This window comes from Mobula hypostoma, chromosome 3, assembly GCF_963921235.1.
Source record: "Mobula hypostoma chromosome 3, sMobHyp1.1, whole genome shotgun sequence".
In the NCBI taxonomy this organism is placed as follows: Eukaryota; Metazoa; Chordata; class Chondrichthyes; order Myliobatiformes; family Myliobatidae; genus Mobula; species Mobula hypostoma.
In genome coordinates, this window is record NC_086099.1 from 122,522,745 (window position 1) to 122,666,513 (window position 143,769).

General features: G+C 47.6%; 1 protein-coding gene and 1 pseudogene across 4 annotated transcripts; one reads left to right on the plus strand and one right to left on the minus strand.

Annotated features, from left to right (window-relative positions):
* Positions 1-57,183: 57,183 nt before the first annotated feature.
* Positions 57,184-107,051, plus strand: LOC134344234 (leukocyte surface antigen CD53-like). 4 transcript variants are annotated; one of them, XM_063043690.1, is made up of 8 exons: positions 57,184-57,302; positions 77,901-77,979; positions 88,650-88,838; positions 95,607-95,681; positions 96,296-96,388; positions 103,278-103,379; positions 104,885-104,968; positions 106,339-107,051. In XM_063043690.1, the coding sequence occupies exons 2-8, from the start codon at positions 77,917-77,919 to the stop codon at positions 106,408-106,410; spliced, it is 678 nt and encodes a 225-aa protein (XP_062899760.1). In that variant the 5' UTR covers positions 57,184-57,302; positions 77,901-77,916; the 3' UTR covers positions 106,411-107,051. The 4 variants fall into 4 exon arrangements, with proteins under 4 accessions (XP_062899760.1, XP_062899763.1, XP_062899762.1 ...); XM_063043692.1 differs by lacking the exon at positions 57,184-57,302 and adding an exon at positions 57,312-57,427; XM_063043691.1 differs by lacking the exon at positions 57,184-57,302 and adding an exon at positions 57,411-57,455.
* A 6,267-nt stretch (positions 107,052-113,318) lies between these two features.
* Positions 113,319-118,726, minus strand: LOC134343733 (uncharacterized protein K02A2.6-like; annotated as a pseudogene).
* Between the last annotated feature and the right edge of the window lie 25,043 nt (positions 118,727-143,769).

A 143,769-nucleotide genomic window follows, 5' to 3' on the forward strand; every position in this document is an offset into this window, starting at 1 on the left:
GTGTATAAAGTGGGTGATCTGTGAGGTCGGTGTGTTGGGAGTGTGGGGGATCTGTGAGGTGGGTGTGTCGGGAGTGTGTCAGATCTGTGAGGTGGGTTTGTCACTGTGGGTCATCTGTCAGGTGCGTGTGTCGGGAGTGTGGTTGATCTGTGACATTGGTGTGTCAGTGTGGGTGATCTGTGAGGTGGCTGTGTCAGTGTGGGTGATCTGTGAGGTGGGAGTGTCGGGAGTGTGGGTGATCTGTGAGGTGGGTGTGTCGGGAGTGTGGGTGATCTGTGAAGTGGGTTTGTCAATCTGAGTGATCTGTGAGGTGGGTGTATTGGGAGTGTGGGTGATCTGTGAGTTGGGTGTGTAGGGAGTGTGGGTGATCTGTGAGGTGGGTGAGTCTGTGTGTTTGATCTGTGACATGGGTGTGTCAGTGTGGGTGATCTGTGAGCTGGGTGTGTCAGTGTGGGTGATCTGTGAGCTGGGTGTGTGAGTGTGGGTGATCTGTGAGGTGTGCGTCTCGGAACTGTTGATGATCTGGGAGGTGGGTGTGTCGAGAATGTGTGTGATCTGTGAGGTGGGTGTGTCAGTGTGGGTGATCTGTGAGTTTGGAGTGTCGGGAGTATGGGTGATCTGTGAGGTGGGTGTGTCGGGATTGTGAGTGATCTGTGAGGTGGGTGTGTGGGGAGTGTGGGTGATCTGTGAGGTGGGTGTGTCAGTGTGGGTGATCTTTGAGGTGGGTATGTCGGGAGTGTGGGTGATCTGTGAGGTGGGTGTGTCGGGACTGTGGGTGATCTGGGAGGTGGTTGTGTCGAGAATGTGGGTATTCTGTGAGGTGGGTGTGTCAGTGTGAGTGATCAGTCAGGTGGGTGTGTCAGTGTGGGTGATCTGTGTGGTGGGAGTGTCCGGAGTGTGGGTGATCTGTGAGGAGGGTATGTCAGTGTGCGTGATCTGTGAGGTGGGTGTGTCAGTGTGCGTGATCTGTAAGATGGGTGTGTCAGTGTGGGTGATCTATAATTTGGGTGTGTGGGGAGCGTGGGTGATCTGTGAGGTGGGTGTGTCAGCATGGGTGATCTGTGAGGTGGGTGTGTCGGGACAGTGTGTGATCTGAGAGGTGGGTGTGTCTGGACAGTGGGTGATCTGAGAGGTGGGTTTGTCAGTGTGGGTGATCTTTGAGGTGGGTGTGTCAGTGTGCGTGATCTGTGAGGTGGGTGTGTCAGTGTGGGTGATCTGTGAGGTGGGGGCGTCGGGAGTGTACGTGATCTGTGAGGTGGTTGTTTCAGTGTGGGTGATCTGTGAGGTGGGTGTGTCAGTGTGGGTGATCTGTCAGGTGCGTGTGTCGGGAGTGTTAGTGATCTGTGAGGTAGGTGTATCAGGAGTGTGGGTGATCTGTGAGGTGGGGGTGTCAGTGTGGGTGATCTGTGACGTGGGTGTATCGGGTGTGTGGGTGATCTTTGAGTTGGGTGTGTAGGGAGTGTGGGTGATCTGTGAGGTGGGTGAGTCTGTGTGGTTGATCTGTGACATGGGTATGTCAGAGTGGGTGATCTGTGAGCTAGGTGTGTCAGTGTGGGAGATCTGTGAGGTGTGTGTCTCGGGACTGTGGATGATCTGGGAGGTGGGTGTGTCGAGATTGTGTGTGATCTGTGAGGTGGGTGTGTCAGTGTGGGTGATCTGTGAGGTGTGTGTCTCGGGACTGTTGATGATCTGGGTGGTGGGTGTGTCAGTGTGGGTGATCTGTGAGTTGGGAGTGTCGGGAGTGTGGGTGATCTGTGAGGTGGGTGTGTTGGGAGTGTGAGTGATCTGTGAGGTGGGTGTGTGGGGAGTGTGGGTGATCTGTGAGGTGGGTGTGTCAGCGTGGGTGATCTGTGAGGTGGGTGTGTCGGGACAGTGTGTGATCTGAGAGTTGGGTGTGTCTGGACAGTGGGTGATCTGAGAGGTGGGTTTGTCAGTGTGGGTGATCTTTGAGGTGGGTGTGTCAGTGTGCGTGATCTGTGAGGTGGGTGTGTCAGTGTGGGTGATCTGTGAGGTGGGGGCGTCGGGAGTGTAGGTGATCTGTGAGGTGGTTGTTTCAGTGTGGGTGATCTGTGAGGTGGGAGAGTCAGTGTGGGTGATCTGTCAGGTGCGTGTGTCGGGAGTGATAGTGATCTGTGAGGTGGGTGTGTCAGGAGTGTGGGTGATCTGTGAAGTGGGTTTGTCAGTGTGGGTGATCTGTGACGTGGGTGTATCGGGTGTGTGGGTGATCTTTGAGTTGGGTGTGTAGGGAGTGTGGGTGATCTGTGAGGTGGGTGAGTCTGTGTGGTTGATCTGTGACATGGGTGTGTCAGAGTGGGTGATCTGTGAGCTGGGTGTGTCAGTGTGGGTGATCTGTGAGGTGTGTGTCTCGGGACTGTGGATGATCTGGGAGGTGGGTGTGTCGAGATTGTGTGTGATCTGTGAGGTGGGTGTGTCAGTGTGGGTGATCTGTGAGGTGTGTGTCTCGGGACTGTTGATGATCTGGGTGGTGGGTGTGTCAGTGTGGGTGATCTGTGAGTTGGGAGTGTCGGGAGTGTGGGTGATCTGTGAGGTGCGTGTGTTGGGAGTGTGTGTGATCTGTGAGGTGGGTGTGTGGGGAGTGTGGGTGATCTGTGAGGTGGGTGTGTCAGCGTGGGTGATCTGTGACGTGGGTGTGTCGGGACAGTGTGTGATCTGAGAGGTGCGTGTGTCTGGACAGTGGGTGATCTGAGAGGTGGGTTTGTCAGTGTGGGTGATCTGTGAGGTGGGTGTGTCAGTGTGGGTGATCTGTGAGGTGGGGGCGTCGGGAGTGTAGGTGATCTGTGAGGTGGTTGTTTCAGTGTGGGTGATCTGTGAGGTGGGAGAGTCAGTGTGGGTGATCTGTCAGGTGCGTGTGTCGGGAGTGATAGTGATCTGTGAGGTGGGTGTGTCAGGAGTGTGGGTGATCTGTGAAGTGGGTTTGTCAGTGTGGGTGATCTGTGACGTGGGTGTATCGGGTGTGTGGGTGATCTTTGAGTTGGGTGTGTAGGGAGTGTGGGTGATCTGTGAGGTGGGTGAGTCTGTGTGGTTGATCTGTGACATGGGTGTGTCAGAGTGGGTGATCTGTGAGCTGGGTGTGTCAGTGTGGGTGATCTGTGAGGTGTGTGTCTCGGGACTGTTGATGATCTGGGTGGTGGGTGTGTCAGTGTGGGTGATCTGTGAGTTGGGAGTGTCGGGGTGTGGGTGATCTGTGAGGTGGGTGTGTTGGGAGTGTGAGTGATCTGTGAGGTGGGTGTGTGGGGAGTGTGGGTGATCTGTGAGGTGGGGGTGTCAGTGTTGGTGATCTGTGAGGTGGGAGTGTCAGTGTGGGTGATCTGTGAGATGGGTGTGTTAGTGTGGGTGATCTATGATTTGGGTGTGTCGGGAGTGTGGGTGATCTGTGAGGTGGGTGTGTCGGGAGTGTGGATGATCTGTGAGGTGGGTGTGTCAGTGTGGGTGATCTGTCAGATCCGTGTGTCGGGAGTGTTAGTGATCTGTGAGGTAGGTGTGTCGGGAGTGTGGGTGATCTGTGAAGTGGGTTTGTCAGTGTGGGTGATCTGTGAGCTGGGTGTATCGGGAGTGTGGGTGATCTGTGAGTTGGGTGTGTAGGGAGTGTGGGTGATCTGTGAGGTGGGTGCGTTGGGAGTGTGGGAGATCTGTGAGGTGGGTGTGTCGGGAGTGTGGTTGATCTGTGACATTGGTGTGTCAGTGTGGGTGATCTGTGAGGTGGGTGTGTCAGTGTGGGTGATCTGTGAGGTGGGAGTGTCGGGAGTGTGGGTGATCTGTGAGGTGGGTGTGTCGGGAGTGTGAGTGATCTGTGAGGTGGGTGTGTGGGGAGTGTGGGTGATCTGTGAGGTGGGTGTGTCAGTGTGGGTGATCTGTGAGGTGGGTATGTCGGGAGTGTGGGTGATCTGTTAGTTGGGTGTGTCGGGAGTGTGGGTGATCTGTGAGGTGGGTTTGTCAGTGTGGGTGATCTGTGAGATGGGTGTGTCGTGAGTGTGGGTGATCTGTGAGATGGGTGTGTCAGTGTGGGCGATCTGTGAGATGGGTCTGTCAGTGTGTGTGTTCTGTGAGGTGCGTGTGTCGAGATTGTGGGTCATCTGTGAGGTAGGTATGTCAGTGTGGGTGATCTGTGAAGTGGGTGTGTTACGAGTGTGAGTGATCTGTGAGGTGGGTGAGTCAGTGTGGGTGATTTGTGAGCTGGGTGTGTCGGGACTGTGGGTGACCTGTGAGGTGGGTGTGTCAGTGTGGGTGATCTGTGAGGTGGGTGTGTCGGGAGTGTGAGTGATCTGTGAGGTGGGTGTGTGGGGAGTGTGGGTGATCTGTGAGGTGGGTGTGTCAGTGTGGGTGATCTGTGAGGTGGGTATGTCGGGAGTGTGGGTGATCTGTTAGTTGGGTGTGTCGGCAGTGTGGGTGATCTGTGAGGTGGGTTTGTCAGTGTGGGTGATCTGTGAGATGGGTGTGTCGTGAGTGTGGGTGATCTGTGAGATGGGTGTGTCAGTGTGGGCGATCTGTGAGATGGGTCTGTCAGTGTGTGTGTTCTGTGAGGTGCGTGTGTCGAGATTGTGGGTCATCTGTGAGGTGGGTATGTCAGTGTGGGTGATCTGTGAAGTGGGTGTGTTACGACTGTGAGTGATCTGTGAGGTGGGTGAGTCACTGTGGGTGATTTGTGAGCTGGGTGTGTCGGGACTGTGGGTGACCTGTGAGGTGGGTGTGTCAGTGTGGGTGATCTGTGAGATGGGTGTGTCGGGAGTGTGGGTGATCTGTGAGGTGGGTGTGTCAGTGAGTGTGATCTGTGAGGTGGGTGTGTCAGTGTGGGTGATCTGTGAGGTGGGTGTTCGGGAGTGTGGGTGCTCTGTGACGTGGGTGTGTCAGTAGTGTGGGTGATCTGTGAGGTGGGTGTGTCAGGATTGTGGGTGATCTGCGAGTTGGGTGTGTCGGGAGTGTGGGAAATGTCTGAGATGAGTGAAACAGTGTGAGTGATCTGTGAGGTGGGTGTGTCAGTGTGGGTGATCTGTGAGGTGGCTGTGTCGCGAGTGTGAGTGATCTGTGAGGTGGGTGTGTCCGTGTGGGTGATCTGTGAGGTGGGTGTGTCAGGAGTGTGGGTGACCTGTGAGGTGGGTGTGTCAGTGTGGGTGAACTGTGAGGTGGGTGTGTCAGTGTGGGTGATCTGTGAGTTGTGTGTATCGGGAGTGTGAGTGATCTGTGAGGTGTGTGTGTCAGCGTGAGTGATCTGTGAGGTGGCTGTGTCAGTGTGTGTGATCTGTGAGGTGGGTGTGACAGTATACGTGATCTGTGAACTGTGTGTGTCAGGAGTGTGAGTGATCTGTGAGGTGGGTGTGTCAGTGTGGGTGATCTGTGAGGTGGGTATGTCGGGAGTGTGGGTGATCTGTGAGGTGGGTGTGTCGGGACTGTGGGTGATCTGGGAGGTGGTTGTGTCGAGAATGTGGGTATTCTGTGAGGTGGGTGTGTCAGTGTGAGTGATCAGTCAGGTGGGTGTGTCAGAGTGGGTGAGGCTGAGTGGTGGGAGTGTCCGGAGTGTGGGTGATCTGTGAGGAGGGTATGTCAGTGTGAGTGATCTGTGAGGTGGGTGTGTCAGTGTGCGTGATCTGTAAGATGGGTGTGTCAGTGTGGGTGATCTATGATTTGGGTGTGTGGGGAGTGTGGGTGATCTGTGAGGTGGGTGTGTCAGCGTGGGTGATCTGTGAGGTGGGTGTGTCGGGACAGTGTGTGATCTGAGAGGTGGGTGTGTCTGGACAGTGGGTGATCTGAGAGGTGGGTTTGTCAGTGTGGGTGATCTTTGAGGTGGGTGTGTCAGTGTGCGTGATCTGTGAGGTGGGTGTGTCAGTGTGGGTGATCTGTGAGGTGTGTGTCTCGGGACTGTTGATGATCTGGATGGTGGGTGTGTCAGTGTGGGTGATCTGTGAGTTGGGAGTGTCGGGAGTGTGGGTGATCTGTGAGGTAGGTGTGTTGGGAGTGTGAGTGATCTGTGAGGTGGGTGTGTGGGGAGTGTGGGTGATCTGTGAGGTGGGGGTGTCAGTGTGGGTGATCAGTGAGGTGGGAGTGTCAGTGTGGGTGATCTGTGAGATGGGTGTGTTAGTGTGGGTGATCTATGATTTGGGTGTGTCGGGAGTGTGGCTGATCTGTGAGGTGGGTGTGTCAGTGTGGGTGATCTGTCAGATGCGTGTGTCGGGAGTGTTAGTGATCTGTGAGGTAGGTGTGTCGGGAGTGTGGGTGATCTGTGAAGTGGGTTTGTCAGTGTGGGTGATCTGTGAGGTGGGTGTGTCAGTGTGGGTGATCTGTGAGGTGGGAGTGTCGGGAGTGTGGGTGATCTGTGAGGTGGGTGTGTCGGGAGTGTGAGTGATCTGTGAGGTGGGTGTGTGGGGAGTGTGGGTGATCTGTGAGCTGGGTGTGTCAGTGTGGGTGATCTGTGAGGTGGGTATGTCGGGAGTGTGGGTGATCTGTTAGTTGGGTGTTTCGGGAGTGTGGGTGATCTGTGAGGTGGGTTTGTCAGTGTGGGTGATCTGTGAGATGGGTGTGTCGTGAGTGTGGGTGATCTGTGAGATGGGTGTGTCAGTGTGGGCGATCTGTGAGATGGGTCTGTCAGTGTGTGTGTTCTGTGAGGTGCGTGTGTCGAGATTCTGGGTCATCTGTGAGGTGGGTATGTCAGTGTGGGTGATCTGTGAAGTGGGTGCGTTATGAGTGTGAGTGATCTGTGAGGTGGGTGAGTCAGTGTGGGTGATTTGTGAGCTGGGTGTGTCGGGAGTGTGAGTGATCTGTGAGGTGGGTGTGTGGGGAGTGTGGGTGATCTGTGAGGTGGGTGTGTCAGTGTGGGTGATCTGTGAGGTGGGTGTGTCGGGAGTGTGGGAAATGTCTGAGATGAGTGAAACAGTGTGAGTGATCTGTGAGGTGGGTGTGTCAGTGTGGGTGATCTGTGAGGTGGCTGTGTCGCGAGTGTGAGTGATCTGTGAGGTGGGTGTGTCCGTGTGGGTGATCTGTGAGGTGGGTGTGTCAGGAGTGTGGGTGATCTGTGAGGTGGGTGTGTCAGTGTGGGTGAACTGTGAGGTGGGTGTGTCAGCGTGGGTGATCTGTGAGTAGTGTGTATCGGGAGTGTGAGTGATCTGTGAGGTGTGTGTGTCAGCGTGAGTGATCTGTGAGGTGGCTGTGTCAGTGTGGGTGATCTGTGAGGTGGGTGTGACAGTATACGTGATCTGTGAACTGAGTGTGTCAGGAGTGTGGGTGATCTGTGAGGTGGGTGTGTCAGTGTGGGTGATCTGTGAGGTGGAAGTGTCGGGAGTGTGGGTGATCTGTGAGGTGGGTGTGTCAAGAGTGTGAGTGATCTGTGAGGTGGGTGTGTCAGTATGGGTGATCTGCAAGGTGGGTGTGTGGGGAGGGTGGGTGATCTGTGAGGCGGGTGTGTCAGTGTGGGTGATCTGTGAGATGGGTGTGTCGGGAGTGTGGGTGATCTGTGATGTGGGTGTGTCAGTGTGTGATCTGTGAGGTGGGTGTGTCAGTGTGGGTGATTTGTGAGGCGGGTGTGTTGGGAGTGTGGCTGATCTGTTATGTGAGCGTGTCGGGAGTGTGAGTGATCTGTGAGGTGGGTATGTCGGGAGAGGTGCTGATCTGTGATGTGGGTGTGTCAGTGTGCGTGATCTGTGAGGTGGGTGTGTCAGTGTGGGTGATCTGTGAAGTGGGTGTGTGAGTGTGGGTGATCTGTGAGGTGGGTGTGTCGGGAGTGTGGGTGATCTGTGAGGTGGGTGTATCAAGTGTGTGATCTGTGGGGTGGGTGTGTTGGGAGTGTGGCTGATCTGTGAGGTGGGTGTGTCAGTGTGGGTTATCTGTCAGGTGCGTGTGTCGGGAGTGTTAGTGATCTGTGAGGTGGGTGTGTCGGGAGTGTGGGTGATCTGTGAGATGGGTGTGTCAGTGTGAGTGATCTGTGAGATGGGTGTGTCAGTGTGGGTGAACTATGATTTGGGTGTGTCGGGAGTGTGGTTGATCTGTGAGGTCGGTGTATCAAGTGGGAGATCTGTGAGGTCGGTGTGTTGGGAGTGTGGGGGATCTGTGAGGTGGGTGTGTCGGGAGTGTGTCAGATCTGTGAGGTGGGTTTGTCACTGTGGGTCATCTGTCAGGTGCGTGTGTCGGGAGTGTTAGTGATCTGTGAGGTGGGTGTGTCGGGAGTGTGGGTGATCTGTGAAGTCGGTTTGTCAGTCTGAGTGATCTGTGAGGTGGGTGTATTGGGAGTGTGGGTGATCTGTGAGTTGGGTGTGTAGGGAGTGTGGGTGATCTGTGAGGTGGGTGTGTCAGCGTGGGTGATCTGTGAGGTGGGTGTGTCGGGACAGTGTGTGATCTGAGAGGTGGGTGTGTCTGGAGAGTGGGTGATCTGAGAGGTGGGTTTGTCAGTGTGGGTGATCTTTGAGGTTGGTGTGTCAGTGTGCGTGATCTGTGAGGTGGGTGTGTCAGTGTGGGTGATCTGTGAGGTGGGGGCGTCGGGAGTGTGAGTGATCTGTGAGGTGGGTGTGTGGGGAGTGTGGGTGATCTGTGAGGTGGGTGTGTCAGTGTGGGTGATCTGTGAGTTGGGTTGTCGGGAGTGTGGGTGATCTGTTAGTTGGGTGTGTCGGGAGTGTGGGTGATCTGTGAGGTGGGTTTGTCAGTGTGGGTGATCTGTGAGATGGGTGTGTCGTGAGTGTGGGTGATCTGTGAGATGGGTGTGTCAGTGTGGGCGATCTGTGAGATGGGTCTGTCAGTGTGTGTGTTCTGTAAGGTGTGTGTGTCGAGATTGTGGGTCATCTGTGAGGTGGGTATGTCAGTGTGGGTGATCTGTGAAGTGGGTGTGTTACGAGTGTGAGTGATCTGTGAGGTGGGTGAGTCAGTGTGGGTGATTTGTGAGCTGGGTGTGTCGGGACTGTGGGTGACCTGTGAGGTGGGTGTGTCAGTGTGGGTGATCTGTGAGATGGGTGTGTCGGGAGTGTGGGTGATCTGTGAGGTGGGTGTGTCAGTGTGTGTGATCTGTGAGGTGGGTGTGTCAGTGTGGGTGATCTGTGAAGTGGGTGTTCGGGAGTGTGGGTGATCTGTGAGGTGGGTGTGTCAGTGTGTGTGCTCTGTGACGTGGGTGTGTCAGTAGTGTGGGTGATCTGTGAGGGGGGTGTGTCAGGATTGTGGGTGATCTGCGAGTTGGGTGTGTCGGGAGTGTGGGAAATGTCTGAGATGAGTGAAACAGTGTGAGTGATCTGTGAGGTGGGTGTGTCAGTGTGGGTGATCTGTGAGGTGGCTGTGTCGCGAGTGTGACTGATCTGTGAGGTGGGTGTGTCCGTGTGGGTGATCTGTGAGTAGTGTGTATAGGGAGTGTGAGTGATCTGTGAGGTGTGTGTGTCAGCGTGAGTGATCTGTGAGGTGGCTGTGTCAGTGTGGGTGATCTGTGAGGTGGGTGTGACAGTATACGTGATTTGTGAACTGAGTGTGTCAGGAGTGTGGGTGATCTGTGAGGTGGGTGTGTCAGTGTGGGTGATCTGTGAGGTGGAAGTGTCGGGAGTGTGGGTGATCTGTGAGGTGGGTGTGTCGGGAGTGTGAGTGATCTGTGAGGTGGGTGTGTCAGTATGGGTGATCTGCAAGGTGGGTGTGTGGGGAGGGTGGGTGATCTGTGAGGCGGGTGTGTCAGTGTGGGTGATCTGTGAGATGGGTGTGTCGGGAGTGTGGGTGATCTGTGATGTGGGTGTGTCAGTGTGTGTGATCTGTGAGGTGGGTGTGTCAGTGTGGGTGATTTGTGAGGCGGGTGTGTTGGGAGTGTGGCTGATCTGTTATGTGAGCGTGTCAGGAGTGTGAGTGATCTGTGAGGTGGGTATGTCGGGAGAGGTGCTGATCTGTGATGTGGGTGTGTCAGTGTGCGTGATCTGTGAGGTGGGTGTGTCAGTGTGGGTGATCTGTGAAGTGGGTGTGTGAGTGTGGGTGATCTGTGAGGTGGGTGTGTCGGGAGTGTGGGTGATCTGTGAGGTGGGTGTATCAAGTGTGTGATCTGTGGGGTGGGTGTGTTGGGAGTGTGGCTGATCTGTGAGGTGGGTGTGTCAGTGTGGGTAATCTGTCAGGTGCGTGTGTCGGGAGTGTTAGTGATCTGTGAGGTGGGTGTGTCGGGAGTGTGGGTGATGAGTGTTCTGTGAGATGGGTGTGTCAGTGTGGGTGAACTATGATTTGGGTGTGTCGGGAGTGTGGGTGATCTGTGAGGTCGGTGTATCAAGTGGGAGATCTGTGAGGTCGGTGTGTTGGGAGTGTGGGGGATCTGTGAGGTGGGTGTGTCGGGAGTGTGTCAGATCTGTGAGGTGGGTTTGTCACTGTGGGTCATCTGTCAGGTGCGTGTGTCGGGAGTGTTAGTGATCTGTGAGGTGGGTGTGTCGGGAGTGTGGGTGATCTGTGAAGTCGGTTTGTCAGTCTGAGTGATCTGTGAGGTGGGTGTATTGGGAGTGTGGGTGATCTGTGAGTTGGGTGTGTAGGGAGTGTGGGTGATCTGTGAGGTGGGTGTGTCAGCGTGGGTAATCTATGAGGTGGGTGTGTCGGGACAGTGTGTGATCTGAGAGGTGGGTGTGTCTGGACAGTGGGTGATCTGAGAGGTGGGTTTGTCAGTGTGGGTGATCTTTGAGGTGGATGTGTCAGTGTGCGTGATCTGTGAGGTGGGTGTGTCAGTGTGGGTGATCTGTGAGGTGGGGGCGTCGGGAGTGTAGGTGATCTGTGAGGTGGTTGTTTCAGTGTGGGTGATCTGTGAGGTGGGTGTGTCAGTGTGGGTGATCTGTGAGGTGGGTATGTCGGGAGTGTGGGTGATCTGTTAGTTGGGTGTGTCGGGAGTGTGGGTGATCTGTGAGGTGGGTTTGTCAGTGTGGGTGATCTGTGAGATGGGTGTGTCGTGAGTGTGGGTGATCTGTGAGATGGGTGTGTCAGTGTGGGCGATCTGTGAGATGGGTCTGTCAGTGTGTGTGTTCTGTGAGGTGCGTGTGTCGAGATTGTGGGTCATCTGTGAGGTGGGTATGTCAGTGTGGGTGATCTGTGAAGAGGGTGTGTTACGAGTGTGAGTGATCTGTGAGGTGGGTGAGTCAGTGTGGGTGATTTGTGAGCTGGGTGTGTCGGGACTGTGGGTGACCTGTGAGGTGGGTGTGTCAGTGTGGGTGATCTGTGAGGTGGGTGTGTCGGGAGTGTGAGTGATCTGTGAGGTGGGTGTGTGGGGAGTGTGGGTGATCTGTGAGGTGGGTGTGTCAGTGTGTGTGATCTGTGAGGTGGGTATGTTGGGAGTGTGGGTGATCTGTTAGTTGGGTGTGTCGGGAGTGTGGGTGATCTGTGAGGTGGGTTTGTCAGTGTGGGTGATCTGTGAGATGGGTGTGTCGTGAGTGTGGGTGATCTGTGAGATGGGTGTGTCAGTGTGGGCGATCTGTGAGATGGGTCTGTCAGTGTGTGTGTTCTGTGAGGTGCGTGGGTCGAGATTGTGGGTCATCTGTGAGGTGGGTATGTCAGTGTGGGTGATCTGTGAAGTGGGTGTGTTACGAGTGTGAATGATCTGTGAGGTGGGTGAGTCAGTGTGGGTGATTTGTGAGCTGGGTGTGTCGGGACTGTGGGTGACCTGTGAGGTGGGTGTGTCAGTGTGGGTGATCTGTGAGATGGGTGTGTCGGGAGTGTGGGTGATCTGTGAGGTGGGTGTGTCAGTGTGTGTGATCTGTGAGGTGGGTGTGTCAGTGTGGGTGATCTGTGAGGTGGGTGTTCGGGAGTGTGGGTGATCTGTGAGGTGGGTGTGTCAGTGTGGGTGCTCTGTGACGTGGGTGTGTCAGTAGTGTGGGTGATCTGTGAGGTGGGTGGGTCAGGATTGTGGGTGATCTGCGAGTTGGGTGTGTCGGGAGTGTGGGAAATGTCTGAGATGAGTGAAACAGTGTGAGTGATCTGTGAGGTGGGTGTGTCAGTGTGGGTGATCTGTGAGGTGGCTGTGTCGCGAGTGTGAGTGATCTGTGAGGTGGGTGTGTCCGTGTGGGTGATCTGTGAGGTGGGTGTGTCAGGAGTGTGGGTGATCTGTGAGGTGGGTGTGTCAGTGTGGGTGAACTGTGAGGTGGGTGTGTCAGCGTGGGTGATCTGTGAGTAGTGTGTATCGGGAGTGTGAGTGATCTGTGAGGTGTGTGTGTCAGCGTGAGTGATCTGTGAGGTGGCTGTGTCAGTGTGGGTGATCTGTGAGGTGGGTGTGACAGTATACGTGATCTGTGAACTGAGTGTGTCAGGGTGTGTCAGTGTGGGTGATCTGTGAGGTGGAAGTGTCGGGAGTGTGGGTGATCTGTGAGGTGGGTGTGTCGGGAGTGTGAGTGATCTGTGAGGTGGGTGTGTCAGTATGGGTGATCTGCAAGGTGGGTGTGTGGGGAGGGTGGGTGATCTGTGAGGCGGGTGTGTCAGTGTGGGTGATCTGTGAGATGGGTGTGTCGGGAGTGTGGGTGATCTGTGATGTGGGTGTGTCAGTGTGAGTGATCTGTGAGGTGTGTGTTTCAGTGTGGGTGATCTGTGAGTTCGGTGTGTCAGTGTGGGTGATCTGTGCGGTGGGTGTGTCAGGAGTGTGGGTGATCTGTGAGGTGGGTGTGTCAGCGTGGGTGATCTGTGAGGTGGGTGTGTCGGGACTGTGGGTGATCTGTGAGGTGGGTGTGTCGGGAGTGTGAGTGATCTGTGAGGTGGGTGTGTCAGTATGGGTGATCTGCGAGGTGGGTGTGTGGGGAGTGTGGGTGATCTGTGAGGTGGGTGTGTCAGTGTGGGTGATCTGTGAGGTGGTTGGTCGGGAGTGTGGGTGATCTGTGAGGTGGGTGTGTCAGTGTGAGTGATCTGTGAGGTGGGTGTTTCAGTGTGGGTGATCTGTGAGGTCGGTGTGTCAGTGTGGGTGATCTGTGTGGTGGGTGTGTCGGGAGTGTGGGTAATTTGTGAGTTGGGTGTGTCAGCGTGGGTGATCTGTGAGGTGGGTGTGTCGGGAGTCTGGGTGATCTGTGAGGTGGGTGAGTCAGTGTGGGTTATCTGTGAGGTGGGTGTTTCGGGAGTATGGGTGATCTGTGAGGTGGGTGTGTCAGTGTGGGTGATCTGTGAGGTTGGTGTGTTGGGAGTGTTTGTGATCTGTGAGGTGGGTGAGTCAGTGTGGGTGATCTATGATGTGGGTGTGTCTGGAGTGTGGCTGATCTGTGAGGTGGGTGTGTCAGTGAGGGTGATCTGTGGGCTGGGTGACTCAGTGTGGTTGATCTGTGAGGTGGGTGTGTCGGGGGTGTGGGTGATCTGTGAGGTGGGTGTATTGGGAGTGTGGGTGATCTGTGAGTTGGGTGTGTAGGGAGTGTGGGTGATCTGTGAGGTGGATGTGTCAGCGTGGGTGATCTGTGAGGTGGGTGTGTCGGGACAGTGTGTGATCTGAGAGGTGGGTGTGTCTGGACAGTGGGTGATCTGAGAGGTGGGTTTGTCAGTGTGGGTGATCTTTGAGGTGGGTGTGTCAGTGTGCGTGATCTGTGAGGTGGGTGTGTCAGTGTGGGTGATCTGTGAGGTGGGGGCGTCGGGAGTGTAGGTGATCTGTGAGGTGGTTGTTTCAGTGTGGGTGATCTGTGAGGTGGGTGTGTCAGTGTGGGTGATCTGTGAGGTGGGTATGTCGGGAGTGTGGGTGATCTGTTAGTTGGGTGTGTCGGGAGTGTGGGTGATCTGTGAGGTGGGTTTGTCAGTGTGGGTGATCTGTGAGATGGGTGTGTCGTGAGTGTGGGTGATCTGTGAGATGGGTGTGTCAGTGTGGGCGATCTGTGAGATGGGTCTGTCAGTGTGTGTGTTCTGTGAGGTGCGTGTGTCGAGATTGTGGGTCATCTGTGAGGTGGGTATGTCAGTGTGGGTGATCTGTGAAGAGGGTGTGTTACGAGTGTGAGTGATCTGTGAGGTGGGTGAGTCAGTGTGGGTGATTTGTGAGCTGGGTGTGTCGGGACTGTGGGTGACCTGTGAGGTGGGTGTGTCAGTGTGGGTGATCTGTGAGGTGGGTGTGTCGGGAGTGTGAGTGATCTGTGAGGTGGGTGTGTGGGGAGTGTGGGTGATCTGTGAGGTGGGTGTGTCAGTGTGGGTGATCTGTGAGGTGGGTATGTTGGGAGTGTGGGTGATCTGTTAGTTGGGTGTGTCGGGAGTGTGGGTGATCTGTGAGGTGGGTTTGTCAGTGTGGGTGATCTGTGAGATGGGTGTGTCGTGAGTGTGGGTGATCTGTGAGATGGGTGTGTCAGTGTGGGCGATCTGTGAGATGGGTCTGTCAGTGTGTGTGTTCTGTGAGGTGCGTGGGTCGAGATTGTGGGTCATCTGTGAGGTGGGTATGTCAGTGTGGGTGATCTGTGAAGTGGGTGTGTTACGAGTGTGAGTGATCTGTGAGGTGGGTGAGTCAGTGTGGGTGATTTGTGAGCTGGGTGTGTCGGGACTGTGGGTGACCTGTGAGGTGGGTGTGTCAGTGTGGGTGATCTGTGAGATGGGTGTGTCGGGAGTGTGGGTGATCTGTGAGGTGGGTGTGTCAGTGTGTGTGATCTGTGAGGTGGGTGTGTCAGTGTGGGTGATCTGTGAGGTGGGTGTTCGGGAGTGTGGGTGATCTGTGAGGTGGGTGTGTCAGTGTGGGTGCTCTGTGACGTGGGTGTGTCAGTAGTGTGGGTGATCTGTGAGGTGGGTGGGTCAGGATTGTGGGTGATCTGCGAGTTGGGTGTGTCGGGAGTGTGGGAAATGTCTGAGATGAGTGAAACAGTGTGAGTGATCTGTGAGGTGGGTGTGTCAGTGTGGGTGATCTGTGAGGTGGCTGTGTCGCGAGTGTGAGTGATCTGTGAGGTGGGTGTGTCCGTGTGGGTGATCTGTGAGGTGGGTGTGTCAGGAGTGTGGGTGATCTGTGAGGTGGGTGTGTCAGTGTGGGTGAACTGTGAGGTGGGTGTGTCAGCGTGGGTGATCTGTGAGTAGTGTGTATCGGGAGTGTGAGTGATCTGTGAGGTGTGTGTGTCAGCGTGAGTGATCTGTGAGGTGGCTGTGTCAGTGTGGGTGATCTGTGAGGTGGGTGTGACAGTATACGTGATCTGTGAACTGAGTGTGTCAGGGTGTGTCAGTGTGGGTGATCTGTGAGGTGGAAGTGTCGGGAGTGTGGGTGATCTGTGAGGTGGGTGTGTCGGGAGTGTGAGTGATCTGTGAGGTGGGTGTGTCAGTATGGGTGATCTGCAAGGTGGGTGTGTGGGGAGGGTGGGTGATCTGTGAGGCGGGTGTGTCAGTGTGGGTGATCTGTGAGATGGGTGTGTCGGGAGTGTGGGTGATCTGTGATGTGGGTGTGTCAGTGTGGGTGATCTGTGAGTTCGGTGTGTCAGTGTGGGTGATCTGTGCGGTGGGTGTGTCAGGAGTGTGGGTGATCTGTGAGGTGGGTGTGTCAGCGTGGGTGATCTGTGAGGTGGGTGTGTCAGGACTGTGGGTGATCTGTGAGGTGGGTGTGTCGGGAGTGTGAGTGATCTGTGAGGTGGGTGTGTCAGTATGGGTGATCTGCGAGGTGGGTGTGTGGGGAGTGTGGGTGATCTGTGAGGTGGGTGTGTCAGTGTGGGTGATCTGTGAGGTGGTTGGTCGGGAGTGTGGGTGATCTGTGAGGTGGGTGTGTCAGTGTGAGTGATCTGTGAGGTGGGTGTTTCAGTGTGGGTGATCTGTGAGGTCGGTGTGTCAGTGTGGGTGATCTGTGTGGTGGGTGTGTCGGGAGTGTGGGTAATTTGTGAGTTGGGTGTGTCAGCGTGGGTGATCTGTGAGGTGGGTGTGTCGGGAGTCTGGGTGATCTGTGAGGTGGGTGAGTCAGTGTGGGTTATCTGTGAGGTGGGTGTTTCGGGAGTATGGGTGATCTGTGAGGTGGGTGTGTCAGTGTGGGTGATCTGTGAGGTTGGTGTGTTGGGAGTGTTTGTGATCTGTGAGGTGGGTGAGTCAGTGTGGGTGATCTATGATGTGGGTGTGTCTGGAGTGTGGCTGATCTGTGAGGTGGGTGTGTCAGTGAGGGTGATCTGTGGGCTGGGTGACTCAGTGTGGTTGATCTGTGAGGTGGGTGTGTCGGGGGTGTGGGTGATCTGTGAGGTGGTGTGTGTTGGAAGAGTTGTTGATCTGTGAGATGGGTGTGTCAATGTGGGTGATCTGTGAGGTTGGTGTGTCGGGAGTGTGGGTGATCTGTGAGGTGGGTGTGTCAATGTGGGTGATCTGTGAGGTTGGTGTGTCGGGAGTGTGGGTGATCTGTGAGGTGGTGTGTGTTGGAAGTGTGGTTGATCTGTGAGGTGGGTGTGTCTGGAAAGTGGATGATCAGTGAGGTGGTTGTGTCTGGAGTATGTGTCGGGTTATGTGGAGTGTGTGGATGTATGTGGGGGTTTGTGTGGGGTTGTGTTGATTGTGGTGTTGTGTTTGGGCTTTGTGGTGTGTGTGTGTGTGTTGTCTGGGGGTTTGGTTGTGCTGGGATGTGTGTGATGTCTGTGTAGGGTGTGGGTGTGGGTATGTTTTTGTGGGGGTGTTGTTTGTTGGCATGTCTGTGTGTGTGTGTGTGTGTATGCATCTGTGTGTGTGTTCGTGTGTGTTGTGGTTTGAGTTTGCGATGTGTGTGTGTGTGTGTGTGTGTGTGTGTGTGTGTGTGTGTGTGTGTTTGTGTGCGTGTGGTCATGGTTTTTATATGTATTTGTATGTGTCTTGGGCATCTCTGTGTATGTGGGGTGTGTAGTGTGTCTTGTGTCGTCTGTCCAGTAGGCGTGAAGTGATGGGAGGGTTGGTGTCGGGTATCAGGTATCGAGTTGTTTCAAGTGATGACAGGTGATGCCGTGTATCCTCCAGTCCGGCAGGGGGCGAGATGGTGGAGGTGTGGGGATGTTTGGAGGTTTCTGTGCTGTGTGCTCTGTGATGCCGTGTTTACTCCAGACCAGCAGGGGGCAACAAGTGGGGCTGATGGTTCAGGTTTGCATTGGATCAGGTGTCGGGGGTCGAGGGCTAGTATCAAGCAGACGCTGGCTGCCGGGGTGAGTCTTTCTGGGTGGGACGGAAGAGGCGGGCAGGCGTGCATTTATGGGAAGGAGGAGGGTGTCAGGTCAGTCCAGGCCATGTGCCCAGTCATTGCACAGTGAATGCAGAGGCTATTCTGCCCATTGTCCCTACTAGCTCCAGGCTACTCCCCCTGCTCCAGTCCAGCATCCTTGGGAGCCCTCCTAGGACCTGGGAAGCTGTAAACTATGTATATGCTGCCTGTGTTGTATAAGGCACAGTTTTCTGTATCTATATGTATTTTTATTAGTGTGTTCTTGCTGATTATTGGATACCAGGGGACAAAGGTTTAAGGTGTCTGAAGGAAAGTATAGAGGGAAAGTCAGAAGTAGGTTTATTTTACACTGAGTGGGGGGTGAGTGGAACACAGATCGATTTGGGACATTTAAGAAACACTTAGATAGACATATGGATGATAGAAAAATGGAGGTTGTGTAGGAGGGAAGGGTTAGATTAATCTTCGAGTTGGTTAGGTTCAAGTTTATTGTCATTCAAATGTTCACATGTATACAGCTAAACGAAACAATCAAGGTACAGAAGTATCACATGCAGCACACGAATTAATAACATAATATTAACAGATAAAAGTATTCCGGTGATGTACACGTTGACATAAAGTGCATATACGACAACAGTTAAATTCACAACAGTATTATTGTTACTGGTGCTGTCATAAACATTGTCTACAGGATGGTATTAAAGGTGTTCAGAGGTCTCAGGGGGAAGAAGCTGTTACCCAGCCTGACAATCCTTGTTCTTGTGCTGTGGTACCTTCTGCTCGATAGTAGGAGGTCAAAGTGATTTTGGGACGGATAGGAAAGAGGCTGCAGAAGGACTTTGACAGATTAGGAGAATAGGAGAAGAAATGGCAGATGGAATACAGTGTCGGGAAGTGCTTGGCCGTGCGCTTTGGTGGAAGAAATAAAAAGGTGGACTATTTTCTAAATGCAGAAAAAAATTTTGAAAACCTGAAGTGCAAAAGGACTTGGGAGTCCTTGTGCAGGGTTCCTTGAGGTTAATTTGCAGGTTGATTCAGTGGTGAGGAAGGCAAATGCAATGTTAGCATTCATTTCACGAGAAGTAGATTAAAAAGCAAGGCTGTAATGTTGAGTCTTTATAAAGCACTGGTGAGGCCTCACTTGGAGTATTGTGAGCAGTTTTGGTCCCCTTATCTTAGAAAGAATGTGCTGACATTGGAGAGAGTTTAAAGGAGTTCACAAAAATGATTCCAGAGGCTTGTTGTATGAGGAGCATTGGATGGCTCTGGGGCTCCACTCAGAAGAATGAAAGAATGAGAGGTGAAACCTATCAAATGGTGAAAGGCCTCAACAGAGTGGATGTAGACAGGGTGTTTCCTGTGCTGGGGAGTCTAAGACCTGAGAACACAGCTTCAGAATAGAGGGGCATCCTTTTAGAACGGAGATGAGGAGGCAGCTCTTCAGCTAAAAAGTGCTGAATCTGTCGGGTTCGTTGCCACAAGCTGCTGTGGAGACCAAGTCATTAGGTATATTTAAGGCAGAGGTCAATAGATTCTTGTTTAAGGTTATAGGTCGAAGGCGGGAGACTGGAACTGAGAGGGAAATGGATCAGCCATGATGAAATGGTAGAGCAGACTCGATGGGCCAAATGGCCTAATTCTGTGCATATACCTTATGGTATTACAGGTCTTTGATGATGCTGAGGGCTCGGCGAGCGCAGCACTTCTGCCCTGTCAAGGACGGTGCTAGAGGCCGATGTATCAAGGGCACATAGAAACTCTTAGATAGGCACATGGATGATAGGAGCGAAGGGTTGGATTGATCTTAGAGTAGGTAAGAGGCTAGCACAACTTCATGGGCTGAAGAGCCTGCACTGTTCTGTAGTGTTCTTGAAGACAGGCGATACCTAATAGAGTGGGCAATGAGTCCATGTTCTATGTTGCGGGCCCGAGTATCTGATGGGTATTTCTTCTCGTCTGCATCTGCTGCACAGATAGGTTACGGCTGGCGTGAGCTCGTGCAGGATGGCGTCCTGGATGCTGCTGTTGCTGCTGACCGCTGGGCACCTTGGAGCAAGCCAGGTGGTGACGTACACCTACACCGGGGGTGTCTGCACCTCCCGCTGCACCAAACAGGGGCAGCAGTTCTACTGGTGCTACAAGCTAGGAGGGGACCTGTCGCGCTGGGACTACTGCTCACCCATCTCGCGGGTGGACTACACCGGCAGCTACTGCTCCCATGACTGCGTCGAGGGCCTGCTCTACGGCCACTGGTGCAGCCTGGAGAAGGGTGGGTGGTCCCTCTGCAGCCTCGTCATCGGGTGCTGAGGAGTGTGGAACCCGACCCGCGCCGGCCCAGCCAGCCTTGAGGCGCCGTTTCAAGCAGACGGGCTTTTGTCTTGTTAAAGTCACAGAGCACTCCAGCACAGAAAAAGCCCCTTCAGTGTGTCTTCACTGTGCCAAATTGTTTTTCTGCCTATTCCCATTGACCGGCATCCAGACCACACCCCTCCATATCCCTCCCATCCATGTACCTATCCAAATCTCTCTTAACCCGCATCCACCACTTCCACTGGCAGCTCGTTCCACACTCTCACCACCCTCTGAGTGAAGAAGTTCCCCCTCATATTCAACCTTAAGCATTTCACCTTTCACCCTTAACCCATGACCTTTAGTTGTAGTCTCACCCAGCCTCGGTGGAAAAAGCCTGCTTGCATTTACCCTGTCCATACCCCTTGTGGTTTTGTATGCCTCTGTCAGATCTTCCCTTAATGTTCTACACTCCAGGCAATAGAGTCCTAACCTTTTCAACCTCTCCCTGTGTCTCCGGTCCTCAAGTCCCGGCAACATCCTCATAAATCTTCTCTGAACCCTTTCAACCTTATTGACATAGTTTCTGTAGGCCGTTGTTGTCGATGATGCTGGTACAAGTCACAGAAGGAGAAGCTGAGCCTTCAGCCTGCAAACTAGCCTGGAGTTTTTCACCACGACCTCTCCTCCTGTGCATCGCCGTGGTCTTCGCTGAACCTCTGAGCTGGCTGTGACGGTCCGACAGCAACCAGGGACGAGTCAGCTGCCTTCCCAACACTCTACGGTGGTCCAGAGACATCATTCCCCCAAGGTGGCGGGGTGGGGGAGAGGCTTGCTCCACTTCCGCAGGCTGACCTACACCATCAGACAGAGCCTAACTCATTGTGCTTGAGGGCAACTTTGAGTAAACTGGCTCCTGTACTTCTCTCCAGATAAAAATGACCACACTTCAAACTATTTTCTTGTCTTAAAGTTGTTTAGAAAATTCTGACACTGAGAAAAGTGCTATATAAACATAGATGTTGCATTATACTTTCTGTGGCATTTCTGGAAAGGTGTGTTGAATAAACTGCTCTGTAGTTCGAATGTGATATTCAGTGTGCTCGTTTTAAAAGGGGAGATATCAGAGTGATAAGCCACAGATGTGATTACACAGATGACAATTCTCTCTGCTGCTCACTACATATCAACTGGGACTCCCTTACTGGATGGGAAAGAGTTTGTCAAGTGTGTTCAGGGAAATTTCCTTAATCAGTGCATAGGAGTCCCAACTGGAAGGTGTGCGAGACGAGATCTGCTATTAGGGAATGAGACAAGGCAAGTGACTGAACTTAGTGTATGAAAACACTTTGCATGTAGTGATCATAAAGCCAGTAGTTTCAAGGTAATTGGGGGAAAAGGATATGGCTGGTTCTTGGGCTGAGATTCTAAATTGGAGAGAGGCCAATTTTAATGCTATCACAAAGGATCAGGCAAGTGCAGGTTGGGTCAGGTTATTTTCTGGCAAAAGTGTACTTGGTAAATGGGAGGCCTTCAAAAGTGAAATTTTGAGAGTACAGAGTTTGTATGTTTCTGTCAGAACAAAAAAGAGGATAACAGGTTGAGGGAACCTTGATTTTCGAGAGATATTGAGGCCCTGGTTAAGAAAAAGAAGGAAATTCGTAGCAGGTGTGTGCAGGCAGGAACAAATGAGGTGCTTGAGGAGAATAAGAAATGTCAGAGAACACAAGGAAATCAGGAGGGCTAAAAGAAGTTGAGGTTGCTCTAGCAGGCAAGGTGAAGCTGAATCTTGAGATTATCTACAGATATATTAAAAGGATAACAGGGGACAAAATCAGTCTTCTGGAAGATCAGAATGGTAATCTTTACGTGGATCTAAGAAAGATGGAGGAAATCTTCGATAGATTTATTGCATCTGTATCTACATGGACTGTTTAGGGATAGTCAGCGTGGCTTTGAGCGTGGTAGGTTGTGTCTATCTCAATTTATAGAGTTTTTCCAGGAAATTACCAGGGAAGTTGATGAAGGCAAGGCAGTGGATGTTGTCTACGTGGACTTTAGCAAGACCTTTGACAAGATTCTGCATGGAAGTGTAGTCAAGAAGGTTCAGTTGCTCGGCATTCATGATGAGGTAGTAAATTGGATTAGACATTGGCGTTACGGGAGAAGCTAGAGAGTGGTAGTAGATGATTGTCTCTCTGACTGGAGACCTGTGACTAGTGGAGGGCCACAAGGATCAGTGCTGGGTCTGTTGTTGTTTGCCATCTATATCAATGATCTGGGTGATAATGTGGTAAACTGGATTAGCAAATTTGCAGATGACACGAGGATTAGAGTTATAGTGGACAGCGAGGAGGACTATCAAAGTTCAAAGTAAATTTATTATCAAAGTACATATATGTCACCGTGTATAACCCTGAGGTTCATTTTCTTGTGGGCATACTCAATAAATGTATAGATTGATAACTATAACAGAATCAATGAAAAACCACAACCACTTGAGCATTCAAGCAGGGTGTAGAAGACAACAAACTATGCAAATACAAAAAGACAAAATAATAATAATAATAAATAAATAAGTAATAAATATGGAGACCATGAGATGAAGAGTCCTCAAAAGTGAGCCCATAGGTTGTAGGAACATTTCAGCGATGGGGTGCGAGAAGCTGAATGAAGTTATCCCCTTTGGTTCGGGAGCCTGATGGTTGAGGGGTGACAACTGTTCCTGAACATGATGGTGAGAGTCTTGAAGCTCTGGTACCCCAATCCTGATGGCAGCAGTGAGAAGAGAGCATGGCCCGGGTGGAGAGAGTTCCACGAGATGGATGCTGCTCTTTTGCGACAGTGTTTCATGACTATGTACTCAATGGTGGGAGGGCTTTACCTGTGATGTACTGGGCCATATCCACTGCATTTTGTAGGATTTTCTGTTCAAGGCCATTGGTGTTTCCATACCAGGCTGTGATGCAACCAGTCAATATACTCTCCACCACACGTCTATTGAAGTTGCTCAAAGTTTTAGATGTCATGCCAAATCTCCACAATCTCCTAAGGAAGTAAAGGCGCCACCGGGCTTTTTCTGTAATTACACTCATGTGCTGAGACCACTGGGAAAATGGGCTGAAAAATGACAGATGGAATTTAATGCAGACAAGTGAGAAGTATTACACCTCGGTAGGACCAACCAGGCTAGGTGTAACACAGTCAGTGGTAGGGAATTGAGGAGCGCTGTAGAACAAAGGGATCTGGGAACACAGGTCCTTTATTCTTTGAAAGTTCATCACAAGTAGATAGGGTCATAATGAAAGCTTTGGCACATTAGCTTTGGTAAATCATTGTATTGAGTACAGAAGACGGGCGGGGTGAGAAGTTGAAATTGTGTAAGATGTTGGGACCTAATTTGAAGTATCGTGTGCAGTTTTAGCCACCTACCTACAGGAAAGATAAGAACAGTGCAGAGAAAATTTACAAGGATGTTGCTGGGACTTGAGGACCAGAGTTATAGGAAAAATTGAGTAGGTTAGGACTTTACTCCCTCAAACGTAGAAGATTAAGAGGAGATTTGATAGAGATTTACAAAATGCTGAATGGTATGGATAGGGTAAATGCAAACAGGCTTTTTCCATTGAGCTTGGATGGGACTACAACCAGAAGTCATGGGTTAAAGGCGAAAGTGGAAATATTTAAGGAGAACACGAGGGAGAACATCTTCACTCAGAGGGTGGTGAGAGTGTGGAGTGAGTTGCCAGCACAAGTGGTGGATGTGAGATTGATTTCAACATTTAAGAGGAATTTGGATAGGTACATGGATGGGAGGGGTATGGAGGGGTATGGGGGGCTACGGTCCGGGTGTGGGTCAATCGGACTAGGCAGATTAATGATCAGCACAGACTAGATGGGCTGAAGGGCCTGTTTCTGTGCTGTAGTGCTCTGTGACTCTATGACCATTATCAGTGAAAACTACACACAAGAAGTGACAAACAATTAACGTGCAAAAGACAAAAAAGCACATAATAAATATATATGAGAATAATACATATAATAGTACAACAGAATAATGATATAATATTAAAGTAATATAAATAATAATTACATCACAGAATGATACAGGTTATCATGAGGTTTACCAGGATGCTGCCTGGATTAGAGAGCATGTCTTATAAGGATTGGTTGAGTGAGCGAGGGCTCTTTCTCTTTGGAGTGAAGGAGGATGAGAGGCGATATGATAGACGTGTACAGGATGATAAGAGGCATTGATAGAGTGGACATCCGGAGACTTTTTCCCAGGGCAGAAATGGCTAACACAAGAAGGCATCATTTTAAAGGTGTTTGGAGGAAAGTATAGGAGGATGTCAGAGGTAAGTTTTTTTTTACAGAGAGTTGTGGGTGTGTGGAATACCTGGCCAGGGGTGATAGTAGAGACAGATACATTAGGGACATTTAAGAGACTTAAATAGGCACATGGGTGGTAGAGAAATAGAGGGTTATGTAGGAGGGAAGGGTTAGATTGATCTTAGAGTAGGTTAAAATGTCAGCACAACAAATGTGGGGCAAAGGGCCTGTTCTGTACTGTACTGCGGTGTTCTGTGGTTTACATTCTAGTGCAGGCAAGTGTGACAGGCATAGACAGGCATGGCCAAAGTCCACTGTAGCAGCCTGTTACCATCTGTATCTTTCTGTGATTCAATCATTGTATTAATATGCCCACAGCAGACTAACCAATGTTTGATAAAGTTGGTCCATAACATAGAAACATAGAAACATAGAAAATAGGTGCAGGAGTAGGCCATTCGGCCCTTCGAGCCTGCACCGCCATTTATTATGATCATGGCTGATCATCCAACTCAGAACCCAGCCTTCCCTCCATACCCCCTGACCCCTGTAGCCACAAGGGCCATATCTAACTTCCTTTTAAACATAGCTAATGAACTGGCCTCAACAGTTTGCTGTGGCAGAGAATTCCACAGATTCACCACTCTCTGTGTGAAGAAGTTTTTCCTAACCTCGGTCCTAAAAGGCTTCCCCTCTATCCTCAAACTGTGACCCCTCGTTCTAGACCTCCCCAACATCGGGAACAATCTTCCCGCATCTAGCCTGTCCAATCCCTTTAGGATCTTATACGTTTCAATCAGATCCCCCCTCAATCTTCTAAATTCCAACGAGTACAAGCCCAGTTCATCCAGTCTTTCTTCATATGAAAGACCTGCCATCCCAGGAATCAATCTGGTGAACCTTCTTTGTACTCCCTCTATGGCAAAGATGTCTTTCCTCAGATTAGGGGACCAACTGCACACAATACTCCAGGTGTGGTCTCACCAAGGCCTTGTACAACTGCAGTAGTACCTCCCTGCTTTTGTATTCTGTTCCCCAATGACTGCTATACGCCTTCAAGGGCATCATCAGGGACCTCCACCATCCAGACCATGCTCTCCTCTCACTGCTGCCATCAAGAAGGAGGTACAGGAGCCTCCGGACTCACACCACCAGGTTCTGGAACAGTTATTACCCCTCAGCCATCAGGCTCTTGAACCAGAGGGGTTAACGTCATTCAGCTCTTGATATTTATTACTTATTTATTTATCATGTTTTTTGCACATTAGTTGTTTGTCCGCCTTTGTTCTGTTTGGTCTGTCATTGATTTTATTGTTTCTTTGAATCCCCAGAAGATTCATACTATGAATCCCCAGAAGAAAATGAATCTCAGGGTTGTACATATTGATTAAGAGTGGTGTGCCTGGTAGCCTTTTCGGTCTTGTTCTGCTGTTGGTGAGCTGGACACTCGAAGACCTGTGCAGGGGATTGGAGTGAACACAGCAGAAATGTGTGCGATATTGGTGAAAGTGATGGTGAAGTGATTCTAGACACCCAGTTCTGGGAGACGCAGTGCCAGGAGTCCCAGCTCCAGGAGTTCCAGGTCCAAGAGTTCCAGGTCCGGGAGTCCCAGTCCCATGATCCCTAACTCCAGGATCCCCAGCTCCAGGGTCCCAGGTCCAGGAGGTGAGTTCCAGCTCTATAATATCTAACTCCAGGTTTATCCAGCTTCAGGTATTCCAGTTCTAAGAGATCCAGCTCTGGGTTTTCCAGCTCCAGGAGATTGAGTTCCAGCTCTAAGATATCCATCTCTGGGAGATCCAGCTCCAGGTAATCCAGCGCTACTTGATCCAGCTCCAGGTTTTCCAGCTCTAGTTGATCCAGCTCCAGGTTTTCCAGCTCTAGGAGATCCAACTCCAGATAATCCAGCTCTAGGAGTTCCAGCTCTAGTTGATCCAGCTCCAGGTTTTCCATCTCTAGGAGTTCCAGGTTAGTTGATCCAGCTGTAGGATTGCCAGCTCCAGGCAGTAGTGGGAATGAAATACTGACCAGTGATGACTGGAGCTGTAAATCGATTGTGCTGCCGTGCCACTGTAAGGTGAAAAAAGCACACTTGTTCAGCAAGTCATAGCCACCTACTTTGTACTGAATGCATGGTGAGCCAAGATTACGTACACAGAGGGATGGGTGCGAATAGCTTCACAAAACAGACAGACTGTGCACAGAAAGATCCCATAGACGATATTTTATGAGCCTGCTTAAAAAAAAACAGATAGAGCCTCATCTAAGCAAACGCTTTCCTCCTTGTGGTGGTGGGGGATTTATAAGCAGCGCAACTTCTCCTTTCCACTTCTGATGGTATCAGAAATCGGTTGAGCCTGACTTCTGTGATAGTTAGTCCAATTCCCGACATTCTTCCACTTCATAGAGTTACAGACAGAAACAGGCCCTACAGCCCAACTAGTTTATGCCGAGCTATAATTCTGCCTAGTGTCATCAATCGGCACCCGGACCATACCCCACCCACCCATGTACATACTCAAATTTCTCCTAATTGTTGAAATTCACCTCTTCCACACTCCCAACACCCTCTGAATGAATCAGAATCAGGTTTAATATCATCAGCATATGTCGTGAAATTTGTTTCCCCTCATATTTTCCTAAACGTTCACCCTTGACCCATGACCTCTGGTTGTAGTCCCACCCAAGCTCAGTGGGGAAAGCCTGTTTGCATTTACCCAATCTCTCCCTCTCATAATTTTGTAAATCTCTATCAAATCTCCCCTCATTCTCCCGCACTCTAGGGAATAAAATCCTAACCTATTCAACCTTTCCCTGTAAGTCAATTCCCAGCAAGATCCTTGTAAATTTTCTCTGTACTCTTTCAATCTTATTTACATCTTTCCAACAGGTAGGTGACTGAATTAGGCCTCACCAACATAAAATCCCAGTGCCTCTCCATGCAGAAGGAGGGAATGTTTCCAGGGGTCGGTTTTGTCATAATGTGGTCCAAAAATGGATTAGGAGCTTGGAGAAGAACGGCCATTCTCACTTTCATCCTGTTTGCCAATGCGTGGAAGAAGAATGACGATGGAGTAGTACGACTAAACAGTTTTACTGAGTCACATTTGTAACGGTACACATTGGCCAATGTTCAGAGGGGGAGCCATGAACCGGGCCCACCGTAACAATAACGTGTGCACTCAAAAAGCTTGCACAAGGAAAGAAAGGAGCCCTCTACGTGTAAGAGACCCGGCTGATTCACCATGCGATCAACCAGCCGCATGCTCACTCGAAAAGCCCGTGCAAAAAGAAGAGAAGGAGCCTTCTGCGGGCAAAAGACCCAATCGATTCACCACACGATCAATCAGTCGCATCCTCAGCACATTCTCCAATTCAATCGGATATGGGTCATTATAGACCTGGAGTTTACAACCCTAACTGTGCCCAATTATAAATAGATATAACACTATAAGATATAGGAGCAGAATTAGACCATTTGGCCCACCGAGCCTGCTCCTATATCTCCTATAACCTCTGCCTTAAATATACATAAAGACTTGGCCTCCACAGCTGCCTGAGGCAAAGAATTCCACAGATTCACTACTCTCTGGCTAAAGAAATTCCTCCTCACCTCCATTCTAAAAGGACGCCCCTCTATTCTGAGGCTGTGTGTTAGACTCTCCCACTAAAGGAAACATCCTCTCCACATCCACTCTATCAAGGTCTTTCACCATTCAGTAGGTTTCAATGAGGTCACCCCTCATTCTTCTGAATTCCAGTGAATACAGGCCCAGAGCCATCAAATGCTCTTCATCTGACAAGCTGTTTAATCCTGGAATCATTTTCGTGAACCTTCTTTAAACCCTCTCCAGTTTTAGCACATCCTTTCTAAGGTAAGGGGCCCAAAACTGCTCACAGTACTCCAAGTGAGGCCTCACCAGGGGTTTATAAAGACTCAACATTACAACATTGCTTTTATATTCAATATTTTATATTTTATATTCTCTTGAAATTAATGCAAATATTGCATTTGCCTTCCTCACCACAGACTCAACCAGCAAATTAACCTTGAGGCAATCCTGCACAAGGACTCCCAAGTCCCTTTGTGCCTCAATTTTTTGTGTTTTCTCTCCATTTAGAAAATAGTCAGCCCTTTCATTTCCTCTACCAAAAACATCAGAAAATAAGAACCATAAAGCATACTGCACACCCCATGTCCACAGTCTTCCTGTTATAAACTTGAAATATTCAGGGAATTTACTTAAGTGTACAATCCCAATGGTCACTGCACAGAAGGAATTCCTGAACCCATTGTACCAAATCATCATTGTATGTCCGTGGGAATTGAGAACTGCAGAGGATGCTTCATCCCAGTAGGGATTAAACACCCCTCAACTACCATAACAAAGGGTGACTGCAGGTCTACAAAGCCCAGACACACACGGGGACACACGCACACAAGCAAGCACACACACATGCAGACATAGACACACATGATCACACAGGCACACAGACAGGGCAGAAATGGTTAATACCAGGGGACATAATTTCAAGGTGATTGGAGGGAAGTATAGTGGGGGGGGTGTCAGGGGTAATTTTTTTCACAGAGGTAGGAGGGTGCTTGAACCTTGCTTCCAGGGACGGTGTTAGATACATTAAGGACATTTTAAAAAAACTTTGAGCATTGCCCAATCGGAGAGATCAGAAGCCTGAGAAGACACGGAAAAGGCAGTGACTCTCAGCTATTTGGAGCTTTGAGCAGTGGCCAATCAGAGTTTGGGATTGATCGGCAAGAACAAATTAAAGTAAGGCAGGGGCAAGCAGAGGAGCCATTGACGGAGCAGCCATCACTGGAGTGGTCAGAGTTAGAGTGGGGATTTGGAGGCTTTAGGTCTTCGAGGCTTCAGCAAGGAGTGGTTTGAGTGAGAGAAGGCAAAAAAAAAATCTGGAGGTAGAGTTTTGTCTCTCCCCAGCCTCCACAGTTTATTGTTCTTCCTTCTTTATAGTTACTCAGTGAGGACAGTAGAGATGCAGGCAGGATAATTAAATGCTCCTTTTGCAGGTTGTGGGAAGATAGGGAGACCTCCAGTGTCCCTGATGACTACAACTATGAGAAGTGCATCCAGCTGCAGCTTCTAACACTCTGCATTGAGGAGTTGGAGCTGGAACTGGATGAACTCTGGATCATTCAGGAGGCTGAGGGGGTGATAGGTAGGACATACAGAGAGGGAGTCACACCCAAGGTGCAGGACACAGGAAACTGGCTGACAGTCAGGAAGGGGAAAGGGTTTAAGGAGCCAGTACAGAGTACCCCTGTGGCCAACCCCTCAACAACAGGTATACCACTTTGGATACTGTTGGGAAGGATGACCTAGCAGAGAAAAGTCACAGTGGTCAGGTCTCTGGCACTGAGTCTGTCTCTGTGACTCAGAAGGGAAGGGGTGAGAAGAAGCAAACTGTGATGATAGGGGTTTTGTTAGTTAGCACAACAGAAACGAAATTCCCAGATGGTATATTACCTCCCGGGTGTTGGTAAGACCTCAGACAACATTAGGAATCAAAAGGTTGGGCATGGTGTGACTGGTGTCCTGAGCTGTGTATATTTCAGTGCAAGAAGTATTGTAGAAAAGGCAGGTAAGCTCAGGGCATGGATTAAAACCTGGAATTATGATATTGTAGCCATTAGTCAGATGGTTGCAGGAGAGGCAGGACTGGCAGCTCAGGATTCCGGGCTCCCGTTGTTTTGGACGTGACAGAGTGGGAGGGATTAAAGGAGGAATGATGGTGTGACTAGTCAGGGAAAATGTCACAGCAGTTCTCCTTCAGAACAGACTAGAGAACTCGTCTGGTGAGGTATTATCAGTGGAACTGAGTAATAAGAAAGGTAGGACCACATTAATGGGGTTAAATTACAGACCACCCAACAGTCTGAGGGATTTAGAGGAACAAATTTGCAGAGAAATCGTAGACTGCTGCATGAAACATAAAGTTGTTATAGTAGGTGAATTTTACTATCCACATATTGACTGGGACTCCCATACTGTAAATGGACTAGGTGGGATAGAGTTTGTCAAATGTGTTCAGGAAAATTACCTTAATCAGTACGTGGAAGTCTGAATGAGACTTGATCTGCTATTAGGGAATGAGAAAGCACAGGTGATAGAAATTTGTCTAGGGGAACATAGGGGAACACTTTGTATCTAGTGATCACAATGCCATTCCTTTCAAAGTAAATATGCAAAAGGATAGGTCTGGTCTGCAGGTTGAGATCCTAAATTGAAGAAAGGCCAATTTTGATGGTATCAGAAAGGATCTGGCAAGTGTGGACTGGGAAAGGCAGTTTTCTGGCAAAAATGTCCTTGATAACTGAGAGCCCTTCAGAAGGTAAAAATAACAGATGTGGGGCATTTTGGTTTTCAAGAGAGATCGAGGCCCTGGTTAGGGGACAATGGGGGTGCACAGCAGATTGGAACAAATGAAATGTTTATAAAGTATAAGAAATGCAAGAGAATACTTAAGAAAGAAATCAGGAGGACTAAAAGAAGCCATGAGGTTACCTGTAGGAGATTCTACAGATAGGTTAAGAGCAAAAGGATTGTAAGGGACAAGATTGGTCCTCTGGAATATCAGAATGGTAATCCATCTGATGGGGGAATATCGTAAATTTTTTTTGCATCTGTATTTACTTAGGAGATGGACACAGGGTCTATAGAAATGAGGCAAAGTGGCATCAACTTCATAGACCCTATCCAGATTACAAAGGGGGTGGTGTTTGCTATCTTGAGGCAAATCAGGTGGATAAATCCCCAGGACCTGACACGGTGTTGCCTTCGACCCTCCAGGAGGCAAGTGCAGAAATTGTCGGGACCTAGCAGAGATATTTAAATCATCCTTAGTGACAGAAGAGGTACTGGAGGATTGGAGGAGAGCTAATGTTGTTCTGTTGTTTAAAAATACTCTAAAAATAAACCAGGAAAATATAGGCCGGTGAGCCTGACATCAGTTGTGAGAAAGTTATTGGAAGATATTCTAAGGGACCAGATATATAAGTATTTGGATAGACATGGACTGATTAGGGATAGTCATCTTGGCTTTGTGTGTGGTAGGTCGTGTCTAACGAAACTTATAGAATTTTTCTAGGAAAGTTGAGGAAGGCAAAGCAGTCAGTGTTGTCTACATGGACTTTAGTAAGTTCCTGCTTGGAAGGTTGGTCAAGAATGTTCAGTTGTTCGGCATTCAAGATGAGGTTGTTAATTGAATTAGACATTGGCTTTGTGGGAGAAGCCAGAGAGCAGTTGTAGATGGTTACCTCTCTGACTAGTGGAGTGTCACAGGGATTGGTGCTGGGTGTGTTGTTGTTTGTCATCTATATCAATGATCTGGATGATAATGCGGTTAACTGGATCATCAGATTTGCAGATGACTCCAAGATAAGGGGTGTAGTGGACAGTGAGGAAGACTGTCATGGCTTGCAGTGGTTTCTGGACCAGCTGGAAAAATTGACAGATGGAACTTAATGCAGACAAGTGCAAGGAAGGATCAACCAGGGTAGGTCTTACACAGTGAACGGTAGGGCACTGAGGAGTGCGGTAGATCAAAGGGATCTGGGAGCACAGGTTCATAATTCATTGAAAGAGACGTCACATCTAGATAGGGTCATAAAGCGTTTGGAACATTGGCCTTCATAAATCAAAGTATAGAGTGCAGGAGATGGGATGTTATGTTGAAGTTGTATAAGACTTTACTGAGACCTGATTTGGAATATTGTATGCAATTCTGGTCACCTACCTACAGGAAAGATGTAAATAAGGTTGAAAGAATATAGAGAAAAGTTACAGGGATGTTGCCGGGACTGGATGCCCTGAGTTCAGACTGGAGGAATGATTGAACAGGTTAAGACTGTATCCCACGGAACAAAAAAATTGAGAGGAGATTTGATAGAGGTATTTAAAAATATGAGGGGTTTAGATGGGGCAAATGCAAGCAGGCTTTTTCCACTAAGGTTGGATGGGACTATAACCAGAGATCATTTGTTAAGGGTGAAAGGTAAAATGTTTAAGGGGAACATGAGGGGAAACTTCTTCACTCAGAGGGTCATAAGAGTGTGGAATGAGCTGCCAGCACAAGTGGTGGATGAAGCTCGATCTCAATGTTTAAGAGAAGTTTGGATAGGTACATGGATGGTCAAGGTATGGAGGGCTATGGTCCTGGAGCAGGTGAATCGGAGTGGGCAGTTTAAATAGTTCAACGTGGACTAGATGGACCAAAGGGCCTGTTTTATGACTGTTCAAGAGGCACATGGATGATTGAAAATGGAAGGCCTTGTGGGAGGGAAAGTTAGATTAATTTTAGAGTAGGTTAAAAGGTCAGCACAACATTATGGGCCGAAGGACCTGTACTGTGCTGTAATGTTCAACATGTCCACTGTCCATTTCCCTCCACAGATACTGCCCGACCCACTTACTCTCTCCAGTAGATTGTTTGTTGGCTCCAGATTGCGGCATCTGCAGGCTGTCTTCTATCTCCTCTAATCTCTGAGCCACTCTTGATCGGGATCAGAATCAGATTTGTTATCACATCAAATTTGATGGCAGAGGGGAAGAATCTGCCCCTAAAACATTGAGTGTGTGTCTTCAGGCTCCTGTACCTCCTCCCTGATGGTAGCAATGAGAAGAGGGCATGTCCTGGGTGATGGAGGTCCTTAATGATGGATGCTGCCTTCTTGAGGCATCACTAACACAGAGTAGAATACATAGCTCCCCACACTTACATGCAGGGAAGTGCAGGCAAGTTTTACCTACAGTAACAGATTGCAAAAACAAAATTCATACAACGTACATGTTCAGATACATGTATATTCACCCACCACACACTTTCACACAGGTACAATCGAAATTATACATAAATAATGGGGCATGTACAGATGTAAACAGCACAGACTAACACAGCGATCGAGTCTACAGTACACAGCAGTAGTTGAAGTTCCTGTTTGAAGCATTACCCTTCAGTCAGACAATCTGCCTGTTGAGGGGAAATGAGAAGACTTCAGGGAACATGACACTTCATTTTAAGCTTTGGGAAAGCACAGAATTCTTTTTCGGGACTTGCTGAGATTACAAAGTTTTTAAAAAATTCTGCTAATGCTTCAGAGCAGTAAATGCTAGAATTCAACACCACAAAGTAAATTTATTATCAAAGTACATATATCTCACCCTGAGATTCAGTTTCTGTTGGGCGTTTACAGTAAATACAAAGAAACACAATAGAATCAATTAAAGACCAGACAAACAATGTGCAAAATTAGACTTGCTTGAAGAAATCCCTGTCCAATTACCATCAGCATATAAGCTGCAGCTTCTGGGCTCCCAACACAGTCAACCACACTATACTACCATTAGGAATGCCTACCATTCCGTGCCCAGACCGCACTTCCATAAATCGGATCACTTGGCTGTCCTTCTCCAATCTGCTTTCAGGCAGAGGCTAAAGGGAAAAGCTCCAGAAAACAGCACAACAAAAAGGTGGCCGTAGGCAGCAGAACAGCAGCCATGGGATTGCTTCGTGTCAGTGAACTTAACCGTGTTCAAGGACTCATCAGAGGATCTGAATGAGTCCATCACGCTTGTCACAGACATTATAAAAATGAGTGGACGAGTGTGTCCCCACAAAATCATTCAGACGCTTACCCAACCAGAAGCCCTGAATGAACCATGAGATCTGTAATCTGCTGAGATACAGGAGGTCCAGGTATGAACTCTGAAAGGCCATCTCACGTGCAAAGTGGCAATTCCAGACCAAACTTGAATCATTGACAGACTCAACAGTTGCGGCCAGGCTGATTTCTGTCACCACTTACAAAGTGAAAACAAGCCACAAAGGTAACAAAAAGGTTTCACTCCCAGATGAGCTCAACGCCTTTTACATCCACTTCAACCATCAAAACATGGAGGAACCTTCAGAAACTCTCACAGCCCCTGGAGGCCTGGTGGCCCTGCGGCTGACGTGAAATCATATTTCAGAAGGGTGAGCCCACAGTGAGCATCTGACCCGGACAGGGTGCCTGGCCGAGTACTAAAGACCTGTGCTGATCAGCTGGCAGGAGTAGTCACCAATATCTTTAGCCTCTCACTTCACCAGTTCAAGGTACCCGCCTTCAATTACACTAGTGCCTAAGAAGAACATGGCAACCTGCCCCAATGCCTGTTGTCCAGTAGCACCTACATCCCCTGAAGTGAAGTGTTTTGAGAGGTTGGTGATGAAACACGTCAAATCTTGCCTGAGAAGTGACTTGGATTTGTTCCAGTTTGTGAACCAGAACAAAAGATCCGCAGCAGCTGCCATTTCATTGGCTCTTCTCTCAGTTCTGGAACATCTAGACAGCAAAGATACATTCAATACCATCATCCCCTCAAAACTAATCAATAAGCATGAAGACTTTGACCTCTACCTCCTTTGCAATTGAAACCTCGATTTCCTCTCTTGCAGACCTCAGTCAGTTTGGATTGGCAACAACATCTCCACAATCTCCATCAGCACAGGTGCACCAGAAGGCCCCTGCTCTTCTCACTATACACTTAAGGCTGTGCAGTTAAGCACAGCTCCAAAGCCATTCTCAAGTTTGCTGATGACGTCACTGTCAATGGCCAAATCAGCATATTGGAGATTGGAGGGAGAATGAAAATCTGGCTGAGTGGTGTCACAACAACAACCTCTGTCAGTAAGAATGAGGAGCTGATTATTGACTTCAGGAGGAGGAAACCAGAGGTCCATGAGCCTGTCCTCATGGGGGGTGGGGAGGGAATGGAGTCAGAGGTGGAGAGGGGGAGAGGGTTAGCAACTTTAAATTCCCTGGTGGTATCATTTCTGAGGATTCGTACTGGGGCCAGCACGCAGCACCTCTTTTTTAGATATTTGCCAACATTCGGCATGCATCTAAAACTTCGAAAAACTTCTATAAATGCGCGGTGTTGAGGCATCACTGCTGGTTTGGAAAAGCAAATGCCCTTTAACGAAAATCTTACAAAAGTAGTGGTTACAGCCCAGTCCATCACAGGTAAAGCCTCCTCCGCCATTGAGCACGTTTGCATGGAGCACTGTCACAGGAAACCAGCATCCATCATCAAGGACCCCACCACACAGGTCATGCTCTCTTTTCACTACTGCCATCATGTAAAGGGTACAGGGGCCCCAGGACTCTCACCACCAGGTTCAGCAACAGTTATCACCCCTCAACCATCAGGCATTCGAACCAGTGGGGATAACTTCACTCACCCCATCAATGAACTGTTCCCACAGCCTATGAACTCACTTTCAACAACTCTTCATCTCATCTTCTCAATGTTTATTGCTTACTTATTTATTACTTTTTTTGTATTTGCACAGTTTGATGTCTTTTGCACACTGGTTGTTTGTCCATCCTGTTGCGTGTGGTATTTCACTGACTCTATTGTGTTTCTTGTATTTACTGTGAATGCCCACAAGCAAATGAACGTCAGTGTTGTGTATGGTGACAGATGTGCTTTGTTAGTAAATTTACTTTGAGCTTTGATCTTTGAAAGACAATAAACTGTGCATATAGAAGTAAAAAGAAAAAATATAATAATAATGATAATAAATAAGCAATAAGTATGGGGAACATGAGATGAAGAGTTCTTGAAAGTGAAACTATAAGTTGTGGGAACAGTTCAGTGATGGGGCAAGTGAACCTGAGTGAAGTGTCGTTCAGCAGATACAGCGTGGTTGTAAGGAAACAAAATGGGCCAAGGTGAAACAGGAGCCAGTGAGGTGGTTAAAATAGAAAGGAGAAGTTCAGTACAGTCCCCACCACGTACAACTTTCACACATCTCCAGCAGGTGTCTATATTGGGCCAAAGCAGTAACTGTTTCCATTAGGTTTGGTATCATTTGCAGAGGAGTTATTAAGACTTCTGTAAACACACAAACTATTTTGGGCATATGGGAAGCTGGTTTTCTTACTTACAAAATAGAAACTTACTCCTTCATAGAAACGCCCAGCACAGAACGATTCTAAACTTTTATGCTTGTACAAGTAGATATGTAGCTGGTCTCAAGTGTCTCTCTGGCCTTTTACCACTTCTTCTCATCTGCCCATCACCTCCCTCTGAATTCTTCCTTTTCTCCCATGGTCCACTCTCCTCTTCTATCAGATTCCTTCCTCTCCAGCCCTTTCCATTTCCCACCCACCTGGATTCACCTATCACCTTCTGGCTGTCCTCCTTCCACTCCCTCATCTTTTATTCTGGTGTCTTCCACTTTCCTTCTCAGTCCTGATGAAGGGTCTTGCCCCAAAATGTTCATTAACTTCCATACATGCTGCCTGACTTGTTGAGTTCATCCAGCATTTTGTGTGTGTTGCTCTCAAATGTCTGTTCTTTCCCCATGTTCTGGCCAAATATATCTTTTCCAGTTATCAGTTTTGAGATGTCATAATGGTTTAGGATTATAGTAACTGTCTGTGTGTAAAGAGGTCTCCTTATCTCTGCTTCTCTGTTTCTGTCATACGAAACGGCCTGGAATAGAAACACTAATGCCCAGAAAGAGAAACTCCTACATAAAATCCATCACAGTAAAGTCTTCCCCACCACAGAGCACATCTACATGGAGCTCTGTCGCAGGAAAGCAGCATCCTTCATCAAGGTCCCCCACCATTCAGGTCACGCTCTCTTCTTGCCGTTGCCATCTTGAAGAAGGTAGAGCAGCCTCGGGTCTCACACCATCAGGTTCAGATACAATTATCACCCCTCAACCATCAGGCTTTTGAACCAGTGGGGATAACTTCACTCACTCCAACACTGAACTGTTCCCACAGCCCATGGACACACTTTGAACGACTCTTCATCTCATGTTCTCAATACTTATTGCTTACTTATTTATTACTTTTTTTGTATTTGCACAGTTTGATGTCTTTTGCACACTAGTTGTTTGTCCGTCCTGTTGCGTGTGGGTATTTCATTGACTCAATTGTGTTTCTTGTATTTACTGTGAATGCCCACAAGCAAATGAACATCAGTGTTGTGTATGGTGACAGATGTACTTTGTTAATAAATTTACTTTGAACTTAGATCTTTGAAAGACAATGAACCGTTCAAATACAAAAACAGAAAATAAATAAATATATATATATAAATAAACAAACAAACAAGTAAATAAATATCGAGAACATGAGATGAAGAGTCCTTGAAAGTGAAACTATAAGTTGTGGGAACAGTTCAGTGATGGGGCAAGTGAACCTGAGTGAAGTGTCGTTCAGCAGATACAGCGTGGTTGTAAGGAAACAAAATGGGCCGAGGTGAAACCGGAGCCAGTGAGGTGGTTAAAATGGAAAGGAGAAGTTCAGTACAGTCCCCACCACGTACAACTTTCACACATCTCCAGCAGGTGTCTATACTGGGCTAAAGCAGTAACTGTTTCCATTAGGTTTGGTATCATTTGCAGAAGAGTTATTAAGAGTTCTGCAAATACACAAACTATTTTGGGCCTATAGGAAGCTGGTTTTCTTACTTACAAAATATTACCAGAAATGTACTCCTTTATAGAAACACCCTGCACAGAATGATTCTCAACTTCTACGCTTGTACAAATAGATATGTACTGTAGCTAGTCTAAGTGTCTCTTTGATCTCTTACCTCTTCTCCTCACCTGCCCATCAGCTCCCTCTGGTTCCCTTCCTCCTTCCTTTTCTCATAACATAAGAACATAAGAAATAGGAGCAGGAGTAGGCCATCTGGACCATCGTGCCTGCCCCGCCATTCAATAAGATCATGGCTGATCTGCCTTTTCCCCATATCCCTGAATTCAACTACCATGTAACAATCTATCCAGCCTTGTCTTAAATATATTTACTGAGGTAGCCTCCACTGCTTCATTCGGCAGAGAATTCCACAGATTCACCACTCTCTGGGAAAAGTAGTTCCTCCTCATTTCCTTCCTTAGTCTATTCCCCTGAATCTTGAGGCTATGTCCCCTAGTCCTAGTTTCATCTACCAGTGGAAACAACTTTCCTGCCTCTATCTTATCTATCCCTTTCATAATTGTATATGTTTCTATAAGATCTCCTCTCATTCTTCTGAATTCCAGTGAGTACAGTCCCGGCAACTCAATCTCTCCTCATGATCTAATCCCCTCCTCCCTGGAATCAACCTGGTGAACCTCCTCTGTGCCACCTCCAAAGCCAGTATATCCTTCCTCAAGTAAGGAGACCAGAACTACACACACTACTCCAGGTGCTGCCTCGCCAGTACCCTGTACAGTTGCAGCATAACCTCCCTGCTCTTAAATTCAATCCCTCTAGCAATGAAAGCCAACTAATGAAGGCAATTGCAATACTGCAATTTTTTACCATTTAAATAATAATCTACTCTTCCATTTTCCTTCCAAAGTGGATGACCTCACATTTACCAACATTGTACTCCATCTATCAGACCCCTTGCCCACTCATTTAACCTATCTATATCTCTCTGCAAGCTCTCTGTATCTTCTGCACGATTTGCTTTTGCACTTAATTTTGTAATATCAACAAACTTCGATACACTATACTTGGTCCCCTCTGGTCCCCTCTTAATGTATGTCATGAACAGTTGCAGGCCCAGCACCGACCCCTATGGCACACCACTCACCACTGATTGCCAACCAGAGTAACACCCATGTATGCTAGCTCTCTGCTTTCTATTAGTTAACCAATCCTCTATGCATGCTAATATATCACCCCCAACTCTAGACGTCCTTATTTTATGGATAAGCCTTTTATGTGGCACTTTATTGAATACCTTCTGGAAATACATGTAAATAATATTCCCCTCTATCTGCTGTGCTCATTATATCCTCAAAGAATTCCAGTAAGTTTGTCAAACAGGACGTGCCTTTGCTGAATCCATGTTGCGTCTGCCAGATGACTTACTATTTCTTCTTTAATGATAGCTTCAAGCATTTTCCTAACTACAGATGTTAAACTAACTGGCCTAAAGTTACTTGCCTTTTGCCTACATCCTTTTCTGAACAGTGGCAATACATTTGCCGTCTTCCAATCTGCCGGGACCTGCCCAGAGTCCAGAGAATTTTGGTAAATCATTACTAAAGTCTCTACTATGACTTCTTCCACTTCTTTCAGTACCCTGGGATGCATTCCATCAGGACCAGAGGACATATTTATCTTCAGGCCCACAAGTTTGCTCAGCACTACCTCTTTAGTGATAGCTATTTTATTGAGGTCCTCACCTCCTATCGCATCCAGAACCTCTCTCTTTGGTATGTTAGATGCGTCCTCCGCCATGAAGACCGACACAAAATAGTCATTCAAAGCCTCTGCCATTTCCTCACTACCCAATATCAATTCCCCTTTCTCGTCTTCCAAGGGACCTACATTCACTTTAACCACCCTTTTCCACTTTATATAATTATAAAAACTTTTACTATGCGTTTTTTTAAATTTTGTGCTAGTTTATTTTCATAATCTACCTTCCCTTTATTGCTTGCTTAGTGGTGCCTTGTTGCTTTTGAAAATTTTCCCAATCTTCCGGTTTCCCACTACTCTCGGCGACTTTGTATGCACAAGCTTTTAGTATGATGCCTTCTTTCAATTCCTTAGTTATCCCAGGCTGGCTCTCCCCACTCTTCCTGTCCTTGCTTTTAACTGAAATATACGTTTGTTGAGCACCGTGAAAAATCTCTGTGAAAGTCTTCCACTGCTCCTCAACCGCCCCACCATATAACCTATCTTCCCAGTCTACACTAGCCAAATCCTCCCTCGTCCTATTGTAGTCTTCATTGTTTGGGCTTAGAACAGTGGTGTTAGATTGAACTATTGCACCCTCCATTCGTATTCTCCCATGGTCCACTCTCCTCTCCTATCAGATTCCTTCCTCTCCAGCCCTTTACCTTTCCCACCCACCTGAATTCACCAAACACCTTCTAGCTGTCCTCCTTCCCCTCCCCCAACCCCCACTTTTTTATTCTGGTGTCTTCCCCTTTCCTTTTCAGTCCTGATGAAGGGTCTCGGCCCAAGCTGTTTATTAATTTTCACAGGTACTGCCTGACCTGCTCAGTTCCTCCAGCATTTTGTGTGTGTTGCTCTCAAATGTCTGTTCTTGCCAAATATATTTTTTCTAGTTATCAACTTTGAGATGTCATTATGGTTTAGGATTATAGTAACTGACCGTGTGTAAAGAAGTCTCCTTATCTCTGCTTCTCAGTTTCTGTCACAGCCTGGTATTGAAACACCAATGCCCAGAAAGAGAATCTCCTACATAAGCCCAGTCCATCACAGTAAGGCCTTCCCCACCACAGTGCATGTCTACATGGAGCACTGCCTCAGGAAAACAGCATCATCATCAAGGACCTCACTATCCAGGCCATGCTCTTCTCTTGTTGGTGACAACAGGAAGAAGGTACAGGAGCTTCAGGACTCACACCACCAGGTTCGGGAACAGTTGTTACCCCTCAACCATCAGGCTCTTGAACTAGAGGGGATAACGTCACTCACTTCAACTCTGAACTGATTCTGTAACCCACAGACCCACTTTCAAGGACTCTACAACTAATATATTCTCAGTATTTGTTGGTTTATTGATGTATTTATCCATGTATCTCTGTCACGGTGAGTGCTGGCAATGACTGACCCATGTGTGGAAAATGGCAGACTCCCATGTAGAGACAGAACAAGGTTATACATCGGAATTCCACACAGAACATTGATGGCACGACCGAGCGACTCTGCGAGACAAATCATTCTCAACACTAGGACCCTGCAAGGAGTGCTAATTCGGAGTCCACTTTAAATAATCACAGAATGCGGAAAACCCATGCCAGCCAGCCACAATTAACTTGACCAGATTAAGCAGAAAACACAGGGTTTAACAACTCTAATTAAGACAACAATTGGTAAATAAGGGTGCTCAGGAAACTTCGAAGCCCAGTACTCTACAGAGGCTCGGAGGGCTCGTGACAATCTATTTATTTATTTATTCATTATTATTTATGTTTATTTGTGTGGGCACGTGGCCAAATGGTTAAGGCGTTTGATTAACGATCTGAAGGTCATGAGTTCGAGCCCCAGCCCAGGGAACGTGTTGTGTCCTTGAGCAAGGCACTTAACCACACATTGCTCTGCGACGACACTGGTGCCAAGCTGTATGGGTCCTAGTGCCCTTCCCTTGGAAAACATTGGTGTCGTGGAGAGGGGAGATTTGCAGCATGGGCAACTGCTGGAGACTTTCCAGGTGCAGATCCATGGTCTCGCAAGACTAACGGATGCCTTAAACTATGTTTATTTGCACAATCTCCTTTGTACTTTGAACAAATATCATAAATCTGTGTCTACATACCCTGTCGCTGAGTGAACACATATTTGCTTTATTTACCAAAACCTTTCAAAAAGTTTATGCTTTTTCATTGGAAACTTCTGGTGGACTTCCCTGTTGTTACAATATACCACAGTTTCCTCAACCTCTGCACAGTGGTGTGCCTCGCAGAGCGTTGGGTCACGGTGCCAGAGACCTGGGTTCTATCCTGACCTTGGGTACTGCTGGTGTGGAGTTTGCACATTCTCCCCGAAATTACGTGAGCTTCCCCTGACATCCTATAGAGCTGGGAGGGTGGGGGTGTAACTGTATAGGGAGGATTCCGACAATCAGAATCAGCTTTATTATCACTAAAATATGTCGTGAAATTTGTTCTTTTGTGGTGTATTACTATGCAAGGCATAATTATCCTATAAATTATAATAAGAACTATATTAAAAATAAATTAAATAAGTAGTGCAGAAAAGAGCAATAAAAAGTTTAAAAGTAATGAGATAATATACATGGGTTCAAGCCGAGGTTCAAGTTAATTGTCATTCACCGTACACATGTATACTACCAAATGAGACCACATTCCGCTGGAGCAAGGTGCACAACACAGTATATATAACTGACACATATCACACATACAGTGACATTACCACAAATACATTAATAAATAATAAGCTGCATAGACAGCATAAGTTGAAAAGTAAACAGTATAACGCTACTGGTGCTTCATACGTGATGAGACCTCAGTCGTCTTACAGGCTGGGGAAGAAGCTGTCCATGTCCTAATGCTATGGAACCTCCTGCCTGATGATATGGGGCCAAAGAGGTTGTTGGACAGATGGGAGGGATGACTGACAATGCTAAGGGCGCTGCATACAATAAGTATCTCTGATGGGTGTAAGAGAGACCCCAGTGATCCTCTCAGCAGTCTGTTGCAGGTCCTTGTGGCCAGATGCCTTGCAATTCCCGTACCAGATAGCGATGCAGCTGGTCGAGATGGTAATCTATTCAGAAATCTGAGGGCGGAGGGGAAAACTCTGTTCCTAAGACATTGAGTGTGGGTCTTCAGGCACCTGTACCTCCTCCCTGATGGTAGCAGTGAGAAGAGGGCACGTCCTGGGTGACGGGGGCCCTGAATGATGGACGCTGCCTTTTCAACGCATCAACTATTGAAGGTGCTGATGATGGAGCGGACTGAGTTTACAACTTTCTGCAGCATTTCCCGATCCTGTGCAGTGGACCCTGCATACCAGACAGTGATGCAATCAGTTAGAATGCTTTCCATGATACATCAGTGAAAATTTGTGAGTGTCTTTGGTGACATACCTATTCTTTTCAAACTCCTAATGGAATATACAGTGCCTTTAAAAAGTATTCACACTCCCTTGGAAGTTTTCATGTTTTATTGTTTTACATTGAATCACAATGTAGATTTAATTTGGCTTTTTTGACACTGATCAATAGAAAAAGACTCTTTTGTGTCAAAGTGAAAACAGATCTCTACAAAGTGATTTAAATTAATTACAATTATAAAACATAAAATAATTGATTTCACAAGTATTTACCTACTTTAATGTGATATATCACATCATCACTGGTGCAGCCAATTGGTTTTCGAAGTCACATGATTAGTTGACTGGAGATCACCCGTGTGCAGTCAGGGTGCTTCAATTGATTGTAGTAAAAATACACCTGTGTCTGGAAGGTCTGACTGCTGGTGAGTCAGTATCCTGGCAAAAACTACACCACAAAGACAAAAGAACATGTCAAGCAATTCTGTGAAAAGGTTATTGAAAAGCCTAAGTCAGGAGATGGATATGTTTTGTTTTCTTTTAGTGTAGGGGTAAAAACTTTTTTTGAATCTTCTTCATGTTCAGTTATAAAGAGACTGAGAGGTTTAAATTAAATATGTTACTTGGAGGCTGTGTCTGTATACGTTAACTATTATTAATGTAATCCCGATCTCTTTGTTTTCTAACAAGAAAATGACCTGAAGCATAAATCTGAAGCCACACAGAATTGGCTTAAAAACAATAAAGTTAATGCTTTGGAGAGGCTAAATCAGAGTCCAGACCTCAATCCAATTGAGAATTTGTGGCTGGACTTGAAAAGGGCTGTTCACTCATGATCCCCATGCAATCTGACAGAGCTTGAGCAGTTTTGTAAAGAAGAATGGGGAAATATTACAGTGTTCTGATGTGCAAAGCTGATAGAGACCTATCTACACAGACTCAAGGCTGTAATTGCTGCCAAAGGTGCATCTACTAAATAGTGGCTTGAAGAGGGTGAGTAATTATGCAATCAATTATTTTGTGTTTAGTAAATGTAGACCAATGTGTAGGAATGTGTTCATTTTGACACGAAAGAGTCCTTTTCTGTTGATCAGTGTCAAAAGAGTCACATTAAATCCACTGTGATTCAATGCTGTAAAACAATAAAACATGAAAGCTTCTGGGGGGGGGTGGAGGTGTTTACAGGCACTGTAGCTGCTATTATACCTCCTTTGTGCTTGCATCAACATGCTAGGCCTTGGATAGGGAGCATTAATCTTGGGAAATAATGTCATATATACCAGGGGTCCCCAACCTTTTCTGCACCGCGGACCGGTTTAATATTGACAATATTCTTGCGGACCGGCCGACCGGGGGGGGGGGGTGTTCAATAGACAATAGACAATAGGTGCAGAAGTAGACCATTCGGCCCTTCGAGCCTGCACCGCAGTAGGGTTAAACTCACTTCAACATGTCTTTTACAGTTAGGGTTGCCAACTTTCTCACTCCCAAATAAGGAACAAAAGTAGCAGTCAAATACAGGACACTTGTATTTACCCCGAGGAAGACCACCATGAATATGAAGCCTTGTGCGGGCACCTGTGTGCGCTACGTGTCAGTTTTTTTTCTACAAATCGGTTTTGGTTTAATCTTCCCGATTCTGTTCAGTGAAACTACACTATATATACATTATTTTCACTTTATATAGGCTGTGTATTTATCATATCATTCCTGCTTTTACTATATGTTAGTGTTATTTTAGGTTTTCTGTGTTATTGGTATGATTTGGTAGGTTATTTTTTGGGTCTGGGAACGCTCAAAATTTTTCCCATATAAATTAATGGTAATTGTTTCTTCGCTTTACACCATTTCGGCACAAAAGGTTTCATAGGAACGCTGTACCTTAGAGGGGGAAATATGGGACAAACCAATTTAGCCCAATATATGGGATGTCCCAGCAAATACGGGACAGTTGGCAACCCTCTGTTCAAGTTCAACAGTGCGCGACAGGGAATGAGGAAAGGTGCAGCTGACTCATATCGTTTCCTCACGGCCCGGTAGCACATGCTTTGTGGCCCGGTGGTTGGGGACCACTGGTATATACTGTATCTGCAAGCGTGCACTTGATGGGCCATAAGTCCTGCTTCCTTGATATGTCTTTCAATGGCTGAAAGATCATCTCTGGCATTGCAGGTGATCCTCTAAGAGTGAACTAGACACATTATCCCACCAGGATTTAAAGACAAAGCTTGAAGGGGTCATAAGTAAATAGCTTTTTTTTTGAAACGTTGGTATTAATTCATCAAAGTATTGAGTCCAGGAGTTGGGATGTTATGTTAAGGTTGTATAAGATATTGGTAAGGCCTAATTTGGAATATTGTGTGTAGTTCTGGTCACCTACCCACAAAAATGATATTAATAAGATTGAAAGAGTACGGAAAATAATTTACAAGGATGTTGCCGGGACTAGAGGACCTGAGTTATAGGGAAAGATTGAATAGGTTAAGACATTATCCCCTGGAGCATAGGAGAATAAGGTGAGATTTGATAGAGGTATTCAAAATTGAGGGGTTTAGATCAAATATTCAAAGGTTCAGTTTATCGTGCACATAGAATACAACTCTGATATTCGTCTTCTCCAGATAGCCATGGAATATAGAAAGACCATGGGAATCGATGAACGAAAAGACCTTAACTCCCCCTAACCCTGGCACGAGAAAAAGAAACAAAATTCACTGACCCCAAAAACAAACACTAACCTCCTCCCAGCAGAAAAAAGCAACAATAGCATTAAATCCCCACCCCTCCCTGTAGAAGAAAGCAGCAACAATAACAATCCCCGACTGGAAGAAACCAGCAACAATGACAACAGGGTAAACGTAAGCAGGCTTTTGCCGCTGAGGTTAAGAAGGTCTGGAACTTGAGGTCATGGTTTAAATGTGAAAGGTGAAATGTTTAAGGGGAACCTGAGAGAGAACTTCTTCACTCAGATGACGGTGAGAGTGTGGATAGATGTTGTAGTGTTCTATGATTCTATCTCTTGAACAGCCCCCGTGTATCGTAGGCCAACTAGTCCACATGGACACGTAGACTGGGAGGATACAACTGGGCAGTCTGTGATATTGGGCAGAGATTGGATGTGTTATTTGAACGAGGTGACAATGTGAGGTTTGTACGGGTAAAGCGAACGAGATGATAAACTGTTGAGGTTTCAGACTGGGACCCTTCACCAGAACTGTCCAAAAGTATCTCAGGCAGGTAAGGAGGCTTGACATGACAGAAATGTACTGTTTGTGGAAGTATCCTGACTGGTTGCATCAAGGTCTCAGCCTGAAACATAACTGCTTATTCCCCACCATATTTGCTGCCTGGCCTGCCGAGTTCCTCCAGCATTTTGTGTCTGTTGCTGTGGATTTCCAACATTTTGTGTCTGTTGCTCCGTAGAATCTCCAATGTCCAGGATAAATCAGTGTGTTCGATCAGGACTCCAGCCACCATGGTTAATTTCAATATCTCCGCACTGGCACTCATTGGCTGTCATGAGTACAGTACCACCTATTCGTGTACTGCAGTTACAGCCCAGTCAGACTCCCAACCCTGCAACATCTGGGACTCAGCCGGCGTCACCACAGGCTCAACCCTCCCCACCATCGAGGACCTCTCCAGGAGCCGGTGCCTCAAGCAGGCAGCATCCAGCAAGGATCAAGGATCAACTTGCATGCATTAAGAAATTCCTGCAAAGTGTTGGTCAGGATGCAAGATGAAACAAAAAAACAAATTTATTCTAAGAATGTTTGTACGTTTTTTCTGTGTGCATGTGGGTTTTCTCCGAGTGCTTCAGGTTCCTCTCATGATCCAAAAGACATTAAGGTTGGTAGGTTAATTGGTCATTGTAAATTGTCCTGTGATTAGGCTGGAGTTGTAAAGATGGGTTGTTGGGCCAGATGGGACTGTTCTGTGCTGTATCTCAAAATAAAGAGATCATAAAGAATCAAGAATTGTATACAAACTACAATCAGAGGTTAAAGTACAGATATGGAATAAAATGTGTGAAACACATAAACACCAGCATGTATTTACAATGTAAAAGCTTTATAAATGTGGTTTAAAAGTACTTACAGTGCAGTGACCACGATAATGGATAGAGAGGGTGGAGCTGCTAACTAGGAAGAAACTTTTAAGATGGCGTGAACTTTTTGGTTTAATAGCCCTGTAGCACTTTCCAGAGGGAGCTTTTGGAAAAAGCAGTTTGCCAGGTGGATAGAGTCCGGAACGACCTTCCTGGCCTATTCTTTGTCCTGGAATGATGGTAGACCACAATGACCTCCCAAAAACCCTTGCCATATGGGATATGCCCTCTTCTCATCCCCAAATAGGGGCGGAGGGATATGCACCTGAAGACTCAACATTTTAGGAATGACTTCTTCCAGATTTCTGAATCGTCCATGAACCCATGGACACCACCTCATTATTCCTTTCTTTTGAACTATTTATTGATTTGCATAGTTTTACAGTGTTGCACAGTACTGCTGTTGCAAAACAACAAATTTCACATCATCTAAGTCAGAGATAAGAAAACTGATTTACAGGAAGATGCTATTTCTTGTTTGGCAAGACTGCCTGCCACACCCCCTCCAGTCAGCTACAGAGTCATCAGCCTGGGACGATCGTTCATTGACGTTTCGCTACCTTAGCCCTGGCCCGTTCCTCATGGAACTGCCGTTTCATGGAGTGACCTTGTCATCGATGTGCCAAAGCCCCGGCACCCTACCCCTGCAGGGTAGATAATGCTCCTCCAGCCAGTTTGCTTACACTCGGCTGCCGGGTCTCAGTACTTTGGCCTCTCCTGCTTGTGGGCAGCCTCCACTCCTTCCTCCCCAAGACCTCCGGAGGACTGTCTTTGCAGCCATGTCTAGGTGGTGATTTCCGTGGGGAACTCCAGCTGTCCTGCTGAGATCTGCCTCGTGCTCCACTCCTTGCCTGTGAAGATGAGTGCTGAAGCAGCTCTCGGGCGGGTTCTTACTAGCCTTAACAAACGGGATGACGTGTCGTCCCACTGCCCAAAAGCTTCTTCCCGCGCCCCGCCTGCAGGTCTCTGGGATCTCCACTAGCTTATTTACAACCTGGTCGTGCCGCCAGCTGTGGTGCCCTTGGGACTGAACAGAACTGAATCCTGCCAGGATGTGTTGAAGGTTGGCATTGGTGGTATCACATAGGGGGCAGCTATCGTGGTGAAGATTTCAGGGGCAGGGCAAGGGTGTCATAGGTTGTCCTGATGAGGAAACTGACTCTGGCTTGAGGGAGTTTCCACAGGTCAGACCAGCTGAATGACCTGTCGATGATGCCCTCCCATGTTGCCCAGCCTCCCTGATGGCCCATTGCCACTGCCTTCACCCTGCAGCTCTCCTGCCTTGTCTTTGTCACCTCCTCCACTACCGTGACTTCGAGGCCTTGGACCAGAAGCATGTTGCCCTCCCCCAGCCAAGTCCTGCATGTCCAGCCTGGACTCTCCCTACTGCAGCCTGCTGATGGCCTGCTCTACTTCAGCGTGACCTCTCCATTTATGGCCGGTATGGATTGGGGCATTTTTATTGCAGTTATGTCGTAAATAACACTATTCTTTGTGTTTCTGGTCAGATACTAACTGCATTTCACTGGCTTTGTATCTGTACTGGCAAATGACAGTAAAGTTGAATCTAATCTAATCTAATCTATACTTTTCTGGTAGTTGGCTCTGGTCGATTCTGGCCGGGCCCTCTGCATGCTGTTTCCGTGCTACTCTTCCCACTGGCCTGTCAGAAACCTCTGCTGTGTTCTGCCTCCCAAGGCTTTGGATGGGCTGCCAGGCCAACAATGGGATTTCCTCTCCCCCGACAACAAAGGAGATGTTGTCGCAGAATCAGAATTGGGCTTACCATCACCGGCATTTGTAGGAAATGTGTTGATTCGTGGCAGTAGTACACAGCAATATATAATTGAAAGCTATAAATTGCAGTAAGAAATATATGTAAAATGTTAAATTAAATAAGTCATGTAAAAAGAGAGCACAAAAAGGAAAAAATACTGAGGTGGTGTTCACGGGTTCATTGTCCATTGAGAAATCTGCTAGAGGAGGGGACGGAACTGTTCCTGAAACATTGAGTGTGTGTCTTCAGGCTCCTGTACCTCCTCCCTGATGGTAACCATGAGAAGAGGGCACATCGTGGCTGATGGGGGTCCTTAACAACGGATGCCACCGTTTCGAAGATGTCCTTGATGCTGGGGAGGCTAGTGCCCTTGAAGGAGCTGGCTGAGTTTACAACTTTCTGCTTGATTCTGACCTGTGTCTCACGTGACATCAGACAGCGGTATCTGCAGCGTGGTATCTGGAGTGTCACAGCACTCTGTGGCGTTTCCCTGAACAACAGGTGGCACGGTTGCATGACAGTCAGCAGAACTCTACTACATCACCAGCGAGCCAGAGAGTGGTGGTGCGTGGAACTGGTAGACGCAGATACATTAGGGACATTTAAGAGACTCTGAGATAGGTACACAGATGATAGATAAATGGAAGGCTCTGTGTAAGGGATGGGTTAGATTGATCTTAGAGTAGCTTGCAAGGTCGGCACAAGATTGTGGGCTGAAGAGTCTGTACTGTGCTGTTATGTTTTATGCTCTATGTTCTAACCCGAATGCACTTTGCAACTGGAGTTTAGATCTCATTCCTGTGATTATTTATATATTTTATTTATCGATCGATACACTGTGGAGCAAGCTCTTCCCGCCCTTCGAGCTGTGCCTTTCAGCAACCTTCAGCTCGTCACGGGACAATTGACAGTGACCAATTAACCACGCCTTTGGACTGTGGGAGTTAACTGGAGATCCCGGAGGAAGCCTGCGCATCCCATGTACAGAGACTCCTTGGGGAATGGCCCCGGAATTGAACTCTGGCCTCTGGAGTGCCCCGAACTGTGACGGTGCCGGTCGCGGTGCTGACCATCACAGAAGTAACCGGGCTGCAAGAATGGATGTGGAGAGTGCACAAAACAGAGTGATGTGCTGGTGTCCCTGAATCATACAACAAGGGTACCAGGCCACTCGGCCCATCGTACCACTACCAATCAACGTGTCACCATCTGTACTGGTCCCATCTTCTATATCTGGTCAGCTCAGGAGTGGTCAAGACCAATGCCATCAGTAATTCTGCTGCTCCCACTCTCTCCAGTAGTGGATACTTGCCACTCCCTAAGAGAAAACATCCCTCTAAATCTCTTGCCATTTCCTCTACTTTTATCAACCTTGGATAATGGAAATGGTTTCTGGAGTCTACATTATCCGTACCTTCCCTTTCATTTCCCTGGAGGTGGCCTGGTTAGCGTAACGCTATTACAGTACCAACTACTCTGGTTCAACTCCTGTCACAATGTGTAACAAGACTGCACTTTCTCCCTGTGTCTGTGTGGGTTTCCTCCGGGTGCTCCAGTTTCCTCCCACACTCCAAACACGTACCAGTTAGTAGGGTAATTGGTCACAGGGGTGTAATTGGGCAGCGGAGGCTCGTTGTACCGGAAGAGCCTGTTACTGTGCGTTATCTCTAAGTAAAATGACGAGCCATGATTACTCAGCCTTCACTACCCCTCTCAGCTGGTAACACCGGTATTACTCCAACCTTACCCCAGCAAGTTCGGCTTTTATTTCAGATTTCCAGCCTTCAAGTGGGGGATCAATTCCTGGTGCTGTCGGTTATGCTCTCCCCATGGCTGCATGGATCTCCTCTAGGTGTTCCAGTTCCTTCACTCAGTGTGTGGATTGGTCACGGGTAGGAACAAATGAGGTGCTTATGTGGAGTATAAGGAACGCAAGAGAACACTTGAGAAAGAAATCAGGACGGCTAAAAGAAGGCACGAGGTTGCTCTAGCAGACAAGGTGAAGGAGAATCCTAGGGGATTCCACAGATGGGTTAAGAGCAAATGGATAGCAAGGGACAGAATTGGTCCTCGGGAAGATCGGAACGGTATTCCATCTGTGGAACCAAAACAGATGGAGGAGATCTTAGATATATATTTTTTTCATATGTAGTTAGACCATAACCCAGAAGCAGAACTAGGCCATTCAGCTGTTCCACCACTTCATGTCTGATCCCAGAACCCACTCAACCCCATACACCTGCCTTCTCACCATAACCTTTGATGCCCTGACTGATCAATTTTTGCTTTAAATATACCCATGGACTTGGCCCCCACAGCTACCTGTGGCAGAGCATTCCACAGATTCACTTCCTTAACTCTGTTCTTAAAGGGTCGACCCTCAATTTTGAGGCTGTGCCCACTAGTTCTAGACACCCCCACCGCAGGAAACATCCTCTCCATATCCACCTTTTCCAGTCCTTTCAACAATTTGTAGGTTTTAACATTCGGTAGGTTTCTGTGTGTATTTACTCAGGAGACGGACGCAGGGTCTATAGAAGTGAGGCAAAGCAGCATCAACTTCGGGGACCCTGTACAGATTACAGAGGAGGTGGTGTTTGCTGTTTTGTGGAAAATTAGTATGGATAAATCCCCAGGGCCTGACGGAGTTTTCCCTCAGACCCTGCGGGAGGCAAGTGCAGAAATTGCAGAACCATAGCAGAGATATTTAAATCATCCTTTGCGACAGGTGAGGGGCTGGAGGATTGGAGGACAGCTAAATTCTGCTGTTTAAGAAAGGCTCTAAAAATAAACCATGAAATGATAGGCTGATGAGCCTCACACCAATGGCGGGAAATTTATTGGAGGTACTCTAAGGGACCAGATACGAATACTTGGATAGACGGGGACTGATGAGGGATAGGCGGTGTTGTTTGTTAGAGTGATTTTTGGGCTCAGCACATTTACATTTAACAACTGACCTTGGGCATCAGTCTTCAGATCTGAGTATAAATTGTGAATTTAATCTGGAGTGCAGCTTTGAACAGTGGGTTCCTAAAAGCTATGAATCCCAATCCAGACACTGCTGAGTAAAATTCATTTGGATGTCTGTGTGGTATGGTGTGAATTGGGAGGCGTGAACTTTATGCGCAGTTTCAAAGGAAGCATTGTCCATACATTGTGAATATGGAATTGTCCTTTGATGCTTGGCACATAAAATATTGAGCCCCACGTTGGGCCAACAGACCTTTCCACCGAGGCGTCTCCATACGATGCCTACTGTACCTCGTTTTATCAAATAAAGAAGCTGCTTTGTATCTGCCAGTACTTTGCTCCAGTGACTTCATTCACGCAACGGCAGCTTCATGTGTGGTAGGTCATGTCTAACCAATCTAACCGAGCTTCTCAGGGAAGTTACTAGGAACGTTGTTGAAGGTAAGGCAGTGGATGTTGCCTACATGGACTTTAGTAAGGTGTTTGACAAGGTCCTGCATGGAGGTTGAGTAAGTAGATTCAGTTTCTCAGCATTCGGGATGAGGTAGTAAATTGGATTAGACATTGGATTTGTGGGAGAAGCCAGAGAGTGGTAGTAGATGGTTACCTCTCTGACTGGCGGCTGCAGGGATTGGTGTTGGGTCTGTTGTTGTTTGTCATCTATATCAATGATCTGGATGATCATGTGGTTGACTGGATCAGCAACTTTGCAGATGACACCATGATGTAGTGGACAGTGAGGAAGGCTAACAGTGCTTGCAGCGAGATCTGGACTAGCTGGAAAAAGGGCTGAAAAATTGCAGATAGAATTTAATGCAAACAAGTGTGAGGTTTTGTACTTTGGTAGGACCAACCGGGGTATGTCTTGCACAGTAAGTGGTTGGCACCGAGGAGTGCTATAGAACAAAGGGATCAGGGAATACAGATCCATAATCCGTTAAAAGCAGAGTCATAGGAAGATCGGGTCATAAAGAAAGCTTTTGGCACATTGGCCTTCTTAAATCAAAGTATTGAGTACAGGAGATGGGATGTTATGTTGAAGTTGTATAAGAGACTGTGAGGCCTAATTTGGAGTATTGTGTGCAGTTTTGGTCCCCTACCTACAGGAAATTTGTAAATACGGTTGAAAGAGTACAGAGAGAATGAACAAGGATGTTGCCAGGTTTGGAGGAACATGAGGGGAAATTTCTTTACTCAGAGGGTGGTCAGAGTGTGGATGAGCTGCCAGTGCTATTGGTGCATGTGAGCTCAATTTCAACATTTAGGAGAAGTTTGGATAGGTACCCGGATGGTGGGGATATGGAGGGCTATGGTCTGGGTGCAGGTCAGTGGGAGGGGACAGTTGAAATGGCTCGACACAGACTAAAGGCCTGTTTCTGTGTTGTACTTTCCTATGACTCTGAAAGGGCAGCGTGAGCTCATTGGTCCGGGAGGCTGTCTTACTGTGCTGCATTGCTAAATCTTTAAATAAAAAAAACAGCACGACTATTCATAGAACCTCATGTGACAAATTGAAAGGAACTCAGCAGTTTCTGTAATGCGTGTGTCACCTCTAACACTGGCTCTTCACACTTGTCTCTAATTAACATCATTAACAATAGTTGCACTCTCCACAGCCCTGACAACCAAATCACTCATTGCCCTAGCTTCCTCATTTGGCTAAGTTCGTTTATCGTTGAGGTTCTTCTTTCAAGTGATCATAGTATGACTGAATTTCGCATACAGATGAAGGATGAAATGGTTAGATCTAAAACTAGTATATTATGCTTGAACAAGGGAGACTACAATGGGGTGAGGGAGGAGATGGCTAATATGGATTGGGAGCACAGGCTATTTGGTAGGACAGTTGAAGAACAGTGGAATACTTTCAAAGAGATTTTTCATAGTGCTCAACAAAAGTATGTTCCAGTCAAAAGTAAGGAGAGTAAGTGTGGGGACAGCCAGCCTTGGATAACTAAGGAAATAAAAGATAGTATCAAATTAAAAGCTCATTTGTACAAAGTCGCAAAGAGTAGTGGGAGGCTGGAGGATTGGGAAAACTTTAAAAAGCAACAAAGAACAACTAAACAAGAAATAAGGAAAGGGAAGATAGAGTATGAAAGTAAATTAGCACAAAATATAAAAACAGATAGCAAAAGTTTTTATAAATACATAAAGCAGAAGAGAGTGGCTAAAGTCAATGTAGGTCCCTTGGAAGACAAGAAGGGGAAATTGATATTGGATGATAAGGAAATGGCTGAGGCATTGAACAACTATTTTGTGTCAGTCTTCATGGTGGAGGACACTTCTAATATACCAAAGAAGGATGTTATGGACCAAATGGGAGGGGAGGACCTCGATACAATCACTGTCACTAAAGAGATAGTGATGAGCAAACTAGAGGGCCTGAAGGTAGGTAAGTCCCCTGGTCCTGATGGGATGCATCCCAGGGTGCTGAGGGAATTGGCGGAGGTTATAATAGACGCGTTGGTAATCATTTACCAAAACTCTCTAGACTCTGGGCAGGTCACGGCAGATTGGAAGACAGCAAGTGTCATGCCACTTTTTAAAAAAGGATAGAGGCAAAAGACGGGCAACTATAGGCCAACAACAGGAATTCTGCAGATGCTGGAAATTCAAGCAACACACATCAAAGTTGCTGGCCGAGTCCTGACGAAGGGTCTCGGCCTGAAACGTCGACTGTACCTCTTCCTAGAGATGCTGCCTGGCCTGCTGCGTTTACCAGCAACTTTAATGTGTGTTGCAACTATAGGCCAGTTGGCTTAACATCTGTAGTCGGGAAAATGCTTGAAGCTGGTATAAGGAAGAAATAGTGAAACATTTAGAAACGAGTGGTTCCATTAGACAGAGACAGCACGGATTCAGAAAGGGCAGGTCCTGTTTGACAAACTTACTGGAGTTCTTTGAGGACGTGATGAGTGAGGTGGATAGAGGGGAACAGGTGGATGTCATATATTGGATTTCCAGAAGGCGTTTGATAAGGTGCCACACAAGAGACTTATAAATAAGATACACATGCATGGAGTCAGAGGAAGTGTATTGGCCTGAATAGTGGATTGGTTAACCAATAGAAGGCAGTTGGTATAAATGGGTGTTTCTCTGGTTGGCAGTCAGTGGTGAGTGGGGTGCCGCAGGGGTTGGTGCTGGGCCTGCAGCTGTTTACCACTTACATTGATGATTTGGAAGAGGGGACTGAGTGTAGTGTAGCAAAATTTGCTGATGGCACTAAACTGAGTGGAAAGGCAAATTGTACAGAGGGTGTGGAGAGTCTGCAGAGGGATGTAGATAGGTTAAGAGAGTGGGCCAAGGTCTGGCAGATGGAATACAACATTGGTAAATAAGAGATCATCCACCTTGGAAGGAATAATAGGAGAGCAGATTATTATTTAAATGGTGAAATATTGCAGCATGCTGTTGTGCAGAAGGACTTGGGAGTACTTGTTCATGAATCGCTAAAAGTTGGCTTGCAGGTACAACAGGTTATTAAGAAGGCAAACGGAATATTGGCCTTCATTGCTAGAGGGATTGAATTCAAGAGCAGGGAGGTCATGCTGCAACTATACAGGGTACTGGTGAGGCCACACCTGGAGTACTGCGTGCAGTTCTGGTCTCCATTCTTGAAGAAGGATATACTGGAGGTTCACCAGCTTGGTTCCAGAGATGAAGGGGTTAACCTATGAGGCGAGATTGAGTTGCTTGGGACTATACTGTCTGGAATTCAGAAGAATGAGAGAGGATCTTATAGAAACATACAAAATTTTGAAAGGGATAGATAAGATAGAAGTAGGAAAGTTGTTTCCATTGGTAGGTGAGACTAGAACTAGGGGACATTGCCTCAAGATTCAGGGGGGAAGATTTAGAATGGAGATGAGGAGAAACTGTTTTTCTCAGAGAGTGGTGAATCTGTGGAATTCTCTGCCCAGGGAAGCAGTTGAGGCTTCTTCACTAAATATATTTAAGATACAGTTAGATAGATTTTTACATAGTACGGGAATTAAGGGTTATGGGAAAAAGGCAGGTAGATGGAGCTGAGTTTAGGGACAGATCAGCCATAATCGTATTGAATGGCGGGGCAGGCTTGATGGGCCGGATGGTCTACTCCTGCTCCTATTTCTCAATGTTCAAAGCTGCTGGCATGTAATCTTCGTCTCTTCAAGCAACTCCCAAATGGCATCAATCATGGTCATGGTTTTTGAAGAAGAATCATAAATTAATTGTTGGTATGGACACACTGGGCCAAAAAATGAGCAAAATGTACAAACCAGTCATCCATGGACACCTGGGGAATTAGAATGTCCACCATTATCATCAATGGGCACCAGGTAATCGGAATATCCATCGTTATTGTCCACGGGCACCGGGGAATTGGAATGTCTACTATTATCATCCATGGACACCTGGGGAGTCGGAATGTCCGTCAGGGAGCATCTACGAAAAGGTACAAATGGTCAATGTTTCAGGCTGAGGCTCTTCGTCAGGATTGGAAAGGGGTGGGGGAAGGTGCCAAAGTAAGGGGTCAGGGAAGGGGGAAGGAGTTCAAGCTGGCAGGTGATAGTTGATACCGGTTGAGCAATAAGGTGGGCGGGTGGGAGAGGGGAATGAAGTGAGAGGCTGAGCGGTGATGTGTGGAAGAAGTAAAGGGCTGAGGAAGAAGGAATCCAATAGGAGAAGAGACTGGACCCTGGGAGAAAAGGAAGAAGTGGGGGCACTGGAGGAATGTGATTGGTAGGTGAAAAGAGAAGGGGTAAGAGGGGAGCCAGGATTGGGAATGGAAGAAGAGAGTAATGCAGTGGTATAGAGGCTATCTTTGCAAACCTTTCTGGAGGGAAACACTTAGCAACGTGGACTTAGCTGGGGCCAACCTATGGATGGAGATGGAAGAGGAGTCCAAAGTGTTTTTCACCATAAACACTCTCAAAGGGATTTATCATTACAATTGGCTTATTTTTGGAGTAGCATCTTCACCTGTACTCAGGCAGAAAGCTATGGAACAGGTTCTGCAAGGTTGCCCAGGCATCTGGTGTTACCTGGGTGACATCACTGTTACCAAATGACAAGGATCATCTCTAAAATCTCTAGGCAGTGCTGAAAAGATTAGAAGACTATGGGCTCGGAGCAGAATGTAACAAGTGTAAATTCTTTAAACCGAGTGTCACGGCAGTGTGTGTCTCTCTGTCTCTCTCTCTCTCTAAGGTGAGGCTGGGACTGCTTTCTATGGAGCAGTGGACACTGAGTCTATAAAATCATGGGGAATATAGACAGATAGGCAGTTAGACCTTCTTTCCCAGAATGAAAGAATCTCAGACTAGGATTAAGGTGAGAGAGGAGACTGGGGGAGGGGGGGAGTTGAGGGGGGAAGGTGAGTGGGTGAGTGTTTGATGGCTCTGGGCCTGTACTCAGAGGTTAGAAAAATGATGGGCTTTCTCACTGAAACGTGTCAAATACTGAAAGGTCTAAATAGAGTGAATGTGGAGAGGATGTTTCTGAGAGTGAGGGTGTCTAGGACCAGAGGACACAAACTCAGAATAGAGAGACATCCCTTTAGAACAGAGATGAGGAGGAATTTCTTTAGCCAGAGGGTGGTGAATCTGTGGAATTCATTGTCAGAGCCGGCTGTGGAGACCAGGTCATTGAGGATTTTTAAAGTGGAGGTTGATAGGTTCTTGATTGATCAGGATATCAAAAATTGAAGAGAAGGCAGGAGAATGAACTTGAGAGGGATGATAAGTCACCCATGATGGAATGGTGGAGCAGTTTTCATGGGCTGAATGGCCTAATTCTGCTCCAACATCTTGTGGTCTTATTGCACAGTGGTGCTAGAAAGTTTGTGATTTTCTCTATTTCTGCATAAAATGTGATCAGATCTTCACATAAGTCCTAAAACTAGGTAAAGAGAGCCCAATTACATAAACAACATAAAAAAAGTTATACTTGCTCAGGGGGCCAGTTTTCATGCCATGCATCTCTGCAAACTTCGAGCTCAGCTAGGAGTACGCAGAAGCATCAGCCGTGTGCTGTGTCACTGCCGTGACCGAAATGGACCAACCCCTGTAACTTCCCCTTGCTGTTCGGCTGCCAGGAAAGGAAACTGAGTGAAACTAAAAACAAGAGGATGTTGTAATGAGACCTCAATCCTCATTCCCCCACGCGTCACCCCAGCAGCAGAACCGCCAGCACAGCGAGGCTCCGAGTCACCGAGCACTTCAAGTTTGGTGGGATAGCCGTCACAGGCAAGGTACGGATTGGATAGTGGGAGTCTAGAGCGCTCTTCACCAAAGGCTGGGAGAGGAGATTCTCTTGGGCAGAGTCTGTTCGACTTGTTTTTTAATGTGGTCTTGAACAACCAGCTTTGCGACTAAGGTACCACAGTGATGCATCTCATTTGGTCGTAAGTGCAAGCAGGCTTTTTCCACTGAGGTTGGGTGAGACGAGAACTAGAGATCATGGGTTAAGGGTGAAAAGTGAAATATTTAAGGTGAACATAAAGGGGGGAGTTTCTTCACTCGGAGCTGGTCTGAGTGTGAACTGAACTGCCGGCAGAAGTGGTGGATGTGGCTGAGATCTCAATATTTAAGGAAAGTTTAGATGGGTACGTGGGTGGGAGGGGTTTGGAGGGTTATGGTCTGGGTGCGGATAGGGTAGAGTAATCGTTTGGCTTGTATCAGATGGACTGAAGGGCCTTTTTCTGTACTGCAGTGCTCCGCGACTCTGTGTAGCTCTTGTTGCTGAGTTTGAAGAGTTGTGTGTCCTCCCCATTCCTGATAAGAATCTGTTATCCACACTCGCTCTGGCTCTCTCTGGTACTCAGGAGTTTTCTCCTCCTGTCCCCAAATGACTCTTTGAACAAAGTTCAAACGTGCTCCCTTGTAGAAAGACGTCATGATGCTTTCTTTCCCTAAGGCAAGCTGAGAAATTATCGCTGACGCAGTGGAATCTTTTTCTTCTGCGAAGATTACCTGGCAATTTTCGTATTGACATGTAGGGAGCATTGCCCAGCTGTCCAGCTTATTTATTTTATTTAGAGATACTGTGCAAAACAAACCCTTCGGCACTTTCAGCAGCACCACCCACCGACCACTTACTGAACCCCAGCCTGGTCACCGAACAGTTTACAATGACCGGTTGACCTACCAAACAACACACCTTTTGGACTGTGGGAGGAAACTAAAGCACTCGGAGAAAACCCACACATTGCACAGGGCAGGTGTACAGAGACTCCTTACAGAAGATGCTAGAGATGAACTCTGAACTCTGAACCCTGGACTCCCCAAGCATCATGCTAACTGCTACACTACCAGGGCGTTCCTTTTTTCCTTTTTTTTTGATCCAAACTAGGCACCTCCCAGATCAACCCTACAGCCCCAAAGTACCTGACAAATTCATCGTCTACATCCTTGTGGCTTATTGTATCTTAATTTTATTTGAGATACAGCACAGAATAGGCCTGCTCGGGGCCTTGGATGTTCAAAAATAACAGTTACCACTATGCTTTTTGAACATCAAAGGATGATTTTATTGTCAATGTAAGCATGTACAATACAACTCTGATATTTGTCTTCTCCAGAGAGCAGTGAAATACAGGAAGAGATAGATGAATGGGAGTGAAGTCGCTTGCTCTGTCTCGCAGGGCGAGACGCACAGTGGAAATGCAAATCCTTTCATTCATCAGAAATAGATGTGTGAAATAAACGGGACGAGAGGTGGAGACTGACCCTGAAATAAACCACTGGTGAATTAGGGTCTGGGCTAAAGAGGTGGGGCACTTCGTGGCATCGGTGTAGAAGAAGAGGCCATTACACCCGTTGCGTACTAGCCTACAATGGTCCATTCCCTATCCCGCTCCACACACAGTCTCCTTTACTGGCTTACCAAATTCTCTCCTAAATCTGTTTCAAGATAAAGTCTAAACACCAGGCTGATGGAAATCCTGAGCAACACAGACAGCATCAATGGACAGGAGTAAACTCTTGCCACTGTAGGCCAAAACACTTGATCAGGGTTCCATTTTCCTTTCGTTAATTCCCCTCCATAGATGCTTAGTCCACCATTCACTCACTCCCCACCACACCTGGCGGTGCATGGTGCATAATTTTAAGGTGGTTAGAGGAAGGTATAGTGGGGATCTCAGAGATAAGCTTTTTTCACACAGAGCGGTGGGTGCAAGGACCACCCTGCCAGGGGTGGTGGTAGGGGCAGGTACGTTAGGGGCAGTTAAGGAACTCCTGGATAGGCACATGGATGATAGAAAAATGGAGGGTTATGTGGGAGGGAAGGGTTGGATTGATCTTTGAGTGGGTCAAAAGGTCAGCACAACATTGTGGGCTGGAGGTGCCACACATGAGGCTGTTTAACAAGACAAGAGCCCATGGTATTACAGGAAAGACACTAGCACTGATGAAGCATTGGCTAATTGGCAGGAGGCAAGGGTAGGAGTAAAGAGAGCATTTTCTGGTTGTCTGCCAGTGTCTACTGGTGTTCCATAGGGGTCTATGTTGGGACCACTTCTTTTTGCATTATAAGTCAATGATTTGAATGACAGAATTGAGGGCTTAGTGGCCAAAGTTCTGGATGGCACGAAGGTAGGTGGAGGAGCAGGGCGACTAGAAGATTAGGAGAATACAGTGCCAAGTATGTATGGTCATGCATTTTGGTAAAAGAAATTAAAGTGTAGACTATTTTCTAAATGGAGAGAAAATTCAAAACCCTGAGGTGCAAAGGTAAGTGGGAGTCCTCATGCAGGATTCCCTAAAGGTTAATTTGCAGGTTGAGTCGGTGGTGAGGAAAGCAAATGGGATGTTTGTATTCACTTCGAGAGAACCTAAATATAAATGCAAAGATGTAATGTTGAGGCCTTATAAGGCACTGGTGAGGCTTCTCTTGGAGTTTTGTGAGCAGTTTTGGGCCAATCATCTTACAAGGGATGTGCTGACATCAGGGGGAATTCAATGGAAGTTCACAAAAATGATTAATGAACTGAAAGGCTCTGGGTCTGTACTCGCTGGAGATGAGAAGAATGATGGGCGATCTCATTGAAACCTATTGAATATTGAAAGGTCTAGATACAGTGGATGTGGAGAGGCTGTTTCCTATAGTGGGGAGCTCTAACACTAGGTGACACAGCCGCAGAACAGAGGGGCGTCAATTTAGAACAGAGATGAGGAGGAATTTCTTCAGCCGGGTGGTAGTGTATTTATAGAATTCATCACCCTAGAGGGCTTTGGAGGCCAACTCATTGGGTATACCTAAAGCTGAGGTTAATAGGTTACTGACAAGTCAGGGTATCAAAGGTTACGGGGAGAAGGCAGGAGAATGGGGTTTGAGAGGGATAATAGATCAGCCACGATGGAATGGTGGAGCAGACTCGATGGGTCAAGTGACCTAATTCTGCTCCTAGACACTAGGCACTAGACACTAGAATACTACAGCACAGGACAGGCCCTTCGGCTCTCGATGTTGTGCCGACCCATATATTCCTTTTAAAAAAACATACTAAACCCACACTGCCCCGTAACCCTCTATTTTTCTTTCATCCACGTGCCTGTCCAAGAGGCTCTTAAATACCCCTAATGTTTTAGCCTCCACCACCATCCCTGGCAGGTCATTCCAGGCACCCACAACCCTCTGTGTAAAAAACTTACCCCTGATGTCTCCCCTAAACTTCCCTCCCTTAACTTTGTACATATGCCCTCTGCTGTTTGCTATTCATGCCCTGGGAAACAGGGACTGGCTCTCCACCCTATCTGTGCCTCTCATAATCTTGTAGACCTCTATCAAGTCCCCTCTCATCCTTCTACGCTTCAAAGAGAAAAGTCACAGCTCTGCTAACCTGGCCTCATTAAACTTGTTTTCCAAGCCAGGCAACATACTGGTAAATCTGCTCTGCACCCTCTCCATGGCTTCCACATCCTATAATGGGGTGACCAGAACTGAACACAATACTCTAAGTGTGGTCTCTCCAGAGATTTGTAGAGTTGCAACATGACCTCTCTACTCTTGAACTCAATCCCCCTATTAATGAAGCCTAGCATCCCATAGGCTTTCTTAACTATCCTATCAACCTGTGCAGCGACCTTGAGGGATGTATGGATTTGAACTCCAAGGTCCCTCTGTTCGTCCACACTCTTATGTAACTGGCCATTAACCCTGTACTCAGCCTTCTGGTTTGTCCTTCCAAAATACATCACCTCACACTTATCCAGATTGAACTCCATCTGCCACTTTTCTGCACAACTCTGCATCCTGTCTATATCCTCTTGTAACCTTCGACAACCTACAGCTCCATCCACAACTCCTCCAATCTTCGTTTCATCTGCAAACTTACTCACCCATCCTTCCGCCTCTTCATCCAGGGCATTTATGAAAATCACAAAGAGCAGGGGTCCCAGGACAGATCCTTGCAGCACTCCACTAGTCACCGACCTCCAGGCAGAATACTTTCCTTCCACTACTACCCTCTGCTTTCTTCCTGTAAGCCAATTGTTTATCCAAACAGCCAAGGTTCCACTGATCCCTTGCCTCATGACTTTCTGAATGAGTCTCTCGTGGGGGACCTTGTCAAATACCTTGCTAAAATCCATGTAGTCCAAATCTACCACCCTACCTTCATCAATTTCTTTTGTTACCGCTTCAAAAAACTCAATTAGGCTCGTGAGGCACGACCTTCCCTTCACAAAGCCATGTTGACTATCCTTGAATAGACTGTACTTCTCCAAATGCTTGTAGATCCTATCCTTAAGAATCCTTTCCAATAGTTTGCATACCACTGACGTAAGACTCACCGGTCTATAGTTCCCAGGATTCTCCCTGTTACCTTTTTTAAACAAGGGAACTATATTTGCCATACTCCAATTCTCCAGCACCTCCCCTGCAGCCAAAGAGGATTCAAAGATCATAGCTACTGCTCTAGCGATCTCTTCTCTCACTTCCCACAGCAACCTGGGGTATATCACGTCCGGCCCTGGGGTCTTATCAATCTTGATGTTTTTATGAAGATCCAGCACTTCTTCTTCCTTAAGTTCCACATTGTCCAGCACACAGGCCTGTTCTATTTTGACCTCACCCTGATCAAGGCCCTTTTCACTTGTGAATACTGTAGCAAAGTATTCACTTAGAACCTTCCCAACCTCCTCCGCCTCCAGGCACATGTTGCCTTCTTTATCCTTTAGCGGCTCCACCTTCATTCTTGTCATCCTTCTGTTGTTCACATACGCATAGAACGCCTTGGGGTTCTCCTTAATCCTACATGCCAAGACCTTCTCATGCCCCCTTCGAGCTCTCCTAAATCCTTTCTTAAGCTCCTTCCTGGCTACCCTATATTTCTCATGAGCCCCTCCTGCTTCCTGCTTCTTATATCTAACATATGCTTCCTTCTTCCTCTTGAGGAGTTGCCTCATGTGTTTCATCAGCCACGGTTCCCTTTTCCTTGTCTCAGTGGAACAAACCCATCCTGAACCCAGTACAAGTGGACCCTAAACGCCCTCCACATTATTTCTGTGCTTTCTCCCTTGAACATCTATTTCCAATTTACTCTCGCTAGTTCCTGCCTCATCCCTTCATAATTAGCCCTTCCCTAGTTAAGCACTTTCCTATTTTGTCTGTTTTTATCTTTTTCCATAGCTATGCTGAAGCTGAGGGAGTTGTAGTCAATCTCACCAAAATGCTCCCCCACCAAGAGGTCTGCCACCCGACCAGGTTCATTACCCACTACTGCTGTGTGGAACGAGCTTCCAGCAGGAGTGGTTGAGGCAGGTTCGATGTTGTCGTTTAAAGTTAAATTGGATAGATATATGGACAGGAAAGGAATGGAGGGTTACGGGCTGAGTGCAGGTAGGTGGGACTAGGTGAGAGTAAGAGTTCAGCATGGACTAGAAGGGCCGAGATGGCCTGTTTCCGTGCTGTAATTGTTATATGGTTATATGGTTATAGAACTAGATTCAGTATGGCCTCTCCTCTCGTTGGCCAGTCCACATACAGTGTCAGGAATCCTTCTTGAACACACCTGACAAATTCAGCCCCATCTATCCCCCTTGCAGTCAGGAGGTGCCAGTCAATATGACCTATGTCCTTTGGTCTTGTGGTCTAATTCAGAGGATAATGCTCTGAGGTGAGATGTGGTGTAAGACCTTGTTGAGATTGGGTTCAGAGTACTGTGTGCAGTCCTGGTTGCCTAGCTCTGGGGAGAATGGCATTAAGCTAGGAGTGTAGGCATGAAGGATCCACACGGATGTTGCCAGGAATGGAGGGCTTGAGATATAAGGAGTGACTGGAAAGGCTGGGACTGATTTCACAGAAGCAAAAGAGGCTGAGGACTGACCTGATGGAAGTATATAAAATCACGAGGAGCAAAGATTACCTGGAAGGTCACAGGCCAGTCCCCCAGCATAGGGTATTCTAAAGCTGGCAGGCATGGGTTTAAACAGAGCTGGAGCGATTTTAAGGGGATCTGAGTGGCAACATTACCACACAGAGGGTTCAAGGTTGAAAGTAAATTTATTATAAAAGTATGTACTGTGTATGTCTCTATACGCAAGCCTGATTCATTTTCTTGCAGGCGTTCATAGTAAATACAAAGAAACTCAGCAAAATCAATGGAAAAACTGTGCACAAAGACTGACAATCAATGTGAAAATGCAAAAAGAAAAAGGGTACAAAATAGTAGTAAATAAATAATGTGAGTCCCTAGGTTGTGGGAATAGTCCAGTGTTGGGTTGAGTGAAGTTATGCACACTGGTTCAGGAGCCTGATGGTTGAGGGATAATAACTGTTCCAGAACCTGGTGGTGTGGACCCTGAGGCTCCTGTACCTCCTTCTTGATGACAACAGTGAGAAGAGAGCGTGGCCTGGGTGTTGGGGGTCCTTGATGATGGACACTACTTTCCTTCAACAGTACTTTATGTAGATGTGCTCAGTGGCGGGGAAAGCATTACCCATGATGGCCTGGGCTGTCTCCACTACTTTTTTGTAGGCTTTTCTGTGCCAGGGCATTGGTGATGGATGTATGGAAGGAAGTGGTAGAGATGATAGACACTTACAAAGTTTAAAAGATATTTGGACAGTTAAATGTTTTAGAGAGGCATGGGCCAACACAGGTGAATAGGACTAGCTCAGGAAGGCACTATTGTTGGGCTGAAGGCCTGATTCTTACTGTATAACTCTGACTCTATTGCTGACTTTGTCTGCGATACCAGGACTGATTTCCGATTCCGGCATTTTGCCTGGTGTTTTGATTGAAGGCACATCTGCCATTTGCCACACTGTTACTGAGGGGGGCAAGGAGGGGCTTGTGTGCAGACTTATGGAGCTGGCTTCCACAGGCTTTGCAAAACTGTGCCTCGGTTTTCCGGAGCAGAACAGCATAGGAGGGCTTCTGGGGGATTTCCATGTGTTTTATCAGAGCCTGTCAAGGCAGGGGCATTTGATTTACAGCATTGGTTTAGACAGCAAGGGGTTTAACCTGATATAGCACGGTACAGCCCATTCAACCAACAATGTTGTGGGGACCTTCTGAACTATTCCAGCCCTCCCTCCTATACCGCCCTCCATTTTTCTATCATCCATGTGTCTTTCTAAGAGTTTCTCAAACCCCACCCCCCAATGTCTCTGCCTCTACCACCACCCAGGCAACATGTTCCACACACCCACCACTCTCTGCGTTTTTTTAAAAAAAAAACAACTTGTCTCTGACATCCCCCTCTCCAATCACCTGAAAATTATGTCCCCTGGTGTTAGCCATTTCCAGCCTGGGGAAAGGCACTGACTTTCCACTTGATCTATGCCTCATAACATCTCATTCACTTCTATCAAGTCACCTCTCATCCTCTTTCACTCCAAGATGAAAAGCCCTATCTCATTCATCTGCTCGAAAGCATAGGACATGCTCTCGAATCCAGTTAGCATCCTGGTAAATCTCTGTACCCTCTCTAAAGCTTCGACATCCTTCCTGTAATGAGGCAACCAGAACTGAACACAGTACACCAAATGTGGTCTGACAAATGTTGCCACATCTAAACATTTTTGGTTTTGAGAGTTGGTGTTGGGGCCACTTCTTTTTAGGTTGTCAGTGATCTGGACAACGGACTTGATGGCTTCATGGCCAAGTTTGCAGATGATATGAAGTTAGGTGGAGGGGCAGGTAGTGTTAAGGGATATAGTGTCAGGAAATGTATAGGGAGAAAAATTAAAAATATGAGCTGCAAAGGGACTGGGAATCTTTGTGAAGAATTTCCTGATGGTTAACTTGCAGTTTGAGTCAGTGGTAATGCAATGGTAGTCTTCATTTCCAGAGGACTAGGATACAAACGCAAGGAAGCAATGCTGGGGCTTTATCAGGCATTTGTCAGCCTGCACTTGGAGTATTGTGAGCAGTTTTGGGCTCCTTATCTAAGAGAAGATGTGCTGGCATTGGAGAGCGTCCAGAGGAGGCTGACAAGAATGGTAGGATTAACATTTGCTGAGTGTTTGATGGCTCTGGGCCTGTACTTGTGGTCTTCTGAAAACACAGCAACACAGTGACTATGTCGGTATAGGCTTGGTGCGAAGTGTAACGTGCATGAGGGGTATGAAGGGTGTTGCTTGCTCCGGTGATGACTAATTTTCATGATACATGAGTCATAGCAATTTAGTGAAATAAGTAAGAAAAAAGATGTGGTAAATCTCACAGGAAATGGGAAAATTCCTGTGACTTATAGAATAACCAATAGGAAAGACTGTCACCCAGGGGACACAAGGAGAGCCTGCCTTATAATATGTCAAGTCAAGTCAAATTTATTTATATAGCACATTTAAAAACAACTCACATTGACCACATTGTACAGATCAGAGCATTTAAAGAGACCCTGCCTTGTAACATATCATTAGCGAGAGCCTGCCTTATAATGTGTCATTCAGAATGGGCAATGAGAAAGAGGCAGATGGTCTCCCAGGGGTCATTTGGGGTTTCAGATGTGTGCACTCAGCATGGCCCTTTGCAAATGACTCATTAGTGGCTCACAGTTTCCAACTTCATTCTTTATAGATCCTGACGCTGGAACTTCCCCTAGCATTTGACTTGCAAGTGCAAATATAGTGGATTCCAGTTAATTAGGACACATTGGGACCAGTACATATTGGCCCAATTAAGCAACAGCTCTAATTAGTCAGTTTCATGGAAATAGTTAAAAAAGTTTAAGAAAGACAAACAGAGTAACGAATTATGTATTTAAATGAAATACAGAACAAATTAGAACACTACCAATACTGCTATAGTACTATAAAACTGTGCATTAGTTCCTCATAGTTACCGACGGAGGGATTTATCCAGAGTACTCTGCCATCTTCTCTTGATTGACTGTAAGTGAACAAAATCAGCACAGACACCAAGTATAGATGATGGACTGCCTTCTTACGATGCTACCAATGTCTGCATCCTCCAAGTATTCATTTTCATTGTAACATTCAACATGATTGTCAATCCCTTCAAATTCTTCGTAGTTCCCAACTTGTTGAAGTAGTGAACTCGTTTCATTTTCACTCCCAGCCATTTTTGGCATCTCTGAGCCTGAATGCTTGAAACAGTGGTGAGCAAAACAGTTCTGAATTGTGTTGCTGTTTACTTCTCACCTACTGTTGGTGACACAAATCTCTGCTTTTGAACATTAACACGCATAAGTGACACTATTTTAAAAGCCGTTCGCCCTAAGTAGATTGTAGCAGTTTCCTGCCCCAATTAAGTGGCATAGTGTCCCTAATAAATGAAGGGAATCCCGGCTATTTTCTTGATTTGTTTCTATTCTTTAAGCGGCTCACCAATTAACTGAAGGGTTCTGAATGCCATTAGCTGGGGGATGAATTCTTGCATTCCATTTCCATAATGAGAATCAAAGACTGCCCCATCGCTCCATTCTCTCCCTAAGTTTCGTACTGTCGTGGCTAGTGTAAAGCGTTGCCGTAGGTTACAAAGCGATGAGAGACACTGCAGCATCCATCAGTGAGGCCCCCACCAGTTCATGCTCTCCTCTCTCACCACCAGGTTCAGGAACAGTTATTACCACTCTACCATCAGCCTCTTGAACCGGGGGGGGGGGGGGCGGGGGAATGATTTCACTCACCTCCTTACTGAACTGATTCCATAGCCTATACACTCCCTTTCTGGTGGGAGGAGAAGATGGCGGTGCACCGCAGCGCGCATAACTCTCCAGTGAAATGATACCGTATTTGTAAGTAGAATGCCATGCATAATTCTTATTTGATGGAGACAGACGTGAGAAGGCACAGAGGAACATCTGGAGAAATTTCTGAAATGGCCGGTTTGCTGCCGCTGCTACTGTGCATTCTAGAATCTGCAAAGGGAAGTCCTCAAGATCCCCGGCTTTGCCTGCTGCTGGTGGCAGGGGCTAAGGTCGAAGCGTTCGGCAGAGGTGGTGCTCGGTACTCGGTGTCGGAACTGTTGTAACTATATGTTATAATTATGTGGTTTTTGTTAGTTTTTCGGTCTTGGTCTGTCCTGTGTTTCTGTGATATCATACCTGAGGAATATTGTATCATTTCTTAATGCATGCATTACTAAATGACAATAAAAGAGAACTGCACGACCTCATAATATAAGCTAATCAGGGGCTTTACAATTCATGTTCTCAGTATTACTTATTTATTATTATTTGTTTGTCTTTGTACTTGCACATTGCTCATTTGTCAATTCTTTGTTTATCTGTACTTTTTCATTGGCTCTATTGTATTTCTTTGTTCTACTGTGAACACCTACAAGAAAATTTAATCTCAGAGGTATATAATGGCATTTATTACTCTGGTAATAAATTTACTTAGAACATTGACAGGACGCAGAGCTGGCCTGAGAAGAGGCAGAGGGAGTTCAATCTGCAAAAGTGAAATGATTCACTTTGGAAGGTTGAATTTGAAGGCAGAGCACAGGGTTAATGCAGGATTAGCTAGGGCCTTTTCTCTTTGGAGCAAAGGAGAATGATAGGCTGGAAAATGAGAAAATCTTTAGACGCTGGAAATCCAAGTAACGCACACAAAATGCTAGAGAAATCCAGCACGTCAGGCAGCATCTATGGAAAAGGCTAAACAGTTGATGTTTCATCAGGACTGCATGAAGGGTCTCAAGCCAAAACATCAACTGTTTACTCTTTTCCATAGATGCTGCCTGACCTGCTGATAGGCTTGAAGGCCCATTTCCAAACGGAACAGGCACTTAGGTGCCGGTTTGGAATGGACACATTGGTCAAGAGATGATAGTGAGATTAGTGTGAATTAATGCCCAACTGTGGAGACTTATTTGGAATAGACACAGGACAGAAGGGAGAGCAGTGGGCCATTTAGCCTTGATACACAGTTTGGGATCTGGACAAGTCCGGAACTGAGGGTCTATAGAACATAGAACAGTACAGACATTTCAACCCACAATATTATGTTGACCTTTTAACTACGATCAATCTAACCCTTTTCACACACCCACCACTCTGTGTTTATATTTAAAAAAAAAGTTTGCCTCTGACGTCCCCCTATACTTTCCTTCCTACACCTCTCGTATTAGTCACTTGAACCCTAGGAAAAAGTCTCTGATGATCAGGCAGCAGGGTGTGGCTGTGCTGTTCCTTTTAATGAGAAGCTGAGCCATCACTGGTTCAAATGTTCATTTTATTGTCAGAGTATACAACTCTGATATTTGTCTTCTTCAGATAGCCAGGGAATATAGAAAGACCATGGGTGTGGATGAAAGGAAAGGCATCAACTTCCCACCCCCAGCACAAATAAGAAACTGAACAAACTTCATAGACCCCAAAATCCCCCCACCTTCACAGAAGAAAAGTGTGACAATAACAATCCCACCCCTTAACTATCTCTGACCCTCTCATTTGCAGAAAAAAGACAGTGACAATAACAATCCCCGACCCCCTCACTCACAGAAAAGAACAACGACAGTAGCACCAAAACTCCCAACCCCTTCTCCTACTCACAATAGATTAACAGATCACCACACACCGACCAATCATCCACGAGAAAGAAAACAATGCAAATCTGAAAGAAGCCAATATAAAGTACAGTTCACTAGTCACATAAATCTCACAATATTGGACAATATCTTTTCATCTGCATACGAGGAGAGCACCGGACAAACTCAGTCCTTCCGTAAAGAGTGACCACCGACCCAGGGGCAGAGCACACTGACCCCCTCTGATTCACCTCAATGCTTCAATCCTCCTCGCCACTTCAAGATGGAGTCATTCATGACCCCACGGCTTGTCTCTGGACTTTTCCACAAATCAGCTTGTGATCTCGGACCTTTTCAGCAACACCCCCCCCCCCCCCCGCCGCCCCATCTCTGATCTCCACAAGGCAGCTCTCCAGACACAGTATAGAATGGAATCAGCCAATCACTCCAGTCCCGAAGCAGGGTGGGGACTGCACTGTCAGTGACTAATAAAGTGACCATGACTCTTCAATAACACGTATTCTACTTCACCTGAGAAACGTGAACAATACATTGTGGTTTGCAATATCTTGTTACATAGCACAGCTTACTGAGGATCTCTTTATATATATATATATATATATATATATATATATAGAGAGAGAGAGAGAGAGAGAGAGAGAGAGAGAGAGAAACAGCAACAGAGACAGATACAGAGAGGGAGGGATACAGGGGGAGAGAGGGGGGATCCATTTCATTCAGATACAATGGAGAAACATCTTCTATATCACCTGACAAACATGTCTTAGACATGGACTAACAATACCAGAATGAGTGTTCAAATCCCACCACTGCATCTGGGAAAGTTAAACCCTGTTAAAGATTTAGAGTTAATACATCTCTTTGATAAAATCAACAACAGCTAGCTTGCTGTAAAAACCCTCTTGTGCCCTTCAGGAAGGAGATCTTACATCCTAACTCAGTTTGGCCAAAGACTCAGCACTGCAGTTAGTTCTTAAAGGTTCTAGCAACCTATAATAATGTTACCTAGATTCCCCAAAAGAAAAAAATAAAAACATTTCACCAGGAGGTTGCATGAATGATGGAGTATTATCTTTCAGGAGATGTTGAACAAACATGGGCTGTTTTCTCTGGAGCATCAGAGTCTGAAGGGTGACCTGTAGAATATCTAAAATTAAGAGAGGCATAGATCGTCAGCCTGGTTCACAAGGTGGAGATGTCAAATATTAACAGGCCTGGGTTCAAGGTGAGTGGGGGAAGTTTATACCAGAGAACATAGAGGAGGTTTGACCTAAAAGCAGCAATGTGTCAGCAGTAAACTATCTTTACTAAAAAAAACTGCAAAATAACAAGCCACAGCACAAGAGAGAACAGATGCTAAACACGACAAGGTAACTGGAGGCTCAGAACAACTGGTTGAGGCTGGCTGGTTCGATATTTGAACAAAGGGCTGGCTTTAAATAGGCTGCAGATGATGAGTTGGAAACAAGTGGCAGATGACTCCTTTTAGCTGGGCAAAGACTGGGAGGTGCCTGCCTGTACAGGCTGAACAGTTTAAAGGAGATTTACAAAGCAGGCTTTTACACAGACTACGGTAGGTGCCTGCAATGAGCTGACAGAGGAAGGTGGTGGTTTCTGAATTGGAATCAGGTTTATTGTCACACACATATGTTGTGAAATTTGTTGTTTTGCAGCAATAATACAATGTAATGTACAAAATATTTCTACAAATCTCAATAAGAAGCGGGACAAAAGGGGAGCAAAATCGTGAGGTAACACACATACAAAACTCCACAGGTCAGGCAGCATCTACAAAAATAAATAAACAGTCGATGTTTGGGCTGAGACCCTTCTTCAGAACCAGATAAAATAGTGAGCTAGTGTTCATGGGTTCATTGTCCATTCAGAAATCTGATGGCGAAGGGGAAGAAGCTGTTCCTGAAAAGTTGAGTATGTGTCTTCAAGTTCCTGTCCCTCCTCCTTGATGGTAGCAATGAGAAGAGGGCATGTCCCGGGTGATGGGGTCCTTAATGATGGATGCCACCTTCTTGAGACATTGCCTTTTGAAGATGTCCTCGATGCTGGGAGGCTAGTGCCCATGATGGAGCTGGCTGAGTTTAGAACATTCTGCAGCTTTTTCCAATCATGTGCAATGTTCTCTCCATATCAGATGGTAATGCAGCTAGTTAGAATGGTTTCCACAGAACATGTGTAGAAATTTGCGAGTGTGTTTGGTGACATACAAATTCTCCTCGAACTCCTAATGAAATGTAGCCACTGTCGTGACTTCTTTGTAATTACTTTAATACGTTGGGCTCAGAATAAGTCCTCAGAGTTGTTGATACCCGAAAATCTGAAGTCATTTTAAGGCTTCCATCAATCATGGCAGCAATATAGAATTCTGTGCTCAATGGCCACATTATTAGGTACCCCTGTACATCTGCTCATTAATGTGAATATCTAATCAGCCAATCACGCTGCAGCAACTCAATGCGTAAACGTATGCGGGCATGGTCAAGATATTTGTTGCTGTTCAGACCAAACATCAGAATGGGGAAGAAATGTGATCTACTGACTTTGTTGGTGCTAGGTGGGGTGGTTTGAGTATCTCAGAAAGTGATGATTTCCTGGGATTTCACACACAAAGAGCCCTAGAATTTACAAAGAGTGGTGCAAAGAAACAAAAAGAAATCCAGTGAGTGGCAATTCTGTAGGCAAAAGTGCCTTGTTAATGAGAGAGGTCAGAGGAGAATGGCCAGACTGGTTCAAGCTGACAGGAAGGTGACAGTAACTCAAATAACCATGCGTTACAACAGTGGTGCGTAGAAGAGCATCTCTGAATGCAGACGCCGAACCTTGAAGTGGATGGGCTACAGCAGCAGAAATCTACGATCATAGTATCTTTTAGGGTACTTTCTAAACTTAATAAAGTGACCACTGAGTGTTGAGTCAACTAGCAAACGCACACAGGCCATTCAACCCATCATGTCCATGCTGACCATCAATGCCATTCAGCAGTCCTTGATCTGCAGCCTACTAGTCTTGACAATTCAAGTGCTCTTTCAGATACTTGTTAAATGTGAGAGTCTCTGCCTTCACCACCCCCTCAGCAGTGTGTTCCAGATTCCAAGTCCCCTCTGGGTGAAAACATTCTTCTCCAGATTCCCTCTAACCTTCCCTTAAGGCTCTAGTAGGCACTGCTTATTCCATCACAAGAAAAGCTCTCCCCACTATTGAGCACGTCTACAAAGACCACTGCCACAAGAAAGCAGCATCCATCATCGAGGAGCCCCACATTCCAGGCCATGCTCTCTTCTTGCTGCTACCATTGGACAAGAGGTACAGGAGCCTCAGGTCCCACACCAGGTTCAGGAACAGTTATTACCCCTCAACCATCAGGTTCCTGAACCAGTGTGGATAACTTCACTCACTCCAACTTTGACCAGATTCCACAGTCTACAGGCTCACTTTCAAGGCCTCTACAACTTGTGTTCTCAGTGTATTTATTTTCACTGTTTGATTTCTTTTGCACATTATCTGTATAATTTTTTCATAAAACTCAATTCTATTTATTTTATCCCTGTAATTTCCTGCAGCAAAACAAACCTCAAGGTAATATATGGCAACATTTACATATCTTGCTCATAAATTTACTTTGAACTTTGAACTATGTCCTCCAGTTATGGCACTTCTATTCCAGGGTAATGCTTTCAGGTATTGACTCCAAGCCCCTCCTAATTTTGTATGTGCCTGTCAGGTTGTTTCCCCACTGCAAACGAAACAAAGCGAGCTCTCTCCAGACTCCTCTCGTAAATGAAAGGCTCATATGCATGCACATTTTTCTTGGTGGAAGTCATAACTCTGCATCCAATAAATAATGGCTCAAAGAAGAGTTTGCCTCTGAAGTAAAACACACAAAATGCTGCAGGCCAGGCAGCATCTGTGGAAATGAATACACAGTCAACGTTTCAGGCCAAGACCCTTCATCAAGACTGGCTGCAATTGGCCTCTTTGAATGAGACTGGGCCAGATTAGTTTTATTTGTCACGTGTACATTTGATACATGCAGTGAAATGCATCACCGGCGTCAAATCAAATCGGCGAGGATTGTGCTGGGGGCAGTCCGCAAGTGTTGCCATGCTTCCAGCACTAACGTAGCACCGCCACAACTCACTAACCCTAACCCGTACATCTTTGGACTGTGGGAGGAAACCAGAGCACCCGGAGGAAACCTGTGTGGTCAGGGGGAATACACAAACTCCTTCCAGACAGTGCGGGGTCCAATAAGTGGTATTGCCAGGCACCCTCCTTCCACTGAACTGTGGGCCCCTGATAAATCAATTGGCCAGAATAGTCCTCTCTGGAATCTGACTGCCCCGTAACTACCCAGCCACATATTACGTTGCACGATGTCAGTGTTCTCATCCAAGGCAACAGCCCCAGAACTGAGGCCGTAATTGAAAACCTCCAGCAGACAGCCGGCACCATATTCCCGAAGCACACACTCCACTCAGCTCAGTTGGACGAAGGGGACCATTGCTGGTGAGGCTGCACTGGATTCCAGCCTCTTTACTTGAGGAACATTATACTGGTTTTGGAGGTAGTACAGAGGAGGTTCACCAGGTCAATTCCTGGGGTGAGAGGGTTGGCCTTTGAGGAGAGATTGAGTCACCTTGGACTGTACTTGCTGGAATTGAATTGACTTTATTACCTGCATCCTTCACATACATGAGGAGTAAAAATCTTTACGTTACGTCTCTGTCTAAATGTGCAATGTGCAATTTATAGTAAATTGTAATAAATAGTGTGTACAACAGGACAGTCAGTATAACATAGGAGTACAATTGTGTCAGCATGAGTTAATCAGTCTGGTGGCCTGGTGGAAGAAGCTGTCCTGGAGTCTGTTAGTGCTATGATACCATTTCCTGGATGGGAGCAGCTGGAATGTGGTTGGGGTGATTCGGCTCCCCAGTGATCCTTCTCTGTACACACCTGTCTCTGTAAATATCCTGCATAGTGGGAAGTTCGCATCTACAGATGCGCTGGGCTGTCTGCACCACTCTCTGCAGAGTCATGCGATTGAGGGAAGTACAGTTCCCATACCAGGCAGTGATGCAGCCAGTCAGGATGCTCCCAATTGTGCCCCATACCAAACTTCTTCAACCATCTGAGGTGAAAGAGGCACTGTTGTGTTTTTCTCACCACACAGCCGGTATGTACAGACCACATGAGGTCCTCGGTGATGTTTATGCCGAGTAGCTTAAAGCTGTTCACCCTCTCAAACCCAGATCTATTGATGTCAATAGGGGTTAGCCTGTCTCCATTCCTCCTGTAGTCCACAAACAGCTGCTTTGTTTTTGCGACATTGAGGGAGAGGTTGTTTTCTTGACTCCACTGTGTTAGGGTGATGACTTCTTCTCTGTAGGCTGCCTCATTATTATTTGACATTAGGCCAATCAGTGTAGTCTAGTCAGCAAATTTAATTAGCAGATTGGAGCTGTGGGTGGTGACACAGTCGTGGATATACAGAGAGTAAAGGAGGGGGTTTAGTACACAGCCCAAAGGGGCTCCTGTGTTGAGGGTCAGAGGGACAAAGGTGAGGGAGCCACTCTTACCACCTGCCGGCGATCTGACAGGAAGTCCAGGATCCAGCTACACAAGGCAGGGTGAAGGCCGAGGTCACTGAGCTGCTTGTCGAACCTGGAGGTAATTATGGTGTTGAATGCTGAACTGTAGTCCAAGAACAGCATTCCCACATAATTCAGAAGGATGAGAGGGACTCTTACAGACAGATATAAAACAATCTTTTATTTTATTTTTATTTTGTGATATAGTGTGGAACAAGCCACGCTGTCCAGCAACCCACCAGTTTAACCCTAGCCTAGTCACAGGACAATTTACAATGAACAATTAACCTACTGACCAGTATATTTTTTGACTGTGGGGGGAAACCAGAGCACCCAGAGGAAAACCACATGGTTCTTGGGGAGAACATACAGACTGCAATGGAATTGAACTTTGAACTCCATTCCACCCCGAGTGCTAACTGCTACGCTACGGTGGTGACCACGGTATTTTGGTATTCTTTTGTAGTGATACAGCATGGTAACTTATAAAAGGGATGGATAAGACAGAGACAGGGAAGTTGTTTCCATTGGTAGGTAAGACAAGAACTAGGGGACATGGCCTCAAGATTCAGGGAAATAGACTTAGGATGGAGATGAGCAGGAGGCGGTTTTCCCAGAGAGTAGTGAATCTGTGGAATTCTCTGCCCAGGGAAGCGGTAGATTGTGTGGCCCTCCGTTGGTCAAAGTCATCCATGTTACCTACGTTGTTGGTGCAGTGCTGTCTGTGGCTGACGAGACCAATGGGGGAGTGGCTGTCTCTGTTGCAGAAATTGCATCTACAAGTGGTCCTATCTGTGCTGGAGATACGGCATTCCTTGCTGTGGGCCCATTTGTCTTCAGCCACTTTCAGGAATATTTCCTCGCCTGACTAGAGGATGTCTTTGGGAACACGGCCATCCTGCATGCGGCAGACATGACAAAACCAGCACAGCCTACACTGCCTGAGCAGGGTGTACACGCCAGGGAGGCCGGCACGAGAAACAAACTCAGCATTGGGTACTCTGCCTCTCCAGGAGATGCCCAAGATGTGACAAAGATACCTTAAGTAGAAGGTATTGAGCCTTCTCTCCTGTGCAGCATATGTTGTCCAAGTCTGACTGCCCTACAGCAGTGTGCTGGTGAAACAAGCCATCTTTGTGTTGACTGAGAGTTCGGAATTCTCCCAGACTCGTGTTGCAGCCTTCCCAATCTGCTTGCCGATTTCTGTGTCTGAGGAGAGGTCGTCACTGGTGATGGAGCCCAGGTATGTGAACTGATGGACAACATCCAGTTTGTAGTTATCAGTGGGAATGACTGGTGGTGGCTCCGTGTCCTGCCCCAAGACGCTTGTCTTTTTCAGGCTGATAGTCAGACCAAATTCCTTACAGGCTGGGAGAAGTGATCCATCAGAGTCTAGAGGTTTTTGTGGAGTGTGGGTTGTGACTGCTGCATCATCAGCAAGCAGCATGTCTCCGATTGTGGGAAAGTGGAAACACCTCATTAAGTACATTGAAGACACAGTTAGATTGATTGTTACATCGCAGGGGAATTAAGGGTGATGTGGAGGAAGGCAGGTAGGTGGAGCTGAGTTCATGGTCAGATCAGTCACGATCTTATTGACTGGTGGAGCAGGCTTGATGGGCCAGTGGCCTACTCCTGCTCCTATTCCTTATGTTCTAACGTTCAAGGATACCCTCAAAGCTTCCTTGTGAATGTAGATATTCCATTGTGTCATGAGCAGTGTGTGTGTCTTTGTATGTATGAATGAGTGTGTGTGTGTGTGTGTGTGTGTGTGAGTGAGTGCATATATAGGTGTTTACATCTGTGTGTGTGTGAGTAGTTACTTGGAACTAAGAGGACAAATATCTTGTTAACATGTGGAACTCTTTTGAAGGTGTTTCAGGTTTGCGTGTGTGTGTGTGTGCATCTGTTGAAGTGCACAATGTCCTGTAACAGGATGTGGGCACATACTGACAACAGTTTGCAACATAGCCAGAGTCTTGCTAATGCACGAGATTGCATCACCACCTGCTTGTTCAGTCATTGCATTTATTTATGTCATTTCTGAGTAATTTGTTTCTCTACATACTACTGTCTCTCTAGATCAATTCTTGCCATTCTAGGGTGGGTCAAATGTACTTCACAGCAAATGAATTCCTTTTTCTGATTAGCTGTTGTCTTTGGAAATGCAGTGGCAAATAAACACACAGCCCACACAAGCAGCAATGATGTCTGTGATTGGTTGATTTCACTTAGGGACTGGGTGGGGGTGGAGTGGAACATCAGCTTAGAGACCTGGATGCTTTCCTGGTCTTGCAACAGTTGTCTTATTTTCAATGTCAATGCCCCCTTCGGTCTTGCACCCAGCCCTTAGCACTGTTTTCCTCCAGATCATCATGGAACTGAGGCAGGCAATGGAAGCTATACAGTTAACATGCAAAACTATTGCATGCACTCAGTCCTGTACTCAGCGGCCACATTATTGGGTACATCTGTACACCTGCTGGTTAATGCAAACATCTGATCAGCCAATCATGCAGCAGCAACTCAATGCATAAAAGCACGCAGATGTGGTCAAGAGGTTCAGTTGTTCAGACCAAACTTCAGAACGGGGAAGAAATTTGATCTAAATGACTTAAACCGTGTAATGGTTTTTGGTGCCAGATGGGGTGGTTTGCGTATCTCAGAAACTGCTGATCTCCTGGGATTTTCACACACAACAGTCTCTAGACTTTACAGAGAACGGTGTGAAAAACAAAAACCATCCAGTGAGTGGCAGTTCTGTGCATAAAAATGCCTTGCTAATGAGAGAAGTCAGAGGAGAATGGCTAGACTGGCTCAAGTGGACAGGAAGGTGACAGTAACTCAAATAACCACATGTTACAACAGTGGTGTGCAGAAGAGCATCTCTGAATGCACAACACATTGAACCTTGAAGTGGCTGGGCTACAGCAGCAGAAGACCATGAACTTACACTCATTGTCCACTTTACATGAAGTACCTAATAAGATGGCCACTGAGTGTAAATAGATTAAGTTTTGGTTGTTATGGGAGTCAATGGCGATGGGGAAGGTGGATTGATTGCCAGTGAAAGGGTCACCCATATTCTGGCCAAATGATATAGGTCCGCATGGTCAAGTGGGCCAATGGGCCAGTTTCTGTGCTGTAGTGATCTATAAATCTGTAACTGTGCAATGTTCCTCAGACCGGGTCTTATTTACAAAAATAAGGTGTGTCCTGAAGATCCGGCTTTAAGCTTTAATCAGATGTGGAATAATGTTGGACTCTTCTGTCGCAGGTGAGAAGCTTTCAAGATGGCTCTCAGATGTTTAAAGACTCTGAAGTATATGCTGTTTGCATTCAACCTGGTATTTTGGGTAAGTACTGGAATGACCTTCAGAGGGAAAACAAACTCTGCAGTTGAAAGTAATAATTCATCCTGTGCAGTGAGGGGTTGTTGCACTACATTGTGACATGTCACAGGAGGGCTCCAGACGCCATTACTGCTGATCCCTCTCTGAGGATTGTCACCTTGTCATGGTGGAGAGCCTTGTGAATTCCCGAGAGCGATGCTTCCTGGAGCTTAGCTCCTGGTAGGGTCACCCATGGTGGAAAGGTGAAGGGGGAGTTTCCAATCCAACCAAGACGTCAACGGTGGAGCTGGCGGAAGGTGATGCCACATCACAACGCCAGTGAAGTCGGGTGAAGGCTGCAGCAGTGAAGGGTCCCCAGACATCTTGCACTCCACGCCACCCGAGCCTGACACCGATCTGTCAGGAACTGTGTGGTAGCAGCCCGTGCATCACCCTCGCCACGTTAAGCAAGATCACACACACAGCCATTCTCCTTTAAGGAAATCTATCAGAATACGTGGATCCTGGATTGGTCTGAATAGAATTCTGAGGGCCTACCAGTAGACAACCCCATACTCAACTCGAGTAGATGCTGTGTGTATCTACAATAATGTAACTATTGTCCCACAGGTACAGTGAGCCAGCATTCCACCCCACCTGCAGACCCAGAGTCATGTTACCCTCCCTTCACTCTGTGTCCCCTACTGCTCTGTAAGACAATGCCTCCCCACGACTGTCGGTCCTCTGCGTACAGTGAGTCACTGCCACTGTCCCTCTCCTCTGTACACTGGTGGTGAATCCCGACTAAGAGCTCCAGCAGGGACTATTATCTTTTATTTTCCAGAGATACAGCACAGAACTGGCCCTTCTGGCCCAGTAACCCTCAAGTTAACTCTCGCCTAATCACGGGACAATCTACAATGAATTATTCTTCTCTGGAATGTGGGAGGAAACCAGAGCACCCAAAGAAAACACAGGGCACAAATTTGACTGGGCATCAGTGAACGTCATGGCACAAGCAAATATGCAGCATGCAAGAGAATTCCAAGAAGCGCGGTTTTTCGTGAACAATTCTGTAAATATACACCCAGATCTCGATCCCGTTTAGAAGCCAATGTGGGCAAAAATTCCAGACCATGCAATTCCAGAGTTTGCCATGCAGCCAATCAGCAACAAGAGCCCCTCCCTATGTCACAATTGAGTTTCTGTAATGATGACCAATCAGCTGATTGATACGTATATAAAGGCCAAGCATCCGGAGGACACACCACAAATTAACAATACTCTGATGATGTCTCCTCGCAGGGCGACGAAACACTTGCCAATGGATTGCCGAGATCGGAGAACTCAACCCAAACATTAGTAGTTCTCCATCTCACCACAGGGAAAAAAGGCCGAGTTCACTCAACCAACATGCTCCCCAATCCAGGCAACATCCTTGTAAATATCCTCTGCACCCTTTCTATAGTTTCCACATCCTTCCTGTAGTGAGGCGACCAGAACTGAGCACAGTACTCTAAGTGGGCTCTGACCAGGGTCCTATATAGCTGCAACATTACCTCTCGGCTCCTAAACTCAATCCCACGATTGATGAAGGCCAATGCACCGCATGCCTTCTTAACCACAGAGTCAACCTGCACAGCAGCTTTGAGTGTCCTGTGGACTCGGACCCCAAGATCCCTCTGATCCTCCACACTGCCAAGAGTCTTACCCTTAATACTATATTCTGCCATCATATTTGACCTATCAAAATGAACTACTGCACACTTATCTGGGTTGAACTCCATCTGCCACTTCTCAGCCCAGTTTTGCATCTTATCAACGTCCCATTGTAACCTCTGACAGCCCTTCACACTATTCATAACACCCCGAACCTTTGTGTCATCAACAAATTTATTAACCCATCCCTCCACTTCCTCATTCAGGTCATTTATAAAACTCATGAAGAATAAGGGTCCCAGAACATTGAGGCACACCACTGGTCGCCGACCTCCATGCAGAATATGACCCATCTACAACCGCTCTTTGACTTCTGGACCCACAAAGCAATGTCCCCTTGGATTAATTTGACCCTTCCTTCCTACAGAGCCCTCCATTTTTCAATCCTCCTCTGTCTACTGCATGTAAGAATCTCTTAATTATCCCTAAAGTATCTGCCTCTACCCTGGCAGTGCGTTTCATACACCCACCACTCTCTGTGTAAATCTTACCTCTGACATCCCCCCTATACGTTCCTCCAATCACCTTAAAATTATGTCCCATCGTATTAGCCACTTCTACCCTGGGGAAAGGTCTCTGGTTGTCCACTTGTTCGATGCCACTTATCATCTTATACGTCTCTGTCAAGTCGCCTCTCATTCTCCTTCACTCCAAAGAGAACGAAGCTCAGAATGAATTTTAATTAAAATACCTTTGGCTCCTCTGTTGAATCTCAGGATTCATTCTCTCCCTCATTCCACACATTACTATCTCCAAACTCCCCTTGCCTGAAGCCTGGCATCCTTCAGATGCCAATGGAAAGTGAAGGTGAACCACCCTTTTACAGTCAGTCCTGCTGCAAGAGGAGCAGCGGGTGGGCTTAGAGAAAGGGGAAGGATCGGAGGGAGGGGGCAGGGGGAGGAGAGTGGGTTTAGAGAAAGGGGGAAGGATCGGAGGGAGGGGACAGGGGGAGGCGAGGGTGGGTTTAGAGAAAGGGGAAGGATCGGAGGGAGGGGGCAGGGGGAGGAGAGGGTGGGTTTAGAGAAAGCGGGAAGGATCGGAGGGAGGGGGCAGGGGGAGGAGAGGGTGGGTTTAAAGAAAGGGGAAGGATCGGAGGGAGGGGGCAGGGGGAGGAGGGTGGGTTTAGAGAAAGGGGGAAGGATCGGAGGGAGGGGGCAGGGGGAGGGGATGGTGGGTTTAGAGAAAGGGGAAGGATCGGAGGGAGGGGGAAGGGGGAGCAGAGGGTGGGTTTAGAGAAAGGGGAAGGATCGGAGGGAGGGGGCAGGGGGAGGAGAGGGTGGTTTTAGAGAAAGGGGAAGGATCGGAGCAAGGGGGCAGGGGGAGGAGAGGGTGGGTTTAGAGAAAGGGGGAAGGATCGGAGGAAGGGGGCAGGGGGAGCAGAGGGTGGGTTTAGAGAAAGGGGAAGGATCGGAAGGAGGGGGCAGGGGGAGGAGGGTGGGTTTAGAGAAAGGGGAAGGATCGGAGGGAGGGGGCAGGGGGAGGAGGGTGGGTTTAGAGAAAGGGGAAGGATCGGAGGGAGGGGGCAGGGGGAGGAGAGGGTGGGTTTAGAGAAAGGGGAAGGATCAGAGGGAGGGGGCAGGGGGAAGAGAGGGTGGGTTGAAAGAAAGGGGAAGGATCAGAGGGAGGGGGCAGGGGGAGGAGGGTGGGTTTAGAGAAAGGGGGAAGGATCGGAGGAAGGGGGCAGGGGGAGGAGAGGGTGGGTTTAGAGAAAGGGGAAGGATCGGAGGGAGGGGGCAGGGGGAGGAGAGGGTGGGTTTAGAGAAAGGGGAAGGATCGGAGGGAGGGGGCAGGGGGAGCAGAGGGTGGGTTTAGAGAAAGGGGGAAGGATCGGAGGGAGGGGGCAGGGGGAGGAGAGGGTGGGTTTAGAGAAAGGGGAAGGATCGGAGGGAGGGGGCAGGGGGAGGAGGGTGGGTTTAGAGAAAGGGGGAAGGATCGGAGGAAGGGGGCAGGGGAGGAGAGAATGGGTTTAGAGAAAGGGGAAGGATCAGAGGGAGGGGGCAGGGGAGGAGAGGGTGGGTTTAGAGAAAGGGGGAAGGATCGGAGGGAGGGGGCAGGGGGAGCAGAGGGTGGGTTTAGAGAAAGGGGAAGGATCGGAAGAGGGGGCAGGGGGAGGAGGGTGGGTTTAGAGAAAGGGGAAGGATCGGAGGGAGGGGGCAGGGGGAGGAGGGTGGGTTTAGAGAAAGGGGAAGGATCGGAGGGAGGGGGCAGGGGGAGGAGAGGGTGGGTTTAGAGAAAGGGGAAGGATCAGAGGGAGGGGGCAGGGGGAAGAGAGGGTGGGTTGAAAGAAAGGGGAAGGATCGGAGGGAGGGGGCAGGGGGAGGAGGGTGGGTTTAGAGAAAGGGGGAAGGATCGGAGGAAGGGGGCAGGGGGAGGAGAGGGTGGGTTTAGAGAAAGGGGAAGGATCGGAGGGAGGGGGCAGGGGGAGGAGAGGGTGGGTTTAGAGAAAGGGGAAGGATCGGAGGGAGGGGGCAGGGGGAGCAGAGGGTGGGTTTAGAGAAAGGGGGAAGGATCGGAGGGAGGGGGCAGGGGCAGGAGAGGGGGGGTGTAGAGAAAGGGGAAGGATCGGAGGGAGGGGGCAGGGGGAGGAGAGAATGGGTTTAGAGAAAGGGGAAGGATCAGAGGGAGGGGGCAGGGGGAGGAGAGGGTGGGTTTAGAGAAAGGGGGAAGGATCGGAGGGAGGGGGCAGGGGAGGAGAGGGTGGGTTTAGAGAAAGGGGAAGGATCGGAGGGAGGGGACAGGGGGAGGCGAGGGTGGGTTTAGAGAAAGGGGAATGATCGGAGGGAGGGGGCAGGGGGAGGAGAGGGTGGGTTTAGAGAAAGGGGAAGGATCGGGGATGGGGCGGGGGAGGAGAGGGTGGGTTTAGAGAAAGGGGAAGGATCGGAGGGAGGGGGCAGGGGAGGAGAGGGTGGGTTTAGAGAAAGGGGGAAGGATCGGAGGGAGTGGGCAGGGGGAGGAGAGAGTGGGTTGAAAGAGGGGAAGGATCGGAGGGAGGGGGCAGGGGGAGGAGAGGGTGGGTTTAGAGAAAGGGGAAAGATGAGAGAGGGGGGCAGGGGGAGGAGAGGGTGGGTTTAGAGAAAGGGGGAAGGATCGGAGGGAGTGGGCAGGGGGAGGAGAGGGTGGGTTGAAAGAGGGGAAGGATCGGAGGGAGGGGGCAGGGTGAGGAGAGGGTGGGTTTAGAGAAAGGGGAAGGATGAGAGAGAGGGGGCAGGGGGAGGAGAGGGTGGGTTGAAAGAGGGGAAGGATCGGAGGGAGTGGGCAGGGGGAGGAGGGTGGGTTTAGAGAAAGGGGAAGGATCGGAGGGAGGGGGCAGGGGGAGGAGAGGGTGGGTTTAGAGAAAGGGGAAGGATCAGAGGGAGGGGGCAGGGGGAGGAGAGGGTGGGTTTAGAGAAAGGGGGAAGGATCGGAGGGAGGGGGCAGGGGGAGGAGAGGGTGGGTTTAGAGAAAGAGGGAAGGATCGGAGGAAGGGGGCAGGCCAGGAGAGGGTGGGTTGAAAGAGGGGAAGGATCAGAGAGAGGGGCAGGGGGAGGAGAGGGTGGGTTTAGAGAAAGGGGAAGGATCGGAGGGAGGGGGCAGGGGGAGGAGAGGGTGGGTTTAGAGAAAGGGGAAGGATCGGAGGGAGGGGGCAGGGGGAGGAGGGTGGGTTTAGAGAAAGGGGAAGGATCGGAGGGAGGGGGCAGGGGGAGGAGGGTGGGTTTAGAGAAAGGGGAAGGATCGGAGGGAGGGGGCAGGGGGAGGAGAGGGTGGGTTTAGAGAAAGGGGAAGGATCAGAGGGAGGGGGCAGGGGGAAGAGAGGGTGGGTTGAAAGAAAGGGGAAGGATCAGAGGGAGGGGGCAGGGGGAGGAGGGTGGGTTTAGAGAAAGGGGGAAGGATCGGAGGAAGGGGGCAGGGGGAGGAGAGGGTGGGTTTAGAGAAAGGGGAAGGATCGGAGGGAGGGGGCAGGGGGAGGAGAGGGTGGGTTTAGAGAAAGGGGAAGGATCGGAGGGAGGGGGCAGGGGGAGCAGAGGGTGGGTTTAGAGAAAGGGGGAAGGATCGGAGGGAGGGGGCAGGGGGAGGAGAGGGTGGGTTTAGAGAAAGGGGAAGGATCGGAGGGAGGGGGCAGGGGGAGGAGGGTGGGTTTAGAGAAAGGGGGAAGGATCGGAGGAAGGGGGCAGGGGGAGGAGAGAATGGGTTTAGAGAAAGGGGAAGGATCAGAGGGAGGGGGCAGGGGAGGAGAGGGTGGGTTTAGAGAAAGGGGGAAGGATCGGAGGGAGGGGGCAGGGGGAGCAGAGGGTGGGTTTAGAGAAAGGGGAAGGATCGGAAGGAGGGGGCAGGGGGAGGAGGGTGGGTTTAGAGAAAGGGGAAGGATCGGAGGGAGGGGGCAGGGGGAGGAGGGTGGGTTTAGAGAAAGGGGAAGGATCGGAGGGAGGGGGCAGGGGGAGGAGGGGGTGGGTTTAGAGAAAGGGGAAGGATCAGAGGGAGGGGGCAGGGGGAAGAGAGGGTGGGTTGAAAGAAAGGGGAAGGATCGGAGGGAGGGGGCAGGGGGAGGAGGGTGGGTTTAGAGAAAGGGGGAAGGATCGGAGGAAGGGGGCAGGGGGAGGAGAGGGTGGGTTTAGAGAAAGGGGAAGGATCGGAGGGAGGGGGCAGGGGTAGGAGAGGGTGGGTTTAGAGAAAGGGGAAGGATCGGAGGGAGGGGACAGGGGGAGGCGAGGGTGGGTTTAGAGAAAGGGGAATGATCGGAGGGAGGGGGCAGGGGGAGGAGAGGGTGGGTTTAGAGAAAGGGGAAGGATCGGGGAGGGGGCGGGGGAGGAGAGGGTGGGTTTAGAGAAAGGGGAAGGATCGGAGGGAGGGGGCAGGGGGAGGAGAGGGTGGGTTTAGAGAAAGGGGGAAGGATCGGAGGGAGTGGGCAGGGGGAGGAGAGGGTGGGTTGAAAGAGGGGAAGGATCGGAGGGAGGGGGCAGGGGGAGGAGAGGGTGGGTTTAGAGAAAGGGGAAAGATGAGAGAGAGGGGGCAGGGGGAGGAGAGGGTGGGTTGAAAGAGGGGAAGGATCGGAGGGAGTGGGCAGGGGGAGGAGAGGGTGGGTTGAAAGAGGGGAAGGATCGGAGGGAGGGGGCAGGGTGAGGAGAGGGTGGGTTTAGAGAAAGGGGAAGGATGAGAGAGAGGGGGCAGGGGGAGGAGAGGGTGGGTTTAGAGAAAGGGGAAGGATCGGAGGGAGGGGACAGGGGGAGGCGAGGGTGGGTTTAGAGAAAGGGGAATGATCGGAGGGAGGGGGCAGGGGGAGGAGAGGGTGGGTTTAGAGAAAGGGGAAGGATCGGGGAGGGGGCGGGGGAGGAGAGGGTGGGTTTAGAGAAAGGGGAAGGATCGGAGGGAGGGGGCAGGGGGAGGAGAGGGTGGGTTTAGAGAAAGGGGGAAGGATCGGAGGGAGTGGGCAGGGGGAGGAGAGGGTGGGTTGAAAGAGGGGAAGGATCAGAGGGAGGGGGCAGGGGGAGGAGAGGGTGGGTTTAGAGAAAGGGGAAAGATGAGAGAGAGGGGGCAGGGGGAGGAGAGGGTGGGTTGAAAGAGGGGAAGGATCGGAGGGAGTGGGCAGGGGGAGGAGAGGGTGGGTTGAAAGAGGGGAAGGATCGGAGGGCAGGGTGAGGAGAGGGTGGGTTTAGAGAAAGGGGAAGGATGAGAGAGAGGGGGCAGGGGGAGGAGAGGGTGGGTTGAAAGAGGGGAAGGATCTGAGGGAGTGGGCCGGGGGAGGAGGGTGGGTTTAGAGAAAGGGGAAGGATCGGAGGAAGGGGGCAGGCCAGGAGAGGGTGGGTTGAAAGAGGGGAAGGATCAGAGAGAGGGGCAGGGGGAGGAGAGGGTGGGTTTAGAGAAAGGGGAAGGATCGGAGGGAGGGGGCAGGGGGAGGAGAGGGTGGTTTTAGAGAAAGGGGAAGGATCGGAGGGAGGGGGCAGGGGGAGGAGGGTGGGTTTAGAGAAAGGGGAAGGATCGGAGGGAGGGGGCAGGGGGAGCAGAGGGTGGGTTTAGAGAAAGGGGAAGGATCGGAGGGAGGGGGCAGGGGAGGAGGGTGGGTTTATAGAAAGGGGGAAGGATCGGAGGGAGTGGGCAGGGGGAGGAGATGGTGGGTTTAGAGAAAGGGGAAGATCAGAGGGAGGGTGCAGGGGAGGAGAGGGTGGGTTTAGAGAAAGGGGGAAGGATCGGAGGGAGGGGGCAGGGGGAGGAGAGGGTGGGTTGAAAGAAAGGGGAAGGATCGGAGGGAGGGGGCAGGGGGAGGAGGGTGGGTTTAGAGAAAGGGGGAAGGATCGGAGGAAGGGGGCAGGGGGAGGAGAGGGTGGGTTTAGAGAAAGGGGAAGGATCGGAGGGAGGGGGCAGGGGGAGGAGGGGGGGTTTAGATAAATGGGAAGGATCGGAGGGAGGGGGCAGGGGGAGGAGAGGGTGGGTTTAGAGAAAGAGGAAGGATCGGAGGGAGGGGGCAGGGGGAGCAGAGGGTGGGTTTAGAGAAAGGGTGAAGGATCGGAGGGAGGGGGCAGGGGGAGGAGAGGGTGGGTTTAGAGAAAGGGGAAGGATCGGAGGGAGGGGGCAGGGGAGGAGGGTGGGTTTAGAGAAAGGGGGAAGGATCGGAGGGAGTGGGCAGGGGGAGGAGAGAATGGGTTTAGAGAAAGGGGAAGGATCAGAGGGAGGGGGCAGGGGGAGGAGAGGGTGGGTTTAGAGAAAGGGGGAAGGATCGGAGGGAGGGGGCAGGGGGAGGAGAGGGTGGGTTTAGAGAAAGGGGAAGGATCGGAGGGAGGGGACAGGGGGAGGCGAGGGTGGGTTTAGAGAAAGGGGAAGGATCAGAGGGAGGGGGCAGGGGGAGGGGAGGGTGGGTTTAGAGAAAGGCGAAGGATCGGAGGGAGGGGGCGGGGGAGGAGAGGGTGGGTTTAGAGAAAGGGGAAGGATCGGAGGGAGGGGGCAGGGGGAGGAGAGGGTGGGTTTAGAGAAAGGGGGAAGGATCGGAGGGAGTGGGCAGGGGAGGAGAGGGTGGGTTGAAAGAGGGGAAGGATCGGAGGGAGTGGGCAGGGGGAGGAGTGTGGGTTTAGAGAAAGGGGAAGGATCGGAGGGAGGGGGCAGGGGGAGGAGAGGGTGGGTTTAGAGAAAGGGGAAGGATCAGAGGGAGGGGGCAGTGGGAGGAGAGGGTGGGTTTAGAGAAAGGGGGAAGGATCGGAGGGAGGGGGCAGGGGGAGGAGAGGGTGGGTTTAGAGAAAGAGGGAAGTATCGGAGGGAGGGGGCAGGGGCAGGAGAGGGTGGGTTTAAAGAAAGGGGAAGGATCGGAGGGAGGCGGCAGGGGGAGGAGAGGGTGGGTTTAGAGAAAGGGGAAGGATCGGAGGGAGGGGGCAGGGGGAGGAGAGAGTGGGTTTAGAGAAAGGGGGAAGGATCGGAGGGAGGGGGCAGGGGGAGGAGAGAATGGGTTTAGAGAAAGGGGAAGGATCAGAGAGAGGGGGCAGGGGGAGGAGAGGGTGGGTTGAAAGAGGGGAAGGATCAGAGAGAGGGGCAGGGGGAGGAGAGGGTGGGTTTAGAGAAAGGGGAAGGATCGGAGGGAGGGGGAAGGGGGAGGAGAGGGTGGGTTTAGAGAAAGGGGAAGGATCGGAGGGAGGGGGCAGGGGGAGGAGAGGGTGGGTTGAAAGAGGGGAAGGATCAGAGAGAGGGGCAGGGGGAGGAGAGGGTGGGTTTAGAGAAAGGGGAAGGATCGGAGGGAGGGGGAAGGGGGAGGAGAGGGTGGGTTTAGAGAAAGGGGAAGGATCAGAGAGAGGGGCAGGGGGAGGAGAGGGTGGGTTTAGAGAAAGGGGAAGGATCGGAGGGTGGGGGAAGGGGGAGGACAGGGTGGGTTTAGAGAAAGGGGAAGGATCGGAGGGAGGGGGCAGTGGGAGGGGACGGTGGGTGAGGTGCTCCATTTAGGTAGCACTGAGAGAAGGACGACTCCTGTGTGGAGACTGCAGGGTAATTTTGATGCCATTTTGTGCAGGAGCTGTACCTGATAAGATGCCTATATTTTGTTGGTCTTCATTAGTCTGGGGATTGAGTTCAAGAGCTGTGAGGTAATGTTGCAACTCTATAAGACTTTGGTTAGACCACCTTTGGAATATTGTGTTCTGTTCCGGTCACCTCATTATAGGAAGGATGGGGATGCATTAAGGAAGGTGCAGAAGAGGTTTACCAGGATGCTGCCTGGGTTAGAGAGCATGTCTTATGAGGATGGGTTGTGTGAGTTAGGGCTTTTGTCTTTGGAGTGAGGGAGGTCAAGAGGTGACTTGATATCGGTGTACAAGATGATCCAAGGCATAGATCGAATGGACGGCCAGATACATTCTCCCCAGGGAGCAAATGGCTAATACCAGAGGGCATAATTTTAAGGTGATTGGAAGAAAATATAGAGGTGGAGGGGATGTCAGAGGTACGCTTTTTACGGCGATTGCATTGAATGCCCTGCCAGGGTTGTGGTAGAGGCAAATCCATTAGAGACATTTAAGAAACTCTTAGATAGGTACATGGATGATAGAAAAATGGAAGGTTATGTGTGAGGGAAGAGTTAGATTGAAAGGTTGACACAACATTGTGGGCCAAAGGTGCTATACTGTTCTGTAATGTCTGTGTTCAGTGTTCTGGGTTCTTAGCGTCACAATGACGTAGCAGGTAGAGTCATTGCCTCAACTCCAGAGATACTAGCTCGATCCTGACCTCAGCGGTTGTCTGTGTGGAGTCTGCGTGCTCTCCTTGTGGCTGTGTGGACTTCCCCCAGGTGCTTCACTTCCCTCCCACAATCCAAAGGCCTGCTGGTCAGTGGGTTAATCGGCCTAGGAGTGAATGGTGGGATCTGGAGGGAGTGGGTGAGGATGAAACGATGGGATCAATGGGAGATTACGCTACAGGTGTGACTGATGGTCACCACGGCCTCTGTGGGCTGAATGGCCACCTTCTGTGCTGTGATGTGATTTTCCGCTATGCAATGGAGAAACTGTTTTCTCTCTCTGTTCCAGATCAGCGGATGTGTCATCATGGGATTGGGAATCTACATGCTGAGCATGAGGACTGTCGGTGTGTTGTTCTCCAGCCTGCCGTCCCTCTCCGTGGCAAACATTCTCATCATCGTGGGCTGTATTACAATGGTGGTGGCATTCCTGGGCTGCACCGGCTCCATCAAGGAAAACAAATGCCTGCTCCTGTCGGTAAGCACTGTTGGATGTCTGTGCGCTTGGAGCAGCAATACAGTGGGAAGTGAGGATGCCGTGTAACAGCCAGCGTGGCAACTTCGCCTCGGCTTTGAGAAATAGAGTCAGAGGGAACGGCAGACAGGGGGGCTCTGCAACGGAGAGACAAAACTGCCCAATGCTCGAGTGGTACCAGTCTGCTGCCATCAAATTCAAAGTTTAAAGTTTAAATTAATTATCAACAGGTGAATATCATACACAACCTTGAGACTCCTCTTCTTGTAGGCGGTCATAAAACAAAGAAACAGCTGTACAGGGCCCTGGTGAGACCACACTTGGAGTATTGTGTACAGTTTTGGTCTCCAAATTTGAGGGAGGACATTCTTGCTATTGAGGGAGTGCAGCGTAGGTTCACGAGGTTAATTCCCGGGATGGTGGGACTGTCATATGTTGAAAGATTGGAGCGACTGGGCTTGTATACACTGGAATTTAGAAGGATGAGAGGGGATCTGATTGAAACATATAAGATTATTAAGGGATTGGACATGCTAGAGGCAGGAAGCATGTTCCCGATGTTGGGGGAGTCCAACACCAGAGGCCACAGTTTAAGAATAAGGGGTAGACCATTTAGAACGGAGTTGAGGAAAAACTTTTTCACCCAGAGAGTTGTGAATCTGTGGAATGCTCTGTCTCAGAAGTCAGTGGAGGCCAATTCTCTGGATACTTTCAGAAAAGAGTTAAATAAAGCTCTTAAAGATAGTGGAGTCAAGGGATATGGGGAGAAGGCAGGAAAAGGGTACTGATTGTGGATAATAAGCCATGATCACAGTGAATGGCCTACTCCTGCACCTATTGTCTATTAACAATTGAACTCACTGAAAAAACATACAACACTGCTACATATCCACTTTTTTGCAAAAGAGGACAACTTGTGCAAATGGTAAATAAAAAGTAAACAAAAACATTGGACCATGAACTGCAGAGCCCCTGAAAGTGAGCCCACGCCTGCAGAGCTCCCCCCCCCCACCCCAACCCCCGACCCCCGATCCCCGGTTGGTCTGGTGCCGAGTGAACCTGGTCCAGGTCCAGGAGCCTGATGGCTGCAGGGCGATAACAGCTCCCGACCCTGGCGATGTGGAGTCCAGGACTCCTGTACCTACTGCCCAACCGCAGTGCTGAGAAGAGAGGGAGACCAGTCAAACGCAGGGGCATATTGTTGAACACCTGTTTGCTTTCCACTCTCGGCCTCGACGATTTTAATCTGGTTTTAATCGGTGCAGAATAACGGATTTGACCGCGGTTCGTCTCCCGCCATCAGGCCTTGGTGCAGCGTTCGCTCCCAGCAACGACCGCCGTGGTCGTACCTGCGTTCTCGAGTCTCGTTCGCCCAGTCCCCCAGGAGATCACAAAAGCACTTCATTCAAAGTACATCCTTAAAAGGGAAGGTAGAGGCTGCGGACTGCACCGATCCCAGTTCAGAATAATTATATCTACTAGAAACAGGATTTAGTGTATTCCCAGCGAATACGGTGAATAAACTCTTCTCGGGCTTCCAGCCGGCTACAGGTGTCGGTTTTAACCGCCGTTTGGTAGATCAGTCGTTGACCCTTACCACTGACACACTCAGCGGCCCTGCATTCCTTGATACTGTATTCCACAACTCAGCCATTTGTAGGTGACTGGTGCTTGCCACACTTACTGCCATAGAAGAGCTGAAGTTCGGAAACAGGCCCCTCAGCACAATTAACCTATTATTCTGCCTAGTCCCATCAACCCACACCTGGACCATAGCCCTCCATACTCATCTCATCCCTGCACATCCAAATTTCTCTTCAATGTTGAAATTGAACCTGCATCCACCACTTGTGTTGGCAGTTTGTTCCACACTCTCACTACTCTCTGAGTAAATGAAGTTTCTCCATAAACATTTGACCTTTCACCCTTCACCTATGCTCTCTAGTTGTAGTATCGCCTAACCTCAGTGGAAAAAGCCTGCTTGAATTTACCCTATCTATACCCCTCATAATTTTGTACGCCTCTATCAAATCTCCCCTCATTCTCCTACACTCCAGGGAATGAAGTCCAAATCTATTCAGCCTTTCCGTATGACTCAGATCTCAAGTCCCGGCAACAATCCTTGCAAATTTTCTCTGTATCTTTCAATCTTATTGATTCTTTCCTGTAGGTAAGTAGTCAGAACTGCACACGATATTCCAAATTAGGCCTCAGTAACGTCCTATACAACTTCAACAAAACATCCCAGCTCCAGTACTCAATACTCTGATTTATGAAGCGCATGTGACAAAAGCTTTCTTCACAACTCAATCTACCCGTGACCCCACTTTCAAGAAATGATGGATCTGTATTCCCAGTCCCTCTGTTCTGCTGCACTCCTCAGTGCCCTGCTGTTCACCATGCAAGTCTGACCCTGCTTTGCAACACCTCACACTCGTCTATACTCAATCGTCTGCAAACTTGCTCCAGTTTATTATGAGTGATGTGTGTGTGTCGGGCACACAGGCATTTCCTGGGTATGCATGTGCACACGAGAGAGGTGTAAAAGTTTGCATGCACACATAGAAACATAGAAACATAGAAAATAGGTGCAGGAGTAGGCCATTCGGCCCTTCGAGCCTGCACCGCCATTTATTATGATCATGGCTGATCATCCAACTCAGAACCCAGCCTTCCCTCCATACCCCCTGACCCCTGTAGCCACAAGGGCCATATCTAACTTCCTTTTAAACATAGCTAATGAACTGGCCTCAACAGTTTGCTGTGGCAGAGAATTCCACAGATTCACCACTCTCTGTGTGAAGAAGTTTTTCCTAACCTCGGTCCTAAAAGGCTTCCCCTCTATCCTCAAACTGTGACCCCTCGTTCTAGACCTCCCCAACATCGGGAACAATCTTCCCGCATCTAGCCTGTCCAATCCCTTTAGGATCTTATACGTTTCAATCAGATCCCCCCTCAATCTTCTAAATTCCAACGAGTACAAGCCCAGTTCATCCAGTCTTTCTTCATATGAAAGACCTGCCATCCCAGGAATCAATCTGGTGAACCTTCTTTGTACTCCCTCTATGGCAAGGATGTCTTTCCTCAGATTAGGGGACCAAAACTGCACACAATACTCCAGGTGTGGTCTCACCAAGGCCTTGTACAACTGCAGTAGTACCTCCCTGCTCCTGTACTCGAATCCTCTCGCTATAAATGCCAGCATACCATTCGCCTTTTTCACCGCCTGCTGTACCTGCATGCCCACTTTCAATGACTGGTGTATAATGACACCCAGGTCTCGTTGCACCTCCCCTTTTCCTAATCGGCCACCATTCAGATAATAATCTGTTTTCCTATTTTTGCCACCAAAGTGGATAACTTCACATTTATCCACATTAAATTGCATCTGCCATGAGTTTGCCCACTCACCCAACCTATCCAAGTCATCCTGCATCCTCTTAGCATCCTCCTCACTGCTAACACTGCCACCCAGCTTCGTGTCATCCGCAAACTTGGAGATGCTGCATTTAATTCCCTCATCCAAGTCATTAATATATATTGTAAACAACTGGGGTCCCAGCACTGAGCCTTGCGGTACCCCACTAGTCACCGCCTGCCATTCTGAAAAGGTCCCGTTTATTCCCACTCTTTGCTTCCTGTCTGCTAACCAATTCTCCACCCACACCAATACCTTACCCCCAATACCGTGTGCTTTAAGTTTGCACACTAATCTCCTGTGTGGGACCTTGTCAAAAGCCTTTTGAAAATCCAAATATACCACATCCACTGGTTCTCCCCTATCCACTCTACTAGTTACATCCTCAAAAAATTCTATGAGATTCGTCAGACATGATTTTCCTTTCACAAATCCATGCTGACTTTGTCCGATCATTTCACCGCTTTCCAAATGTGCTGTTATCACATCCTTGATAACTGACTCCAGCAGTTTCCCCACCACCGACGTTAGGCTAACCGGTCTATAATTCCCCAGTTTCTCTCTCCCTCCTTTTTTAAAAAGTGGGGTTACATTAGCCACCCTCCAATCCTCAGGAACTAGTCCAGAATCTAACGAGTTTTGAAAAATTATCACTAATGCATCCACTATTTCTTGGGCCACTTCCTTAAGCACTCTGGGATGCAGACCATCTGGCCCTGGGGATTTATCTGCCTTCAATCCCTTCAATTTACCTAACACCACTTCCCTACTAACATGTATTTCGCTCAGTTCCTCCATCTCACTGGACCCTCTGTCCCTTACTATTTCTGGAAGATTATTTATGTCCTCCTTAGTGAAGACAGAACCAAAGTAATTATTCAATTGGTCTGCCATGTCCTTGCTCCCCATAATCAATTCACCTGTTTCTGTTTGCAGGGGACCTACATTTGTCTTTATCAGTCTTTTCCTTTTTACATATCTATAAAAGCTTTTACAGTCCGTTTTTATGTTCTCTGCCAGTTTTTTCTCATAATCTTTTTTCCCCTTCCTAATTAAGCCCTTTGTCCTCCTCTGCTGAACTCTGAATTTCTCCCAGTCCTCAGGTGAGCCACTTTCTCTGGCTAATTTGTATGCTACTTCTTTGGAATTGATACTATCCCTAATTTCTCTTGTCAGCCACGGGTGCACTACCTTCCTTGATTTATTCTTTTGCCAAACTGGGATGAACAATTGTTGTAGTTCATCCATGCAACCTTTAAATGCCTGCCATTGCATATCCACCGTCAATCCTTGAAGTGTCATTTGCCAGTCTATCTTAGCTAATTCACGTCTCATACCTTCAAAGTTACCCCTCTTTAAGTTCAGAACCTTTGTTTCTGAATTAACTACGTCACTCTCCATGTTAATGAAGAATTCCACCATATTATGGTCACTCTTACCCAAGGGGCCTCTCACGACAAGATCGCTAATTAACCCTTCCTCATTGCTCAAAACCCAGTCCAGAATAGCCTGCTCTCTAGTCGGTTCCTCGACATGTTGGTTCAAAAAACCATCCCGCATACATTCCAAGAAATCCTCTTCCTCAGCACCTTTACCAATTTGGTTCACCCAGTCTACATGTAGATTGAAGTCACCCATTATAACTGCTGTTCCTTTATTGCACACATTTCTAATTTCCTGTTTAATACCATCTCCGACCTCACTACTACTGTTAGGTGGCCTGTACACAACTCCCACCAGCGTCTTCTGCCCCTTAGTGTTACGCAGCTCTACCCATATCGATTCCACATCTTCCCGGCTTATGTCCTTCCTTTCTATTGCGTTAATCTCTTTTTTAACCAGCAACGCCACCCCACCTCCCCTTCCTTCATGTCTATCCCTCCTGAATATTGAATATCCCTGAACGTTGAGCTCCCATCCCTGGTCACCCTGGAGCCATGTCTCTGTGATCCCAACTATATCATAATCATTAATAACAATCTGCACTTTCAATTCATCCACCTTATTACGAATGCTCCTTGCATTGACACATAAAGCCTTCAGGCGCTCTTTTACAACTCTCTTAGCCCTTTTTAATGCTTGCCCTGGATTTGTCGGCCTGCCACTTTTACTTTTCCCCTTTGTACTTTTTGTTTCTACGCTCACTTTACACCCCTCTGTCTCTCTGCACTGGTTCCCATCCCTCTGTTGTGAACTAACCTCCTCACACCTAGCCGCTTTAATTTGATTCCCACCCCCCAACCATTCTAGTTTAAAGTCACCTCAGTAGCCCCCGCTAATCTCCCTGCCAGGATATTGGTCCCCCTAGGATTTAAGTGTAACCCGTCCTTTTTGTACAGGTCACACCTGCGCCAAAAGAGGTCCCAATGATCCAAAAACTTGAATCCCTGCCCCCTGCTCCAATCCCTCAGCCACGCATTTATCCTCCACCTCATCGCATTCCTACTCTCACTGTCGCGTGGCACAGGCAGTAATCCCGAGATTACTACCTTTGCAGTCCTTTTTCTCAACTCCCTTCCTAGCTCCCTATATTCTTCTTTCAGGACCTCATCCCTTTTCCTACCTATGTCATTGTGGCATCTGCACACGAGTGCACGTGTATAATATGTGAGCGTGCGTTTGCACGTGTGGCATAGGCATGCATGTGAAGGAGGTTGGAAACGAGAAGCATGTGGGCAAAGGAGGTCATAAACACAGGAGATTCTGCGGCTTCTGGAAACCTAGGGCAACACACACAAAACACAGGAGGGACTCTGAAGGTCAGGCAGCATCTATGGAGAGCAATGAAGTGCTCACGTTTCAGGCTGACGCCCTTCTCCCAGACTGGGAAGAAGGCAGAATAAGGAGGAGGGTGGAGGGGAGGAGTGCCAGCTGACAGGTGAGACCAGGTGAGGGGGACGGTGGGTGGGTGTAGGGGAGGGGGAACGAAGTGAGAAGCCGGAAGATGATAGGTGGAAAGGGTAAAGGGACGAGGAGGAAGAAATTTGATGGGAGAGTGAACCGTGGCAGAAAGGGAAGGAGGAGAGGCATCAGAGGGAGGTGATGGGCAGGTGAGGCAAGAGAGGGTGTGAGGGGAGCCAGAATGGGGAAGGGGAAAAGAGAGGAGAGGGAGGGGGAGAAATTACGGGAAGGGTAGAAAAGCAGATGTTCATGCTGTCAAGTTGGAGGCTACCCAGATGGAATGTGAGAGGTTGCTCCTTCAACCTGAGAGTGGTGTAGAGGAGACGTGCAGAGGGGAAACGGGAAGTAGAGTTACCACTGGGAGATCCTGGCTGTTGCAATGAATGTGGCGCCATGTTCAGAGGGGGTGAAGTTGTCACTAACGGTCCTACCCGTCTCTCTTCTCTCTCTAGTTCTTCATCATACTGCTCCTGATCCTTCTGGTTGAAGTCATAGCTGCCATCATCCTCTTTTTCTATGAGAAGCAGGTATGTCTGAGGGATGGAGGCATGCCAAGTAATTGGGGTACAGCACAGTGGCCACGTTTTCCCATGGAAATGTGGCCAAATGATCACAAGTAATCGATGGTGGAAATCCATTGGCACCAAAGCCATTTGCAGCTGGATTTCAGGCATGTGTTGATGCGTTAACATAGCAGCTGTGTTTTAGCTTAATTTATTGTCCTCCTCTGGGACTCTGGACCAGACCTATCCTCTTCTGGGACTGCCCAGTGGGCCAGGTAACCTCCTCATTCCCTCCACACCACTCTCTGTCCCAGTCTGTCACTGTCCATATGCACACCTCATTATCTGTCAAACCTCATCACTCTCCAGCTCATCGTTCCAACCTCATCCTATCACTCTCTGTCCCGCCACTCTCCGCCCCGTCACTCTCTGACACTTCACTCTGTGACCCATCTCTCCCTGACCAATCGCCTCTGTGTCCATTTGGTGCATGGGAACTGCCCATTCACTTCACTGTTGAACTCCCTGCAACAGGGTGGCTGTATGGTTGATGATGGTTTCACACAGATTGTTGCATACGTAATGAAAGAGCTGGCAGTGCCAGTAACCCCATGACCACCATGTCTCTTGTCCTGCAGATAGACAGCTACATCGAAAAAGACATGAAGAAGGCACTGGACGAACTTCAAACAAGAAACAACACAGAACTGTGGGATGAAATCCAAGAAAGAGTAAGCTAAAGTTGCCACAAGAGTGGTCAGCATCAGAGAAAATGTAATTAAAATTCATCACTACACTGAGTCCTGCCCTGAAATCGTGTGTAAGCAGGAACCCTGACTTACACTGTTTGGACAGTGCAGGACCTAGGGATTGGAATTGGAATTGGTTCATTATGGTCACATGGTCAAATCATAGCGATTGGGTCAATCAGAGGATAAACTGGTGGGCTTGCTCCTGGGCCTGGGAGACAGAGTGCGGACAAGTGAAAAGTTGCAGACAGAGTTGAAGGAAAATTCACAGATTGAGTCAGTGGAGAAGGGAGAAGTGTAGACAGGGTCCGTGGAGAAGGGGGAAGTGTAGACGGGGTCCGTGGAGAAGGGAGAAGTGTAGACAGGGTCCGTGGAGAAGGGAGAAGTGTAGACAAGGTCCGTGGAGAAGGGGGAAGTGTTGACGGGGTCCGTGGAGAAGGGAGAAGTGTAGACAGGGTCCGTGGAGAAGGGGGAAGTGTAGACAGGGTCCATGGAGAAGGGGAAAGTGTAGACAGGGTCTGTGGAGAAGGGGGATGTGTAGACACAGTCCGTGGAGAAGGGGGAAGTGCAGACGGGGTCCATGGAGAAGGGGGAAGTGTAGACGGGGTCCATGGAGAAGGGGGAAGTGTAGACAGGGTCCGTGGAGAAGGGGGAAGTGTAGACAGGGTCCGTGGAGAAGGGGGAAGTGTTGATGGGGTCCATGGAGAAGGGGGAAGTGTAGACACAGTCCATGGAGAAGGGGGAAGTGTAGACAGGGTCCATGGAGAAGGGGAAAGTGTAGACAGGGTCCGTGGAGAAGGGGGAAGTGTAGACAGGGTCCGTGGAGAAGGGAGAAGTGTTGATGGGGTCCATGGAGAAGGGGGAAGTGTAGACACAGTCCATGGAGAAGGGGGAAGTGTTGACAGGGTCCATGGAGAAGGGGAAAGTGTAGACAGGGTCTGTGGAGAAGGGGGAAGTGTAGACAGGGTTCGTGGAGAAGGGGGAAGTGGAGACACAGTCCGTGGAGAAGGACGAAGTGTAGACGGGGTCCGTGGAGAAGGGGGAAGTATGGACACGGTCCATGGAGAAGGGGGAAGTGTAGACGGGGTCCGTGGAGTAGGTGGAAGTGGAGACACAGTCCGTGGAGAAGGGGGAAGTGTAGACGGGGTCCATAGAGAAGGGGCAAGTGTTGACAGGGTCCATGGAGAAGGGGGAAGTGTAGACGGGGTCAGTGGAGAAGGGGGAAGTGTAGACACAGTCCGTGGAGTAGGTGGAAGTGGAGACACAGTCCGTGGAGAAGGGGGAAGTGTAGACGGGGTCCATAGAGAAGGGGGAAGTGTTGACAGGGTCCATGGAGAAGGGGGAAGTGTAGACGGGGTCAGTGGAGAAGGGGGAAGTGTAGACACGGTCCGTGGAGTAGGTGGAAGTGTAGACGGGGTCCATGGAGAACGGGGAAGTGTTGACGGGGTCCGTGGAGAAGGGGGAAGTGTAGACATGGTCCGTGGAGTAGGTGGAAGTGTAGACGGGGTCCATGGAGAAGGGGGAAGTGTAGACGGGGTCCGTGGAGAAGGGGGAAGTGTTGACGGGGTCCGTGGAGTAGGTGGAAGTGTAGATGGGGTCCGTGGAGAAGGGGGAAGTGTAGACAGGGTCCGTACAGAAGGAGGAAGTGTAGACACGGTCCGTGGAGAAGGGGGAAGTGTAGACAGGGTCCGTGGAGAAGGGGGAAGTGTTGATGGGGTCCATGGAGAAGGGGGAAGTGTAGACAGGGTCCGTGGAGAAAGGGGAAGTGTTGACGGGGTCCGTGGAGAAGGGGGAAGTGTAGATGGGGTCCGTGGAGAAGGGGGAAGTGTAGACAGGGTCCGTACAGAAGGGGGAAGTGTAGACGGGGTCCGTGGAAAAGGGGGAAGTGTAGACAGGGTCCATGGAGAAGGGGGAAGTGAGACACAGTCCGTGGAGAAGCGGGATGTGTAGACGGGGTCTGTGGAAAAGGGGGAAGTGTTGACGGGGTCCGTGGAAAAGGGGGAAGTGTAGACGGGGTCCGTTCAGAAGGGGGAAGTGTAGACAGGGTCCATGGAGGGAAGGGTGATTTGCATGATGAAATTAGTCTCAACTATACTCCTGCTGCAAGTCAAGGGGAAGGAACGTCGACTCAGACCATGAGAGGCCCGCATCGGGCATTTTCATGCCTTACAAGGCGCTCATTGGAAGTCTGTGTGGGACACCACATCTCACACAGACTAGAGCAATGTGTGATTAAGTGCACAAACACGAGGAATTCTGCAGATGCTGGAAATTCAAGCTACACACATCAAAGTTGCTGGTGAATGCAGCAGGCCAGGCAGCATCTCTAGGAAGAGGTATAATCGACGTTTCGGGCCGAGATCCTTCGTCAGGACTAACTGAAAGAAGAGATAGTAAGAGATTTGAAAGTGGGAGGGGGAGGGGGAGATCCAAAATGATAGGAGAAGACAGGAGGGGGAGGGATGGAGCCAAGAGCTGGATGGGTGATTGGCAAAAGGGATATGAGAGGATCATGGGACAGGAGGCCCAGGGACAAGGAAAGGTCGGGGGAGAACCCAGAGGATGGGCAAGGGGTATAGTGAGAGGGACAGAGGGAGAAAAAGGAAAGTGAGAGAAAGAATGTGTGTATATAAATAAATAATGGATGCAGTACGAGGGGGAGGTGGGGCATTAGCGGAGGTTTGAGAAGTCAATGTTCATGCCATCAGGTTGGAGGCTACCCAGACGGAATATAAGGTATTGTTCCTCCAACCTGAGTGCTAGGAATAGTGCTGAGTGCTTAGTGCCACCCCACTAGGAATAGGGTTCCCCTGGTCCTCACCTACCACCCCACCAGCCTCCGGGTCCAATATATTATTCTCTGTAACTTCCGCCACCTCCAACGGGATCCCACAACTAAGCACATCTTTCCCTCCCCCCCCCGCTTTCCGCAGGGATCGCTCCCTACGCGACTCCCTTGTCCATTCGTGCCCCCCATCCCTCCCCACTGATCTCCTTCCTGGCACTTATCCATGTAAGCGGAACAAGTGCTACACATGCCCTTACACTTCCTCCCTCACTACCATTCAGGGCCCCAAACAGTCCTTCCAGGTGAGGTGACACTTCACCTGTGAGTCGGCTGGGGTGATATACTGCGTCCGGTGCTCCCGATGTGGCCTCCTATATATTAGCGAGACCCGGCGCAGACTGGGAGGTCGTTTCGCTGAACACCTACGCTCTGTCCGCCAGAGAAAGCAGGATCTCCCAGTGGCCACACATTTTAATTCCACGTCCCATTCCCATTCCGACATGTCTATCCACGGCCTCCTCTACTGTAAAGATGAAACCATACTCAGGTTGGAGGAACAACACCTTATATTTCGTCTGGGTAGCCTCCAACCTGATGGCATGAACATTGACTTCTCAAACTTCCGCTAATGCCCCACCTCCCCCTCGTACCCCATCTGTTATTTATTTATATACACACATTCTTTCTCTCACTCTCCTTTTTCTCCCTCTGTCCCTCTCACTATACCCCTTGCCCATCTGGGTCCCCCCCCCCCTTTTCCTTCTCCCTGGACCTCCTGTCCCATGATCCTCTCATATCCCTTTTGCCAATCACCTGTCCAGCTCTTGGCTCCATCCCTCCCCCTCCTGTCTTCTCCTATCATTTTGGATCTCCCCCTCCCCCTCCCACTTTCAAATCTCTTACTATCTCTTCTTTCAGTCAGTTCTGATGAAGGGTCTCGGCCCGAAACGTCGACTGTACCTCTTCCTAGAGATGCTGCCTGGCCTGCTGCGTTCACCAGCAACTTTGATGTGTGTTGTGTGATTAAATGCCTTGCTCAAGGGCACAAACACGCTGCCACAGCTGAGGCTCAAACTAGCGACCTTGAGATAACTAGATGTGTGGAGCATGTGGCCAAGTGATTAAGGTGTTCGCCTAGTTATCTCTAGTTGCAAGTCAAGAGCAGCTTGAAAACTTTGACGTGAGGTCCTGGTGTCAGTCACTATTGAGGCTTGAGGTATGCAATGGTTCAGTGCTTCCTGGTCACACACCAGGACCCTTCCCCCTGCGAGAAACATGACCGTGCTCACGCTGAGAGGCACCAAGCCACACCACAAGTACCCTGTGCCTCATTTCACTCCCGTGAGGGCGCTGCCTCGAGCCCATCCCTTCAGAAGCCTCTGACTCCCCCACATATCCCTCCGCTCCCTCAAACTAGCACTCTCTCTCTCATATTTGGGTCGTTGCTTCACTTCCTAGTCTGTGGCAGCACTCTTACAAGAGCCATTCCTCTGGGCAGTGCTATGAAAGAGTGCCAAGACGATGGCAGTTTCAGAAGTAGGTTCAGGCTCTGGTTAGGATTATAGTTAGCAGTCCAATCTGAAAGGGATTAGGCTTTGGGTCAGGGCGTTAATATGTGGGCAGTGGGAAAATGATCCCTCTTCTGCTTATCAATCTCATTACTGGAGATTCAGTATCAATGGACATGGCCACTTTGATCTGGCCCATGCTTTCATTCACCTGGTCTAACACAATTTGCTTTCTCGGTGTCTGTACCTATTTGTCATTTCACTTCTGAAGAGTGGGAGATTGGTGATAGGTGTTGTTGAATATTTGTGTGTGGAAGCGTGGTCAGTGTGTTTGGGGTCGTGACCTTGTTTAGGATTATGTATGTGTGGGGTGCAAGGTGAAGGGGCTTAGGGTCAGGAGCTGTTTAGTGGGGTGCTGAGGGTTAATGGGGAGTTGTTTAGGGGATGGGTGTACTTATAGGGGACGTTAAGGGTTATGGGTGTGTTTAGGGTCTGGGGTGTTGCTTTGGTTAGGGAATGCATTAGGTTTCGGTCTTCGACATTCCAAAGATGTTTAGTAAGTATTAAGTCTAATGAGTTGTGGGCACATTATGTTGGCCCCGGTAACACGGGAGTACCCCCTGCACAATCCCCACTGATTCCTTTTGACACAAATGACACCCTTCACTGTATGTTTCGACGTTCTGATGTGCACGTGACAAAGAAAGAGCTTTACCTTTAAGTATTGTAGTCAACTTCAACATTTGTACTGTCCGCTTACAATCAGAGTATCCATCGTTGACGTGCAAATTCCCCAGGGATTTTCCTCAAAACTTAGAGTGAATGCGGGTGTAACCGCAAGAAAACTCCCTCCAATATCTAACTAGCAAGCCAGTGAGAACGCAGAAAAATTATCAACGTCATTTTAATTCCTATTCCCATTCCCACTCCAACATGTCAGTCCTTTGCTTACCTTACTGCCATGATGAGGCCACTCTTGGGCTGGAGGAGCAACACCTCATATTCTGTCTAGATAGATTCCAACCTGATGACGTAAACATCCATATGCCTATCTAGGAATCTCTTAAATGCCCCTAATGTATCTGTCCCCACCACCAAAGTTCAAAGTCAATCATTATCAAAGTACCTATGTCAGCACATACAACCCTAAGATTCATTTCTTCGCAGTACATACCAAGATGTACAATAGGATTAATGAAAAAATGCACACAGCAAGATGGAAAACCAATGTGCAAAAGACAACAACCTGTGAAAACACAAACAGAAAAAAGTAGTAAATAAATAAACAATAAATATCAAGAACATGGGATGAAGAGTCCTTCAAAGTGAGTCCATAAGTTGTGGGAACAGTTCAGTGTTGGGGTGAGTGACGTTATCCCCTCTGGTTCGAGAGCCTGATGGTTGAGGGGTGATAACTGTTCCTGAATCTGATAGTGTGAGCCCTGAGGCTCCTGTACTTCCTTCATGATGGCAATGGCAAGAGAGAGAATCTCTGACTGTGGCAATTGTGGGCATAAACACTGAAGTTGGTTGAAAGCTAGAATAAGTACAAGAATGAACTTAAGTTAGCCAAGAGCACACATAGGAGGAAGTTGTGAACTGTGCAGCTGTTTATATGAGGGTAACTTTAGAGTCATAGAATACTACAGCACAGGCCTTTTGGTCCATCTAGTCCATGCTGAACTATTAATTTGCCTATTCTCATTGACCCACATCTAGACCACATCCCTCCCATCCTTGTACCTATCCAAAATTCTCTTGAACACAACAATCGACCTTGCATTCACCACTTGTGCTGGCAGCTCATTCCCCACTCTCACTGCCCTCTGCGTGAAGAAGTTTCCCATCAGGTTTCCCTTAAATATTTCACCTTTCACCCTTAACCCATGACCTGTGGTTGTGGTCCTACCCAAGCTCAGTGGAAAAAGCCTTCTTGCATTTACCCTATCTATACCCCTCCTAATTTTGTATGCCTCTGTCAAATCTCTCCTCAACCTTCTATATTCCAAGAAATAACACCCTAACCTATTCAACCTTTCCCTATAATTCAGGTCCTCAAGTCCCAGCAACATCTTTGTCAATTTTCTCTATATTCTTTCAACCTTATTTATATCTTTTCTGTAGGCAGGTGACTAAAACTGGACACACTTAGGCCTCACTAATGTCTTATACAACTTCAGCAGAACATTCTATCTCCTGTACTCAATGCATTGATTCATGAAGGCCAAGGTGACAAAAGCTTTCTTTCCAACCCTCTTTACCTGTGTTGCCACTTTTAATGTGTAATCCATCTGTATTCCTCGAACCCTTTGTTCTACCACACTCCTCGGTGTCCTGCAGTTCACTGTGTGAGACCTACGCTGGTTGGTCCTACTGAACTGCAGTACCTCACACTGGTCTGCATTAAGTTCCATCTGCAATTTTTCAGCCCATTTTTCCAGCTGCTCCAGCTCCCGCTGTAAGCTCTGATAGTCTTCCTCGCTGTCCTGTACACCCCCAGCCTTGCAAATTTGCTGATCCAGTTAACCACATTATTACCGTCATCTTGATTTTGTTGTATCCTGTCTCCTCTTAGTTGAAGTGCTGTGGCGTTGTGAACTCTACCGACTGGGGCAATAAGATCCCCGAGTCCTGTTGTTCAGTCAAACCCTGCACCTCCAAAAACTACTTTTCCAAGGTGAGAAGAACGAATGATCTCTTTTGCATTTGGACCAGTGTTGTGCCTCTGTGACAAGTCAATCAGTACTAGATGAGTGGTGCTTTCAAACTATTGTCTGACCTTTGAAAACTTAAGGAAGAGTTAAGGTATTTAATTACTGGGCTGGGGGAATAAAGAGCTAAATCAGTTTATTATCATTAACTTAATTTTTGCAATTTGCTGTTTTGTGGCAGTGGTACATTGCAGTACATAAAAATCGCTATAAGTTACAATAAATTGAGCTAAAGAGGAGTAATGATGTCGTGTACATGGGTTCATTGTTCAGAAAACTGATGGTGGAGGGGAAGAAGCTGTTCCTAACATTGAGTGTGTATGTTTCGTGTGTACCTCATCCTTGATGGTATTAATGAGAAGAGGGCATGTGCAGCAGACTCATTGGTCTGAATGGCCTAATTATTCGTTTTCAATAAGTCCATTTCATTTCAAAGAATGTATCCAAAATACAACCTGAAATTCTTACTCTCCCCAGACATCCTCGAAACAGAAGAAAAACCCCCAAACAATGACTGACAGAAAAAAGGTGTAAGAATCCTGAGGCCCCCTCCCCTCCCCCAAATTATTCTCACATAAAGCATCATCATTCCCACCACCCACAGCAAAGCCCCCAAGGAGAGACCACAGTCTACTGTCCATCAAAAACTAACTGTTCACTCCAACATTTTGACATCCCACAGGCTCTCCCTCTCTCTCACTAACAAAGGAGAGACAGATAGCACTCCTTCCACAGTGATGTCTTGGGTGGTGATGTTTCTTTCTGATAGCAGCCATCTTCTTCGGGCACTACCATTTGAAGATGCCCATGATGGTGGGTAGGGTTGTGCTCGTGATGCAGCTGCTTGAGCCGACAACCGTCTACAACCTCTTGTGCTCTTGTGCATCGGAGTTTCCATACCAGATGGTGGATACAATCAGTTAGAATGCTTTCCATGATACATCTGTAGAAATTTGCTGTCTTTGGTGACGTACCAATTGTCTTCACACTCTGAATGAAATATAGGTACGGCTGTGCCTTCTTTGTTGTTGCACCAATATGTAGAGCCCAGGATATTGACACCCGGGAAATTGCTCACCCATTCCACTGCCAATCCCTCGATAAGGACTCAAACATGCATGTAGAATATCTTCCTCTCCACCAATGCTCTGTTTTGCACTACTTATTTAATTTATTATATACATGTATTTATCGCAATTTACAGTTTATGTTATTATGGATTGCAATGTACTGCTGCCACAAAACAACAAATTTCATGACATATGCCAGTGATATTAAACCTGATTCTCATTCGGAGTTCTTGCTTCTGCTGAAACTGAACAGTTTGACTTTCATGTCAGGTTATTGCTGGTTTGTTTCCTCTCTCTAGATGATCTCAGGGGTTTTGCAGACACTGTTGACTGAGGAAAGACAACTTGCATTTGCCTTGCAGAGGAACAGTTTCTGAAATCCTTGTCCTTCTGATTCACAGGGTTGTTACGGCCTGATCCGGGACTGGTTTGAGTCAAACTTTCTAATTGTTGGAGTTGTTATCATCTGTTTGTCAATAATCCAGGTAAAGCTGTCACAACTTGCAGGAATGAAGGGTTAGATTCAAGATTCAAGATTGTTTAATGCCATTTCCAGTACAGAAATGTAAAGACAATGGTTACTCCAGATCCCATGCAACACAAAAAAACACAATATGATGAAGAACACAATAATAACAAACACAATAAATATAAATACATATGATATCTTATACATGTAGATCGATTGTGCATAAAGTAACACTGGGCACAGGAGTGTCCGTACATAGGGTGACTGACAGGAAAAGATAAAGTCCTGGTGGTTGGGGGTGTGAAGGGCTGGGTTAGTGGGTGGAGGTGTTGATCAGCCTTACCGTTTGGGGTAAGTAACTGTTTTTGAGTTTGATCCTCCTGGTGCGGATGCTATGTAGCCTCCTTCCTGATGGGAGTGGGACAAACAGTCTATGATCAGGGTGGGTGGGATATTTCATGACAAAACTGGCCCTTTTCTGGAACATTTCCATATATATGTCCTTGGCCGTGCCTTCCTGTCTACCACGATGCAGTTTCCACACCGAGCAGTGAAGCAGCTTGTTAGGATGCTCTCTACTGCACATCTGCAGAATGACATGAGTATGGACATGCAAAGTCCAGCTCTCTTCAGTCTCCTCAGAAAGTAGAGACGTTGGTGAGCTTTCCTGACTCTGTAGGATGAGCTCTGGGACCATGAGAGGTTGTGTGCGATGTGCTGAACTCTCAGTACTTTGGAGCTATCATTTTGGCACTGTTGTGGACAGGACCTGCCTGAGGAAACTCAGAAGCTTGCTTCTCACGTGTTATGCAGTCTTTCCTAAAATGGCCACACCATTTAGTGTAAACAGCCCATTGTACAGAACATAATGATCTTGATGAAGGGTCTCAGCCCAAAATATCGACTTTTTATTGCTTTGCATAGATGCTGCCTGACCTGCAGAGTTCCTCCAGCATTTTGTGGCTGTGGTACAAAACACAATTTTGTTTTGGTCTTCCTAGCAATGGGTGTTGACCTTCCATTCTCTATCCAAAGATTAATCATGCTGAGAGGCTGGGATCAAATGCAATTAAATACACCAGAGGTGCAGATCAGTGGAAGCAAACTGAAGACCGATCAGGAAGAACGTTGGTATCGATAGGCGAAAGTCATGCAGTTATATTTTCACACAGGGTGGTAGGTACCTGGAATGCACTGCCAGTGGTAGAGACAGAAACATTAGGTGCTTTTAAGAGATATTTAGATGGGCAAAGAGGAAAATGGAAGAACAGGGATATTGTGTGGACAGAAAGGATTAGTTTAGTTGGCGATATAATTGGTTTGGTGCAACGCGGTGGTCTGGAGAGCCTATTCCTCTGCTGTACTGTTCTATGTTCTGTGTTCCAGGTGCTTGGCATGTCCTTTGCCATGACGCTCTACTGCCACATCTGTAACAACTACAAGTCATACGGCGATTAAACCTGATGCCACCACCGCCCCCAGCGAGGAAGCCCCCACCCTCACCCTCTGCGGGCTTGTAAATGTATCTATGATTGTGGGCTCTGCTCTTCTGATGACTTGGACTTTGTCTGTTTACCATGCTCGCACTGACGAGGTGGTGCATGTGGTCCACCTACACAAGGCATGCAATGGTCCCACCACTCCGTCATCTCACACTCTCTCGCAGCACCTCCTCATGGAGCCATTCTCTGGTCAAGCAGGCTGCCTTGCCCTTTGTAATTTTTTTTTGAGACACCTCCAGAAGCTTTGCAGTTCTACATCACGACTTGGATAAGCAATGGGCAGCCCTCTCGGAACTCTCACAGAAGAGCTAACGTTGCATGGAGTGACAGCCATAAAACGCTAGGGGAACTCGGAAGTCAGGAGAGGAATAAACAGTTGAAGTTTCAGGCAGAGACCCTTCATCAGGACTTCCTCCAGCATTCTGTGGGTGTTGCTCTGGATTTCCAACATCTGCAAAACCTCCTGTGTTTATGATTATGTGGAATGCGCAGCACAGAAAAAGGACCTACTAGAATGTTTCGTCCACAATTGTCCTTATTTCCTTCATCTCCCTAAAATGTCCTCCTATTCCTCTCTCCCTTCTATTTCTCAAACATCCTCTTAAACCCATCTGTTCACCACAGCTGACAAGTTCCACGTTCTGCGTGGTGCGCTCCCTACTAATGGTCCTTGAATCAGAATCAGGTTTTACATCACTGGCATCTGTTGTGAAATTTGTTGTTTTGTGACAGCAGTACATTGCAATCCATAATAATAAAAACTAGAAATTAGAATTGGTATATATTTTTTAAAAGTTACATTACATTAAATAAGTAGTGCAAAAACAGAGGGAAGAATTACTGAGGTAGTGCACATGGGTCCATTGTCCATTCAGAAATCTGATGGCGGAGGTGAAGAAGCTGTTCCTGAATTGTTGGGTGTGTGTCTTCAGGCCTCCCCGGTGCTAGCCATGAGAAGAGGGTATGTCCTGGGTGATTGGAGTCCTTAATGATGGATGCTGCCTTTTTGAAGCATCACCTTTTGAAGATGTTCTCGATGCCGGGGAGGCTAGTGCCCATGGTAGAACTGGCTGAGTTTACAACTTTCTGCAGCTTTTTCCAATCCCATGCAGTGGACCCTGCATACCAGGCAGTGATGCAACCAGTTAGACTGCTCCCTGTGGTACCTCTGTGTAAATTTGTGAGTGCCTTTGGTGACAAATCAAATCTCCTCAAACTCCCAGTGAAATATAGCTCCTTTTTTTGTAATTGCATCGGGATAGATCCTCAGAGATGTTGACACTCAGAAATTTGAACCTGCTCACAATTTCCATTTCTGATAATAATCCAAATCCTCTCTCCTTTATGTTTCTCAGCTTCCCCTTAAACCCATCTCTTCACCACTGCTGCTAAGTTCCATGTTCTTCATTGTGTGTTCCCTGAAACTAAATCGCCTCATATTTAGAATCTTCTTCCCTAAGCCTACTTGATTAAATCTTTCCAAAAACTCAAAGCCCTCCTTTAGTTCAGATCCCAGACTTGTATTTATGAGAGCAAAGCAGCCTTTAATCAGTCTGTCAGGGAGGTTATAACCAATCATTCATCCTCATTAGGGGCAGCTTGGTAGGTAGTGTAGCGCTATTACAGGGCCACTGATGCAGGTTCAATTCCCGCCTCTGTCTTTACTGTCTGTAAAGAGTTCGTATGTTCTCCCTGTGACCATGTGAGTTTCCTTCCCCTTCCAAAGATGTGCGGATTAGTGGGTTAACTAGTCACACAGATACAATTGGGCAGTGGGGGCTTGTTGGGCCGGAAGGACCTGTTACCATGCTGTATCTCTAAATTAAATATATAAACTTAAATTGAAGTCCACTTCTCACCCTCTCTGGGACATTTCTTATTTATAAAATGGAGTCCAGAACTGTTCCCAAAGCTCCAAGTGTGGTCTATGTAAAATTTGAGACTTGTAATATAATATTTCTGCTCTTCCTGTTGTTCAGTCTTGAAATAAACTTTATTAATCTTGCTTCATTTAATAATTTGTAGATTTGTGTCCCAGATCACTTTTTTCAATTTACCTTTTCCAAAATATATTTTCTGAAAAAAGCTTTCATTTTTTTAGTCTTGCCAATGATTGCCCCATGCAGTTGACACCAGAGTTTAAGGCCAAGTGTTCAGGGTCTCGTCATCAGAGAGCCTGGACTCTGAGGTCTAGTGTTTGGGGTCCTGTCGTTGGACAGTTTGGAGTTCGGTGACTAATGTTTGGGGTCCCATCATCGGCGAGTTTGGAGTTTGAGGCCTGGAGTTCGGGGTCCTGTCATCAGCAAGTCTGGAGTTTGAGGCCTGGAGTTTGGGGTCCTGTCATCAGCAAGTCTGGAGTTTGAGGCCTAGAGTTCAGGTTCCTGTCATCGGCGAGTCTGGAGTTTGAGGCCTGGAGTTCAGGATTTCATCATCGGTAGGTCTGGAGTTCTGGGTCCCATCATCGGCAAGTCTGGAGTTTGAGGCCCTGTGTTCGGGGTGCCATCATCAGTGGGTCTGAAGTTTGTAGCAATGTGTTCAGGATCCCATCATCTGTGATTCTGGAGTTTGAAAGCTAGTGTTCAGGCCATCATCAGCGAGTCTGGAGTTTGAGGCAGCTGCTGTGGTTATTGCCAAGTACTGAGGCCCAAGAATCGATAGGGAGTCTGGAAGTCGAGGCCTGTTGGCCAGCACCATGGGTCTGTGAATCTCTGCAAGTCCACTGGGGTCCAATGTCTGTAATCCGAGTGTGAATCTGAGACCACTGGAGACCCAACGGAGTATGTGGGTGAGTGTGAAGGAGCAAAGGGCCTTGTTTAGCTGTTGTTGTTTTGTTGCTTGCTGTGTCCTGCGATATTCTGACAAGCATGGTGGGCATGCTATGTTGGCGCTGGAATGTGTGGTGACACTTTGTTAATGCAAATGATAAATTTCACAGTATGCTTTCATGTACACATGATATATAAACTTGAATCCTGAATCTTACTGGAGTGAATTCTTATTTAGACAGTCATTCTGTCTTTGTGTTTATGGAGCAAAAGTTATGCCAGGCCCAGACATCCAGGTATGAATCTTATTGGCTGAATACAAAAGTAAAAACCTGTCCATCAGGAACATCCTCCCAAATGAAAAATCTCCTCTGCACCTGCTCTAAAGCTTCCACATCATTTCCTACAACGAGGCAAACAGAACTCAGCACAATATTCCAAATATGGTCTAACTGGAACTTTATAGAGCATGATACGGATGCTGGTTCAACCCATCATTTCAAAAGGAGCAAAAGGGCCTCATTCGGTGTGGGGCGCATCGAGATTCTCCGTTCCACACTGGGGAAAGTCGATTCCATCCTACAATCTGCAGATCAGCCTGGATTGGTAAGGGAGAGGTTCCACACAGATTGGGGTGGCATGCAGAAAATTCCATATAGGTCACCAGTCCTGAAGGACTGTCACGTGGTTTCCAGAAACTAAAGATTAAACTCATAGTGAGGGTGATCTGCAGCCCAGCAGAACAATGGAAGGAGGGTTGAAAAAGTACATTCAGAGGCCATTTTATCCAGTATCTCCTGTACCTAATAAAGTGACCACTGAGGGTATGTTCATGATCTTCTGCTGCTGTTGTGCACACCACTGTTTCATAATACATGGTTATTTGAGTTACTGTCACCTTCCTATCAGCTTGAACCAATCTGGCCATTCTCCTGTGACCTCTCTCATAAACAAAGCATTTTTGCCCATAGAATTGCCGATCACTGAATTTTATTTTATTTTTCACACCATTCTCTATAATCTCTAGGGAATGTTGTGTGTGAAAATCCCAGGAGATGAGCAGTTTCTGAGATACTCAAACCACCCTGTCTGGCACCAACAATCATTCTCTGGTCTCTTCCCCATTCTGATGTTTAGTCTGAACAACAACTGAACCTCTTGACCAGGTCTGCATGCTTTTATGCTTTGACTTGCTGCCACGTGATTGTCTGATTAGATATTTGCATTAATGATCAGGTGTACAGGTGTACCCAATAAAGTGGCCACCAAGACTATATTTTCGTTTACTTGACTATTTATGACCAGCTGAGGTCATTGGCAACAGGAGGTCATACAATGAAAACATCAAAGCAGAGTTGGCACTTCTGTCTTACCACCTGAGAATATTCCTGTAAAATGGTAAAACACAAAGCCAGAAACACTCAGTGGGTCATGCAGCATCTGTGGACACATACTCCGATACTCCCTCCACAGATACTGCCCAGCCATCCATGTATTTTGTTTCCCCTGAGGGAAAATTGTGGTTGCTGGGTAGTGCTCTAAATAAATAAAATAATTCAAAAAGTCCCGTGTGAACACACCCTGAACCTCAAGGCTTCCTCGTTACTGACGAGTCATGAAAAAGTAAATAAAACTTAAAATAGAAAATAGAACTACTATTGCAGAGAGAAGTAGCTTTATGATTCCAGAAAATATCATATGAGGTTTATTGTTGAATATCTGTACTCTCATTGTTGTCAAAATAAAGTGGATTCCAGTTAACTGGGGCACATCAGGACCAGTACTTTTTGGCCCAATTCAGTTGGTGCACCTATTAGCTGAAGTTTCAAGGAAATAGTTAAAAAGGTATCAAAAAGATGGACTGAGTAACAAATTATGTATTTAAATAAAATACAGAACAACTGAGAACCCTACCAATAGTACTGTTGTACTAGAAAAATGTGTATTAGTTCCTAATAAGCTGGACCGGGACAATCCACAGTTATGCAGGGACCCTAGATCATATGCTCAGGGACCCAGGCTATTTTTTTTTGTGACTGTCTGTTTTCTGAAGTCATAACCATATGTGCAACGTGCTGAATACTGTTTCATTTTGCTATTCATGTATGGTTGAATGATAATTGAACTTGAAGTGGTTGGGGAGATTTCAAGGGCACTTTTAGAGAGGTAACAAAGAAAGTAACTGCGAAGGGCAGGGAAACCGCACAACTCCGACTAGGATACAATTGGATGAGCGGGAGAATGTATTATATTTAGGATTAATATATGCAAAATGGTGGAGGAACTCAGCAGGTCAGGCAGCATCTATGAAGAAGAATAAACAACCGAAGTTCACTTTAAAGTTTAAAGTAAATTTAAAATCAAAATACAAATCGTCACCATATACAACCCTGAGATTCATTTCCTTACGGGCACTCACAGTAACACAATAGAATCAAAGAAAGACCAAACCCACCAGGACAGGTGCAGTCTTTCATTGATTCTATTGTGCTTCAAGTTTCAGACTGACACCCTTCATCAGGACTGGGACAGAAGGGAGAAGAAGCCAGAATAAGAAGGTGGGCGAGGGGATGGAGGTCAAGCTCGCAGGTGATAGGTGAAACCAGGTGAGAGGAACGGTGGGTGGGTGGGGGAGGGAGATGAACTAAGAAGCTGGGAGGTGATAGGTGGAGAAGGTAAAGGACTGAAGAAAAAGGGATCTGATAGGAGAGGATTGTGAGGGAGGTGATGTTTAGATGAGGAGAAGAGAAGGGATGAGAGGGGAACCAGAATGGGGAGTGCAGGGAAGATTAGGGCAGTGAGTGAGTTAGTTGGGGATGAGCAATCATTGATCCCATTGATCATGTATCAGAAATGCTGGATACGGAATGTCTCCAGTATTGTCAAATACCCCCCATCCCCTGCCCTACCCCCGTCATCCTTCCAACAAACTCTTTAATCTCCTGCCATCAGGCAGCAGATACCACAGCAGAAGAACCAGAACTGTTAGGCTGGGTAACGGCTTCTTAACGCCCTGCGGCTGTAGGTTTTTGCAAATAAAACAATGTAAGGCATCTTAGAAAAATACTGTAACAACTCATTTAATGAACTCCAATAAACTGAACACAAAGCATGGTCAAAGTCGTTTACATAATTACAGCACCACGCCAGACCAGCCTCCTAAAGTGTTACTCCAACTCAATGTCAGTGGTTGTGAATTATGTACATTTCCACTAATTATGTTACCCTTAGTTCCCCCCCCACCCCAGAATTCACTAAAACCAGCTTTGTGAGCCTGTTTAGAGCTTGGACGAGCCCCCCAGCTCAGGTCCTGTGTCCCATGGGTAGAGTAACAGCAGGTGCCTCTGGCTCATCCGGGGGGTGTTGACAGGCCCATGGTCATGTTCTGACGTAGGGGCACGGTAATGGAATCCTCCAAAACTTGTTTAACGCGATCTACTGAAACACATGCAGGCTTGCCCTTCTTCTCTACGATAAAAGTCCATTCCAAGATGCAGAACGGGCCATCATAAGGGGACCTAAGGTATGCATCTTGGTGGATGAAAACTAATGAGGCAGAATGTCGGGCAACAGGACCCCAAGGTGGGAGGTAGGAATAGGTGCAAAGGAATTGAATTTACTGGGGGGGTGCGTGGAACAGTGTTGAGAGGCAATCGTGGAGTCAGGAATAAAACCACTCAGCACTCATATACTTTCTCAGCTGCCGATGACTGCAGGTCCTCTTTTGGAGCTGTTCTGAGCTCAGCAGGGCACACAGGAGAGCGGCCCTCAAGGAGAGGTGAAACTGCTCGCGTAGGCCATTGGACTGTGGGTGATACACTGGGGTGTGATGTAGCCTAACACCAAGGTTCTGGGCCATCGTAGCCCAGGGGCCTGATAGGATTGGGGACTGCCATCAGAGGAAATATCAGATAGGGGTGCCAAACTGAGCAACCCAGGTACCGATGAATGCCCAAGTCACATCTGCAGCCGTCATTGATGCTAGAGGACCGACCTCCAGCCACATCGTGCTACGGTCCACCGGGGTGAGGAGGTGCGTGACACTGCGGAATAGGGAAGATGACCAACAAGGTCTACGTTACCACGGTCAAACCGTCGCTCAGGGAGCTCGACAGTTAATTTTTGACCGCTGGCACTCCACACAAGCTGCACTCCAGGCACACGCGTCCTTTCTGAAGCTGTGCCACATAAACTTTAGTGCAGCCATTTTCTGTGAGGCCTTCTGGTCCAGATGCGAGAGACCGTGTATGGAGTCAAAAACAGTCTGTCTCCAGTTTACGGGCACTACGGGGTGAGAGCGACCAGCTGAGACATCACACAGGAGAGAAACCCCAGCTTCCCCAAACCTAATGTCTGCCACCCGCAGGCCTGTGACTGCTGTTTGGTAAGCCTGGACCTCTGGGTCAGGAGCTTGGTTGGCTGCCATCCCAGAATAGTCAACCCCTATGTCTTATTTTATTTTGTAATGGCTGGCCGTGAGGGGTAATCAGCCACGGCATTATTTTCCCATTGATTGCCTCACGGTAAAATGTGCTGCACTTCCTTTCGGAGAGACGGAGCTGCCAAATGAAGGTGAACAGCAGCACCCACAGCGTAGTCTGAAGCACTAGTAATAATAGCTATGGGTAGTGGGCGTGCCAGTAGGGTCACGTTGGAAAGAGCTCATCTGATACCATCAAATGCCCTGGTCGTGTCCACTGACCCGTCAAGCACGTGATTAGGGGTATTGTCTTTAAACACACTGTAGAGGGGTAGCATAAGTTCAGCAGCCCGTGGAATGAAGCGGTGATAGAAATTCACCATGCCTAAAAACTGTTGTTTTTTAGTAGTGTGAGGCAGAGAGAAATCCATTAATAGTGGCTACTTTTGATGGGAGGGGTTTCTCACCTTCTGCAGAGATGCAATGGCTGAGAAAGTCAATGGTTGACAACCCAGACTTGCATTTAGCAAGGCTAATAATCAACCCAGGTTGACTTAAGCGCTCGAAATGTGTGTAGAAATGACATACATATTCAGATTTGGATGCACTGACAAGTGTATCATCCAGGTAAACAAAAAGAAAATCTAAATCTTTTAATACAGAGTCCATCAGCTGTTGGAAAGTCTGTGCTGCATTTTTTCAATCCAAATGGCATATGTAGAAAGTCAAAGAGGCCAAATGGGATTACCACAGCTGTTTTGGGATGTTCTCCAAGCAAACAGGCACCTGATGGTAGCCCCTAACTAGATCGACTTTGTAGATAATTTATTTTTCAGCTAAATATACTGAAAAGCCTAGGATGTGTGGGACTGGGTAACGAACAGGGGTGGTGGCCTTGTTAAGGCATCTGTAAACACCACATGGGTGACAACCACCATTATATTTAGGAACCATATGGAGGGATGAAGCCCAGGGGCTATTTGACCGGCATACAATTCCAAGTCTTTTCATTTTGGCAAACTCAGCCTTCACGGTCTACATCTTATCTGGGTCCTGTCTACACATGCGGGCATGGACTGGTGGGCCAGTTGTGGGAATGTGCTGCTCGGCCCAGTGTTTTGTGTCTGGGATGGAGAATATGGGCATGGTGAGGTTTGGGAGTTCACTCAGCAGTCGAGTAAACTCACATGCAGTGGTGCATGCACATGATAGAGTCACTGTGGGGAACTTACTCAGGGAGCAGGGTAACCACCCAAAGTCCTCAACATTCACAAGCCAGCAGTTCTTAAGATCGACTAACAGTCCTTGGGCACACAGGAAATCTGTACCAAGCAGAAGTCAAGCCACTTTAGCCATGACAGTCCCACGTGCAACATCTCTCTCTGAAGCAGAGAGTCACCTGTCATGTCTTTTAAGTCTGGACCATGCTGCCTTTGGCGGCCTCCAGTGAAGTTTCATTGCTTCTTGCCCTCTCATCATTAGATGACGCTGGCAGCACACTCACTTGCACAGCCTCGTCACACAGGAAACGTCGTCCTGAAAGGGGTGCCTATAATGAATAGAGACGACCCTGGCAGCTGGAACCCACCGTGTTCACTGACCTCTGATGTCCCGATGTGCTACCACTGTCAAAGCACTTCCGAGCAAGCGTGGTAAAGACACAGACCCAGTGTTGTCGGTTTCACAGCATGGGTTAGTAGTTTGTTTTGGAGCTTATGCTGCAGGTCTTGCTGAATGGGCTTGTGGTAACTTCTACCTTGCAAAAGACTACCCGACAATTTCATGTCCAAAGGAACAACTTTATCTCGAACGGAAAGAGCAATATTTATACACAGAGGCTTTCACAACCCGCACAGCATGGCAGGGACAGTATAGACAATGCACACAGGAAGTAAAGAGAACGGAAGTAAAACCCCCCCATTACCCTAATCAGTATTAACTTACTTTTAATAATGCTCACATTATAACACTTCTCCCCCCTTTAAAATCTAACAGTCCCCAAATGTAAAAAACTAGGAAATAAAAACAGTGGTGTTATTAACTTGCGTACCCCTGAAAACTTATACTAATATCTCAGCAACAGTTTACCAATACAAAACATCTAGAAAACGTGACAGATTCAACATTCAATCTAACAACAACAAAAAAGAACTGTCCCGTCAAAGATTCAGTCTCTCAGGAGGTTTACGAGTGCACTGTGATCTGCGCACTACCCCCGGTGACCCAGCAGGCACCGCCGGTGATGGTGTTTTGGGTGGGTCTGGTGTTGGGGGTATGAGAGGGGTCTGTGTGTCTGTGTGAGAATGTCCATCCTCTTCAGGCGACCCTGACCCCTCTGCCAGTGTCTCGCCCCCTGGCAAAGTCACTGGTGGACATGCTTCCGCAAAAGTCTGTCTCAATTTTGCCTTCGTGTCTGGGCGCAGCAGGTCCAGTCTTGACTTGGGCCTACGCCCCATCAGCATCTCTGCTGGAGTGCAGGCAGTCATAGTCTGTGGCACGAGGCGGTATTTAAACAGGAAACATGAAAGCCGTATGCTAAGAGAGTCCCCTGTCATCTGCTTCAGGCCTTCCTTCACTGTCTGAACAGCCCCCTCAGCCAAACCATTTGAGTCTGGGTGGAAAGGGGCCGTCCGAATGTGATGAATGCCATTCTGCTGCATGAACTCACTGAACAGCTCACTGGTGAATGTCGGGCCATTATCAGTGACTAGAGGGTCAGGCAACCCGTGGACTGCAAACACTTGCCCGCGTTTGTCTATGGTTGAGGGGGCTGTGATGTTGCTCATGATGTGAGCTTCGATCCATTCAGAATATGCATCTACCATTACAAGAAACATCTGCCCCATAAAAGGGCCAGCAAAGTCCAAATGTAGCCCAGACCAGGGGTGGTCTGGCCACTCCCATGGGTGCAAAGGAGCTGGTGGTGGCATATTCTAATTAGTCTGACATTGTGTGCATGATTTACCTTGTTCTCCAGATCCTGATCCATTCTTGGCCACCAAACATAGGATCTTGCAAGGCTTTTCATTCGAGACACTCCTGGGTGAGCCTCATGAATTTCCTCCACAATCTGTGAATGGCCAGGGGGAGGCACGATGACCCTCGCCCCCCAGAAAATGCAGCCATCCTGCAGACTGAGTTCTGTCGTGCGTTTGGTGTAAGGCCTCAGTTCCTCTCCTTCCACGACTCTGAGCCAACCTTGTAAAAGAAAAGTTTTGACTTGGGACAGGACTGGGTCCCTCTCTGTCCACTGCTTGATCTGGGTCGCCTTTACAGGCACCTCTGACAGCCTCTCCAATGAAAACATATTCTGGAGGCACATATGTAGCAACAGGTGTCTCAGGTAAAGGTAGTCAACTCAGTGCATCAGCGTTTGCATTATCCCCACCTGCTCTGTACACCATAGTGTACTGGTAGGCTGACAATGTAAGAGCCCAACGCTGTATCCTGGCTGAGGCTAGCGGTGGGATGCATCTAGTCTCACTGAACAGGCTCATCAGTGGTTATGGTCCTTACAAATTGTAAATACATGTCCATAGAGGTACTGATGAAAGCGTTTAACCGCAAAAACAATGGCCAGACCTTCTTTGTCTAGCTGTGAATATCTCTTCTCAGCAGCCATCAGGGTACGTGAAGCAAAACCAATAGGCTTCTTTGAACTGTCCTCCATTACATGTGAGAGAACTGTCCTGACTCCATAGGGCGAGGCATCGCATGCCAGGGTGATCTCCTTGTCTGGGTCATAGCGAACAAGCAGCTTCGCTGAGTGGAGGAGTTCCTTCACTTCCTTGAAAGCTTCCTCCTGCTCTTCACCCCACTGCCACTTAGTGTCATTGTGAAGCAGCTTATACAGTGGGGGCAAAACCCTTGAGAGGTCAGGAAGAAACTTGCCATAATAATTCACCATGCCCAAAATGATCTGAGTTCAGTGACGCTCTTGGGGCTTGAGACCTCCTTAATAGCTTTCACTTTGTCCTCCACTGGGCAAAGCCCCTCAACTCAGATCTTGTGTCCCAGGTAAGTCACACTCGATGCCAGGAACACACATTTTCTGCGTTTCAACTGCAGCCCTGTGTCTGAGAGCCTCTTCAGCACCCGTTCTAAATCAGCCAGATGCTCCACCTCCGTAGCCCCCGTGATCAAAATATTATCAAGGTACACTGCTACGTGTGGAATCCCCTGCAGCAAAGTGTCCATTGTCCTTTGGAAAATGGCAGGGCTGGACGCCACTCCAAACACCAGGTGATTGTACTTGAATAATCCCTTGTGCGTGTTAATTGTGACGTACTCCTTTGAATTCTCGTCGAGCAGCAGCTGTTGGTAGGTGTGGCTCGTGTCCAGCTTTGAGAACAGCTTACCCCCTGACAGGGTCGCAAACAGGTCATCTACCCGTGGCAATGGGTACTCCTCCAGCTTAGAGACCTGATTCACCGTAAGTTTATAATCCCCACATATCCTCAACATTTTGTCTGCCTTCAAAACTGGAACAATGGGAGCCGCCCACCTTGAAAACTGGACGGGCTCAATAATGCCCAGCCCCTGTAAACGTTCCAGCTCCTCCTCGACTTTGCCTTTCACTGCATAGGGCACCGACCTGGGCTTAAAAAAACGTGGTGTGGCCTCAGGGTCGAGATGGAGTTTCACTGTCACGCCCTTCAGTGTTCCCAGCTCGTCCTGAAAATGTCACTGTACCATTGCAGAATGTCCTCCGTCGTGTGTGCATACTTAATTTCATGCCAGTTCAGCCGGATTCTGCAAAGCCAATCGCGACCCAAAAGACTGGACCCCCTGCCCTTAGATATCACTAGCCTGGCTTCAGCCTTCTGACCCCCGGCTGAAATGTCCACATACAACACCCCTAAATGAGGTATGGGCTGCCCTGTATAGGTCCTAACTTTGAGCTTTGTCGGTCTAATGGGAGGCAGGTTGGACCCTCATGTCCTCCTGTAGGTCTCCTCACTAATGATCCATGCAGTAGCCCCTGAATCAATCTCAAACTTAATGTCCTTTCCCCTGACAGTGACTGTGACATAATATGGTTCAGGTGGTTCCTCGTCTGTTTCCACACGCTGCCCCTTCGTCTGCATCTTCTAGATGATGTGTGGCTGCCTGAGCCTGTTGAGTTTTCCCCTGCCCAGGCTTAATCTTACCCTTTGAACTTCTGCACTTTTTAGCTAAGTGTCCCGTTTTGCTACAAGCATGGCAGACAGTGTCTTTGAATTTGCAATCATTTGCAGAGTGCGTCCCTCCACACTGGAAACATTCCACCCGCTTTGCCTGTTTACCAGTCTCCCTCCTGACTTGGTGAACTGCCACCGATTGCGACCCCCCATGTCCTTTCTGGATATCCTTGGCGTTATTAGCAGCCATCTCCATGCCTTGGGCAATCGCTAAGGCTTTCTTGAAAGTCAGTGGTGGGGTTTCCCCTAACAGGCGGTGTTGTATGCCATCATTATTAATGCTGCATACCCATCTATCACGGAGCATGTCATCCAACACCGCTCCGAAATCACAATGCTCCGACAGCTGCCGAAGCTCGGCCACAAAATTGGCCACAGACTGACCTGGCTTCCTGAATCAGCTGTGAAACTTACACCGTTGGACTATCACAGAAGGTTTTGGATTGTAGTGGTTCCCCACGAGCTTGACCAGTTCATCATGCGGAATGTCCCCCGGTTTCCGCAGTGTTTCTAAATACCTTATTAGCTTGTAAGTCTTTACCCCACACACACTCAGGAGAATAGAGCACTTCTTAGCCTCCTCAGTAATTCCATTAGCACAGAAAAAGTGCCCAAGCTTTCCTCATACTCCGGCCAGTCCTCCGTTAACTCCACAAATTCACCCATAGTCCCCAACGTAGCCATCTGAACGTGCAGCCCCTTATCAGCTCTGCTGTTCCCTTTCGAAACACGCCAACACATCCACAAAACCAGTGCACCTCGTCGCCAAAAATATGTGGTAACTTCTACTTTGGAAAAGACCACTCGACAATTTCATATCCAAAGGAACAACTTCATCTCGAACGGAAAAAGCAATATTTATACACAGAGGCTTTCATAACCCGTACAACATGGCAGGGACACTATATACAAAGCACACTGGAAGTTAAAAGAACGGAAGTAAAACGCCCCATTATCCTAATTAGTATTAACTTACTTTTAATAATGCTCACATTACAACAGGGCTTATTAAGGAAGAGAAAAGAGGAGGAATGATGCACCACTGCCTGACTGAGTGTAGACCATCAGCCATTTTAGCAAGCTCCCTATCGTCCTTCACGGGTGCATTAGTGAGGGCTTTGCAAACTGGAACAGGCATTTACCGCATGAAGAGTTCTTTAAAAGTAAAACAGGGATGGTGATTTCCCAGGAGAGACAGCACATGGTACGCTAACTCTGACAGCTTAGCATCCCCTAGGCTGGGTATGGACAGTAACTGTTTGACGTGCTCAGACCCTGATAGTCCAGCAGTCTGTAAAAGGTGAGCTTTCAGCGATTGGTATTTATCATGTTCAGGCGGGTGTTCCAACAGACTCACCCCTCTCACAGCCGTGGAGTTTCTGAGCTACGCTACCACGTAGTAGAACTTGGTGTCGTCCGTGGTGATTTCTCGCAGCGCAAATTGGGCCTCGGCTGGTACAAACAAAGCGACGGCATTTTGTTCCTAAAACCTCGGCAGTTTCAAAGCGACCATGTTGGCTGACACCTTGAATAACTCTGGAGTCATCCTAGAGCATCAGGGTCACCAGTGTAGGCTTTTGCAAATGAAATGATGTGAGGCATTTGAGGTTTAAGGAAAACTGTAACAATTTATTTATTATACTCCAGAAACAGAACGCAAAGTGAGATAAAAAGTACTTTCTGTAATTATGTCATCACGTCTGACACCCTCTTACAGTAAAGCCCGACTCAACGTCAGTGGTTGTGAATTCTGTACATTTCCACCAATTACATTACCCTACACTGTCACCCAGCACACATACACTCTGACTGAATGCCTTGTGCCTCTTGCCCCTCCCCACCTCCCAACTCACAAACACACTCTCATCTTGCACTTGTCACTCGGTATCTTTCATTTCTGCTCTTCCACTGTTTGTTTTATTATAATGGTGCCAGTAACATTACACTGTCTCACATAAACGGGCACCTCACGCTTTATGCCAACCTGTCAGCCTCCAGGCCGTGCCACTCAGGGACTTGTGCTAGTATTATTTTGTGACAGTATGTGCTGTTGTAACTACATGTGCTGTGTGTGACTGTACACACTGTGTTTTACACCTTGATCCGGAGGAACGGTGTTTAGTTTAGCTGTATACATGTGTATGATTGGGAGACAGTAAACTTGAAACTAACGGGGGGATGGGTGCGGTTTCTCTTTGAAACCTATTGAATATTGAAAGGCCGAGATGGATGTGGAGACCATGTTTTCTATAGAGGGAGAGTTGAGTACCAGAGGACACAGGCTCAGAATAGAGGGACGTCCGTTTAGAACTGAGATGAGGAGGAAATTCCTTAGCTAGAGAGTGGAGAATCTGTGGAATTCGTTGTCACAGATGGCTGTGGAGGCCAAGTCATTGGGCATTTTTAAAGTGGTAGTTGATAGCTTCTCGATTAATCGGGGCATCAAAGGTTACGGGGAGAAGGCAGGAGAATGGGGTTGAGAGGGATAATAAATCAGCCATGATGGAATGGCAGAGCAAACTCAGTGGGCTAAATGACATAACTCTACTACTATGTCTTATAGTTTTATGGTCTTATCTCAGGTCTGAGCTCTGATCACAGCCTCCTCGCCGACAAAGAGCACAGCTGTTCCTCTTCCTAGAGATGCTGCCTGGCCTTCTGCGTTCACCAGCAATTTTGATGTGTGCTGCTTGAATTTCCAGCATCTGCAGAATTCCTCGTGTTTGCTGTTCTTATTCTTTGCTTTCTGTCTGCTAATAAACTCTCAGCCTAACCAATGTCTTCCTCTTATCCTTGTGTGCTTTAACTGCATTCAACTCCAAAAAACTTCAAAAAATCAGAATCCACAATATCTAATCAGATTCCGATTCATATTCTGTCACGAGTACATTGAAACGTTCCACTCAGTGGCCACTTTATTACATGCCACCTGTACCTAATAAAGTGGCCACTGAGGGTATGTTCGAGGTCTTCTGCAACTGTAGCTCATACGGGAAGTTGTGCATTCAGAGATGTTCTTCTACACACCACTGTTGTAACATGTGGTTACTTGAGTTACTGTCTGTCAGCTTGAAACAGTCTGACCATTCTCCTCTGACCTCTCATTAATAAAGCATTTCTCCCCACAGAACTGGTGCTCTCTGGATGTTTCACTGTTTTCTATTAACTCAAGAGACTGTTGTGCATGAAAATCTTGGAAGATCAGCAGTTTCTGAGGTACTCAACCCACCCTGTCCGGCACCAACAATCATTTCATGGTCAAAGTCACTTAAATCACATTTCTTCCCCATTCTGGTGTTTGGTGTGAACAACAACTGAACCTCCTGACCATGTCTGCATGATTTTATGCTGCCGCATGATTGGCTGATTAGATATTTGCATTAATGGGCAGGTGTACAGGCGTACCTAATAAAGTGGCCTTAACACTGCATCCTTTGTTACAGATTTCAGCATTTTCCACACTATTAACTTTGGGTTAAGGAGCCGAATGGTCCCAGCTTAATTTCCCTCTCTTTTTCTTTCTTCTTTGTTTCATCCCCACATCTATAGAGGCTAGAATAAATTCCCTCTCAGTCCCCTGGTGGAAGAGGAAGGTGATAGACTGTTTAAATCCTCACAAAGGAAAGGCAGACTGTCTGATGTTCTCACTACACCGATGAGAGGGTCTGTCCTACCAAGAGAAGCTGGGCAGCTTTGTTCTGTATTCCTTCATGAGGGCTGACATCCTTTAAACAAAATATAAAGTTGATTGCTCCCACATCCTACTAAACGCTCCCAGTAGTGTGTGACTCAAATAGCCTCTGACAACCAAGTCCAGCTCCTGGCCTTCACATGTAGCTTATCTACTAAGACCGGCAGAACCATTTCCACTGACAGGAGACGGGGCAAGGGCGGGTTACTGGTGCCTTAAAGCCAGTCGCTTCGGGCAGATGGGGCTTGTCAGCCAAGGTTGGCAGCTTGTCTAGGAGAAAAAAAACTCTGATCTTAAACCTCCACTACCTTGTGGCTGTACCCACTCGTGGGAAGGCTTTGGGAGTAAACCCTGAGGGGAAAAATCTGGAGCTGGAGTCCCTAAGGCAGTCCAACGTTGAGTTCAATGCTGACTGGAAACTCCTGCAACACTGCTGGTACCAAACTGTATCGGTCTCTGCCGTTGCTTCTGGTTCTTCAGTTGCAAGAAGAGGGGAAGCCTGTTGGCCTGCTCTCCATATCACACTGTCCTGGCTTGTGTGTCACGTAGAGAGCTAGGACACAACGTCCATAGGCAACCCTGACCAACAGAGAGCCTCAAAAGTGTTTTGAGTCAGAATCAGGTGTAGTTAAATTAAATATGTAGTGCAAAAATAGAAATAAGAAAGCAGTGAGGTAGTGTTCATGATTCATTGTCCATTCAGAGGCCAGATGACAGAGGGGAGAAACTGCCCTTGAATCATTTAGTGTGTGTCTTCAGACTTCTGTACCTTCTCCCCGATGGTATCAATGAGAAGAAGGCATGACCTGGATGTTGGGGGAATCCTTCATGATGGATGCTGCCTTTTTGAGGCCTTGCTCCTTGAAGATGTCCTGGACACTACGGAGGCCAGTGCCCATGATGGAGCTGACTGAGTTTACATACTTTATGCATCTTATTTTGATCCTGTGCTGTAGCCCCCTCCCCCTCCCCCCACCATACCAGACAATGATGCAGCCAGTTGGAATGCTCTCCAAGGTAGAAATTTGTGTGTCTTTAGTGACGTATCAAATCTCCTCAAACTCCTAATGAAATATAGCCTTCTTTGCAGCTGTATCAACATGTTGGACCCAGGATAGATCCTCAGAGATGTTAGCGCCCAGGAACTTGAAACTGCACACTCTTTCCACTTTTGATCCCTCTATGAAGACCAGTGTGACCTCATCTTACCCTTCCTGAAGTCCACAATCAGCTCTTTGGTCTTGCTGATGTTGAATGTAAAGTTGTTGCTGTAATACCACTCACCCAGCTGCTATATCTCACTCCCGTACCCCCTCTTGTCACCATCTGAAATTTCTTCGGTTAGTAGTTGTATCATCAGAACATTTATAGATGGCATTTGAGCTGTGCCTAGCCACACAGTCATGGGTGTAGACAGAGTAGAGCATCGTTGAGGTGTGTCAGTAATGATTGTCAGTGAGATCGAGATGTTATTTCTGATTTGCACAGACTGTGGGGAGAATGTCAAGGATCCAGTTACAGAGGGAGGTACAGAGGCCCAGGCGCTGGAGCTCTTTGATCAGATCCGTAGGAATGATTATGGATGTTGAGCTATTGTTTTTCATAAATTCTGTTGCAGTTCTTTGTTTCATAAATACATGTATTTATTTCATAAATAACTATATCTATTTTCATAAATGCTATTTTATTTATTTACTTTCCTGTAAATGCCTGCAAGAAAATAAATCTCAGGGTAGCACAGGGTATACTTTGATAAAAAAAAATTCCTTTAAACTTTGAAATGTTTTCACTAAGTGGAAGAACCACAAGCGCATGAGATTCAGCAGATGCTGGAAATGCAGAGAAACACACACAAAATGCTGCAGGAACTCAGCAGGCCAGGCAGCATCTATGGAGAGGAATTAACAGTCATTGTTTCGGGCCGAGGCCCTTCATTATTTCTCTCTGTAGATGCTGCCTGACCTATTGAGTTCCTCCTGCATCTTGTGCTCATATGGCAGAATCACAGACGAGGAAGTATAATTATAAAATAAGGAAACGAAAGTGCCTAGAAATTTCTTTTTTGAGAGCAGTGAAGCTCTGGAAAGCTTCTGACAGCAATGTTTGATATAATTTGGTTTGTTTAGTATTTGCAGTGTCTGTCTTCTTTTGCGCATTGGTTGTTTGTCCGTCTTTGTGTGCAGTTATTGGTTGATTCTATTGCATTTCTTTGTTCTACTGGGAATGCCTGTGAGAAAAAGAATTTCAGAGTAGTGTATGGTAATGGATAGCATGTACTTTGATAATATATTTAAAATTTGAACTTTGACTCAGGGTTCAGAGTGCGAGGCAGAGGGTTAGCGGGTGTCAGGGGGAGTGAGGATGTAAAGAACATAAAACACAGGAGCAGGATTTGGCCACTTGGCCCATCAAGTCTGCTCTGTCATTTCATCATGGCTGATTTATTATGCCTCTCAACCCTAATCTCCTGCCTTCTCTTTATAACCTTTGACACCCTGACCGATCAAGAACCTGTCACCCTCCAGCGCAAATATACCCAGTGACTTGGCCTCACAACCATCTGTAGCAATGAGGTCCATAGATTCAAACACCCTCTGGCTAAGGAAATTCCTCCTCATCTCTGTTCTGAATGGACATCTCTCTATTCTGAAGCTGTACCCTTTGGCCCTAGACTCCCCCACTATAAGAAACTCCTCCAGGTCCACTCTTTCGCTATTTGATGGCTTCTCCCTGTGAAGGTGGGCTCTGCAGGTGTGTTCGTCGAGTCACAAGATGTGCTGTGCCAGCCTCAGGCCCCCCTCCCCGATTGCACTGCAGGGCTTTCACAGTAACCGCTGACTTCACAATGCCACCCGTGTGTGACGCGAATCACAATGGGGCCTCGGCAATGTCTCACAGATCACTGTGTCAGCTCCTGTCAGCTACTGATTGACGGCCTCTGAACAATATTTCCCTTTTAGCTTCTCGTTCAGGCAAGAACTCTTTATTAAGTTTGTTCCTCTTTATACGGTGGGGCTAAATGTGGAGTGGTTCTCTTCCTCGAACAGATGGGCACTTTGCCCGTTCAGGTGAAAGTATCAGTGGCAAGGAGGCCACAGCAACATGAGACATTGGAGCAGAACTGGGCCAATCGGCCCATCGAGTCTCTTCAACATGGCTGATTTATTATCCCCCTTAACACCATTCTCCTCGGGAGGGGAGCTTTGAGGTGTTGGAGAGAGCCAAGATGGATGCGGGGTGGGGGTGGGGGTGAGTGTGGGGACGGAATTGAGTGGGTGAAGCAGCTTCTGTAAACAGGCCGAGTGCCCGGGTTTGAACATCGCCAGGGTGTATCTCTAATCCACCCTCTGGTCTCCACTGAGGAGAGGCCAATCATACACATCTCTATGCAGAGAAGCAAGGCCAGTAATAGCACTACAACACAGATACACACCTTTCAGCCCATCTAGTCCATGCCTAGTCCCATCCATCTGCACCCAAACCATAGCCCTCCATACCCCTCTCATCCATATACCTATCCAAATTTCTCTTGAATGTTGAAATCGAAACTGCAATCCCCACTTCTGCTAGTGCTCGTTTGGCAATCTCACCACCCTCTGAGTGAAGAAGTTTCCCCTCAGGTTCACCCTAAACATTTCACCTTTCACCCTTAACCCACGACCTCTAGTTCTAGTCTGACTCAACCTCAGTGGGAAAAAAGTCTGCTTGCACTTACCTTATCAATACCCCCCATAATTTTGTATACCTCTATCAGATCTCCCCTCATTCTCCTACACTCCAGGGAATAAAGGCCTAGAGTAGGATTCAGTTGCCAACTGCGCTCTCTGTCCTCTCCCTACCGACCCCAAGGCAAGTTCAGAGATGAGAATCGCACACAGTACAGAATCAAAATCAGGTTTAATCTCTCCGGCATATGTTGCCAAATTTGTTTTTGCAGAAGTACATTGCAATATATACCAATAAAAAATGTGAATTACAGTAATTATATTTATATATAAAATAGTTAAGTGAAATAAGTAGTGAAAAAGTCATGTTCGTGAGTTCAATGTTCATTCAGAAACTGGAAAACAGAGGGGAAGAAGCAGCTTCTGAATTGTTGTGTCTAAAAGCCCACAGTGTACTGTCAGCACCATCTCCTAACTTCCGTGCCCCAGTGCCCGGCTAAGAAGACCAGTCTAATATTGCGGTCCTAATCAGACCTAATCAGTTCCCCTCTACCACCACTCTGCTCCGTCTAGTGGAATTAGTCCTTACTCTTAATAATTTCTCCTTTGGCTCTTCCCACTTCCTCCAAACTAAAGGTGTAGCTATGGGCACCCGTATGGGTCCTAGCTATGCCTGCCTTTTTGTTGGCTTTGTGGAACAATCCATGTTCCGTGCCTATTCTGGTATCTGTCCCCCACTTTTCCTTCGCTACATCGACGACTGCATTGGTGCTGCTTCCTGCACGCATGCTGAGCTCATTGACTTTATTAACTTTGCCTCCAACTTTCACCCTGCCCTCAAGTTTACCTGGTCCATTTCCGACACCTCCCTCCCCTTTCTAGATCTTTCTGTCTCTGTCTCTGGAGACAGCTTATCCACTGATGTCTACTATAAGCCTACTGACTCTCACAGCTATCTGGACTATTCCTCTTCTCACCCTGTCTCTTGCAAAAACACCATCCCCTTCTCGCAATTCCTCTGTCTCCACCGCATCTGCTCTCAGGATGAGGCTTTTCATTCTAGGACGAGGGAGATGTCCTCCTTTTTTAAAGAAAGGGGCTTCCCTTCCTCCACTATCAACTCTGCTCTCAAACGCATCTCCCCCATTTCATGTACATCTGCTCTCACTCCATCCTCCCGCCACCCCACTAGGAATAGGGTTCCCCTGGTCCTCACCTACCACCCCACCAGCCTCCGGGTCCAACATATTATTCTCCATAACTTCCGCCACCTCCAACGGGATCCCACCACTAAGCACATCTTTCCCTCCCCCCACCTCTGCTTTCCGCAGGGATCGCTCCCTATGCGACTCCCTTGTCCATTCGTCCCCCCCCATCCCTCCCCACTGATCTCCCTCCTGGCACTTATCCTTGTAAGCGGAACAAGTGCTACACATGCCCTTACACTTCCTCCCTTACCACCATTCAGGGCCCCAAACAGTCCTTCCAGGTGAGGCGACACTTCACCTGTGAGTCGGCTGGGGTGATATACTGCGTCTGATGCTCCCGATGTGGCCTTCTAAATATTGGCGAGACCCGACGCAGACTGGGAGACCGCTTTGCTGAATACCTACGCTCTGTCCGCCAGAGAAAGCAGGATCTTCCAGTGGCCACACATTTTAATTCCACATCCCATTCCCATTCTGATATGTCTATCCACGGCCTCCTCTACTGTCAAGATGAAGCCACACTCAGGTTGGGGGGAACAACAACTTATATTCTGTCTGGGTAGCCTCCAACCTGATAGCATGAACATCGACTTCTCTAACTTTCGCTAATGCCCCACCTCCCCCTCGTACCCCATCCGTTACTTATTTTTATACACACATTCTTTCTCTCACTCTCCTTTTTCTCCCTCTGTCCCTCTGAATATACCCCTTGCCCATCCTCTGTGTTCCCCCCCCCCGCCAACTTGTCTTTCTTCCCGGACCTCCTGTCCCATGATCCTCTCGTATCCCTTTTGCCAATCACCTGTCCAGCTCTTGGCTCCATCCCTCCCACTCCTGCCTTCTCCTATCATTTTGGATCTCCCCCTCCCCCTCCAACTTTCAAATCCCTTACTCACTCTTCCTTCAGTTAGTCCTGACGAAGGGTCTCGGCCTGAAACGTCGACTGCACCTCTTCCTAGAGATGCTGCCTGGCCTGCTGCGTTCACCAGCAACTTTGATGTGTGTTGCTAATATTGCGGTCTGTGTTTTGTGATCCAGCTCTCTGAGATTCTTCTGCACGCCTTCTAGTTCATCACCGATCAGAATATTTTCCCTTTCTATTCTTCCTACCAAGTTCAAGTTTAACTATCAGCCAAACAATACCGTGGTTCTCGATGGCCAGGGTGCAAACGACAGCACTGACAGTCACACAAGGCACATTAGCACATATAAGACAGCAGCAAACAGATAGTCACACAAAAATATATATATATAGCCCACACCCCTGTCCTGTAAACTGATGGTGCACGGTGTTAACGGCAAGAGCAAGCAGGTCACAGAAGTCCACAGACGAACACACACACACAGTCCAGCTTGTCTTCCATCGAGTGAACACCAATGGGAGGGGCCAGCCTCATGTTTTCCCACAGTGTCTTCCCTCTGCCACCTTCTTTGTCACCCTGCCCATGTTTCCATAGACTCTGTGCACTTCCAACAGATAACACTCCCACCCACCCAGCTTTGACAGGGAGGATTTACCAAGATGCTGCCCGGATGAGCGAGTATGTTTATGAAAAGTGACTGAACAAGCTAAGTTTTTTTCTCCTAGAAGAGAAGGGAGATGAGATGTGACTTGATAAGAGACGCACAAGGTGATAAGAAGTATACAGAGAATGGCCAGCCAGGGTGATTTTGCAGGGGTGCAGAGGTCAATATGAGATGGCATAGTTTTCAGGCGACTGGAGGAGAGAATAGAGGAGATGTCAGAGGTAGGTTTTGTACACAGAGTGGTGAGTGTGTGAAACGCCCTGCCAAGGGCAATGTAGAGGCAGATCCATTGGGGACATTTATGGGCACATGGGTGATAGGAAAATGGAGGGTTATGTGGAAGGAAGGGTTAGATTGATCTTAGAGTAGGTTAAAAGGTCAATGCACTGTGGGCTGAAGGGCCTCTATTGTGCCGTGGTGTTCGATATTTCGTGTTCTATACTGTATCACACTTTGCCTCTCGGTCCAATTCTTATCAGCAATTGGCATTTTTTGATGTCCTTTGCTGCACAATTCACTCGACTGCACATTGACACACCATGCTTGGAGTATTGTGTTCAGTTCTGATTGCCTCATTATAGGAAGGGTGTGGAAGCTTTAGAGAGGGCACAGGGGATCTTCACCAGGATGATGCCTGGATTAGGGAGCACGTTTATGAGGAAGGGTTGAGCGAGCCAGGGCTTTTCTCATGTACCCATCACTCTCTGTGTGAAAATAACTACCTCTGACATCCCCCATGTGCTTCCTTCCCAATCAACTGAAAATCATGCCCCCTTGTATTAGCTATTTCCGCCCTGGTAAACTGTTTCTGGCTGTCTACTCTATCTGCGCCTCTTGTCATCTTGTACACATCTGTCAATACACTTCTCATCTTCCTTCACCCATATGTTTCCCATGCTTTGGTGTGCAGGCTGTTTTGTGTCAAACCACCGTGTTATAGTGTTGGTGGTTTTGTGCTTTTGGGGGCAGCCGGACTGTGATAACAACATCTGCTTTGCCTCCTAGAATCTTATCTCTTGGTATGATGCCAGGCACAATGCTCCTTCTGAGAGTTAAAAACTGGCAATTAGGGATGTGGATTGTGCTGATGCGGTTAACGGGGAACTGCAGACAAAGGCTGAAAGTAGAGACAGGGGATGGAGCAGCGATGATGTCCAACGTTCAGGAACTTCACTAGTGTTATAGTCGTGTTATAGTAGAACCCGTTGTAGTACAGGAAATGGTTAGAAATGTCCAGCTGTTTACTCTGTTTGACTTTAACGGATAATGTTGATAGTTCTGAAGAAGGGTTTTGGCCCAAAACGTTGACTGTTTATTCCCCTCCATAGATGCTGCCTGACCTGCTGAGTTCTTCCAGCAGTTTGTGTGTTAATCTGGATTTCCATCATCTGCAGAATCCTGTATTTGCGTGTGTGCCTGTGTGTCTGTGTTTTATTCTGTAATCGAGACCTGGAGTATAATTTAATTCAGTCTTTCTGTAATCACCATTCTGCTATCACAGCCTAGCTTTGCTATTAATCCTGTTTCTGTGTAATCTTGTCAGCGGACGGTGTAAAATCTATACGAAGTTCACACTCAGGATTCGTCTCTGATAAGAGATTGGTCCCCTGGTGCACACCTGTTTTAATAATGACCCGAAATGACATGAAACACTGTCATAGAAAAGCAGCATCCACCATCAGGGATCCTCACCACCCCAGCCATGCTCTTTGCTTGCTGCTGCCATCAGGTAGAAGGTACAAGAGCTTCGGGGCTCTTTATGACCACCTGGTTCAAGGACAGTTACCACCTCTCAACCATCAGGCTCTTAAACAAAGGGGCGTAACCACACTCACTTTGCCCATCCATTGAGATATTCCCACAACTAATGATCTCACTTTAAGGACTCTTGTTCTTGTTATTTATTGCCATCTATTTGTATTTGCATTTGTATCGTTTGGTTGCCTTCTGCACTCTGGTTGATTTTTCATTCATTCATCTTGTTTTAATTGCTATTCCATAGATTTTCTGAGTATGCCCACAGGAAAATGAATCTCAGGGCTGTATATGGTGACATACCGTATACATACTTTGCTAATAAGTTTACTTTGAACTTTGAACAATTTTGTATGCCTGTATCTAATCTTTCTTCGCTCTCCTATGCTCCAGGGAATGAAGTCCTAAACTATTTAACCTTTCTCTGTAACTCAAAGCTGGATAGATAATGTGAAAGTGATTACTTGCACCTTCTTCTAATTATCTGAATTAAGATGTATTTGCTACAGTGTTTGAAGTCATGATTAGAGTCATAGATTGAGAGAGCGGGGAGGTCATCTGTGCTGGAAAAGCTGGTCCCATTTACCCAGTTTCAAAATCAGAATCAGAATCAGGTTTATTATCACTGGACACAGTTTCAAAGGTTTCGAAAGTCAGAGAAATGTATACAATATACATCCTGAAATGATTTTTCTTTACAACCATCCACGAAAACAGAGGAGTGCCCCAAAGAATGAACGACAGTTAAACGTTAGAATCCCAAAGTCACCTCCAGTCCCCTCCCTCCCACACGTAAACAGCAGGAAGCAACAATTCCCCCTCCCCGCACCGGCAAAAAAAAGCATCAGCACCTGCCACCAAGCACTCAAGCGTGAGCAAAGCAACAGCAAAGACACTGACTTGCAGATACCCAAAGACTACATTGTTCACCCAGTATTCGATGTACCACAGGCTCTCTCTCTCCCTAATAAGGGAGAAAGAAGTGTCTCCATTTCATGCTGAGAAACAACTCGCTGGTTTATGATGTTAAAAGTCTGCCACATCGTTTTTTCCAGGTTCTGTGTCCAAAGATCTCGGGTCTCTGGGCACGCAGCCTTAGCTCTTCCATCTCCCACAACACACTGGTCTCCTGCTCGGACACTGATTTCCAGCCCCCCATCTCCAGAGACACAAAAACTCAGTCCTCTGAAGGTGAGCAAAGCTCTTAAGCTGAGCCCTTGGCATGCCGAACAACGGCTAGTTGTGAAACCCTGAGAGCAGGTCCCATTCCCTCAAAGAACCGTAGTCAGCGTGTAACTCCAGGTCAGGGTTTTCAAAAGAACCCTGAAAGAGAAAAATAGAGATATTAAAATGGAAATAGAGCTGTTTCTGAAGATGCAAGCAACGAAGTCACTGTTAGGCACCATTAACTCTCCTAAGCTCCAATTTTGTTACCACTCCAAGCTGCCCATGGCAACAGTTCGTCTGTGTCACAGCCTTGGCTCCCCAGCTTCTGAGAGATTTCCTTCAGTGCGAATGATGTAAGCTAGCCCAGCAAGACCCTAACTGTTATTTAATTACTGCCTGTTACGTTCCTGGCATTTCAGGCAGTTCTGACCACAGAAGGAGAAAGATTCTTCATTGCTGTTTCCAAAAGAGTTTTATTTGACCTGTCAGGGTTGTTAGCCCTGAGCTGAACCCCCGAACATGGAGGTCCGGTGGACCACTCTTAGTATGGCCTCTACTCTTTGACCTGTTTGGCATGAGTGATCCTACCTACCATGAGCCAAAGCTCAGGGCCTGATGAGCTCTCCAGGCCACTGAGGCATGCAAGCCTCCAAACCATGGCAAGGTTGTGGTCCTCTTGGAGAACCCAGTTAAGTGAAGTAAAATTGTAGTAATCCAGCATCTGGAACTCAGAAATCCTGCTAATCTGGCATCTATCTCACTCATCGATTCAGAACGTGAGTCAGAGGTGCAGAATCCATGCTTTGAGCCAGGGGTCTGGCCAGAGCTGGGCCTGGGGTCTGGTACCAGAGATCAGAAACATAGGGGGGATTTGAAGTAGGAATCAGAATCAGAATCAGGTTTATTATCGCTGACATGTTGTGAAATATTTTGTTTTGTGGCAGTGCTAGATGTAAAAAAAATTACTATTAGGTTAGGGTAACAAATAAATAAATAGATATATAAACAAATAATAGACAAATAAATAAATACTGTAAAAGATGATTAGTGATGCAGTGTACATGGGTTCAATGTCCAGTCAGAAATCAGATGGCAGAGGGGAAGAAGGTGTTCCTGAATCGTTGAGTGTGTGTCTTCTGGCCCCTGTACCTCACCCGTGATAGCAGCAGTGAGAAGAGGGCATGTCCTGGGTGATGGATGCTGCCTCTTTGAGGCATTGCCTTTTGAAGGTGCCCTCAATGGCGGAGAGGCCAGTGCCCGTGATGGAGCTGGCTGAGTTTACAACTTTCTGCAGCTTTTTCCCATCCTGTGCAGTGGCTCCTCCGTACCAGATGGTGATGCAACCATTGGGAATGCTGTCCACAGTGCACCTGTAGAAATTTGAGTGTCTTTGGTGACATAAATTCCCCTCAAACTCCTGAGTGTCTCTGTGGAACATCCCCCTCAGTAAGAAAGGTACCACTTTGGATTCTTTTTGGGGGGATGACCAAGCAGAGGGAAATCACAGCGGCCAGGTTTCTAGCAGTGGCTCTGAGGGAAGGTGGGGAGAGGAGGTGAGCTGTGACAATAGGAGATTCGCTAGATAGGGGAACAGAAAGAAGATTCTGTAGATGAGAACAAGATTCCTGGATAGTACGTTGCCTCCTGGGTGACAAGGTCTGAATTCTCAGGTTGAGTCCTCAGTATTATTATCTGGAGGGTGAACAGCCAGAGGTCATGGTTCATGTAGGTACCAATGACATGGGTAGGAAGAGTGCTGAGGCTCTGTAAAGTGAGTTCAGGGAGTTAGCTGCTAAGTTAAAAACAGAACCTCCAGGGTTGTGACCTCAGTATTACTGCCTGTGTGACGTGCCAGTGAGACCAGAAATAGGAAGAACATACGGTTTAACACATGGCTAAGGAGTTGGTGTAGGAGGGAAGTATCAGATGTTTGTATCATCAGGCTGTCTTCCAGAGAAGGTGGGACCTGTACAGAAGGGACACTTGCACCTGAACTGGAGAGGGCCTAATATCCCAGCGGGAAGGTTTGCTAATGCTGCATGGTGGGGTTTGAACTGGAGTTGCAGGGAGATGGGAACCAGAGTGACAGAACAGAGAGTGGAGAGGCTGTGGAGACAGATATTGTTGCGACCTCAAAGTCAGGAATCAAAAAGTTGAGCACGGTGTGACTAATGTCCTGAGTTGTGTGTATTTCAATGTAAGAGGTATCATAGGAAAGGCGAATGAGCTCTGGGCATGAATCAACAGCTGGAATTATGATGTAGTGAGACAGTTGCAGGAGAGACAGGACTGACACAGGCTGTTTTCTGGCAAAGGTGTTCTTGGTAAGTGGCAGGCATTCTAAAGTGAAATTTTGAGAGTACAAAGCTTGTATGTGCTTGTCAGAATAAAAGGTAAAGATAAAGGTGTAGGGAAATTAGGTTTTCAGGAGATATTGAAGCCCTGGATAAGAATTAAAAGGAGGTGCCTAGCAGGTATAGGCAGATAGGAACAAATGAGGTACTTATGGAGTATAAGAAATGCAAGAGAACACTTAAGAAAGAAATCAGCAAGGCTAAAAGAACACATGAGTATGCCCTAGCACAGGGGTCCCCAACCTTTTTTGCACTGTTGACCGGTTTACTATTGACAATATCCTTGCGAAACCGGCCGACTGGGGCGGGGGGGGGGGGGTAGGGTTGCTAACGGACAAGAGTAGCAGTCAAATACTTTGCGTTTACCTCGAGAAAGACTACAATGACCATGAAGCCTTGCGCGGGAACCAGTGCGCATGCGTAACCTGCCGATATTTTTCTCTTCCTTCTACAAATCGTTTTTGGCGATTCTGTTCGGGTGGGGGGCTGTCACGACCAGAATATCGGTGATAAGTGGCTAATACACTCAATTTCGTTTCTAAAAGGGTTTATCTAACGAATTTAATATTAAACACACAGCGCATATTTTCCACGCATGAAAATAGTGATGTCAATTATCAGGGGAGGAGGTGGTAGCTTGAAGTAAGTGTTGAACAAACTTCCAGTAGAAGTGGTAGAGGCAGGTTCGATATTATCATTTAAAGAAAAAATTGGATAGGTATATGGACAGGAAAGGAATGGAGGGTTATGGGCTGAGTGCAAGTCGGTGGGACTAGGTGAGAGTAGCTTTCGGCACGGACTAGAAGGGCAGAGATGGCCTGTTTCCGTGCCGTAATTATTATGTGGTTATATAAGTCAGTCAATAGCATCATAACATTTTAAGTAACGTTTGGATATTAAACACGGAACATATTTTCTCCGTATGAACATATAAAATCATTGCAACACACCAATATCGCTGAATCTGTGGGAGCCCCGGGCTGATGGGAGACAGCGATACTGTACTCGAAGGGGGTTCCTTATGTCCAGTCTATTCCGCAATTTAGTTTTCGTTGCATTCAATGCAGAAAAATGTTGGAAATGAAAGCAACGTTTTCACTGCTTTCGTGGCTATCTCAGGATATTTAGCCTTGACTTTGATCCAGAATGCCGGCAGAGATGTTATGTCAAACATACTTCTCAGCCGGCCGTCACTTGCAAGCTCGAGGAGTTGATCTCCTTCCCGCGCTGACATGGATGACGCGCGGGTAATGACCTCACGTGCGTTCAAGCTCAATACAGTAGTGCATGACAGGGAATGAGGAAAGGTGCAGCTGAGTCATATTGCCAAATCATATCGCTTCCTCGCGGCCCGGTGATTGGGGACCACTGCCCCAGCAGACAAGGTGAAGGAGAATCCCGCAGATAGGTTAAGAGCAAAAGGATTGCAAGGGACAGAATTGGTCCTCTGGAAGATCATAATGGTGACTCATGTGTTGGGCCAAAAAGATAGGGGAGACCTTACATGGACTCTTTGCATCTGTATTTAGTCAGGAGATGGACACAGAGTCTACAGAAGTGAGGCAAAATGGCATCAGCTTCTTTGATCCTATGCAGATTGCGGAGGAGAAGGTGTTTGCTGTCTTGAGGTAAATTTGGATGGATAATCCCTAGGGACTGACAAGGTGGTCCCTCAGACCCCGTGGGAGGCAAGTATAGAAATTGCAGGGGCCCTAGCAGAGATATTTAAAACATCCTTAATGACAGGTGAAGTACCAGAGGATTGGAGAATAGCTAATATTGTTCCACTGTATAAGAGAGGCTCTAAGAATAAACCAGGAAATTATAAGCCAGTGAGCCCGACTTCAGTCGTGGGAAAGTTATTGGAAGGTATTCTAAGGCACTAGATATATGAGTATTTGGATAGACAAGGACTGATCAGGGATAATCAACATAGCTTTGTGTGTGGTAGGTCATGTCTAACCAATCTTATAGAGTTTTTTTGAGGAAGTTACCAGGAAAGTTGGAGGTAAGACAGTGGATGTAGTCTACATAGACTTTGGCAAGGCATTTGACAAGGTCCCGCATGGGAGACTAGTCAGGATGGTTCAGTCGCTTGCCATTCAAGGTGAGGTAGTAAATTGGATGAAGATTTGGCTTTGTGGGAGAAGCCAGAGAGTGGTAGTAGATGGTTGTCTCTCTGACTGGAGACCTGTGACTAGTGGAGGGCCACAGGGATCAGTGCTGGGTCCATTATTGTTTGTCATCTATATTAATGATCTGGATGATAATGTGGTTAACTGAATCAGCAAATTTGCAAATGACACCAAGATTGGGGGTGTAGGGGACAGTTGTATAAGACATTGGTGAGGCTTATTTTGGAATATGTGTCCAGTTTTGGTCGCCTACTTACAGAAAAGATGTAAATAAGGTTGAAGGAGTGCAGGGAAAATATATAATGACTGGACTGGAGGACCTGAGTTGTCGGGAAAGTTTGGTTAGGTTAGGACTTTATTCCTTGGAGCATAGAAGATTGAGGGGAGATTTGACAGAAGTATACAAAATTCAGAAGGGTATAGACAGGGTAAATGTAAGCGGTTTTTCCCCCACTGAAATTTTCCCCACTTAGATGGAGAAGACAGGTGAACCCCATTCACCTGTCTTCTCCATCTAAGCTTTGATGCCCTGACTAATCAAATCTATCAACCTCCACTTTAAATGTACCCAGTGACTTGCCCTGCACGGCCATCTGTGACAATGTAATCCACAGATTCACCACTCTCTGGCTAAAGAAATTCCTCCTCATCTCTGTTCTAAATAGATGTCCCCCGAAAGCCTCAATGGCTGTGCCCGCTGGTCCTAGACTCCCCCACTACAGGAAACATCCTCTTCACATCTGCTCTATCTAAAGAGAAAAGATTAAAGCCTATCTTTACTTGTCACATCGAAACATCAAAACATACAGTGAAGCAGATCACTTGCCCCAAAAGCCAAAACAGACGGAGGATGTGCTGGGGGCAGCACACAAGTGTCTCGCCAATACAGCAAGCCCACCAGTCACTAACCTGACCCCGCAGAAGTATGTCTCTGGAATATGGGAGGAAACCAGAGCACCCAGAGGAAGCTCACGCATTCACAGGTGGACATAGAGAGGAAGCCAGGATTGAACTCTTGTCTTCAACGGCCCAAGCTGTAAAAGCATTGCACTAACTGCTACACTGCTGTGGCGCCACAGGATAGAAACAGAGAAAACCTACAGCACAATACTGGCCCTTCAGCCCACAATGCTGTGCCGAACATGTACCTACTTTAGAAATTACCTGGGGTTACCCATGGCCCTCTATTTTTCTGAGCTCCATGTACCTGTCCAGGAGTCACTTAAAAGACCCTATTGTATCCACCTCCATGGACTCACCACTCTCTGTGTATAAAAGAAGAGTTAACCCTGACATCTCATCTGTACCTACTTCCAAGCACCTTAAAACTGTGCCCTCTCGTGTTGGCCATGTCAGCCCTGGGAGCAGATTTTTCTATAGTCCTTGTTCCTTTCTAAGAGTTAGCTATCACTAGGTACATTTTTAAGTGGAGGTTGATAGGTCCTTGAATAGTCAAGGTGTCAAGGTTTAGAGGGAGAAGGCAGGAAAATGAGGTTGAGAGGGATAATAAATCAGCAATGACAAAATGATGGAACAGACTCGATAGGCTGGATGGCCTAATTCTGCTCCTACGTCTTATAGGTGAAGACAGCAGAGCTCCTGATTAACATCAAGCTAGTTCAGGGGTCTGATGGTGGAAGGGTAATTAGTGTTCCTGAACCTGGTGGTGTGGGTCCTGAGGTTCCCGTACCTCCTGCCTGATGGTAGTAGCAAGTAGAGAGCACGGCCTGGGTGGTGGAGGTCCTCCATGATGGATGCTGCTTTCTTGTGGCAGAGCTTCGTGTAGATGTGCTCAGTGGAGGGAAGGGATTTGCCTGTGATGTATCCACCACTTGATGTTGGATGATGCTTTCCTGCGACAGTGCTCCATGCAGATGTGGTCAATGATGGTGGGGACTTTATCCATGATGGACTGGGCCATATCCACCCCTTTCTGCCCTTCCACATCCTCAGACTTCTTCCTCCTTCATATTTGTGACCTAAAACATTAATTGTGTTTCTCTTGGCACAGATGCGGATGTGCTGAGACTTGCCACTGATGAGGACCTAATGCTTCCAATTACTCCATTTCTTCATTAGTTAGAGTGTCAAAGGTTACGTGGAGAAGGCAGGAGGATGGGGTATTGAGGGTTAATAAAGCAGCCATGATGAAATGGTGGAGTAGATTCAATGGGCCAAATAGGCTAATTCTGCTCCTATGCCTTATGATCTTATAGAACATAGAACATAGAATAGTACAGCACAGTACAGGCTCTTCAGCCCACAATGTTGTGCCAACCCTCAAACCCTGCCTCCCATATAACCCTCCAACTTAAATTCCTCCATATACCTGTCTAGTAGTCTCTTAAACTTCACTAGTGTATCTGCCTCCACCACTGACTCAGACAGTGCATTTCACGCACCAACCACTCTCTGAGTAAAAAACCTTCTTCTAATATCCCCCTTGAACTTCCCACCCCTTACCTTAAAGCCATGTCCTCTTGTATTGAGCAGTGGTGCCCTGGGGAAGAGGTGCTGGCTGTCCACTCTATCTATTCTTATTATTGTCTTGTACACCTCTATCATGTCTCCTCTCATCCTCCTTCTCTCCAAAGAGTAAAGCCCTAGCTCCCTTAATCTCTGATCATAATGCATACTCTCTAAACCAGGCAGCATCCTGGTAAATCTCCTCTGTACCCTTTCCAATGCTTCCACATCCTTCCTATAGTGAGGCGACCAGAACTGAACACAGTACTCCAAGTGTGGCCTAACCAGAATTTTATAGAGCTGCATCATTACATTGCGACTCTTAAACTCTATCCCTCGACTTTTGAAAGCTAACACCTCATAAGCTTTCTTAACTACTCTATCCACCTGTGAGGCAACTTTCAGGGATCTGTGGACTTGTACCCCGAGATCCCTCTGCTCCTCCACACTACCAAGTATCCTGCCATTTACTTTGTACTCTGCCTTGGAGTTTGTCCTTCCAAAGTGTACCACCTCACACTTCTCCGGGTTGAACGCCTTCTCATATGGTGATCATTGATTCACACAACACAGAAACAGGCCCTTTGGCCCATCAAGTCTGGGCTGACCATCAGACACCAATTTACACTAAACCTATAAAAAAAAACCTTTAACTCTCTCCACATTCTCCCTCCCACTCACACACACTAGGTGCAATCTACATTGGTCAACTAACCAATTGACACACACATCTTCAGGATGTGGGAGGCAACGCAGGTTGATCAGTGGTGAAGCAGGCAAATGGCGTTGATTGTTGATGCAAATGTCAGCAAGTTATGTTGCAGCTTTATAGAAGTCTAGTTGGGCCACATCAGAGTATTGTATACAGTTGTGGTCACCCATTTGAGGAAGGGTGTTGAGGCTTTAGAGAGGGGCAGAATGGTTTAGAGGGCACATGCTTTAATAAGAGGTTGGACGAACGTGTGTTGTTTTCTCTGGAGCAGCAGAGGCTGAGGAGGGATCTGATAGAGGTTTATACGAGAGGCATAGATAGAGTAGACAGAGACTATCTTCCTCCCCAGGATTGAAATGTCTAACACCAGAGGGTATGCACTGAAGGTGAGTGGGGATAGTTTTAAAGGGGATGTGAAGGGAAGTTGTTTTACACAGAGTGCTGGGTTCCTTAAATGCACTGCCTGAGATGGTGCGCGAGATGTTCAGATAGGCACATGAACGTGGAGGGAAATGGAAGGATATGGACATTGTGTAGGCAGAAGAGATTAGTTTACTTGGCTATTTCATTATTAATTTGTTTGGTTCAGCACAGCATTGTGGACTGAAAAGCCTATTTCTGCATTGTACTGTTCTGTGTTCCGAGAGTCACAGGAGAAAGTGGAAACTCCACACAGACAGTGCCCAAGGTCAGGATCGAACCGGGGTCTCTGGCACTACAAAGTAGCAGTTCTACCCACTGTGCCACTAGCTTCCCCCACTAAATACCAGACCTTCTGAGAGCTTCCAGCACTTCTTGTTTTTAACGTGAAGCCTTTGGTCTGAGACGTGTTTAGTCCATCAGACCAGATATACCAGAGTTCAAAAGGTCACAGTTCAAAGTAAATTTATTGTCAAATTATGTGTATAAAAGTAACATATACTACCCTGAGATTCATTTTCTTGTAGGCATTCACAGTAAATACAAATAAAAATACTAAACTGTACACAAAGACTGACAATGTGCAAATGAAGGCAATCTGTGCAAATGCAAAAAAAAAACAATTAATAACAGTAATAATTAAATAAATAATGTCAAGAACATGAGATGCAGAGTCCTTGAAAGTGAGTCCATAGCTTGTGGGATGGGGTGAATGAAGCTGAGTGTTTTCCCCTCTGGCTCAAGAGCCTGATGGTTGAGGGATAATAATAATGGTGGTGTGAGTCCTGAGGCTCCTGTACCTCCTGGCCAATGACAGCTTCAAGAAGAGAGCATGGGAGTCCTCGATGATGGAGAGAGAGGTGCTTCTGTCAGTGCCTTGCCACTCCAAGCTAGGTCAGAAGGTGCTGAAATACAGGCAATAATTTAATGAAACTCTTTTGTTTCCACATATAAGCTTGGAATTGTCTTGAAGGGAAGTTCTTTTCTTTGTATGTACAGTCCTTTGCCTGTTCCTTGTCTAAACATCTGTTGTATTCCAACCCTTCTTTAGGCCTGAACAGGTCTACATAGGTATGTTGAAACTCTGAGCGAGGAAGGAGCCATGGTGAGTAGTTTCTTGACTGATTCGTCCAACAGCTCGGCCTGGAATAACTTACTTGTGTTTCAGTACTGAGAATGGAAAGACCATTAAATATAGAAGCAGAATCAGGCCATTCAGTCCATCAAGTCTGCTCTGTCATTCCATCATGGCTGATCTATTATCCTTCTCAATACCATTCTCCTGCCTTCTCCCTATAACCTTTCACACCCTTACTAATCAAGAGCCTCTCAACCTCCACTTTAAATATACGCAATGACTTGGCCTCCACAGCTGTTTCTGGTAATGAATTCCACAGATTCACCACCCTTTGCCTGGATAAATTCTTCTCCATTCTAAAGGGATATCATTGTAGTCCCCTCTGGTCCTATACTCTCCCACTATAGGACACATCCTCTCCACATCGACTCTAACTAGGCCTTTTAATATTTGATAGATTTCAATTAGCAGACATCCCACCCTGCAAAAGCTCATTTCAGGGAGGTAGCACCCCTGCCTCCTGCAGCCCCATATCCCCCCTGACCTGTCAACCTCCATGGGTGTATATAATACTTTGTTTAGTGATTTTGTCTAATCTGGAGACCAAGTTGGGTGTATGCAGCAAATGTGACATTAAAATATGTACTTATATTATATTATATTATCATGTTTATTCTATTACAACTTTAAGCAAGTCTACAGGGAGTTTGGCCTCATCACATAGGATATCAATAGCATAGCTCCTTGGCAGCTAGCCAGCTAGTTTTGCAATCTGTTTTGCACCACGGACCGGTTTAATATTGACAATATTCTTGCGGACCGGCCGACCCGAGGGTGGGGTGGGGGGGGATGTTAAACGCGACCGGAATATAGGTGATAAGTCAACTATAAGTCACTTGTAAGTAGCTAATATGCTCAATTTCATTTCTAAAGGGGTTTATCTAGTGAATTTAATATTAAACACACAGCACATATTTTCCTCGCATGAATATAGTGATAAGTCAATTATAACAGTGGTCCCAGACCTCCAAGCCACGAAGAATGCAGCGGTAGCCAGAACACACCCAGCACATCTTTAAGAAAAAAAGCCGAAATAAACAAGCTAATTGATTAGGTGCCGCCCGGCATGTAAATGTCAGCCCAGATTAAGAGTCTGATCTGGGCCGACATTTGCGTGCCGGGCGGCACCTAATCAATTAGCTTGTTTATTTCGGCTTTTTTCTTAAAGATGTGCTGGGTACGTTCCGGTCACCGCTGTATTCTTCACGGCTCGGAGGTTGGAGACCACTGAATTATAAGTCACTTATAAGTCAATAGCATCATAACATTTTAAGTAACGTTTGGATATTAAACGCACAGCGCATATTTTCCTCGTATAAACATATAAAATCATTGCAACACACCAATATCGCTGAATCAGTGGGAGCCCTGGGCTTGTTTTCCTGCACCAACACGGTCCTAACGAGGGGTGATGGGAGACAGCGATACTCGAAGGGGGTTCCTTATGTCCAGTCTCTTCCACAATTTAGTTTTCGTTGCATTCATTGCAGAAAACTCGGCTTCGCAGAGATATGATGTTGGAAATGGAAGCAACGTTTTCAGTGCTTTCGTGGCTATCTCAGGATATTCAGCCTTGACTTTGATCCAGAATGCCGGCAGAGATGTTATGTCAAACATACTTCTCAGCCGGCCGTCACTTGCAAGCTCAAGGAGTTGATCTTTTTCCCCGCGCTGACATGGATGATTCACCAGGGATATTCACAAATGGGTCACGGACCCATTCCTTTGCACGTCTTGGGTCACTGATGACCTCGCGTGTGTTAAAATTCAACAGTGCGTGACAGGGAATGAGGAAAGGTGCAGCTGACTCATATCGTTTCATATCACCAAATCATATCGGAGAGACAAATCAGGATGCTCGCCCTCCCTCTCCCTCTCAAAAAAATCTATTTCCGGGATATTCTATATAATTTCCAGGCGTCAGGGAGCCACTATCGATATGCGGGAGACTCCCAGAACTTCCGAGAGAGGTGGGATGTCTGAATTAGATCCCCCCTCCCACCCCATTCTTCCCATGTCTCTCACCCAGTAAGGAACATGTCACCTTCTGAGAAAATCTCTTTCTGTGCAGTCCTCTCTGCATTGTCCTCATCAACAGTCCCAGGACAGCGACATTCTGAATAAAACTTCAAAACAGAGAGGGGGAGTAGTGGGGAGGCAGTGATGAACTGAGAAGCTGGGATGTGATTGGTGGAAGAGGTAAGGGGCTGAAGAAGAAGGAATCTGATAGGAGAGGAGCATGGACCATGGGAGAAAGGGAAGGAAGAAGGGCACCAGAGTGAGGTGATAGGCAGGTGAGGAGAAGATAAGGGATAAGAGGAGAAGAGAAGGAAGAAGAGTGGAGCCAAAGCTCCTGTACCTTCTGCCCGATGGTATTAACAAGACAATAGCATAGCCTGCATGCTGGGTGTTCCTTGATGATGGTTCTGCCTCCTTTTGACAGCACTGCTTGCAGATGTGCGCAGTGATGGGTAGGGCTCTGCCTGAGATGGACTGGCATGTATCCACTACTTTTTCCATTTTTCCATTTGCATTGATTGGCTGCATCACAGCCTGGTATGGAAACAACAATGCCCTTGAATCGGAAATCCCACAAAAAGAGGTGGGTACGGCCCAGCCGATCATGGATTGAGCTCTCCCCCCTACCCACTGAGCACAGCTACACAGAGACCTGACACAAGAAAGCAGCATCCATAATCAAGGACCCTCACC

What these genes read in the sequence shown, in the direction of transcription:
- LOC134344234 (XM_063043690.1), top strand. Translation starts at nt 77,917, where the DNA reads ATGGCTCTCAGATGTTTAAAGACTCTGAAGTATATGCTGTTTGCATTC. An exon ending in ACAAATGCCTGCTCCTGTCG is followed by an intron (nt 88,839 to 95,606) that starts GTAAGCACTGTT and finishes TTCTCTCTCTAG; the next exon opens with TTCTTCATCATACTGCTCCT. An exon ending in CCAAAAACTACTTTTCCAAG is followed by an intron (nt 103,380 to 104,884) that starts GTGAGAAGAACG and finishes TCTGATTCACAG; the next exon opens with GGTTGTTACGGCCTGATCCG.